The 144,179-nt window shown below is 34.8% G+C and overlaps 2 protein-coding genes across 15 annotated transcripts in view; both read right to left on the bottom strand.

The window, feature by feature from the left end:
* Positions 1 to 370: 370 nt before the first annotated feature.
* LOC138336217 (IQ motif and SEC7 domain-containing protein 1-like) lies at positions 371 to 75,712 on the bottom strand. Of its 11 annotated transcripts, XM_069285603.1 has the most exons (14): positions 48,244 to 49,402; positions 47,702 to 47,800; positions 14,448 to 16,007; positions 13,732 to 13,893; positions 11,778 to 11,859; positions 11,134 to 11,341; positions 10,233 to 10,372; positions 9,790 to 9,915; positions 9,400 to 9,499; positions 8,845 to 8,966; positions 8,278 to 8,494; positions 7,411 to 7,470; positions 4,931 to 4,980; positions 371 to 4,477 (listed from the first exon to the last, which is right to left on the bottom strand). In XM_069285603.1, the coding sequence occupies exons 1-14, from the start codon at positions 48,261 to 48,263 to the stop codon at positions 4,271 to 4,273; spliced, it is 3,153 nt and encodes a 1,050-aa protein (XP_069141704.1). In that variant the 5' UTR covers positions 48,264 to 49,402; the 3' UTR covers positions 371 to 4,270. The 11 variants fall into 11 exon arrangements, with proteins under 11 accessions (XP_069141704.1, XP_069141702.1, XP_069141709.1 ...); XM_069285601.1 differs by lacking the exons at positions 47,702 to 47,800; positions 48,244 to 49,402 and adding an exon at positions 75,180 to 75,712; XM_069285608.1 differs by lacking the exon at positions 47,702 to 47,800.
* Positions 75,713 to 84,890: 9,178 nt separating this feature from the next.
* The window catches only part of LOC138304619 (FYVE, RhoGEF and PH domain-containing protein 2-like), a 71,237-nt gene continuing 11,948 nt past the window's right edge, over positions 84,891 to 144,179 (bottom strand). The window contains exons 2-23 of one of the 4 annotated variants that reach the window (XM_069244786.1): positions 139,539 to 139,724; positions 126,587 to 126,751; positions 109,019 to 110,043; positions 108,409 to 108,513; positions 104,925 to 105,073; positions 104,195 to 104,351; positions 102,853 to 102,940; positions 101,701 to 101,751; positions 101,227 to 101,285; positions 100,676 to 100,822; positions 98,277 to 98,360; positions 97,412 to 97,444; positions 95,561 to 95,640; positions 95,190 to 95,223; positions 94,740 to 94,820; positions 93,996 to 94,214; positions 91,939 to 91,986; positions 90,773 to 90,901; positions 90,074 to 90,241; positions 89,647 to 89,775; positions 88,858 to 89,015; positions 84,891 to 88,184 (exon numbers count right to left, since the gene is read on the bottom strand). In XM_069244786.1, the coding sequence (XP_069100887.1) occupies positions 88,064 to 88,184; positions 88,858 to 89,015; positions 89,647 to 89,775; positions 90,074 to 90,241; positions 90,773 to 90,901; positions 91,939 to 91,986; positions 93,996 to 94,214; positions 94,740 to 94,820; positions 95,190 to 95,223; positions 95,561 to 95,640; positions 97,412 to 97,444; positions 98,277 to 98,360; positions 100,676 to 100,822; positions 101,227 to 101,285; positions 101,701 to 101,751; positions 102,853 to 102,940; positions 104,195 to 104,351; positions 104,925 to 105,073; positions 108,409 to 108,513; positions 109,019 to 110,043; positions 126,587 to 126,751; positions 139,539 to 139,724 (3,416 nt within the window). In that variant the 3' untranslated portion in view covers positions 84,891 to 88,063. The remainder of the gene's footprint in view (positions 88,185 to 88,857; positions 89,016 to 89,646; positions 89,776 to 90,073; positions 90,242 to 90,772; positions 90,902 to 91,938; positions 91,987 to 93,995; positions 94,215 to 94,739; positions 94,821 to 95,189; positions 95,224 to 95,560; positions 95,641 to 97,411; positions 97,445 to 98,276; positions 98,361 to 100,675; positions 100,823 to 101,226; positions 101,286 to 101,700; positions 101,752 to 102,852; positions 102,941 to 104,194; positions 104,352 to 104,924; positions 105,074 to 108,408; positions 108,514 to 109,018; positions 110,044 to 126,586; positions 126,752 to 139,538; positions 139,725 to 144,179) is intronic. The other 3 variants (XM_069244787.1, XM_069244788.1, XM_069244789.1) reach the window with 3 other exon arrangements.

Raw genomic sequence — 144,179 nt, forward strand, 5'->3', positions numbered from 1 at the left:
CCTTAAAGATACTCCACTGCTGACAAATGGTACTTTTTCACTATCAAAAACAGGATCAGACGATTTAGTTTTTTTTCTTCACTTACAAAAGTTACTTACTTTACACCATTACCACCATTGAAAAGTTTAAGCTTCTAATTTTACTTCAAGTTAAAAATATGAAAAATAATTAATTGCATCCCGAAAAAAATTCTTTGGCACTATATCCTGAATGATGAATGATGAATATCATTTATGCTCTGTCGGCGGTACTGCAGATAAGTCAAGATACATGTTATTTACAGTTTTCTTTGTTTCTCCTATACTTGGAAGCTGTTTCGGAAAGGAAGTGGACCTTGAACTTAAGTTCACAAAAACAACACAAACAGTGTTAAGGATTTGTTTCTTGTTTATTTTATAAGTTACCAAGTCTTCATTTCTTTTGTTGTATGAAGCTCACCTAACAATCAACATAATGTTATAGATGGTGAAGAAAAACAATACTATTGCTCAGAGTTTGGTTTCCACACAAACACAGTTCACAAACTTGTTGTATCAAGTTAAAATGAATCAAGAAAATGTACATTTTTATTTAATTTACAATTTTTCTATTTACTGGGTAATAACTACGGTTGCACAAGCCCAAAGATACATTAGGTTTTTTTTCTCTCTTGACTATCTCACTCTGACACACACATTACAGATTCATTTTACAGGAATTTATCCCCCCCTCCCTTGCACGCCTCTATTCTATGATCAGGACCTCTAATATGACAAGGACCAGAACCAGAACCCATAAAGCTGTACAGATACATATATCTACACAAACGTAATACTAGATATGGTTGTTCTGGGACTTTTCTTCCCCAGAACGTCTGCACATTAGTGTATCATGTTTGGATAATCTTAGTGTAATACATATCACAGCAAACATGTGACTGATATCACATACCTGTTAATCAGCATATAAAGAAGTCCTCTGTCTAAACCAGAAACTAGTTTTTCCATAATACAGAGTTATCTGCCCTTTTGGATAGGTATTTGATTGTTACATTATTACTCTTTAGATGACAAGTCATATTTTTTGTCGGAGACAACAAGGTAGTGTTCACTCTTGAAATTATGACGTCGCAATGAACACCAACCCACAAGAGAGTTAACTCTATTATATGTAAAGCTAGTCTCGCATTCCCCAGACTCTCGCCGCGCTTAACGTTCACAAAGCATACCTAACTTTACTGGTACCTGTAACCTGTTCGTAAGTTATTTTGACGGTTTCACCAAGCACACGTAAGTTACGGGTGCACGTAAATGACTTACTGTCTGCGGAATGCGAGACTAGTGTTAAGACACCAACCCGCAAGGGAGGTAACTCGGTTATGTATAAAGATGGAATCGTGGAGTCTAGTTACATTTACAGTAAATCTTTTTCCCCTCATCAATATTTATGAAATTCATTAAATGCAGTAATAAATTTTATCTAAAATTTCGAATCAACAGTCCAATTTCACAAATCTTCATTATTTCATTTGAGGTATATATATATTTAGAGTCTGGTTTAGATAGTATACTTCAACTTCTACAAAGCTTTAGGAACTTTCATAGCTCAGACTATGCTTGATATGAAATCCTTTTACATAATGATTTAAATACACTATAATAGTCTTCCCTAAGGTGAACTGTTTTCCTTGGTTACAATATTCTGAGTTCTCTCCCTTTGTGTTATACTTACAAAAGTTGTCTCCCTTTAGTGTCTGTACAAAACGTTTTATATAACAATATCTATGTACAGAATAATTTATTTCACGAATTAGATTACAGTATTAATTACACCGACTGTACAAATCGTCTCATTTCATGAGACCAGACATTCACTGGTAAAGGCCGTTACACAAAGATTGGTACAAATGTACTAAAACAGCGGACTCGCCACATCAAAGAGCTGGTTGCCTAGCAACCAAATACTTTTTAACAGAATTTCATTTCAGGAGGTTTCATTTGTGGATGAACACAGTTATATACATTGTATATCCCATAATGCAACAGCCACACGATAAAACAACAGATTGCATAAGTTAACATAATTTAACATTGTTTGTTTACAAACCAATATACATATACATTTTCGTATCACCACATTCGATATCCAATAACACCAAATGCTACAGAACTTCAGTACACCCAACAGTATACATGTATTTAACATCTTGTGGTATAATTTCCAAATTTCACTCAGGTATACCAGTCGTAAAAACCTTTATTCCCTAAACTACAGCGGAAAGAAATGTTCAAATACAACTTTAAAAACACTAAATTGTGGAGAACACCATTTTTCAGAAAGTGGATTTATATATATATATTATATATATGGGTGCCTGTAAACTCATTTTTAGAATTTGTGTGCATTTTAATTTCTGACAATAATACATAGCATAACCTAGTATTTGATTTACTCTGCCATGCAACTTTCATATTAGATGTACATGTGTACAATGTTATAATATAATAAGCACTAGTACTATCAGTCTTGCTCAAAGTTTCTAGTAATATATAGCACTACAAGAAGTCTTGCTCAAGGCCCTGGCAAAAATTTAGCACTACTATGTAAATCTAGTTGAAGTCTGCAGTCACAAATTTAGATAAGAATGATATATATCAAACCTGGGGCATTTGATGCAAATGCCTCACATGTGTTTGAACACTGAGTTGTTTTATTATTCCAACACACACAAACCTCGGGTATAAAAACAGATACGGTGAGACAAAAATGTCCCCCCCCTCCCCCGAGTACACACCCACAGCAAACAGGTGAAAACATTTTTACATGTAAATCAGCCAATCAGATACAAGACTGGACAGATCAGCCAATCAGATAAAAGATTAGACAGATCAGCCAATCAGATAAAAGATTAGATAGATCAGTCAATCCAATGACCCGACAGATCAGCCAATCGGATACAAGACTGGACAGATCAGCCAATCAAAAACAAGACTCAGCAGATCAGCCAATCAGATACAAACTGTAATTAAGGTAGGTGTCTATACAACTCTATTACATGTGTATGGAACACTGCAGACCAACAGTTCTGTGTAGAACAATTTAACAGGATCAGACATCGCAACATATTCCTACTTCATTTCAAACAAGAGGCACATAGGGCCTGAAATCATCTGGATTTTACACTATTCATCAAGTACAATTAGTTTAACAAGATAATTGAAAAAAAGTTTGGTAAGCTGAAAATGTACTGAATTCTAAAAAAAAGATTAAATTATACACATTTTTGATGTGTTGAATACAAATTTATCTTGTTAGCTTTGCCATCTTAACTCTGTTAATGATTTTAAGCATTTTATTTAGAACTGTAATGGAGAAATGTCCATATTAGAGACACATGTAATTGGATGTTTTCAAGTTAAGAAAGGTTTTCATTAGAATAAATAACAAAAGTTTTTTGAAAACCCTGTATACAACTGTTATATGTAAGTTTTCAAATTTGATTCATCTGCTCTGACTAATATATATATATATAGTTCTATGGATAATTTTCTAATTTCACCAACAATTTAAGGGTGAATTATGTTTTTGGCATGTTTTCTTTGCTGACAATTACTGAAATGTTACTAATACTAGTACCTATCCAAAGATGTACACACTTTCTATCCAGCAATAACGGTCATCATGCTACTTTAGTTTTATCTATTGTCGGCTATTATAAAATGTTGTTTTTGTTCCCACTAGCTACACGGATATGATGGAACATGTAGACATTGTTGAATTAAAAAGATGGTGTCAAAGTTTGTCTTGGATGATAATTGGTTGATCACATTTCATGGAATGAAGCAGCCAGTATTGTGTACCTAACTAATCAAGTTACATGAACAAGCTAGTTGGTGTCCTTGTTTCTATGGAGTAAAGGAGAGTAACCCCTTAAATCTCCGCGTCGTCTGGGACTGATATGAGAGTTGTCTCCCCTAACACCTCCATGCTGTCTGGGATTTATCTGAGAGTTGGCTCCCCTTACATATCGCCACTGTCTGGGACCAGTATGAGAGTTAACTCCCCTCACACAGCCATGCTGTCTTGGAAAAAAGTGATAGTTGTCTTCCCTCACACCTCTGCGCTGTCTATGACTGTTCTGAGAGTTGTCTCCCCTTACATAACCCAAATGTCTGGGACTGACATAAGAGTTAACTCCCCTCACACCTCCACGCTGCCTGGGAATAACATGAGAGTTGTCTCCCCTCACATATCCCCATTGTCTGGGACTAAGATTAGAGTTAACTCCCCTCACACCTCTGTGCCTTCTGGTACCGATCCGTGGCTGTGTAGGTATACGGCTGAGGTTTTGGGATGACGTGGTCGGACACCGCGGTGTTCCTGTGATGATGAATAAGGTGCCCTGGTGACAGGGGATCGTTGAGGGTGCTGGACTTGGACATGCTGGGCCCCTAAGGACTCTCCGCTGCTGTTCACTCCTCCAGAGCTCCCTGACGCCTGAAATTAGATTGACACAATAAAATATCTCTATGTTAAGTCCATTCCTACTCCAGATTTACTAGGCTAACACTTTTTACACTTTTTTGAAAATTGCATTGTTAAATTCTGTTCTTGGGCAAATTGAAATTGAATTTCTTGTGTTTTCTTTTGATATTTTGAAATTTGATTGAATAAATTACATTCTGATCGTGAATTATATGGAAAATATGAAATGATTCAGATATGAATATACCGTACATATCAACCCAAGAAATGAAGAAAGACAAGGAAATCAACAGTGCTTTGACTGCTGAGTACTCAAACTTACAAGTTCACTATTGACCTACTTTAGATTACTGTAAGCCTACATACTTCGGCAGCAATAGTACTTTTTCAGCTGAAATTTTACACTAAAATATGATGATAATTTCATTTTTTTTTAATGTTGCTGTAGGAATTATTTTTACATACCACTCCACTGTCCAGCGAACCCCCACTGCTACCTCTCCTCATCCCTGGAGCTACAACAGAAATAGGATCAGGTTAATTAACGTGGTTAACTAACGTGGTTAACTTACAAGGTTAACTTACATGGTTAACTTACATGGTTAACTTCCGTGGTTAAGAATATAACTAGACAGTTAAAATAATAACAGGGTTTCCAAACCTGGGTATAACATTAGCCACAAGAGTAATTGTTTCTTTTCATGCTTTCCCAATGACTAAAATGTGTATGTAAGGGGTCCGACTAAAAGGTTATTGTAATAGGAAGGAGATAAACAATACAGGTAATGTAATATGAAAGTGTTAGATTACAGAGGTTTATTTGAAGTGAAAACCACGTTTCTGAATTAAGACAGGGTAAAGTTTTCTGTAGTGAAAATGGTCACATTAGACTGGTTTATGTTAAGAAGGGCAATACTTCATAGAGGTTTAAAGAGTCTATATCTAAACTGTTTACTGCATTGGTAAAGGTAACACTTTCTGTATTAGAAGGGGTCATACTAGACAGGTGTCTGTAGTAAAAAGAGTTCATACTAGTCAGGTTTCTGTAGTAGAAAGGGTCATATTGGACAGTTTTCTGTAGGAAAAAGAGTTCCTACTAGACAGGTTTCTGTAGTAGAAATGTCATACTAGACAGATTTCTGCTGTAAAAAGGGGTCATACTGGACAGGTTTTTTTGTTGGATTAGATAAGCTTTGTTAATGATTACAACGCAGAACGCTGAATTATAAGCAATGCAAATGTGAATAAATCCTTTATAGAACATACAATATATTACCAGCTAATCATTCCACAGTCAGCATTACAAATTAATATTCTATTGATTTTTATACTGTATACAGGTATATCATAAATGATTAATGACCAAAATTACAGTCTCAATATCAGTATAAACCTTGGAGACAGATTATATTAGCATTATTGTTATATCTATATAAGACAATACAAAATTACTTAATGTTAATTATACTCCATAACATGGCATTATAATAGTTGAATACTAAATTTCATAATTAAAAAAAATACAGTTGTAAATACATGACAAGCCAACCATTATTTTCTGTAATGATTTGAACAGTAAAGACAACTTCTCAAGCGCTCAGCATAATTTAAAATATGTTGATCATTCTAATTGTAAATTGATGTAAAAATATGTTGAGCGCTCAAGAAGTTATATGCCTTGAGTAAATATGTTAAAAACATGAGTACCAGTAGCTTTATAAAGTATTTATACAGAAAACAATAGCTTGCATGTCCTGAATGTACAAATGTAGTGTATGGATACATTTATCAGGTATATATACATGTTTACATGGACATTCTCAAGTTTATGTAACATTACTCTAAATAACAGGGATTCATTCATAATACATTATGTCAAAATTTGACCTATCATACAAGAGGCCCTAGTGACCATCAAATATCAAAATAAATTCTGTGAAAATAAATTCTGTGAGAAATTATTCATACAAATTACTGATGCCGAAGAAAATAATGTGATATGTAATAGTTTTGAAGAGTTCTTACTTCTTCATAGAAATTTGTAAAAACTTAAAAAGGATTGATTTGAATCCCTGCTGGATGTTTTTACACAGTGACAAAGATTGGTGCACGATAAATTTACATTTGTATCACAAACAACATACAAGACTTCAGTGATTTACCAGTCACATTCAGGATAGAGAAAATGAAGAAACGTAAACAGAGAGAAATGGAGAGATATGTGTTCAAAGACAATATCAAAAGCTGATGGATTACATAAGTATGATATATAGTGTCAGCACGTTAGATGCAGATTCAGCCAAAATGATCGCCAAGAAATTAATTCATACAGATAAATATATTATTTAAACACGATGCATTTGTCATACCATTAAATGAAACTTAATAAAGTCCTATGGGCTTGTATTATAGATTTCAATGGTCAAATTTTGTAAAGAGTTATCTCCCCTGCTACATAATGTAATTGAAATACCGTAAATAATGATTAGAAAAGCAGGGGGGGGCATATCATGAAATTGATGTTTAAGTTGGAATTTTATATTCTATGGGTAATCATTAGATCAATTTTTGGATTTGAGATGTTTATTTTTTTAATTGATTAATGATTAGAAAATAACAATTTGTATTTTTTTTTTTCGTTTTTTTTTACCCAGAGATTCCTAATAATGATTGACAACTGAAACCAGACAATATACAAGCTTTCTGACTTGACCCTCGGCCTTGTGAGCTAATAGTGAAACAAAATTGAAAAAAAAAAATTATCAAATGTTTCTACTAAGTTAGGAATCGAGGCCACAACATAGGATAACAAATCAAAAGGGAAAATGAAATTGAAATGAAAAAAGCAAAATAATTTTTGCAAACTCCATGAACAATGAAATTATATGTATATATACACATATATATATTCGGCCCTGTGCTATGCTTGTAATATAAAAGGTTACATGTAATCTTTTGCACAGTTATATATCTTTTATCCCAAAGTCCCAGCGTCAACAAGACATCTAGGGAAAAAATAGCAAGTTAATAGGATTAATATATGGCCTCGTTTATATAGAATCATACACATATAAAAAATTTGATGAATGTCTAATTGTTGCAAAAAGGGACAGATTTCTAGATAAAATCTCTATCTTACTTTAATTTCAAATTTTTTAAGTAAGACATTATTTCCAGAAAAAAAGAACATTTAAAAAATTTTTCAAACAATTATAGATTCTGTGATTTTGTACTTCTTCTGTTTTTAATGAAAAATATTTACAAAATTTGTCTTGGCAGAGTTATGCATATTTTAAAAAGAGTTATCTGCCCTTGCATGTTGGTATTGATTATGATTTTGTGTTTGTGAGCATAATATCTTATATATCAGAGAAATAGTATCAATTTTGCTCACAAAATGATGACATCACAATTGATACCTTTCTACAAGGGAGATAATTCTTTACTACTATAAAAAGGCAGAACATTGTATGATGCCATGAAGTACATGGAATATGACAATCGATCCTTTCTGGATAATTGCCATTTCTATCATATTAAGATACAAACATTGGATTATTGACCCTATGTATTTAATAATACACTTTTATTCTAAATCAGAAATCGTATGAAATTAGGAATCATTAATCAAGCATGTAAATAAGGATTAGTTAAAACGAAGCAATTCATTAAGTAGCGTTCAGAAATTTGAAATTATGCTTTAACAAAAGCTTATTCGATCAATATATAACTAAACGAGTGTTATTGTTTTTAAAAATTAGTTGGGAGTTTGCAGTCAACATAACCAAAACCCAGTACATGCGCATGCGTACCTTCGCATAGATCAGTGAGAGAGTTGGACAGAGGAAGCTTCTTCAAGCCACCACATTCAGGGGCAGACAATCTATTTAAGGTGGGATCAGATGGCTTCGAGAGTTCGTACATTAGTACCCGGGAGTCGTCGTTGGCGTAGTGACGGTCGATCGTGTTGTTTTTGGCACTGTGTCGCTGTAGCTCTTCTTCTATCCTATACTGCTCCATCCCATTGGACTGTGGACAGGAAATCAATCAAGGTTTTATTCAGGAAGAAAATCTTCGTCCATAATTAATCTTCTTATTGTCATTCTGATTTTTGGACAGGAAATCAGCATAGGTTTCATTCAGGAAAACTTTCGACCATAATTTGTTGTTTTTTTTGTCAGTCTGTCAGATTTTTTCAAGAATTTTTTTTTCCATTTTGTGAGATACATAATCATATGCATAATCCTTCATTAGGTTTACAATATACTGGCCTAACTCATCTTCAATATATCTGAGAATGATTGTGAACTTGATTACAAAACGTCTTTATCTTAACAATTCTTAATTCACAAGTCATATTCATCGAATTAATATATTACCTCTAAAATGGCTTCCTTGAGGTCCTCCACAAACTTTTGCCGATCGTGGTCGTTCCTAGCGTTGAATGTCATTAGCACTTTTCCATCGAGGCTGTTATTAAGTCGTACACCAAACTGATAATCTATAAATAGAACAGCTGATGTTTACATCTGAATGAAACACAAAACACGTAAGGAAATACAATACATTTAATGGTGTAAACCAGGAAATGTGATATTTTATGTAAATTGCAGTTTTGCTATATTTTATGGAACAATTTATATATTTTACAGCGACATTTTATGCAATGCTCTTGCCAGGTGTTACAACATGGATGCAACATGATATTAATGATGCAACAGTATTAGATCATAACTCTGACATTAAAGGGCAGTAACTCTGACAGAAACAATTGACATAATGTTTACGGTCCTGTATAAATTATCGTATATAAAAGGTGACTAAAGATTTTTTTATTCCATAATGCTACAACAGCGGTTAAGACTACACACAGGGGCAGATAAATCTGTTTATAGCATATATACTTTTTATACTCAGCCTTTATATGTACTTACGTGCTGTTTCAAACAGGAACACTTGCATACCACAGAGAGGAAAGGATTGCTTAAAGGCATAGGTTATACCCGTTTTCTTTTTACTAAAGATTTTTGTTACCTGGAAAAATACAAGTAAAATGTTTTAAGAAACGTTAGCTATGGAAAAAAAGGGTCTGCCTCTAACACCTTTACTAAGCATTTTGTGGCTTGATTTCACCTAGAAAACAAGAAATATAAGGACATGTACAGGGTTCACCTGAGGCAGCAAAGTTAATTAAAGCATGTCTGGCACAAAGTGTTTGATTTTGAGAAATTCTTGCTTTAGGAATTATATCAAAACAATGTAAACTAAACTAAGTTACTATGTTATGTTGACAAAAAGAGAAGCAGTATAGATTGAATACTTACAAAGATGATATCGTTGAAGAGGAACACTTCTCTCTGGTGTAGACCGATCTTCTCTTTCTTCTGTGGGTCGTGAACCTCGTACAGTCGACAGTAACACACAAGTCGCCGATGGGACAGTGCCAGTTGCTGAAATTACAATCAGATTCAATTAAATTATCTTAAAAGATTCACAGGAATTTGTTTGAGGGTGTTTTTTTGACATTGTTTTTTGCTCTATTTTTTTTATTCCAAAACTAAAATATGGGTAAGTGAAAAATAAAAGCAAAATGAAACAAAATGAAATGGAAAGAAACAATACAGGTACTCCTAAAATATAACTTCACATTAATTTTGTACATGATTTTGTCATCAAGTCACACTTGTTTGAGTAGATAACATAGGTTTTCTAGACAAATGTTCAGACCTGACAAGGGAGAATGCTGAAGGTTACAGACACAACTCACCGGTCTCTTGCCGACAATGGTCTGTTCAACCTTCATAACTTGGGTGACGTGGTCAACACCGGGACGTAGCTCTGAGGTGCTTATCCTCTCATAAATACCAACCAGCATATCACGATCAACGTCATCGCCATCGTCAATACCTATAACAATCACAACAAAGTCTGTAAAATATCTCTCATCAACTTGAAGCTTCTGTACAGCAAGAACTACAACGGATCTAGGTATTATGGTGATAAAGAAGAAGTCTTTACATCAAAATTCAAACTTCTATTACCGTTGACATCATGGTTCCAAAGCCTTAATAATTAATGTTTAAATAATTAACAGTTAATGGATTAACACTTCACAAGTATATACTTCAACTTTTTTGGTTTGTTTATTATTACGTCCTATTAACAGCCAGGGTCATGTAAGGACGTGCCAGGTTTGTTGGTGGAGGAAAGCAGGAGTACCCGGAGAAAAACCACCGACCAGCGGTCAGTACCTGGCAACTGCCCCACATGGGATTGGAACCCGCATCCCAGAGGTGGAGGGCTTGTGGTAATATGTCGCGACATCTTAACCACTCGGCCACCGCGGCCCCTTATACTTCAACTACTATGGCTCTAACCATTATGGTTTCAAAGAATAAGTCATTACATCAAAATCTAATAATCGTGAATTGACCGCTACTCGTCCTAACAAGTTGTCATATAGCTGAAAGGATCAATTCTAAAATGTCTACCATTTATCATTAATAGTACACTGAGTGAGCCGGAATGCTCTTTTAGGATACATTCCTGGCCTAAAACCAACATCGACAACACTAGTTGAGATGGACTAGATGACAGCTGACCTGGTAAAACACTGGTAGCACATTTTCTCAAATGACCATCACTGCCAAGACAATTAGAACACATACCTCGTAAATTTTTTATGAAGTCTTCCAGCTTCATGCGTCTCTCAGGCTTGATATTGGAGTTGTGTAAGTCGGTGTTGAGCATGATAATGGCGAAGGCGAGAAGGAACACGACATCAAGGTTTTTGAAGTTCTTTACTTGGTCCGGGTTACAGAAACAGTATCTTGATGCAAACGCCTCCATAAGTCTTTCAATCTTCTGAGCCTCACCCTAAAAGTAGGAAAAATATCTTGTTAAAGATGGTGATTCTGTGACATTTTATGTCTAGTACATGCCTGCAAGAGATAATTTCAATCCCAACATGCATTATGAGAAGTTTTGTGGGTTTTCCGCTTCTAGTTTTGACTATAATTGTTCCTGGGAATCAAAGATATGAACTGTGAAAGTACATTTTAATGAAACATATTCTGCAGATTTTGTATGCTCACATACATTTCATACTGCAATGATTTCATTTCAATTTGAAATATTTGTTACAGAAAAATGATAATTGCTTGTTTTAGATAATCTAATTTCCATGAACTTTTCATTTAAGATAAATATCACATTGATTCTCTTGGATTCCCATTAATTCTTAAGACCCCATGTCAATTTGCATTTTAGATGCAGAAAACCTGCACCAGGGAAAATTCTGGTCAATACTTACTGGCATTCTGAAACAGGACTGGAACTTCCTCAGCGCCATGTCCACCTGGAGACCAGCCAAATCTATCTCTTGAGCAAAGTAACTGAAAGTAGAAAAATATCTCTGTTTATTGTTGCAGCCCCTAAATAGTTAAAGTTATGTATTGTGTCTCCTGCATGAGATCTCAACAGAGCCCAGCACATTATATAATGGTATTCTGCTCGGTATCAATCACCATAATTATAAAGCGTGTTTATTGATTTCAACGGTGTACTCGTTCAGTTTTCATAACTCAAGTTTCCACGTTTCTACTTAATTCTACAGACAGAATCAAACCTTCAGCTATATTAATTTTGATATTCCAATGAAAAATTTAACAACATAAAGAATTACATACAGGAATCATCAATTAATGGTATGTTTGTGACCTTGGATGACCTCCAAATATCAGGGATAGTAGAATTTCGGCATTAAAGACCTGCTTGCATTGTTTACCCAAATCCAAAACAAAATGATGACACTACAATTTTATTGACAATTATAAGCACGATTATAAAAGGAGTTTCAGACCATTGGTTGAAAACTTAATACTGTGGGGAGGGGGGGGTGTTAAAACTAAAACTGTTAATTTTCCGTTCTTAATTTTAAAATTCAGAAAAATTTTAATCAGCTATACGGTAATCATTACTGATCAGTGATATAACAGAATTTCTTTATCAAATCAATTTTGGTTAAAATCCATTAAGACCTTTCTGACTAGTAGTGATTTTAGGACATCATTGCATTTCCTCATTATTTTAGCATACTGCTTTCTATAATCTTTTATCAATCTAAGATTCTAGATGATCATATTTTTGTTTCTTTGAACATTCTGATTTCCCACATTGGTTAAGGTATACATACGCCCCCCCTCACAGACACAACATCAGCTGGTTGTATATTATAATCAATATTGTAGAAGAACGGCTCTAACAGTATATATCCTGAGAAACAAGAGGCTGCCATTACGGCACAGAATCTCGTAGGAAGCAGAATTGATCTGATGTAAAGGAGATTCCATATATACATCCAGACAAACTCCATCTTTGGTAATTGGTGGGCCCAAGTAGGTGTTGTGTTGAATAATTCACTGGCTGTGCATACAGTCTTTTGATGTACCATAAAACTCTGGTACTGCATTGATTAGCGGAGTACAGTTCTGAATATTTAAAGTCCAATAGCTGTTGAGTCTGTTTAATTATAGAGAACCTGGACCGTGATTTCCAATACTCCTTGATTTTCTTCCTTTCTGCCATCCCTCCATCCACCAAATATTTACTTACTAATTTTTAAATCTTTAATTTAAAAAAAAAAAATTTTTTGAATGTTCAAGTACCGGTAAAATAATTGAAAAGTTGAAATTTCTATTGATGCCCAAGCCTCCTATTAAAATCTGGATTGGATAGGACAGGACGGGAAAGGATAGGATAGGACTGAAAAGGATGCCCTAGCCGCCATATGAAATCTGGATGGAACAGGACAGGACTGGAAAGGATAGGACGAAATGGACATACTGGTAGTTAACACTATGTTTCTCCCATTTAATGGTAAAGACAAAAAAATTACATTAATTGGTGATGTCTTCAACTTTGTAAATATTCATAACCCTAAAAATGAACCTGTTCCGTTTTCATTCCCCTTTGGCAATAAATCAAACACTAAATCATTAACTAGGCCTACATATGTCCTGAAATACAGCAGGTCAGAATATTTTCATAAAATCTGAATAAACATGAGCAGATTTTGTCCTAAATTCACTCCACACAGAAAGTGACATTGATGCATTTGGAACATGACCTTTGTCACTGTATGAACTCATAACCTCACGGCTGAGTCACAGGCATCACAAATTGGTTGCACTAAAAGAGTTTATGTTAAATTCATTTTGCTGCATATATAAAACTTGTCTTCCTGTGCATATTGTATAATGACTTACTGAAGGACTTCCATGTTAAACTCGTTTTGAAGGTTGCCAAGATATTCCCCAATCATCTGTTTGCTTAGTCCTTTTCTTGTGATTAGAAACCGCGCTACCACATGTGGCGACTCATCGATGAAGCCGTACTCACACAGGAAACGAATACCTTTCTCTGGTTTTCTGAAAACGCAAAGGAAATAAATCATTACGAAGGTGCAATTTAAATAAAAGGCCAAGAGGACCTGTATCGAACATACGGTTATTTTAGTAACTATCTAGACATGGAAGTTACATCAACTCCCATATGTACAACATTGGTTTTCCCAATGATTCAAATCAATAATCTTTATTCGAAGAATATTTTAGACCAAATGTAAGCAAAAGACTTTCCTTATGACCAATTGACCTCCCAATCACATTATGATCATAAAATCTTCATCTAGACATGGTTTTTCAGTATGCATAAGTAATAAAGAGCAGAAATGAATTATTAAAGAAATCAAAATTTGTAACAGAAAACTTGAAATTTTGCAGTGCATCATTCTGTTCGGTCCACACAAATACAAAATCAACAAAGACAATACTAAAATTAGCATCAGCATTTGTTCTGTATTAACAATTGTGTATGTGAATTATTTCATAGTTCTCATTTTCAATAGTAATAATTCTAGAAAAAAATTGCCAACAATGAAGTCAAAAACACATTAACATATAAATATATATGTTATACTTACTTGTTGAATAAATTGAGCCCTATCCTGTAGGTTCGTTTTCTGTGTTTGTCGGCCATCTTTGGCATCACCTGTTGGTGATCTGGTGTCATACTTAGTCGAATACGTTTTTGATACCCTATACTACTATCTCCGCCAAGACTCACGTTTTCTGAGCTTGGAGAACTAGAACATCGTCCATCGAGCGAATCTGCTTCACTCATTTCTGATATGTTACTCATACGTTTTGGTTCTAAAGTTTTTTGTGTCGGCGTTGTAACGGAACCTGGTCCCCCGTTTGCAGTACTTTTCCGTTTCCATATCGGTGATGCCTCTGGCGCTCGTGCAGGTACAAGAGGCGGTTTTTTAGCACTTCCTTCGTTTTTACCACGCATTTTGACTTCTTGGTTCATGTAATACTTCAACGTCTGGTCCGCCATTTGTTTTTGTTCCTGGGTTCGAATTCCGTCAGGTGATAATTGTTCTACTTTAATCTGAATGTCCCCTTGACTACCAAGCGACCCTGAGTCGGAATAATTGGTTCGAAAATTTTCGTAGGAAGCACTACGACTTTTAGCACTATCGTACGTGTCCGTACTCGTGTTAGAGTACAAAGATGAGGTGGAAGGTTTTTGGGAAATTCCTAAATTGGATGATAAATCCGGATGTAACATTGGTTCACTATGGACACTGTGAATTGCACCATCACTTTGAAAACTATCCACTAGAATGTCCGTTTCTTTACTCTCCAGAAGAGTCTCAAAATGAAAACTATGTAGATCCACCGAGTTCTGTGGTGACTCGCTATTACTACTGTCGTTCATCTCTGGGTAAGAATTACGATTATTGTTCGTTTCATCGTTTAGATGCGATTTCTCCTCTACCGGTATATCAGGTTGATCCACAACTTCAGTACACCTTTCTAAACGTTTACGATCCTTTCTCGGTAGTTTCACCCGATTTTGATCAAGTTTTATATTTGGATCTAGAGACATTTGAGGTTTCATCCTCGGGTGTTCCCTATAATTTGTTCCATCGTAACCGGATATGTATTTTCCTCCCATTTCCTGGTTGGTTTCTGAATGTCTCTGAATATCACCGTTACTTTGGATTAATGTAGCACCCATACTCGTACTGTAGTGACTATCTGCACTTATTCTATCGGTCCATATTGTGTTACTACGACCTAGTTCTGAGAGACGTTTAGATAGCCTTCGTTCACCCACTGCTATCCTCAGTTTCTCGAAGTTTCTGTTCATACAATATTGCCTGAAAGCCCGTTGTATAGTTTTCGCAGCACGCCGAGATCTTATAGAACCTCCGTACTTCCTTTCTAACATTTCCACTTGTTTCTCTTGTAGGTCTTGTGACAGTTCATACGCTACTGACTGTGACCTTGACTTTTTCACCTCATCTTCTGTTCTCCGTAATGAGCGTTGCCGTTGACAACGGTTACCCTGTGTGATATTACCCCCTTGATTCACAAGCTTGCTGGTCCTTGGTGACTCCAGTGGTGATCCGCCGACCGACCTTGACCTAGATTTCTGCCTCAGGAGGTCATCGCCATTCCTTGATGTTGTGACACTGAAAAGATACAAAATAAAAGCCATGAAAATCAAAATAATCCAAAACATTTTTATTTGTTAACCCTGTAACCAAGCAGAATCACTAACATTACTATATTTACAAATGACCTTGACCCTGATTTTAATCATATTTTTTTTCATATGTGTGTCCCCACAGAAATCAATTGGTGCAAATATTACAAGATAATCAAACTATGAGAAATAAAAGGATTTATTCCAATTTCACATCAAAGACTGACAACTGGTTGTTTATTGAGTGCAATGTAAGAAAATTTTTAAGTTTTCCAAATGTAGAAAAAAGGTGAAAACCTGTTCATATTGCTGCAAGTGGTTCAAACATATCTCAGCATCCATAAAATCATTACATTTTTTCATAGCATGTTAAATTCAATAAATCAGTTTTTAACATGCACATTTGTATCATGCTTATACAAACATAATGATTTTTGTTCAAAGGTACAAAGAAAATCTCACGTTCTCAAATTTCATTTTTTTCATATCTAAAAATAGACATTTGTAGATAATTACATAGCTTCATTGATCTCAGCGTAGATCTATAACCAGTAACTAGACAGGGAATCCTGTTGTCCCTAATTTCAAACTTGGACCATCCCATTTCACTGACATGGCCTGACCTATTGTAGCTGTGAGGGATGTTTGTAAACATCTCAGGATTGATTTTTCCGTCGACTGTCCCAGCTATTCTAGTAGTCGGCTGTACATGTGGTATATATTGATCACCTCGTAGAGTCAGGCTTTACAACACATCTCCCCGTAGAATATTAATACCTTTCTCCTTACCCGCTCTTACTTATGTCATGAATGGGAAAAAATACAATTACAATCTTGGGGGCTAGTATAACTAGACATCACATTGGCTTAGGATCAGGTGCCTCTGAAATTTTACCGTAATTATCTAAATAATAAACCATGATTATCATATACAGTATAACCTTACATCTCATTAATAGTTAATAACAAAGTCTTTAATTTGCATGGTCATGTATGGATGTAGACTCATGACTATCAGATTTTCTTAGCAAAATCAAGATACTAGATTAACTCCCCTTAAAATCTGGCAACTGTCCCAATTAGGATTCGAACTCGTGACCCAGTGGTGGAGTTCTTGTGGTAATATGTCAAAGCATTGTAATCACTCGACCCCTGATGCCCCTTAGCTAGCGGTAGTCCAGGGCTAGTAGCTAAATGTCAGTAAACTTCATGAACTAACCATCCGCAGCCTCAATGATGAAATATCAGCTAATGTCTATCCATTTTAGGCTGTCACTATGGCAAACATTGCCAACGCTTTATGATGATTATAATATGTTATATATTGTAGAGTAAAAATAAGATCATGTTCATCATGTGTTCTTAAAATAGAATCGTAATTTATCTGTTGGCACTGCCATATAACTAATCAATGATATAAATCCAATTTCAATGGTACACGTCATGTGCAGATGATCGGTGAGTTTCAAGTTAATAGGGAATATTCATGCAGAAACAAGCACTTCCTGATTACATCAGCTAGGCTAAAATTTACAATTCATATGAATAATGTTAACAGATATTATTCGAGCCCCATTAAGCCCATGTTGCAACCAACAAGCAGATATCATAACAGGTCATATTTCAATATTTTCAATTCCATCTCGACATATTTTAGTCATAGCATGTTCTAATTAGTATTTCATATCCAAGACAGTTTTTGTGAATATCATAGATGCTGCCTACAAAGCTTATTGTCACAATAGTAAACTTCTATTCTTAAAATCAGTGACAATAAATTAGTAGTAGTATTAGTCAACTCTGCGAACATCTCTATATAGCGACACCTGTCTGTAACGGACACTGTGAGGAATCGCTATTGAAATTACTATATAAATGTACTCTATATAATGGACACCTCTCCAATTCCGACACGAATTTTTGTCTGTTAAATAAATAATTGTATAACCGACAAATTTCAATTTTTTCTGCAATGAAAATGCATAGAAACTTCACATTATTGATTAATAAATTAATTAACTGACTGCCGACCTGTTAATTGCAACACTGTTTCTTTTTCTTTAAAACTTTTTCCTACAAACCTACATATATATATAGACTACATAAGTACCTTGCTGGCCTATAGCCACCATCTTATGACAACTAAGTGCAATTATATCTGAAATATAAATTATCCACAAAAATATGCATGCACACATACACTTAGAAATATACCTTTAGTATCTCTGGTTAATTAATCCAACTGTCAGAAGTTCTAGCAAGATAAACTATAAATGTATGTCCAGGGGTCAGGGAAAAAAGTCACAAAATGAGTTGTGTGTCAGTTTCAGACGAAACAGACATCCATATGTTACTTCCTTGCAAGTAGAATTTTTCACAGTAAAAAGCACAGTGTCAGTTTCAGAGGAAATAGTAAGATATTTCACTGTTAACACAAATTAAGTCCTGACAGAATACTTAGCTGTCAGATTTAGCTAGAAAATCCTGATAGGTGAACTGACTGACCATGCATGCACTGACCACTAAGTACTGATAACACAGCTCACCAACATAATCTGAGAGTCCATGCACTATATACATAGCACCAACCCCATAATGAAAACCAGACCACAATCACCCTATCACTTAATTGGGGAAATTAAAATATTATCAATGTGGTTCTAATTGAGGGCTGGTCACCTCTTGGTCATCATCAAGGGTCAGGTCTTATCTTGCCCGTCATAAAGTAATTAATCCTAACAGTATAATTGGTAAGTTTGTGTAGAATGACCACACATTTATATTATTCAACACTTATATAATGACCAACCATATCCTGTGATTAAATTTACATAACTTGGTCAACGGGTCCATTTAATTAGCCTACTGGGACTTCGACTGTTGATATTGTAAAGGATCATTAGCCAGGAAATCAATAATTAATGAATCTTTAATTAATGCATCAGTCAAATTGTTTATTTATAGTATCACTTCATAATAAGGAATAAAAGTTACTGACTCTATCAGAAGAAATCCACTGGGATAGCATACACTATTAAGTTATTGATATGGTTGAAATTTTAAATTGCTCAACATTGCTCCACCACCAACAGAGCATGAATAATATTCATCATTTGAACAATAATATTCATCATTTGAACAATAATTGGTGTTTATTCGTGTACATATATGCCTAATTAACACAAAATTAATTATACAATTAATTATTTTTCATATTTCTAACTTGAAGTAAAATCAAAAGCTCAAACTTTTCAATGATGGTAATGGTGTTAAGAAAGTAACCATTCTAACTGAAGAAAAATACTAAATCGTCTGCTCCTGTTTTTGATGGTGAAAAAATACTATTTGTCAGTGGTGGAGCATCTTTAATTGAAACTGAAGTTTATGAACTGTAATTATCTTTAATGATAATCCCAAGAATTTTTTTTTCTGGAAAATATCATGAAAATATTATCAGGTACATATAAGTTTTCCAATTATAAATTCAGTACAAAATGAACACATGGCACTTATGAATATTCTTACTGAATTTCAGATTCATTAATACATACTAAACATAATAGTTTCAATGTTTTAATGCATATATCTACTGTAGTTCCTTTTATAAGTGCAAAAATAATCAAACTGCATGTATTTGAAGTGTTAAACAGTTTTAACTTCATGTCTTTGAAAAATTAGACTATCATAGAAAATTATAATATATTGGTTTTCCTCAATTCCTACCTAGAATTTTCCTAGAATTCCTGCCAATCTTCTGTCTGACATTTTATCTTTGGATTACAGTTTTCGACTGTTATATATGTAAGTTAGTATAGATTTCCTGCTAAGCCAGCTGACATCCTCTTAACATGTCGGATGTAGATAAGGAAATGATGTCACCAGTTCGTCTAAACACACTTTGTATTATATATCAAAGGTTGAAAAAACTACACTCGACAACCTAAAACCACAGATCTGTTCCATCTTTTATCTGTTTATAATCCGCCTTTGAACAATCCCTGCTTTATACACAATGTGGTATGGGGTATAGCCTCATGGGAGTTCAATAACCTGTTAAGATGTTTTGATCATCTTTCGAAGTTTGTAAGAATATCTTTTTGATATTTATAGCGCAAAACCAAAAGATAATTTGTCTAGGAAGTAAGCGTATATAATCAATTATGCTTAACTTTTTTTTGCTTATAGAATAAGAAAATTAGGTGTGGTTGTTGTCAGTTTCAGAGTACAAAACAGGATCTTGTCGATTATTTTGTTAAAGAATTATCTTGCAATAGACAGATCATATCTTTTAAAACCCAGGGTGACTTAATAAGATGATTGCCAAGGTAAAAATGTGGAGGAAATCCAGAGTACCTGGAGAAAAAAACACAGATCCAATACCTGGCTACTATCCTACATTGGTTTAATTTGCACTTGCTACCCAGGTGGAGGGCTAGTGGTAAGATATCGGGACATCTTATAGACATAACACATAGCTGTACCTTCTCCCAAAGCCGGTGAAACAGACACCAAAATTGATTGATGCTTGATTTTATTCTATTTTGAGCTGGTATTATTCTATTTTGTGCAGGTTTTTCTCTCAAATACTGACATCTTTAGATCACGTCCACATGGAAATATAGCTTTGACATCAAAATATCAAACTTTTAAGTACATTAGTTCTCCTCAAAATCAAAGAGGGAGAGACGGGAAATAAGCCACAATCTTTAGCAAAACTAGAGTGTCCACACAACCCCAGAAGGGACTTTATCTAACTGTAGACCCTCACATACTGGCTAGAGGAACTTTGGGTATATAAAGACAATGTCTGTTGCCTTGGTAACAACCAAGATTATGGCAGATTATCATAATCTCATGGAGTACTGTTAGAACATTTACAAGGTTTTATGATAAGTAGAGAATTAATACCCATCATTAGCAAAATTTTGTTTATATTCATTACCATGTGAGAAAACAATTACAAAGGTCTACATGTGATCTAAGTTAGCGATGCTTAGATTGTCCAAAGATAATCTTGTATCATTACACAAACAAAGTCTGATTCAAAGGCTTCTTATCTCAATCTCTAGCTAACGATCGCCATGACAACCTCACTCAACATTATACACTTTACCTGTCCGGTAGATTAACTGTATTTTAGCTAATATACAGCACATGTAAATTTGAAATCAGATAATGGTATAAAGCATATGTCATATCATTTTAAAATCAATAGATCACTTACATAATTCTAGTATTGTGTATATCAATACAGGTAAAACAATTATATCATACCAATATACTGCCAGATCATACCGTATTTGACCCAATAAGCGCCCACATTCCTATAAGCTCCCCTCCCCTTTTTCAGACTTCAATTTCACTTACTTTGACTTAGGGCAGTTTGACTTTTTTGGTTTTCTAACTGATTTCTTTTGAAAACTGACTTATTTTGTAGAATATTTTTATGAAAGGCAATATCCTTAAAACATACCTGTCACATATACATATATATATATACTGTCACATCATACCTGTATATATATACTGTCACATCATACCTGTATATATATACTGTCACATCATACCTGTATATATACTGTCACATCATACCTGTATATATATACTGTCACATCATACCTGTATATATATATACTGTCACATCATACCTGTATATACTGTCACATCATACCTGTATATATATATACTGTCACATCATACCTGTATATATATACTGTCACATCATACCTGTATATACATATACTGTCACATCATACCTGTATATATATACTGTCACATCATACCTATATATATACCGTCACATCATACCTGTATATATATATATACTGTCACATCATACCTGTATATATATATACTGTCACATCATACCTGTATATATATATATATATATACTGTCACATCATACCTGTATATATATACTGTCACATCATACCTGTATATATATACTGTCACATCATACCTGTATATATATATACTGTCACATCATACCTATATATATACTGTCACATCATACCTGTATATATACTGTCACATCATACCTGTATATATATACTGTCACATCATACCTGTATATATATATACTGTCACATCATACCTGTATATACTGTCACATCATACCTGTATATATATACTGTCACATCATACCTTTATATATATACTGTCACATCATACCTGTATATATATACTGTCACATCATACCTGTATATATATACTGTCATATCATACCTGTTTGTTTGTTTAGTTTTACGTCCTATTAACAGCCAGGGTCATGTAAGGACGTTCATACCTGTATATATATACTGTCACATCATACCTGTATATATACTGTCACATCATACCTGTATATATATATATATATACTGTCACATCATACCTGTATATATATATACTGTCACATCATACCTGTATATATATATACTGTCATATCATACCTGTATATATATACTGTCACATCATACCTGTATATATATACTGTCACATCATACCTGTATATATACTGTCACATCATACCTGTATATATATATACTGTCACATCATACCTGTATATATATACTGTCACATCATACCTGTATATATATACTGTCACATCATACCTGTATATATACTGTCACATCATACCTGTATATATATACTGTCACATCATACCTGTATATATATACTGTCACATCATACCTGTATATATATACTGTCACATCATACCTGTATATATATACTGTCACATCATACCTGTATATATATACTGTCACATCATACCTGTATATATATATACTGTCACATCATACCTGTATATATATACTGTCACATCATACCTGTATATATATACTGTCACATCATACCTGTATATATATATACTGTCACATCATACCTGTATATATACTGTCACATCATACCTGTATATATACTGTCACATCATACCTGTATATACTGTCACATCATACCTGTATATATATACTGTCACATCATACCTGTATATATATACTGTCACATCATACCTGTATATATACTGTCACATCATACTGTATATATACTGTCACATCATACCTGTATATATACTGTCACATCATACCTGTATATATACTGTCACATCATACCTGTATATATACTGTCACATCATACCTGTATATATACTGTCACATCATACCTGTATATATACTGTCACATCATACCTGTATATACTGTCACATCATACCTGTATATATATATACTGTCACATCATACCTGTATATATATACTGTCACATCATACCTGTATATATATACTGTCACATCATACCTGTATATATATACTGTCACATCATACCTGTATATATATACTGTCACATCATACCTGTATATTTACTGTCACATCATACCTGTATATATATACTGTCACATCATACCTGTATATATATACTGTCACATCATACCTGTATATTTACTGTCACATCATACCTATATATAACCGTCACATCATACCTGTATAAATCGTCAGAAGACACCTTGGTATCTAATACCTATATCTACAAATTGCCAAGTCATTTAACGCTGGTAACATGTGTTATAAGTAAAACCCATTAAGCATAAAATTGAATATGAACCATGACTGAATATTCTCTCAGCAACTGAACTGTCTACTCAAACTGCCTAAACGACTAGCGAGAGGTTTATTATGCAGGCAAACTCCCACACCGATTCTAAAACTCAATAAAATTAGAATCGGGTAGTAAACACTCAGAAAGGATTGTTTATTTTACACTAACAGACAGTTACATAATCAATATTGCCTCTCTCTCACTCACAATGCCAAAAGAGGCTCCCCCCAAATTCAAGGTTATTCAAGGTTCATCAAATATTATCATCCAACACCAAACCAGATAAAGCAATCGATACACACAATGTATACCATAGAATATCCATCAGCTAACACACTATAACCTTCAGGACATTTAGAGAGTCAACTGCTGAAATTTTTCTATTATTACAATCAGTCCATGTATGGGTCATAAATTAATTATGACAGGAATTTGACATTTACACATACAAACACAACTCAGAATGTAATTTGGACTAGGTAAACATTTCCATATTAAATGGTTCACAGAATACTTTCAGATTTTCTTTTAAACCCTGACATCCCATGTACCTGAGCTGTTTAATCAGCTAGAACACCCGAATCAGGTGGTCCAGTGATCGACAGACCATAACTCACAACACAATAGGGATGTTTACGTCCAATAGTGTACGAACTATACAGGAAACTCTCGTAACAGAATCGTTCTGACCTATATTGAATTATAAAGAAAACAAACAGGACATTGTTACCAGGCTCCCTAACATTGTGAACCCTGTACAATAGCTGAACTGGTGTTTACACTGACAAAATATTTTGACAATAGAGAGCGTGAATACCTTCAGATCACAATTCAATGTATATATATTTTCCCCGTACAGCGATGGAAATGATGTGCATTTCCCGAGCTTACCTTCCGTGCCTTTTCTGACGACTTCGACGCTTGAACTCCATTGTGAGATTCTTTAGAAATTGTGATTTCACCATGCACACTGTCTTTGTAAATCAACTATTCTTCAATCAATATCCATTTGTGTATAATTTCCTTTCTCAATCCCTGTTTTAATTTGCATGTTCCAATTTCCTACAGGACAAACGGGGAATATCCTTCAAGCATGACTCACACTGCTGATTGACCGAGTGTAAAACAAACTCTGTAAGCTATAGGATGCAAATGTTGACGGTTACCACGCAAAACAATCAATGGTAGCCGTCGACCGCGCTACAGCATGTCCAGTCTCCGTATATAACCCTGCTGCTTTTACCCAGCATCGCCTCTCCTTGTCCACATAGCGTCCATCTTTGATTGTCCAGTGTCTAACAAGTTAATTGTCTCGATTGTTAAACATCCTTAGTGTGTAGTATCATACGACAAATATTCAGTGTCGGGAAGGCTTCCTGTGTGTGTGTATGTGAGGGTGACATCCACGACAAGACCAGCCTCATTCTCAAGTACCACACACCGAACCAAGACACATCCAGTTACAATCTACATAGAAAATCTACACAGAACATCTACATAGAAAATCTACATAGAACATCTACACAGAAATACATTCCCTTCCTATATACATTATCATTAGATATCATTAAACAGGAGACTTTTAAATCTAATAATCTCGGATTTATTGGTAGCTTCAATGCTTTGTGTACGATGTTTGAAATGCCAAACACAGAATCAAATGCTTTAGCATTGCATGGCCACAAGCAAATTTTCTAAGAATAATCAATAGTTATATTGTACATGCATGACTACTGCACGACAGAGAAACGCGCTTAGCCAATGAAATTGTGTAGAGTTGGTCGGAGTTCTATATCGCCCCCTCCAGATTTCAGTGGAGAGGTTTTTTTTACAACAATTCTGGCACATTATACGGCAATGTATGTATGATGCTGCAGTAATATCGAAGGCATTCAAAGATGGAGGCTGACTTAAGAGTATTTCGCCTTTTGTGGGCAGCTCTCATATACATAAAGCTATTAAAATGCCTATGATCTAACAGTACAACATTCTCTCCATGCGAAAATATTCTTCCATTTCAACCAACTTCTATAATATTTCTGCATCAATCCAAAAGATACACATCGATCACATTTGAACTTTTGAAACATATTTCCTAATAAGTATGCTAATGATATCTTATTTCATATGGCTTTATTATTTAGAAGATATTGTCTAAGATTTAGCATATCTTACAACTGTAATCATTTGTTCTCCTTTTTTAACAAACTTAGTATCCATAAATTCCAGCAAACCTTAGGCCTTAGATATAGTCTCTGTGGGCTAGGCTAGAGTGATCTCCCTTTTCAGACCCAATTTCAGGCCACTGGAAAAAACCTGATACTGGTACTGGAAAAGTTAACTACAAGATGGCTGGACACAGAGACCACATACTCAGTAGATCATATAATAAAACATTATACAGAGTGAACATTATTACACCATAGAGATAGAGTCTAAAAATTCTGTGATGATCTTACATATATCCAATTCCCTTGACACCACTGTAGGCTAACATGTGTCATATATGGCTGAATGTGTAAAATTCAAATTCGGCATGACTGGATATATACTGTATACCATAGTAAGATCTCAACAGTACTGCCAAAACTTGGGTTTATCTAAAACCTTGAAGCACCATCATTATATAAGTAATCTAAATCCAGACCATCATTTGTTTTAGTTTTAGTAACACCTATTTATAATGAAAAACTAAAAGGATAGAGTAAAATGTCCAGTATAGGCAGGTGTTTTATATAAAGAGGTTTCTCATACAGTTTGATGAGCCTATCTTGTATAGAGAACTGTCCTTTAAAGACAGGTGTCTCTAACCACAGGGAAATTATAGAGTAAAATACACTGAATGAGTGTCAAATGTTCTTGATATAGAGGTTCCTTATAGATGATAGTCTTTAATATAGACAAGTGTCCTTTATATAGATGTATCCTTTATAAACAATAGTCTTCAATAGACAAATGTCCTTTATATAAAGTGTCCTTTATATTGAGGTATCCTTTATAGACAATAGACAGGTGTCCTTTATATAGAGGTATCATTTAAAGACAAGTCTGTAATATAGAGGTGTCCTTTATAGACAGGTGACCTTTATAGACAGGTGCCCTATATAGATATGTGTTCTTTATAGACAGGTGTCCTTCAACAGAGGTGTCCTTTATAGACAGGTGTCCTTTATACAAAGGTATCCTAAATAAACAAATGTCTATTTTATAGAGGTGCCCTTTATAGACAGGAATCCTTTATAGAAAAGTGTCCTTTATACAGAGGTATCCATTATAGCCGAGCATCCTTGATATAAACGTGTCATTTACAGACAAACGTTCTTGATAGACAGGTATCCTTTATACACAAGAGTTCTGTATGAACAAGTGTCCATTATTTTTACAAAAAGGTGTCCTATAAATACAGGTGAAACTTCCTGTTAAATAAATAATTAACACTCCATTTATCATTTTTACACTTGAAACTTGTGTCAACTAAACAATATAGGGAGTGTAATTTGATACCTGGTGTCAAAATCAGTAAGTTGCTGGATTATTCAGTCAGGTCGGTAAAACAAAATTCATCCAATATTGGCTCCCTTGACACTATTCAATTCATTCACCCCTATAGACACATTGGACTCTTCTGATTCAAACTCTGGAGCAGTTCATTTCAAGCTTTCGGGGGTGAAGGAATTAAACATACTGTAGTGCTACTAAACATACTTTTACACTCACTTTTTTTAAACAAAAGAAATTGTTATTGTTACAAATTGTTATGGTAAAAATTTCAGCCTGATGTACTTATAAATAGGTCACCCGATACAATGTTTTTCAAGTGTCCTAAGTATGGGAGTTTCAACTTTCAAAAAGGGACACTTCGGTTTAAGTACGTGTTTGTGTTAAAAGTACTCCACACATCCTGATAAAAATCAGGGGCCGTAACCCATGTTACCTAATAGGGATCTGTTTGAGCTGATTACACGTCTAATCAATCGGATGGAGGAAGATAGAGAGCCAAGAAACAAAAACATCTTGTGACCCAGAGGTAGAAGTGCTAAAATTTATATACCCTAATATTGAAATACTTTTAATTGGCTAGATTAGTGTAACATTCTTTAGACAACCAGACACATTTAAGGGTGTGCCAGGTTTGAAGGGCGGAGGCAAGCGTGAGTACATGGAGAAAAACCACCAACCAGCAAATAGTACTTTGCAGTTACTGCTGTACATAAGATTTAAACTTGCAACCTGAGGAGAAAGGCATGTGATAATATATCGAGACATCTTATAACCACTTGGCCATCGCGACCCCCTGGGACACCATGTCCCCTGAAAATACTGAGTCGGTTTTTGGCAGGGCATAAGAATGAGATTTCAGTACTAAATAATAGTTACAGAATTAGTATAAGTTATAACAGTAAGTACAATATAATAGCTTTGTCTATTGTTCTGAATCTTTCCTCTGCTTTATCCATCCATACTTACCGACATCGACATCTATATAGAGTGTTTTCCTGTCCGATGCAGAACAGCCAATGCCATCGTTTTCGCTTTCTGATAAACATCGTCAATAATTTTCACAAGTTTAAAGTTCTCATGAAAAACTCTATACCATATCCCTAGTTTCTCTTTTTTTTTAAATGAATACTTGGTGAAAAAAAATCCACTCTGTAAAATCCTCAGGAAGTCTTCGGAATTTGCTACCACACTGAAGGTTAATACCTTTAGACCGATTTATGTAGGCATTATCGCTGCGGACATGTCCATTCGACATCTGATAAACAAAACAGGTGCTCTAGCAACCATAATATTATCCAATTTCTTTCTCTTTTGAGAAAAAATACTTTTAATTGCAGAGATGTTAGAGTCTCTGTGATGGAACTGAAGGAGGGACTTGTATGAATCAGGTACGTATAAGTAGCTAGGTAGGGGGCCATTCCTCCCCCTTCAGCAGGTTGCTACGACTACAAGGTATGTATCACACTAAAGGCTTACCAAAGTCAAAATCAACTTCTAACCATTGCCAAAATCCTTCAAGCCATTCCACTTTTATCTTATCTTTTAATGTATCAGTTCTCCATGAAAACTTTCAAAATATGTTTATGAATTTTGTTAGTCATACGATAAGCAGGAAGAAGCTCTTCTTTAGACTTTTATCCTGTTTTTTATGCTCAGGTACTCCCCGCATCTTACCATTTTGGCAGAAGCTGAGAACAAAACTGTTTCATCGGAGAATGAAATATCCCAGACGATATTCTGAAATATTAATTGTGTTTTTCTAACAAGTCGAGGAAAGACATTTTAAATCTTGACAATAATCACATAAATGTTGTAATAGCTCATCACATGAGCTGTGGACTCCATAGCAACTGTTGAATTAGAAACATTCTACATCAATGTCTGACAGTTTGAGAGATTGTTCATGATATATAAGCAAAGATGTGTTTTCTTACTAACATTTCTTTCTTTATCGTACTAGATTTCTCTCCGTTATTGTTCTATATATATAAACCAGGCTTTCACAAGAGCCACATGGGGCTTATTGTATTTTGGGTTTATATTTACTCTGAAACAATTTGCCTCATAAGCTGTGTTAATTTGTATGCATAAAATTTCCCCAATAAAATGTTCAAATGTATAAATATTGTAAATAGGAAAACAAAACAATTAAGTAAAAGTCAGTATACTGCAGGTATTAAATAATACAATGTACAAAGAAACAGCTTAATCAACCAGACTGAATTGTTATCAAATTATTAATACCCTCCTCCCCCACTCCCAATTGCAATGTAACCACACACACAAATAGGTACACAACAAACTGGCTACAGCAACATTTAGATAAATTGAGAATCGTTTAATTTCCATTCCCCTATTAAACCTCACCATTCTGTAACATGATAAAATATTGAATTCCCGGATTAGGAAACGAAACCTTTTCCTCTGTAGCGGAAAAGATTTTTTTCAAGAAAATGGCTGATAATAGAATGAAGCCGAATGAAAGAGCTAGCTTGGAGTCAGACAGCAACACAACATCAGCTTCCTACATGCAGGTGACTTATTAGATACAAAAATTTCTGAGAACATTCCGACTCCATGCTTTTAAATGAAGTCTGAAATAACATTTCTCAAAGGGGTTCAATCAATGGTATAATCATTTCCAAATGAACCAAGTTTGGATTGCATTGGCTGTATCCAGGAACCCATTAACGATCCGGAGAAAAAGGGATCAAATTAAGGGTTCGGACACACATTTGTATCCCCAAGGTCACCTCCCCAAGGACAACGTGACTGACACATCAATATGTCGGCCATATGTCACCAAAGCACCACCAACACATCCAAGGACAGTCTAACTGCAAGTCCTGTGGCTCCTGTTGCTGAATTACACAAGAATCCGTCATTACTGTAGAATGACAGTCATCATAATAGCTACAGATACTATTTCATTCAAGTTTTTATACCAATCTATTCCTGGAATAAAGTAAAAAAAAAAACTTCCTGTCTTCTTCCAATGTCAACAATACCGATTGAAGGAATCTTGTTAAATTTATTTGATAGGCAATGTTGAAAATTACTTCTGTTATAATAAAACAAATGATACAAAGTACATCTTATATTTTATATATCTTTCTGCAAAAGTTGTCAATGTAAACAAATAGAAGCAGGCAATTCTTTCATTGCACTTAAGCAAATACTATAATAATTTGATATAACTTACGTACTTAAAGATAACTGTCTCAAAGTTTGCTAATTTTTACAAATAACAGCAGGTCAAGCTAAACTATTTTGAATTATACTGTAAAATCCTGACAGTACCCTATCTGATGTTTGTGTATATTTTGATTAATGTGTATTTCCTTATAATGTCAGAATATCACACAATATTCTTTTAATTGGTTTGATTTATTTGTAATTTGCACTCAATCAACAAGTACAGCTATATTGAAGTTAATTATGTGTAAGTATTTAATGATGGACCAGTCAAATTTTGACTAATTAATCACCATAAATGATCATCTCTTCATCCATTACGTTAACCCCTTCCCACCCCCAACACCTTTACCTCATGTATATGTGATATTCATCCTACAGACCTCCCCCTCACCTTCCAGCTATGAAAGTTAATAAAGTGTTATTATAATAATTATTTAATGATGGACCAGTCAAATTTGACTAATTAATTATCATTATTAATCACCTGTTTCATCCATTACATTAACCCCCTCCCATCCCCAACACCTTTACCTCATGTATGTGTGATATTTACCCTCCTCCCCTCCCCCTTCCAGCCCCTCTCCCCCTCCCTCCCCCCAAACACACCTGGTACTTCCACAGACCAGCCCCTATACCTGTGTTATGTTAAGAAACACCCAATCTGTTCTATAATATATTGGAATCAAGACGTTTATCAAAACACAAACTAATGCACCAGTGCAGAATCAGATAAGATGTTCCAGCCAACTTGGTTCAGTTTGGATACCATCTGTCAGACTTGTAGAGTTTTCTTCTCCTTATCAGATAAAATATAGACAAAATAAGACTGTTGAATAGGTACGGCATGCACATCTTCTTTCTTATATCATCATCTCCAGAGAACATCTCTAGACACCCCCTGTGGACAAAACTATCTGATGTATAGGGTAGTTACATTGGTAGTATAGTGTTTGGTTTTGTGATATAAGGGTGGGGGTAGTAGTGTTTGGTTTGGGAGTAGTCTGGGGGAGGGGAAGGGGGGAGGGGTAGTAGTGTTTGGTTTGGGAGTAGCCTGGGGGGGGAGGGGGAGAGGGAGGGGTAGTATGTGTTTGGTTTGGGAGTAGCCTGGGGGAGGGGAAGGGGGGAGGGATAGTAGTGTTTGGTTTGGGAGCGGCTGGGGGGGAAGGGGGGGGGTAGTGTGTTGGTTTGGGAGCACCTGGGGGAGGGGAAGGGGGGAGGGGTAGTAGTGTTTGGTTTGGGAGACCTGGGGAGGGAAGGGGGAGGGGGTAGTGTGTTTGGTTTGGGAGCGCCTGGGGGAGGGGGGGGAGGGGTAGTAGTGTTTGGTTTGGTGGGGTAGGGGGGGAGGGGAAGGGGGGGGGGTAGTAGTGTTTGGTTTGGGAGTAGCCTGGGGGAGGGGGAGGGAGGGTAATTATTTTGATTTTGGATAATTGGATAATGGGGGTTGAAAGTGGGGGTTGGGGTAGTGGTTTTGGTTTTAGAGAATGGGGGTAGAAAGGGGGGGGGTATTGTTTTATAATGAAAATACAATTTTCACCTCATTTTAGGTCAGTTTGACTTCCATGTCAATAACCTCACAATCTGTTTTCAAATTCCCAACATGGGGTACTCTAGCTGGTACATCCACATTTTTCATGCAGAGGATATAATTGCTTATACAAGATTCAACATTGATATAAATTTCACACTTTAGATAATTTGATGTTATCCTAAGATTGACCAATCAGAACTGCGATTTCTATTTGCTGCATTTTAAAACGTTATATTTTTCTGGTGTATTGACGTGGAAGGGGATATGACGTCCATTACCGGGTTGTTGGGTACATGTTAGGTGTAAATATTGTACGATATTTACATTAGAGATATCACTGATAAGCTTCCTGATCATCTTCCTGTAAAAAAAAACGGCAAATGCTGATACACTTGTTTTGAACAGCTTACAGAAAATGGCACAATGTTTGTCTGCTCGGTGTAAAATATTGTCAATAACATTTTTATACTTCAGAACAGTAGGTAGCAAAATAATGGTTTTATGATGAAATAAAGAGGTACTTCTGTAGATACTGCATGGTATTCTCAACACTTGAGATCCATCATACTGTTTGAAGTGGGGAAAATATATAATCTAAAATCATATAATCTGAACTTGTAAGCAAGATGTATTGGTGCTAATTACACAAGCATTGATCAGTAAAAACACTTTTAGCCAAGTCCACAGAATTAAGACCCCTACAACTCCCAAAATCTCCCAGCCTTTAATCCGTGTCAAGGCTCCCTGCAAAATACAATATAATGCTCCAAAATCTTTAGAACCCAGTCTAGCCTTCCCACTACAGAATGTCCAGCTATACCCAAGTTTTATAAGTCAAGTCCAACCAACCCCCCCCCCTTCCCCATCCCATCATCACATCATCAAATCCATTCAGATATATACAAGCCCTAATGCATTAATACAGCCTAGCCTATACCCCCCTCCCCTTCTTTCTGTAAATATGTCTTATCCACAAATCTGTTAATACTACTTACATTTGTTCCATGTAAATCCACCAGTCACTTCTACAATCACCTTTAAAGTTGACAGATGGAAGCAAAACAATCCCTGACACAATTTCACATCTTTTGTGAATTCAAAATTTTACGAAAAACATTTAAACTCCCATTAAGAAGACATCAGCTGCAGTACATCCTCATTCCAATACACCACAGTGACAGAATTGTGCAGGACACATATTATCACAGGTAAACGGCATGCATGCTGCCCTACTTTCCAAGGTAACATGATCTTGTAAGTCTAGACTTCTAACAACTTTATCAGTCATAAATCAAAATACCTGCTGCATTGACACTCGTTTTCAGTTAAGTTTTTGTCGTTGTTTTTTATGGTCTGTTGAACAATGCAGTCGCTGGTCCATTTAACAGGGTTACAGTCAATTATGTGGAGACTGAACGAGAAAATTACCTCACAGGTAAATATGATGAAAAGTACAGAAAGTCAAATGATAAAATATGTGCAATACATAATGCAAGGTTGATGAATTAAATACATATGTACCGTCATTAAAGCATCATTGGGTTTCAGATGCACCTAAGTAAAAGTCAAGTTTGCAATCAATTTTGAAAGCAAAATTGTTTTAATTTTCTGAAATCAAATGTAAACTGCCATGGACGTATATATTGCATAATCAAATATTAAATAATACAAAAGGTATTTTGACTATTTTTGTGTAATTATACATTTTGCTAGATCTATTTGAATAACAATAACGGCATGCATCAGGTATTGCATGAAAAGTAATTTTTACCTTGGTTTTGAACATGCCAAATCTTGGTTGCAAGAAGTTTGTTGTTGACCTCTTACACACATATGTCTTTCAAACGTATGAGCAACCATGCAGTGAGCTGGACCCAGTCGGGGGAACCAGGTACGAAACCTTAGGGATCTGCCGTAAAGGCTTTCCCTCAAAGAGGACACCTGACGAAGTATACTTCTGCTGCTGCCGAAGATGCGTGGTAAATGATTTGAGTTAGGGCCAAGAAGACAGGGCCGATACTGTGTACGCTATATACACAAGTTGATGTACATGTTCCTGCTGTTTTTGTCATTAGCGTCAGTGGAAGTCATGCTCTTCCGAATCAGATTTCATGCTCAGCCATCCTGAGATGTACATTTATCTAGCGAACTCCTTAATCATGGACCAATTACAAGTCTATGTGCCCATGAAAACACTTTTTTTCTAGCTTAACCCAAAACATGTGAACAAGAGCTAATTAAAAACTTCCATGTAAGACATCAAGTCTTAATTAAAATTCAGTTTGCGAGAAGAAATGGATCAAAACTGAGAATGACAGATGAATATAACACAAACACAAATTAATAAGATGGATTATAGTGTGTAATTAATCCCACATGGAAAATGTGATGATAGCTTACAGGAGTTACCTCCCTTACACTTGTCTCTGGGCTTTGTAGCAGTGTAGAATATAACAATAATAGGTTTACTTAGGTGGAAATGAGATCAAACAATTTTGTTCTCATCCAGTTATGCAATTAGTTGATCTCATTTATTTTTGTATTATTTAAACTATAATAGCAACAGAAATGAACAATTAAATCATGCATGAACTGTTTGATTAAAATTTTCATTTATAACTGCATGATTATATATAGCATTTATAGGTATGACTTTAATAAAATAATTATTCAAGCTTTCTACAAGTATTTACAGACATTTTCTGGTGTTTATTGAAATTCACACCTCTTTGCTAAATACCTAGCAAATAAAGAGTTATTTTTTGACACTAATCTCACATTTATCTTTTCTGACATAAGGTCCCTAACTCACTAGAGATGTCCGATTAAAATATGATAAATAAATTTCTCAAAAGAATTTCTCAGCAGTAGTTACGATTACAAGATACACAACAGATAGACACCATGTAATCTAGCTAACAGACTCCCCTCCACCTCCCCCAAACAAGTAATTGTGACCTACCTTTAGTGAAACCTAAGCATAAGTTGACCAAAGAAGATTGGGGGCTGCAGTGGCCGAGTGGTTAAAAGGCCTCCACCTCAAGGTTGTGAGTTTGATACCCATGTGGGCCAGTTGCCAGGAACTGCCTGCTGGTCAATGTTTTTTCTCGTGGTACTCCAAATTTCATAACACGTCCTTAAATGACCCTGGTTGTTGTAAGTACACGAAAACAAACAGACAAAAGCAAGGAATCAAGTTGTAGTGACTGTAATATAGGGGACAAAACCATGGGTGGATTATTGGGAAGGACAGAATGACAGATGGACGTACACAGAGAGCACATACCCCCAGCCTATCTAATCAATATCAGTAGGGACCGTATAGTGCACTGGTCAAAAGACAATGGCATGCTAGCCAGAATACCAATACAGCGGTATGCATGACTTTAGCATAGCAGCAAATTACACCCAATAATCAGGGGCCAAACAGGAGGACATTCTCCCAGGACCGTCGTACAAACTCCTGATTAAATTCCAACGAAAATGGCTTTGGACGAACAATAGAATTTTGACAAATTTCAATACCTAATTGTGCTGGAATTTCGTCCCAAGAGAGTGCTTCCTAATTGACTTAAACATCTGTGCAGAAATTAATATAACAATTATACATCTCAATAAAAACTATGATGGCATTTTGACCAGCCGTACAACGACGCTGTCAAACTATGCAGTTACCACTTCGATCCATACATAACGAAGTTATATTAGAACTTGTCTTCTTTGTTCTGTCAGACCAAATACCAAGTAAGATGCCAATAGAATCAGAGAAATGTAGGCTTATCCACAAATTATATATAATGCATCATACATTTCAAATTAAGCAGTGGTTCAACAAACAAAATTTCAAATAAGGTGGGTTCCTATGTGAATTATAAGTAAATTATAGCTAATTAACCAGTCTCAGTTCTAGATCTACCATAACTCTTTAGAATATGATTGAAACTTGGTATAAGTAGGTTACAATTATCGACAATATCCTTTCCCCAATCAGGACACTTGTACATGTTTTCAGTGTCACTTCGACACACAAAGTGAGACATCGCATAATAGAATATTATAATGTTGGAAAAACGCACATGAGAACCTGTACAATCCGACACTCAGTGGCCCACAATATATTTTTTGTCTTACCTGACAACCTGCATGATATGACATATATAAGTTACAGTATAAACCTGTCCAATATGACATCCTGTGATCTAAAACATTTTGGTCAGATTTACCTGCCTAATCTGACATCCTGAAAGATGCTGAATATTGGCAGGAATAACCTGGCTTATCCAACACGCTGCAAGGCAGAGAGCGATTTACAAAATAAAGATAATGAGGCATAAGTATTATAAGATGAGGCACACATATATAACTGGAAAAACGTCGTCCTAGCTCAACCGTCACAAATATGTTTTGTTTCTACAATAGCTTCAGTTACAAATACAGCTAGGATTTCATTTTCTCTCCGCCATCTGTTTTACAGCTAAAGCTATGTGTTTTCAGATAGAGATTGGTTATTTTTACAAGCTGGAAAAAAAGTTCCAGTCCATTTAAATATAAGATACTCGGTTAGTCTATCCTAATTTTACTATATTACTTGTACTTACGTGAACTTTGACCTGAAGGTAATGGTCATAATGACCTCATCCCAGTGTACTGGTACAGAAGATATAGGTATAATTCAATTATACCGATTCACCTACCACAATGTTGATAGGCGATGTACAAAGCACAATTTTATATTAATCATATTATCCGGTGGATCCAATATGACTGTTTATACATCCATGAACTTGATTTCAGTCATTTTTGATATTCAATTTTTTTTTTTTTGATGAAATACACTGCAACATTGACATAGCACATAAAACAATAGATGTATTGTCTACTTCATCTGATCATATCACATTTTTCACAAATTGTAACTCAGATATTATATATTGTCCACTTCATCTGATCATATCAGATACGTCCCATAAATTCTATCCCAGATACAATACAATGCATGGTGTTACACAATATGCATTGTCCAGTACATCTGATAAAGTTATAAACTGTACTAAAATAAAAAGTTCCACCTACCTCTAACTGCCTGTAGTTTTACTTTCCCAAAGTTATAACCACATTTTCACTCGGTACTGCAAGTTCCAGCTCTAACTACTCTGAACTATTTAACCAATTTCTTCCAAAACAAACTTTTATCAGTCCAGCTCACTCCAAAACACAGTTTATCTGCACCAAAACAACTCCGCCAATTAATAAGCGCCAGATCTACTTTTCCAAGTTCTCTGTGATTAACTGATTGAAAATAACAGACACATTGGGCGGTAGAGACGGAGTTACTCACCCCTCGCTAGCCCACGAACCATGACACGCCTCATTGAACAGCCACTTGTCCGGTCAACAGGGCCTGTGTTTAGGTTTAGTCCCATACAAATTACACCCCAGAGCTCTGATCTAATTCACTGGAAACCAGCTGTGCATTGTTATCACTTTAATGGTCTGCCCCTCTGGGTAAAACAATTGTATCAAATTGAACCGACAAGAAGACGATCTCCGACTGCATAAAATTGACAAGTAAACTTTTATAGCACACAAAGTTTGCTTTGAAGGAGAAATTTGCCCATTACAGTTCGGGAGTGGTTGTATTAAGATGATCGAGATATCAGCTGAGTAGTTTAGGGTAAATGCAGGTATTGTGTATTAAATATTCATTTATGACCTCGTTTTTGTTTTTGATAACTGTAGGAGGTGAGTTTTATATGTCATCTTTAAAGCGATGCCCCACAGTGAAATCAGCTCCCTAAGGGCCAAAAATTTACCTAATTCAGCTTACATACCAATATCAGCAGTAAATAACGGCCATTAGAAATAATCTGCAGCCTTTAAATATTTTAAACAGTTTGATAAAACCAATATAAAGGCTAGATACTATCTACATCTCAAACTGGTTTTTAAAGATTTAGCCATCGCTATTAAAGAAAAGTTCAAATGAAAGTGAAGTTGATAAAGGATATCTATAAAGTATAGCAATTTTTAAGGTGATGTCTTTACACATTTGTACTTGCTAGTGCATAATCAAATGGTTTGATATAAGAATTTTTTTTTAGGGCTTAGCATCCTTTAAAAGCTCACATTACCTTTAAAAACTCTACAAGGTCATCAATTTCAACAAATATCACATAAGCTTATTCACAAAAAGTAAAATTATAAAAATTATTTGACATCAAAGCTGATCATTAAACTCTAGAAATATGTCGTCATTCTTGTTATTATATGTTTGAGATTTTAATAAGATTCACTATCGGGGTTGAAAGTTCAAAATAAATAAAACTCAGAAATCAAATTATTCGGTATCAAACCTCTAACTTAATATTCATGACATTCCTCACCAAATGAAATTCAACAATATTTACAATATCCAGATAAAACTGTTCCTCAATGACATGCCATATCAAACATTATCAATATAAAATATTAAGGTCATTCAATATTAAAATAATTCAATAACCATAATATCGTATGATCGATACACAATTCTTCAATTTTCACAATAATCCCTATTAAACATTATGCACATTATAAATGATAAAGGTCACATATTAATGATATTCCATACAAATCACCCCTCTGTTACTCACATAGTGTTCCATTTGGCCAGTAAAGTCTGGAACTTCTCTCCCGATGATACACTGTGATACATCTGCACTCTTCTAGTCGCAATTAAATCCAAATATATCCACATGGAAATCACATCTAAATATATCCCACACAGACATTTAACACATGGTGGTCAGTATATATCTCCTAATCATACCATTACACTATGTATCTATATATAGTACAGGTAATAACCCTCACAGGTACGCCATCTCACGTCTCACCCCACCTGTAATATTGCCGTGACTCACACCCTATCAACTCCCACCTGGTTCTGTCTCCACGGGCAAGAAACGTTACCAATGACAACACGAATATTTCCAATAATCAGCCCTCCATATCACATGCGCGTTTTCATCGCTTTCACACACATGCTTTTCAACAGTCAGCTTCCACATCACAATGGATTGATCACAGTTCGCCTGACAAAGGCCGTGATTCAACGTTACATTGTGTGATAAACCGTTCAATTACTGCCGAGGAAACTGAAATCATTCTCATGTCAATCTGATATTTCATATAAAAGGTTCAAAGGGCCTGTATCACAAGAAGATTTATTTCTCTCTGATATTGAGCATGAAAATTGGTATAAAACATCTTCATTAGTCAATAACGATTATAACATATGGTCAAGTCAATTGGGCATATCTTACTTAAGATTTTCAACAACAGATGGTCTTGGCAATTTCTAATACCTTGGACATTTTAACAGCCAATCTTCCAACAATTTTATTGTGTGGTTTTCAAGTAAATATTGACCCATCCTTTGCCGTTTTTCGGAAGTTTTGATTTTTCATTAATTTTACCAATGGCCACTAGGTTCATTAAAGCTTCTTGCCCTGAGTAACCAAGCTTGAAAATGCCGGGTATTCATATACAGCTGAGTGGGTGTCGTGAGGAACACTAAACCCAACTATTAAACTTTAACCCCTCGTGTCAGAAAATCACGACCCAATCAACCGAATCCTCCTCCCCATGAATGTCATTTGTTTGTTTTGTGAGTTTGTGTTTATGTACTGTTAACAGCTTTGGTTCTTTAGAATGCGCTATTGGTTTATTTAGTGGAGGAAAACCCAAAGAAATATCAACCAAATAGTAGCGGCTACCCAATAAAGACCCCAAAGATGAAGGACTAGTAATGTCCGACATTAATCACCAACTTCAACCTTTTGTTTAACCTTTAATTTGAAATACAGTGTATATAAACAAAATTATTATTTTCACAATGCACCGCTGAAAATGTCAGAGATGGGGGCATATAGTGTTACCTATGTCTGTCCCACCCCGTCCCGTGCCGTGTCCGACTACGATAAGAAATCCTGCACAGTCCCGCCCCATCCCGTCCCGTGTCCGACCACCATAAGAAATCCTGCACAGGACAGCTAGAACAGGACGAGTATAAACCCACATCCTTTTACCCCTACTCTATTTCATGGTCGAGACAAACATTTGGAGTACTACAACATTGAGATGTATGTTTAACGTTATCATCAATTGAAATCTAATATCTGATGTAGACTTCAAGAAGAAAACCTATCAACTAAAAGTCTCTATCAGTTACAAGATGTTTTTACCTAAGTCTGCCGCAGACAAAGTGTCAACTGTTAGCGATTTACGATACCATCATCTCCGCAAAACTATTTCAGGTATATACTTGTGGACAATCACCGAAAATAAGTTTAGGAGAGCATGCATAATCGTTGAGATCAGTTGTGTCAAACCTGATAACAAGAATTCATAGTGCCTGGCTTGTTGAACGGGCAATTAATTCTAGTGACACACCTCTTTATTGGCCGGTTTGATAACATTCAATAAAACACTCCCCGCTAATTAGTTCGTAAAAACCATGTCAACCACAGTCGCCTCGGATACCCACACCGACATTTCCTCTTTATACTGAATTACTGATGAGTCCCCCGACCTTACAAAACTCTATTTCCTACACTATCCATTCAGGATAGGTCAATTTATTCTTTGTGGTTCGTGGGCCTAGAATGTCTCTGATCCTTTCATCAAACTATAGATACATTAGAATACGTTTGACATCTTATTTTGGTGTATATATTGAGATGACCCACGAACCATTTACCTTGTGTGGTCTCCTCGGTAGAATACCTTAAGTAAAACAGGTTATCTGTTTAAACAGTCTAAGTAATTATTAATTAATTAATTAGCTTATACGACCTGACCCAATTAAGGAATCCAATAAATGATAATAATGATGACAGCAATCTTTCTTTCTAATTGATCTTAATGAAGAAAACACAGAATTTTCTTTTTACATGATCTTGAAGAGGCTTACAGCAGATTCCTTCTATGATATTGATGAAGATGACAGCTTATTTTCCCTAATATGATCTTGATGAAGACCATGGTGTATGTATTTGTCTTATCATTTTAAGCTAAACTTGAGCAAGCATAATACCAAACAGAGATTCAATTTCATAGATATCAAATAACATCCCAAGTTCAGAAAAGGAATTGTGGGAAATAGGTTGAGTCATATAGATGTCAAACCAATAACTAATTATTGAATAAAATGGCACTGTGAAGTGTGTGGCCAGTGCTTGGTAGGTCTCCTTGGGTTGTCTCCCTTCCTTGATACAGAGACAGTCTGAGGTCGGCATCAGGAGTTAATTTTGAGGCAGACTGACCATCTACAACTAAGGTCCACATCAATATCAGTGACCGATCTTGGACCAAACTAAACCTGCAGCTTTATCAATTTCTAGAGATATTCTAAAATATAAATACCCTTACACACAGTAATTTAAACAATATGTTTCAAGGTAGGTATTAACTTGTATATTTCTGCAGTATCAAAACTTCATGTAAGCTCTAGAGCTTCGTATAGCCATCTTTTTTAACAATAATAACTTTTAATTTGATATATCGCACAGTCTAGTTCCTGATTCATAATGATGAAGTAGATCTCCCTTTTTGTTTAGAAGGGAGCAGCAATGGTTGTGCGGTTCAGATGTATGATAGGCTGTATGAGTTTGAATGAATCTCATGAGGGGTATTTGCCAGGTACTGACTGTTGGTCGGTGGTTTTTCTCTGGGTACTCTGGCTGTCCTTTATCTCTTAAATGGCTGGCACATCCTTGAATGACCCTGACTGTTAATAGGACATCAACCCAATCAAACAAAATTGTCCAGGAGACATATTTCTTTGCACTCTGTGCAGTTTTTTCTTTGAAGCTCAGATATAAAGTAAGTATTACATGTCAGTTCTAGCTTTGATAAATAACTCAGCTTCTTGTAAAATCGTTGTTGGTTCATTATTATATCAGTGACATCACCCAGTCCTCGAATGAGTAAGAAAGCAACTATAAGATATTACAGTATTGCTTCAGAAAGGTATAAAGAGTTTCTTAAAAATTGCTCCACCACTAACAGAGCATAAACGATACTCGTCATTTGAACAAAAATTGGTGTTTAACCATGTATATAAATGTCTTATTAAAACAAAAATCATATAAAATAATTGATTTTGCTTTTGGCGCATGTGCAATAAGTACTTCTTTCCATATAGGACATAGTGCCATGAAATTTTTTTGGGATACAATTAATTATTTCTAATCATTCTTCATTCTTGTCAATGATGGTAATGCTGTAAAATAAGTAACCTTTGTAACTGAAGAAAAATACTAATTCATCTGCTCCTGTTAACATTTTTGATAGTGAAAAATACCATTTGTGAGTGGTGGAGTATCGGAGTATCTTTAAGAATGCTTTATAAAAAGGACTAAACAAATTGAAAAGAGGAGAATGATGAGTATATTAAATGAGACCTGACCATGTATAAATACCTGATGTTGATACAGACCCTATGTCCTGTAATCTGTTCAGTGTGAACTAGTGTACACATAGGTTATTGTGTGTGTTATCTGATAAACAACCAATTATTTACACATCACATACCAACTGAATCACAGGTCATGGGTACCAACACACCCAGATAACATTAAATCATATCATTATCTGTCAAATATTACTAATCATGTTATAGTCAAGTATGAGTGAAATGATTGACAACATAATAAGAAAACACAATGGACAATTAACATAATAGGCATGAATGACAATGGACAACACTAGGGCAAAACAATGGACAACCTAGGCAAACAATGGACAACACAATGGACAACACATGGACAAACAATGGACAATGACACAATGGACAAACAATGGACAACACATGACACAAATGGACAACAGCAGACAAACAATGGACAACACAATGGGCAAACAATGGACAACACAATGGACAACAGCAGGGACAAACAATGGACAACACAATGGACAAACAATGTACAAACAATGGACAAACAATGGACAACACAATGGACAAAAAATGGACAACAGCAGGGACAAACAATGGATAACACAATGGACAAACAATGGACAACACAATGGACAAAAAATGGACAACAGCAGGGACAAACAATGGACAACACAATTGGACAAACAATGGACAACAGCAGGGGCAAACAATGAGCAACAGCAGGGACAAACAATGGACACCACAATGGACAAACCATGGACAACACAATGGACAAAAAATGGACAACAGCAGGGACAAACAATGGACAACACAATGGAAAACACAATGGACAAACAATGAACAACACAATGGACAATAGCAGGGACAAACAATGGACAACACAATGGACAATACAATGGACAAACAATGGACAAACAATGAACAACAGCAGGAACAAACAATGGACAACACAATGGACAACACAATGGACAAACAATGGATGCAACTTAATTGACAAAACAATGGACAAAATAGTGGACAACACAACATGGAAAACACAATTGACCATACCATGTACAATACCATTGACAAAATAATGGACAAAACAATAGACAACAAAATTGACAACATTATGGACAATGATAATGACAAAAATAATTGACAACATATAAGTGTAAGCAAATCTTACAGACAAATAAATTGTCCTCATTGAACATAAAGGACAACATTAAGTGTCAACAAGTTTGACAAATATGAATGGACAGGAATATAGCAAGATGGCTGACATCACTATAGACAATATACAAATAGATAAATTATGACAAATGAAACAATGAACAAAACATAAATTAAGAACATTAAATGGATAACGTGGATCTACAACATAGCTGGTATCCTTAATCTATATAATCTAAATCTGCAATCTAAATCTATAACATAAATCTACAATACAAATGACAATATTATCAACACATGTTTTAAGCCCTATTTAAATAAGATCAATGTTCTAGCTTAACCCCCCCTCCCCCCATATAAGGTTAACATATATCTACTTTCAATTCCAGTAAAAACTGCCTACAATAATATAAATTATAGAGTTGGTAAGTTTATAGCTATCTCCCATAAAATGATTTAGTAGGATTGAAGAAGACATTGTCTGAGCAGTCAGGACCAACAATGGATGCCAAACTGTGAAGATCTTGTACGACTTACAACTCTACAATATCAAGTTAAAGTAAATCCGAGACCAATCTCTGCATTCGGGTATCTTTTTTGTATTTTCGCCTGGAGACATACATAAAAGCAGATCATGTTATCCAGTAAATATAATCCAATACCTTCACAAACACCTCTTTTCTGGTGATCGCCTGAAAGTACACGTACCTGCTTCTTTCATCAGAAATGAACAATGTCGGAATTTACATTTATATTGTTGTCTGAGCTGGAGTAAATGCCACAGAAAATCTACGTCAAACCTTACGACAAAACCTTTCAAGTAAAATAAATTACGCTGAAAACATACGTAGGTTTTGGACAAAGAGGATTACGGCGAGTGCCAGATGGAGAATTGAGATTTTTACCTGTATAAAGTATATATATATTAAAGGTGTAGACTTCTGTATCCACATATTGCATCATACATGAATGATCCATCAGATTTCTTCAATAGAAACTTACTGTCAGAGAATGAACATTGGTCAATATTTTGATAAGTCACTCAGTATATATTTTATAACTTTATGCTTGGTAAGTCCCTATTAACAGTCAGGGTCGATTTGGAGGTGCTTGGTTTTAGGTGGAGAAAAACCACCAGTGGAAAAAAAGAAGAGTACCCCGCAACTGACCCATATGGGTGACCTCTGCAGAGGTGGAGGGTTTGTGGTAATTATGTATGACAACTTTAAACCATTGATCTATACCAACTAAGAATTTCCCACAAGGTCATTATAGACAGTGAAAGTTATTCTACTTAGACAAGTCTTGAGTTTTTGTAATAATTTCCTTTGCAAGAAATTCACTTTTTCTATTCCATATTTGCTTGAATAAAATTCAAAACTGCTACAAAAAAGTTTTGGGAGGGCTGGAAAATATGTTCAAATATAAAGGAGAATAAATCGGAGATTGCAATCTTTTCTTATCATAATTACGAATTTTAAAAGAATAGAAAAGATATAAAGGATATAAAGGGCTTTTATTAGGACATAATACCAGGGGACATATTGAGATGAATTCGGTATATGAATAATGAGGTTGTGTTATATCAAAATAACCTGTCCTATATCTGTAATAAGACCTCGCCTAGATCACACCGACAAGGACTATTTCGACCTTTACCTAAAGTCACCTTGATATCAACTCAAACATCGTCCCAATGTCATATAGATACTTTTACCTCATCTACAGATATGATAAAACTCCACGGATATATTGTCCAATACGGTATAATTAGCAGGCACTCATCACCGTAATGGATTCAAGCTATATAACATGGCGCGGTATATTTGGTCAATTTTTCCTGGTCCAAGTTTATTGAGAGTCGTAGAACAAGCTCATTAGCTGAAAACTAATTTCTCCAAGGCAGTCATACAATGTAATTTGTTAGGCTTTGTGCAACAGTTTTTAATATAATGGGTACACTTTTATTATACGCATTACTACAAAGTTCATGGTTGCTGTGGCTGATCGAATTTCTAAACATATCACCACAAGCCCTTTATGCACCTCTGGGTTGCAAATTTGAAACCCATGTGGGTAGTTGCCAGACATTGACCCCTTCCTGGTTGTTGGTTTTTCTTCGGGTACTCTGGCTTTCTTACACATCCTAAGCCTGGCAGGTCCTTTAAAGACCCTGGCTGTTAATGGGACATTAAAACATACAAACTAAAACCAAATGTTCATACAACATGTGTGTTGTTCAATGTTCATACAACATGTGTGTTGTTCAATGTTCATACAACATGTGTGTTGTTCAATGTTCATACAACATGTGTGTTGTTCAATGCTCATACAACATGTGTGTTGTTCAATGTTCATACAACATGTGTGTTGTTCAATATAGGTAAGGTTATAGTTCAAGTCAATTGGCGTATACGTATCATTTGTATGCCATAGAGTTCAATACATACCTTGCTTTTAGTTTTTTAGTTTAAACATATTTTATTGTCAATACAAAAGACAAAAGGATCAGGCAAAAGTTATTACGACTTATAAAGCCTTCTCCTAACATACAATATACCTTGTTCATAATGTCTAGTTGAACTGATGCCTACAGTTATAAATATGTTCAACATGTGCCCGATCCTCATATACAATATACATGTATATTTCTATGATCCCTGCTTCAGTGTCTCATGTTCTATATACCATGTTCTATACCATGCCATACTGATAAATGTACATTTCTTCACCAGCAATAGAAATTCAATTAAATATACACCTTTTATGAAGCTAACACTCACTTTGTTAACCAATACTAAATTGATATTATCATAAAAAGTAAAATTAATCATTAATAATCCACTTGCTATTGAACTTTTACTCTGCCAGGTTTTTCCTTTCCTGGGAAAAAGCATTTTTCAATAGCTTAAATCCTCTTTGTTGACAGCGGTGATAAATGAATACTGTATAATATGTATACACATAAGCAAATTATTAGGAATCGGGTATACAGATGTATATTTGAAATAGTTTTTTTTCTTGCAGGTTGAGATTCTTTAGCATATTAAAAGCAAGCTACACTGAATAGAAGAAGGTTATTATATATCTGAAATGTTTAATACAGGGATACAAAGGCTGGGAGTGGGTATAGAATACATGTATTCCACAGTTATGGTAATTAATACCGAAATAAAAATTAGAAATTATATATTCTGATATACTGAAGAGATACATAGCAACAGTTGAGTTAGAGCGACATGTGTTATATATACTATATCCAGGTAAAGCAGGAAGGCTATATAGATATTCTTGTTACCATATTTTCTCCAAATATTGCCCATTTTATTCAAAATGAAAATAATTGATAAACTTTAATTGGGATGAAATATTGATTAGACATCTGAGATAGAATACTGTGCATGGCCCCGAAGTCAATCCCCTCTCACTCCTCCCTTAAATATGAAATTTCTGTGAAATATTTAAATGTAGGTCAAAGGTCTAAATGTGGGTAAATCATTTGATACATGACACAATTTATTTATCTATATGAACCCATTTGACACAATTTTGAAATTCCTTTGATAACAGGTATGAGATAGCAAGATCCTGAATAAGCTACTTTGTGTGAAAGATTGATGGAATGTTTATAGATCACTGACACCATATGCATGGGGTGGGGGGAAGGGGTTGGCAAATGGAGGTGGTTGGCAAATATGCAAGTCAATGTATATGTATAATATATATATGCCCTTGTCCCCAAATCAAATGGTGGAGGTTAAATATCTAAATTTCTTGGCTACAATATCAAATGAATATTTATTTTTTTGACATTTGTATGGTTTAAAATGCAAAATCATGACTTCAGGTATTATCTTTTCACAGATGAACTTAGAGATCATATATTGACTTATAATATAACAACAGTAACATCACATAGATATATTGATTCAGGAAATGTCTGTATAACTATGTATAGACTGATCGTGATAGGAATTTCTAAAATGAATTCTAATTGTAAATTATCTCCCCCTAGTTTGGAAAGGGACAGTAGAAACAAATGTCATGACAACTCCATTCTAGTGATTGTAGAAACTGATGGCAATTAAGTCTACTGTAGATTCTTATCAAAATAATAGGACCAGGGGCTAAGCAAGGGGAAGCGGCTCCTGTTTTTTTTTATAAATCTATCATTATGATAGAGTATTTTCATATTTTAGACGATCAATATCAGAGAGAACTAATTGTCCCAATCATTAAGTGTTAATTGGAGAAAATATGGTACACACACATAGTAGACAATTAATTTACCATCTCAATTTAATCCTGCCATAGTCGCTTTTAGCTTCTTCATTGGCCTCAAACCTGGCTTGTATCGTCTTCTCTAGATGAGCTTTGAAGCCAAAGTTTCTGAGAATTCAGACAATATTCTTCATAAGACACGAAGTCAAATTTGAGTGACATATATATCACTCTGGGATGCCGTAGCAGGGAGCCCCATCAGGGCTGTTTTGTGTGGGCGTGCGTGCATGCATGCATGTTTATGTATGTAAAGAGTATTCACAGTCCATATATCATTCAAAGCCATTAAGAACTACTTGTTTTTCCCAATATGCAATAAGCAGACCAAAATTGTATATATTTTTTTACAAACACTTTCAAATGGCACATTAACACATACAATGATATGTATGATAATTAATCCAAATTCAAGACGCTATCAAAATATCTTATCCCTTCTTATGATTTTTAACATGCAATATCCCAATTGTGGAGGAATTGATCGACAAATAAAATCATGGCCCCGATACATCCCCACCCTGACCCCACCCCATCCCCACCCTGATACCTACCCGGTTACGCAGATGTACATTGGGGCTGTGTGGATGATGGGAGCAAACTTCTCTACTCCACTTGTATGGCGTCAAATTTCTGAATATATCTCCTCTTCTAGACCTTTCCAGCGCATACAAGAACCGTTTCAGTCAGCATTCTGTTTCAATATCCACAAAAGTGGCTTACACAATTTCTTGCAAAGTAATTAGGAAAATTAGGTAAAAATCCACCATCAATTTCCACTGGCTGTCTGCCAACAGGTAGAAGACAATTCCCTGTTGATACTGAATCCAATGCTTACGTTAACGACCTAGATATATTATAACTAGATCAAAAATAATGATACCATCTACCGAGTTTTCATGAGTATTTCAACTTTAGATAGCTCCTCAAATAAACATACTGTGATGTTGAATTTTTTTTCCGATCTGAATGTTAGCTGATAAAAGCAGACATTATCGAGCAAGATATACATAAAATTTTGACATATTCCTGTTGCAATCAACAGATACACACCGGTTTCCTCAGTAGAATTTCGAATGAATTCCGTTGGAGATGTTTACAACTACATATACATGTATGTATGTAAAATTGGGCAAATTTAAAATTTAACTCCACAGTAGTTTGGCAGCTGTATGGGTTCCCTTCTGTTTTAAATCAAACAAGACAGCTGTTTAGAAGTCATCCTCTTTGGACAGAATATCACAAATCTATTTCACAAATAGAACATCCAGTTGGTCTCCTGGTCAGTTGCTTTCTGTCCCTGGGTCAGTGTAGACAGAAGTGGAACAAAATGTGTAACTTTTATCAACTTGACTGCCCAGCATCTGTTGTGCTCATCAACAGAAACTCAGCTGGACATTCCAAATTACTGGTCACTTTCTACCCCTCCAGCCACAGAAGTCATACTGACCACCAGGACAGGCAGTATCTAGGATGACCAGTGTGGTCAGTACTTTATCTCTCACCCCTTCCCCCCACAGCGGGGAATCATTAGACACTTCTCTCTCCCCCAGCAGTGTATCAAATATACATTCTTTAGGCCTGTATCACTCAAGCTGGGGTCATCGCCATCAAAAATACCCTGCACATGGGCCAAAGTCACTGAATATATCAACACAGTTTAATAATAAATTATCTCCACCAAAAATACCCTGCACATGGGCTAAAGTCACTTAATATGGGCTAAAGTCACTGAATATAGCTACACAGTTTAACACCACAAATACCAAAGTCATTAGTATTAAAGTATTAAAAATATCCACAAAGTTTAAAAAGTTCCTCGGAAAATACCTTAAACCTGGAACAAAGTCACTTTAACATCTAAATATCTTAATCCATTCAGTATCTCAAACAAGAATACTCTTGTAGATGCTCCGAAGTCACTATATATATAATGTCAACACAGATAGTTAGGTAAGTTTTAAGTTTTCTCCACCAATAAAACCCTCACCATGGGGCAAAAGTCACTATTTATATAATCCACAGTTATAATATATCGCAATATCTCTAACTAAAATATCTTTAGGCTAAATCCAAGTCACGCTGGACCAAAGTTACTATCCAGGTCCAAAAGCCCCTAAAGCTGAAGCCTAGTCATAATCCACAATATAAGTCATGTATATATCAGTTAGGAATCTGAACCGATGATAAGTTTAATAAGTCCATATTACTGATAACCCTGTAATCTACTCCAGGTAGGGCCTTAAAAGTGATAGTATCTTCATGATCGTCTATAATAACTATCAATTTGTGTCACACCTGTATATAATACACAGAACAGTACCTTGCACAGATCCAAAGTCCTTTTTTACCCTGTGAAGTATAGGTATCAATTTGATGCACTTTTGAACTTCGATAAAAACATTCCAGGCTGTTTGTTATCCTATATATATTCCTTATTGATTTACATTACTTATGTCGTGTGGTTTCGTAGTCAATAATCGATCCCCTTATACATATAGATAGCTATTCCAGCAGTCTTGTGTATCAAAGCACAACCTGCTGTTGTGAAACCTTGGATGTATGTAATATTACCCATCGAACATTTCAATATTGAATAATCCCGCCAATACACAGAAACAATCTCAGCCAGCTGGGGCCTTCAGTAGTAAGCGTAGGATTATAAAACTGTCGTTATATATCACATAATGTTATAGATTTCCTCAGTTGATCTGGACAAATATCTGGACAAGTTGTTTACACACATTAAAGACTTAATCATATGTCTGGTTAGACTAGGACAAATATCCAGGTACAATTTCATATCCTGTTCCTAAACAGACATCACAGCTGGTCAAACAAATGGGTTCCAATAGAGTCCTCACATGGTCAAATCACCGGACAATAGTGACCAACATCTGAATACTAGAATCTAATGGAAAACTTAGTCAGATAAATATTGACATTAGCATCCGACATCCATAGTGTATAAGTATATGTCCTGAGTTACTGTTACTAATGTCCATTGTCACTAGGGTAGATGGTCAAATAAAGGTGGACAATTCATCCCACAGCTGTAGTCCGAATGTTATTTGTCCCTCGGACTGTCTGTCTGCATCTGAACCGAATCTTCAGCCGAACACCGAACGAGCTAGAACGGTGTACCGCTATACACCCCTATGTGATGATGACAGTAGCTATATATACGAGAGACACACTTATGTGACGATGACAGTGCTGTATTTCAAACCGTTGTGGTAAAAAGAGACTTGAATCCGTTGTATAACGTATATAGGTATGTCTGGGTAGCTTTCAATCCCACCGCGAGCTGGTACACATAATCCCAACAACAGATGTGAAACTGCCGCCACAAAAACACACCGAGATGGGGTGACAAAAATTTGTTATCGGAAAAATCCAAGAAAAATCTATAGGTGAAACTGTTATTGATTTTTGCAAATGAGCAGCTCTTTTATACTGCCTAGGGCAGACGTCACCAATGATAACATAAATATTATATGTATTGTCATTGTGAAATGAAGGATGGGTAACACCTGCCCTGCACTATCGAATATCTCAGGTATAACCAAATCTTAACACACCAAAACACACGGAGTCATGTGACCGGTGTAGGAAGTGACAGCTGGTCTGGTCCAGTCATGTGACCTGAGGCTGACCAGCACGGTCAGTGTGGGAGTATATTGCTGTAGTAATTTATCAGTGCTGTTCTGGGGTCTCTATCCTAGCCTCCCGTGCTGTATAAATCAAGCCCCAGCCAGCCCAGCAATCACAGCTTCCTTTGTAATTTGTACGTTCTATTTCGTTAATGACAATTTCACACTATCTGTCCATCCATTTCGTTCATGACATTTCTCAACTGTCTATACATTTTCGCTTCCAGTGCTTGATCCGATGTTCCTCCCAACTTTTATTTATCACGAATGTACTACATCACAACCATTTGACCATGTTTTCAAATGTATATAAATGTTCTGAACAACAAACACCCTAGTCACAGTCACAATGTTATAATTGTACGTTACCTTCTTCTAGCCCACAGGTAGAATTTCTCATAATGTCGGTAATTAACTGTGGACAATTCATAAATAGCCGTCTATTTCACACAAGATGCCTATCACACAACATTACCAACACAACCTGTGTAGGTAAAAGGTAGGTATATATGTAATTAAGTTTCACTCTGCTGTCCACACTATTATACACGAGTAAGAAAGTTTCTGCCCGCGGTTAGAGAAGTCTCTATTCCTCTGAATACAGTATCTAATGATAAATATACAGCTCACGTTTTCTTACAAACAGATTTCATCGTGTAAACCTCTATCCCCTAGGATATTCACAAACGACCTAGTATAATATTGCCTGTGAATCTCCCACTTTATTTGGCTTTAGTTTCTAAATATGCTCCGCGATACACAACTTATCTTGGTAAATATCTTTTGGCCGAATGCCTGAATACTATTCTTAAATCTTCTCAAAAGAAGGTCAAATTGAATGAAAATATTTCTTTTGAACTATCTGTTCATTATACAGCATTGCTTCGCATCCCTTGACAGTTTGTACAGTATTTCAAGTGCACAATTCATTGATGTGTATCATAAACAGCCGTTACCAAATGTGAATATTTCATATGCAGAAATTAAATGCAATTTCAATTTGCCTCGAGACTGGGACAACCCCGGCGAGACAAGCTCTCCAAAGTTTTCATATCATAACGTTATTGTACTACAAAATGAACAAACCTTTATTCTTATATCATATATATAGTACTTATAACAAAAGCTACCCTTCAGCTAACCTAAGTCGGCCTAGCGTATCTGTCAGATCTAAACGTCAAATTGTCAAAGACTGAAAAAGACACCCGATACATTTGTCACGCTCTGACATGATGGGTAGTAAAATACAGAACAATATGGGTGGACTTTGTGTCGTAACATCTGAAAGAAAACTTAAAGCAGACTTCATGATGTAATCAACATCTGTGACTATTTATAGTAGATATAGATCTGTTACCTTATATATATCGTTTTATCATAATATATAATTATAACTCCATTGTTAAGTAAACAATGCATGCTGATTTTATGCTGAAGTAAGGCATTTTTCCCCTTCAGTAGTATGATTAATCTCAATGTCTATTAGAACTGGAGAATACTCATCCCTTTCCAATTGCCAAGAAAGGAATTAAATATGGACATATTTCTGACTCCGTACTATGAGATATATAAGCTTTCATGCTCTGTCAACAGCTGAGTAACAGCTTGTTGTTTGGTCAAATCTTTTATCTTTATGATTTAAGTCATTTTTTATAACTAGATATCAGAATATATATTAGGCTTTACTTTTTTTACATTGATTTTAGCACCAGATAACATTTTTTTCTTTCTGTTTTGACTTCAGGTTTATGTATTACACAAAAACCTAATTTTTACATTCCATAATATGACAAAGATGATTCTGTTTCTGTTATATAGCACAGGTGTATGTTTCATGTATACATGACAGTAATTTGTCTAGTCTTTGTTTATATAACTTTCTGTAATCCAAGTAAACACTTAACTTACCTGCTATCTATGATATAAGGCTGTGTAACATCAGAAAAGAAAGATGACAATACATGTATAGTACAACTTTGTTAGCTTGAATTTGTAAATTTCAAAAGACTCATAATTTTCATTTCAGTAACATGTACACATTACCATTACTTTAGCATGCAAAGTACGCTACCAACACCATTCTCTAATTTTGTAATCACAACATAGGAAGGATTTACCAAACCTGTCTTACTACTGTCGATCATCTCATAATCGTTGAGAGTAACACAGAGTGATCTCCCTTCTTCAAAAACATTTACGTTTAATTTCAAGCATGGTAGCTTTACATAGATTGAAATTGATGTTCAAGGAAGCTTTTATACACATTAGCTAGAAGGCATAAATGGCTAACAAGATTGAAATTATAGATCAATTTATGGATAAAACTGAGCTGTTTAAATGTATATATCTCAGACCTACCCCCTTCCCCCACCCCCCAACCACAATTCCCCTCCCCTCGGAGCTGAGATCAGAAACCATGTCAATGAATATGATAACCGTATAATCCATAATAATTTAACTTTATCCTTTAAAGCATTTTTATATTCTTTACAAGTGTTATTATATAACACAGAAATAAAACACTTCAGTAATTTAATTTTATTGTCTATGTAGCATTTTATTGCTTAATCACACAGCTTAACCGTCAAGTGATACAGAAGTATAAAATAGTAAACTACAGGACCCAAAGGTTTCTCTGGAAATAAGATAAGTGAGATGTATGATGTAATTCAAATTTCATTTGATGTTGACTGATAGCTAGCTAGCTGCTGCAGCACTCTGATATAGAACAAGAAATATATTACATACAAGTTCAAAACCCTCCAGTTTTATTTTGTCAGTCTCGACATTAATTTTGGTTCGTCGTTCGTCGTTTTAACATCCTATCAACAGCCAGGGACGTTTAAGGACGTGCCATGTTCAGAAGGTGGATGAATATTAGAATACCTGGCACTGGATTTGAACTTGAAACCCAGAGGTGGAAGGCTTTTTATTTAATATGTACCAAGACATCTTACTAACTCGGTCGCTATGGCCCCTTCTTCATAATAATGTAATATGCCCTTATAGTTATGGTTTTAAAAATTCATTTTTAGCAAAAGTATATCAAATAATGTAACATTAAATACTGTTTGTATAATAAACATTTAACACATTTCTTACCATACTTAAACAGATACACAGATAAATATATATACCATGGTTATATTGCGGTCTATACATCACTTTGTGTGCCAAGCTTGTCATCACTTTGTCAGCGGTAAGAGACTTTTTGCCTAATTAACTGAAAGCTAGAAAGGAGACTACTGGTATGTCTAAAACTTGATAATTACATGTGAGAAAAAAATTACCATATCATAACTTGCCATCATCAGATAGAAGCTAACGGTCCCAAACAGGCATACATGGAATAGGCGTCTAGATAAACAATATTTATACACCATGATTTGTTCTGATGTATAGCTACCTGTCACCAAGCAACATATCAACAAATATCATTATTATTACCATAACTATTTTTTCATGAAACATGATCAGGCATTATATGGCCAATACTTGTTTTTAGATCAGCTCATTTATATCAATAACATGTACTTGGTTTTTGGGTTTTTTTTTTTGTTTGTTTTTGTTTTTTTATTAATGTAAACTCTATCCACATCTTGCAATAAACCCTCATCCTTAAGTATTGATTTAAGATAATGACCTTATGTCTTTAGTTAAGGGAATTGTCTCCCCTTACTTAGTCCAGCTGATTGGCTTCATTGGATGGCAATGTTACCCAAATTGTCATTACCATTGATATCACATCATTAACATGAAATTATCCTTCCTTATAATTTTCAAAATTCATCAAATTGAGAATAAAGGAATTTGTAAGTTAAACCACTTGTTGAACTGAATTAAATCAAAATACCAGTAGTACAATTACCTTTAATAATAAGAACAAATGTGTTACACACTAAAGATCGATAATGTCATCTTTTGAACAATGTCGACCCATTTCCATTATCAATGATAGGGTTATATGTACATGAAATAATCCTTCCTCAAAAATCTTCAAATCGAGAATAAAGAAATTCTAACAGTACCTGCAGGTAATGGATCTATTGTTAGGGGGACAAAATGATATACAACCAGTCATATGTCATAAACTGTGTGTCTCAATCTTCTCCGGGGAAGTGAAAGCCATGCATTTAAAGACCATGATCCCCAAACATACTTTTGTTGGACGCAATCAAACAGGACAAGCATATTTAGTTTTTAGAAAGGATGTGGTACTTACACACTGACGATTGTCATTTTAACTATAACTTCTGATGGAAAACTCACTTACCTGAAAATAAAGAAGAAAATTATCATTAACAAACCTGCATGATCAATGTTCGTCAATCTATTAATATTACATAATTAATACTAACTAATTAATTCACCGCTTATAATCCAAAATGAACTGATCAAGTCTTTGATCTTGAATGATCCAAAGGCATTTTCAGGGGTGAATAATTTAAATTAGAAAACTGAAAGCATTAAAACCTATCTCCTGATGGGTTAGGAAAAATAGTGCACAAGTACAAAGGGAAGCAACTCCTACATTCTTATTAATTAGGTTGATGTCAATGCCCTCCCTATGTATATACATATGTGTAATCTCTATGCTAAAATTTTTATTCTTCCTTGAGCAGTTTGGTTTAATTTGGTATCTTCTGTTAGCCCAATATCTATCACTATGGTTGTTAAATCAAGTGTCAGCTTTTATGTTTGGCTTAGGGCTGCAGTAGGCAAAATATTAAGTATAAATTAAAACATTAATATTCCGCCAAGCTTGCTCTCAACCTACAAGACACAAGATTGAGACCAATGTGGGGTAGAATGACTGGAACTAGTCGGCTAAAAGTTAATGGTTTTCCTCTAAGTACTTTGGTTTTCCTCTTCCACAGAACCTGGGGTATATAGCTATAAATGTCAACGGCTCTTAAAAGGATCTTAGACAAAATTAAACCACACAAAAATAGATTTAATTAGAGGAGAAAAAAACCTCAGTTCTTAAAGCAAAACAATTCACTAAATTAAGCCAGATTTAGACTGATTAGAGCAAATTAATATACTTACTACGGATATATTATTTTTGTCTTTAGATATAATTACACTTAAACCAAAAATATATTATCACATGACATGCATACGATTGAAATGAAAGAAAAATATAACCGTCATGAAATATTCACTGAACATGTTGTTGATTTTATCAGAGAATAAATTGTGGAGTACTCTCACAATAACTGACCCCCTAAGGTGAACATATTGAATCTCTGTAACAGAGAGTATTGACCATGTCTGTAGGCTTAGGACAATGGTGGTCAGTCGGTCAACAACAAGACAACAGCTGCCGGTCCAATCAGTGCCGTACTGATAGTTACATAGTAACATATAATGATATCTTTAGATGTCCTCTGCGGCTGTACCCCAGGGACATACAAATTGGCCGATCTGATCAATATAGGTTATCAATGCTGTAGTGTAGGAGTGTGTATTGCTGTAATTATACCATTTCCCAGGCTCTACTCATACATCATATACACACTGCCTTATATCAGGGTTTTTTTCTATAAAAAACCTACATCTGTTTATACAGTATAGGGCCATTATTGTTTCCATTACAGTATAACCTGTCTAAACAGGCCCTTGTCTTATCTGTACCAACATATTCTGACATTGTATGGCATTTTCCATCTTGATTTATAGTGATTATTATAAATCGTTATTTTTCATACTTCAGTATAACTTGTCTAAACCGGCCTTTGTCTTATCTGTACCCACATATTCTGACATTGTATGGCATTTTCCATCTTGATTTATAGTGATTATTATAAATCGTTATTTTTCATACTTCAGTATAACTTGTCTAAACCGCCCCTTGTCTTATCTGTACCCGCATATTCTGACATTGTATGGTATTTTCCATCTTGATTTATAGTGATTAAATAATAAATCGCTATTTTTCATACTTCAGTATAACTTGTCTAAACCGCCCCTTGTCTTATCTGTACCCGCATATTCTGACATTGTATGGTATTTTCCATCTTGATTTATAGTGATTAAATAATAAATCGCTATTTTTCATACTTCAGTATAACTTGTCTAAACCGGCCCTTGTGTAATCTGGATTAGTGTATTCTGACATTGTATGGCATTTTCCATCTTGATTTATAGTGATTATTATAAATCGTTATTTTTCATACTTCAGTATAACTTGTCTAAAACCGCCCCTTGTCTTATCTGTACCCGCATATTCTGACATTGTATGGTATTTTCCATCTTGATTTATAGTGATTAAATAATAAATCGCTATTTTTCATACTTCAGTATAACTTGTCTAAACCGGCCCTTGTGTAATCTGGATTCGTGTATTCTGACATTGTATGGCATTTTCCATCTTGATTTATAGTGATTAAATAATAAATCGCTATTTTTCATACTTCAGTATAACTTGTCTAAACCGCGGCCCTTGTGTAATCTGGATTCGTGTATTCTGACATTGTATGGCATTTTCCATCTTGATTTATAGTGATTAAATAATAAATCGCTATTTTTCATACTTCAGTATAACTTGTCTAAACCGGCCCTTGTGTAATCTGGATTCGTGCCCCTTGTCTTATCTGTACCCGCATATTCTGACATTGTATGGTATTTTCCATCTTGATTTATAGTGATTAAATAATAAATCGCTATTTTTCATACTTCAGTATAACTTGTCTAAACCGGCCCTTGTGTAATCTGGATTTGTGATCTGGATTTGTGTATTCTGACATTTTATGGCATTTTCCATCTTGATTTATAGTGATTAAATAATAAATCGCTATTTTTCATACTTCAGTATAACTTGTCTAAACCGCGGCCCTTGTGTAATCTGGATTCCTGTATTCTGACATTTTATGGCATTTTCCATCTTGATTTATAGTGATTATTATAAATCATTATTTTTCATACTATGTACAGCATAACTTGTCTAAACCGGCCCTTGTCTAATATGGATCTCTGTATTCTGACGTAATTATATAGCATTTTCCATCTTAACTTATTATGATTAAAACTTGTATAATCCAGAAACCTGGCTAAATCAACCAGATATGCTGGTCCCAGTGACATCCAGTTTAGAAAATTTACACACTATACTGTGAATCCTTATCTTTTCTATTCTATGTCTAATAATGATCATGATCTGTGTATAGTGGAACCTGTCTATAAAGCCCAATAACGGGTTGACAAATGATCTTCAAATCCAACTGGTCTTTATACACAGGTCCAGTTGTGTTTAAAGTGGTCATTTTGGACTCAAAGAAGGTAGACCTTGTATGCAAGTGGTCTTTATACAGAGGTGGTTGGTTAGACAGGTTTTAAAGTAGTTTCAACAGAAGTGAAGTTAAAGCCAGCTGGTCTTAATACACAGGTCCAGTTGTTTAAATTAGCCATTTTGTACCCCAAGAACATAGACCTTGTATGCAAGTGGTCTTTATACAGAGGTGGTCTCTAAATACAGGTTTTACTGTAGTTTCAAGAGAGGTAAAGTTATTAATTATGGATTTCTCATTAAGGCAACATAAAACAGCATTTAGATTTTATTTAAATATGAATGGTAAAACCTACCATATAGCAACCACGAGCTCTGTATTATATGGCCACCTTCAAAGACCACATTAGCTACAATGTTAACGAAGACAATTTTTTGTTCTTTTGATTTTTTTGGAGAGGTTTGAATGCTATTTGATATGATTAATAACCAATTTGTATTGTTATTTTATTGGGAGGAACAGAAGAGATTTGGGTCAGGAGAGATGAGGTAGGGAGTTTTGAGTTGGGGCGGGGTGGGATGAGGCGGGGACATTTATGTTATAGCTGCAATTGTTTATACATATTAATATATACAAAGTTACTAAAACTAGTTACACTTTCTGTTTTTAAATTTAGCTAACTTCTACAGTTTTTGTTTCATGTATAAAAAGTATCTGTCACTCAGGAAAGAGAATAAGTGTTGATAGTGAAGTAGCTAGCTTAGACAACTTCTACACCAACGCAAATTAACCCCAATATACAACGCTTTCAAACTTGGACTCAATTCAACATATCTACTTTGGAACTTTAACTGAGAATTAAGCCAGTGTTTATATCTTAATACAATCGTGCCATATGGTAACAACAATCCGGGGCCTGTTCTTCACTGATATCCTCTTCAAGTAGCTGATCATGAATATGTCCCAATTTGATGGAGAAAGTTTTTCAATTTAACAGCTGGCACAGATTTCATCAACAAAACAGCTAATGGAATACAGCATTTTTACAACATAGTGTTGGACTATAATTTCCTATCCTAGTTTCACTTGATCATCCAATCTCTCTTGATAACGAAGCTTGCATGGATTTGAATTCATTCAATGAACACCAATAAAATAGGTTCAAAATCACTGACGATACATTTAAATATCAGGAAATGCCACTGTTCTTTCTTTTGATCATAACCAATACAAATTTATACCCCGCTACATCACGTTGATTCCGTCTCTTTTTACAATAAATTTTAAGTCTGTACTCAAGCATTCAGTACTTTTATAATGTGAATCTGATGCCTTTACCACAGACCACAAAGATATATTGGCTAAGAACTTTTCTAATCTTTTCACTGATTTGAAATGTGTTGGGTCTGTGATAAATGCAATGTTGGTCGTGTCTTGAAATTTCTTTTTTTAGATTCATCAGGTTATAAAATGGACACCAGCCCAACTATGCCCAAAATTATGTAACTCTTTCCAATGATATTTCAGGAGTTTCTGCTATACATGTAAAGCCAATCCTGTCTATAAAGACCATCCAATGGACCAAGGAAAATGGTCTCTATAGTCAAGTGGTCTTTACATTTATACACAGTACAAAGTGTATTGTATATTTTTTTACAGTACAAAGTGTATTGTATATTTATACACAGTGCAAAGTGTATTGAAATTGACCATTTTGGACCTCGACAAAGTGGCCTTATGAAGCAGGTGGTCTTTCTACAGAGGTGGACATCAATAAGACAGGTTTGACTGTACTTGTAATATTCCTACACATCTTTTCTAAAATAAAAGTCATTCACTTCAAAGGTTTTCTTCGTATTCTTTTTTCAGTTTTCTTTTCTCAGGTTCATATAATTACATGTTAACCTCCATGCAAGTCAATAATTGTAATGACATGTGTACATAGCATAAATGTTTTTTATTCAAATTGACGTCACCAAACATGTAAAATAATGTGTTCTCTCAGACTAGTTATAGAAACAGCTGTAGAAATCAAACAGCACTTAAACCATCCTTATAGTATTTGTCAACTGGGTCCAATTTCCTACTCCCCAACACGAAGCCAAATTGGCATCATAATGAAAGTTTTTTCTGATGTAAACAATACTGTGTAGAGAAGCTGTACATTATGTGGCTGTCTAAGCCTGCTGTTGTTATTGATGTCAGACGAGCTCTCCCTGTACACCCCACCCCTCCCAGACCATTAAGTAGGGACTTCACTAATTGATGTTTGAGAATGTTATTGATGTAACGAGCTTCCTTCAGCCAGAATAGTCACATGACCCCGGTCACATGTGTACAATGTACACAGAGTCATCTCTATCATCAATACATCTTTGGAAAAACGACTATAAAGTGTATTCTACCATATTCATCATAATAAACACCCGGACCGACTAAATCATATAAATTTCTATTAAGAGTGTAGGAGAGTGTTTTCAGAGCAAAAATATCAATACTGGACCAAAAAATTGCTGCTTGAATAGAATGACATAAAGAAACACAGTTCACATTTATTTCTGTGATATACTGTCTAAATTCTCATCCAATTTTATCTATAAATAAATAAGCAGATTTTGAAATTGATAGCTTGATATAAGGAAACTTTGTTGGTTAGCTTTTTTCTTCTGTCCTTTCAGCCGAGTCATTTAAGGATGACTGCCCATGTATGTGATGTGTATGAGTGAATGTCTGTATATTTTGGGAGGCTGCGGTATGTTCATGTTGTGTCTCTATAAAATAATGGTATCTCTTGCCCATTATGTGTTAACAAGTTGGGACACAGAAATCATTTCAATATTTTAAAATAGGAGGGGCATATCACATAATATACCAGAAGGAACATCTAAAAGTAACCTCAAGAGTATAGCTATATGATATACCCAATACAAATTTTAACAGATCTGAAACTGCTTTACATTTATTGGGTTTTATTAGTTGAAACACAATATTATTAAAACCATGGTCATGTAATTATATAAGAACGTACCAGGTTTGTTGTTGGAGGAAAGCCGGAGTACCCGGAGAAAAACCTGCCTTCTTTAAAGTATCCAATAATACACCTACATTAATGCAAATAATTGGGATATATTTCTGTATTCGTTTTCAACTGTGGTTCCAGTAATTTGATTTCTCATGGTTCTAATGCTTTGGGTCACAGCCCACATCCATGCTATTTAAACCCAATTAAATCTCTCAAGTGCTTTCTCTCCTCCCCAGGTCATGTCAGGCCGAGAGATAAGCTGCACTAGGTAGCTTTATAATGTGTGCCAACACAACTTCTGAAGACACAAGTGTATGGCTGGGTTTTGTTTTAGAACATTCAGTAAGTGTATATAAATATATATGGTGTAGTCCTGGTAGGACCTTTATGGTAGCTAGAGTGTAGCAACATGAATGATCAGTGAAAGTCGGCCTACTATCACCAAATCGTGTCTAATGTAGCTTAGCAAGGCTATGTACTCTGCTACACAATGCAATATAAAATGCAGGTATGCATGTATGTATATAAAGTGCAGACAGTTAAATATTTCTTCTTAAAAATGCATACATCATTAGTTTCCTCTAAGAATTCATGAATACAAATACATACTTGACCCTCGATAACATTTATATTATGTAAGCTACAAGTGATGTATAAGGTCCACTGTTTGCCATTTCTAAAAATGACATGAATTAAAATACTGAAGTGATTAAAATCTGATTATATCCAATAATCTGTACGTTTTGTCCAATATTAAAAAAAGGCAAATAAAACATATCTAAGGGTTTAGGTTTTATTAGTTTAACGTCCTATTAATTGCCAGGGTCATGTAAGGGCATGCTAGGTTTGTAGGTGCAGGAAAGCCGGAGTATCCGGAGAAAAACCACTGGCCACCAGTCAGTACCAGGGAACTGCCCCACTTCGAACTCGGCCACTGCAGTCCCAAAACATGTTTAAACCAACTGTCAATGTGTTGAAATATATTTCATTTTGATGAAAAACTATTAAATGTTACTTAGTTTAATAAAAACTTTAATGGTGAATTTTGTGTATAAAAAAATACACACGTTAAGACAAATCCATCAGCATTACTCAAAACTAATTATAATAACATGTACAGTTGTATATGGTTTAAGTAGACCTGCATTTGTTATGAAAACAGAGGAACTTCAGAAATGATTATTTTGACTGGTGAGTGTCGATTCTGTTTATTGCAGATTTCAGTGAAATCTCGAGCTGCACAGCAGTGCCATGAAGTGTTGAGATCTTGTTTTCTGATTTATATATATAACTGGGAGTGAAGATTGGTCTGCCTTCAGTAGCCTTCACATCATATGTACATGTACACTTTGTTTGGGCTCTGAAGTTAAGTGGTTTGAAACGAAATATATCTAGGTCAGATTTTGCATAGTGTGTGCATGATTTAAAGCCTTGTTCAACTGAACAAACTTTATGGTCTAGGCAGAAAAATATGGAATCACAGAGAATGCATTTTCTTAATAGAATGTATCTGTCCCTGAGAGAAGCTTTTTATCTGAGCTAGCTACCTGACCTGTGAGAAGTAATCTGACCTTCAGAGAAGTAACCTGACCTTGAAGAAAGCTATATATATATACCTGACCTTGACAGAATCTACCTGACCTTGGGAGAAGCCATCACCTGACCTTGAGAGATGTTATCTGACCTTGAAAGAAGCCATCTGACCTTGAGAGAAGCTACTTAATCTTGAAAGAAGCCACGTGCACCTGATATAGGGAGAAGTCACCTGACCTTGAGAAAAGCTATCTGACCTTGAGAGAAGCTATATATCTGGACTCAGAAGAAACAATCTGGTCTCTGGTATTAAAAATAAATGACCTTGAGAAAAGCTTTATGACCTTGATTGAAGTTTTCTACTCTGGGCCTGAGAAAAGCTCTCAGTCCCTGAATGATTGAAGCCTTATAGCTGCATGTATATACCTTGTTCTAACAAATATCCTCAGACAAAAAAAGAAACAATCGGCCTTCAGCCAGAGAGAAGCTACGACTTGACCCTTGTGAGAAGTAACCGATCAGGTATATATCAACAAGAATTTGGCTCTGACAGATGCTATATTGAACCAGGTAAAAGTAACCGATCAGGTATATACCAACAAGAGTTTGGCTCTGACAGATGCTATATTGAACCAGGTATCTAAGAGAACCTCTGGTGTACACAGTGTACAAGCTGTCTGTGTATATTTCAGATCTGGTCATGCTTGATCAATATACATTTTGGCTCAAGATAGATGCGTAATTTAGAGATCTACACAGCCATGATGTGCAGCCCGTGGGTTAATTTGGTGTGAGTGAATCTGTTCTCCTGCAGGTGTTCTGCTTATTAGTGTACAGGTATCACAGGTGTCAGGTAAATCTAAACATATACTGACCCGACTCAATCAACCATGACATTCCAATACAATATCTAGGCCGATTAACAATATGACCTTGAGCACTTTAATGAAATTTGTCTCAGTGTAAATTTAAAGCTTAGGTGGATATTGTATTCACATGTGAATTAAAGAGCTTTTAACCGTTTCTTGATTATTTCTGTCTTTTGTGAAACGAAGTCTCTTCGACCATTATTGTTTATTTATGAGTAGTCTCCCCTTTGTGTCATTCCGTTATTCGTATACTATGAAAGTTGAATGGTTGACTATGCTTTAAAACCCTACACACCAGTAATCTGTAAATACTGTGAGAAGCTTAAAATATTTTATTACAACCCTTTGTTTATGTTTGTTATAAGACTTCATTCAGGGTGATCAAGTTTTCGGGAGACTTTAAATTCTGAACACGGCAAGTGTTGAATAGTCCATATAAATATTCTCCACCTATAAGGTGATATTAGAAAATGACAGATTGTCACAGTTTTTCTTACATTAAATAAATTTATTGTCGCCATCTTTGTTTTTATTTATTTATACAAATGTACATGTAAAATCAATTAACATGTAAAAATAATCTACAAATTTGATATGCATAATTCCATTATCGATTGTATCATAGATATACCAGATGCATGGCTTGACTTGTACATATATATTCATAAATACATGATACATCATAAAATTATACACTTTTTATTTATTATCAACAGATCTAGACCTTTGCTGAACTAAAAAGCCCACAAAAATTTATAACGATGATGAATGATCATTATGGAATACTTGTAAAATTATACACAGCTTGTAAACACCTGTAACTACTTAATATAGATGTCTAAATCATCTGGTTATGAGGGGAATCAAAATCCACTATACTGATATAACAACCAGGTTTATGAGTTCTCAGATCTCATGTAGTTATGTAATTTTAGGTCCATTTTTGACGTCAGTGAGTTTTTAGGGATTGGGGCCAGATCCCTTATTATCCTCACTTCCATAAACATTTGATTCTCATATATTTGATAAACTTTTTATGTAGCTATCAAAATCCCTTAGCTAGAGCTTACATATGCATGCTGATCATGGGTTTGGGTTTTTTCCGATAGTTTTTTTCGTTATTAGTTTAACATCCTATTAACAGCCAGGGTCATATAAGGACATGTCATCCAGGTTTGTTAGTGGATCAGCGATCAGTACCTGACAACAATTAACTGCCTCACATGAGATTCGAACTCACAACCCAGAGGTGGAGGGCGTGCAATTATGATAATATGTCGAGACATCTTAACCACTCGGCCACCGCAGCCCCTAGGCCTGCTGATCATGACCTCATGTGAAATCCTCTTTCACTAAACCTGCACATATATAGCAAATTCAGCCACATCTTACCCTACTTATATTTTCCTGTCCAGTCTGAGCTATACTGAATGAATCTCTATATTTTACTGTCCAGCCCGAGCTATACTGAATGAATCTCTATATTTCCCTGTCCCCGCCAAGCTATTCTGAATGAATCTCTATATTTCCCTGTCCCAGCCAAGCTATTCTGAATGAATCTCTATATTTTACTGTCCAGGCCAAACTATTCTGAATGAATCTCTATATTTTCCTGTCCAGGCCAAGCTATTCTGAATGAATCTCTATATTTTCCTGTCCAGGCCAGAGCTATTCTAAATGAATCTCTATATTTTCCTGTCCAGGCCAAGCTATACTGAATGAATCTCTATATTTTCCTGTCCAGCCAAGCTATTCTGAATGAATCTCTATATTTTACTGTCCAGGCCAGAACTATTCTGAATGAATCTCTATATTTTCCTGTCCAGGCCAAGCTATTCTGAATGAATCTCTATATTTTCCTGTCCAGGCCAGAGCTATTCTAAATGAATCTCTATATTTTCCTGTCCAGGCCAAGCTATACTGAATGAATCTCTATATTTTCCTGTCCAGGCCAAGCTATTCTGAATGAATCTCTATATTTTCCTGTCCAGCCAGAGCTATACTGAATGAATCTCTATATTTTCCTGTCCAGGCCAAGCTATTCTGAATGAATCTCTATATTTTCCTGTCCAGCCTGAGCTATGCTGAATGAATCTCTATATTTTCCTGTCCAGCCTGAGCTATATATGCTGAATGAATCTCTATATTTTCCTGTCCAGCCAGAGCTATGCTGAATGAATCTCTATATTTTCCTGTCCAGTCCTAAGCTATGCTGAATGAATCTCTATATTTTCCTGTCCAGCCCGAGCTATGCTGAATGAATCTCTATATTTTCGTGTCCAGCCTGAGCTATATATGCTGAATGAATCTCTATATTTTCCTGTCCAGCCTGAGCTATGCTGAATGAATCTCTATATTTTCCTGTCCAGCCTGAGCTATGCTGAATGAATCTCTATATTTTCCTGTCCAGCCAGAGCTATGCTGAATGAATCTCTATATTTTCCTGTCCAGCCAGAGCTATGCTGAATGAATCTCTATATTTTCCTGTCCAGCCAGAGCTATGCTGAATGAATCTCTATATTTTCCTGTCCAGCCTGAGCTATGCTGAATGAATCTCTATATTTTCCTGTCCAGCCAGAGCTATGCTGAATGAATCTCTATATTTTCCGTCCAGTCTAAGCTATGCTGAATGAATATCTCTATATTTTCCTGTCCAGCCTGAGCTATGCTGAATGAATCTCTATATTTTCGTGTCTAGCCTGAGCTATATATGCTGAATGAATCTCTATATTTTCGTGTCCAGCCTGAGCTATTCTATGCTGAATGAATCTCTATATTTTCCTGTCCAGCCTGAGCTATGCTGAATGAATCTCTATATATTCCTGTCCAGCCTGAGCTATATATGCTGAAAGAATCTCTATATTTTCCTGTCCAGCCAGAGCTATGCTGAATGATTCTCTATATTTTCCTGTCCTGTCTATCTAGCTATGCTGAATGAATATCTATATTTTCCTGTCCAGCCTGAGCTATGCTGAATGAATCTCTATATTTCCGTGTCCAGCCTGAGCTATATATGCTGAATGAATCTCTATATTTTCCTGTCCAGCCTGAGCTATATATGCTGAATGAATCTCTATATTTTCCTGTCCCGCCGTGAGCTGAGCTATGCTGAATGAATCTCTATATTTTCCTGTCTCAGCCAGAGCTTGAATGAATCTCTATATTTTCCTGTCCAGCCAGAGCTATGCTAAATGAATCTCTATATTTTCCTGTCCAGCCAGAGCTATGCTGAAAGAATCTCTATCTTTGCTATTTCTATGTGTAACAGATATCTACATAAAACCGCTATAAGCCAATTTTCATCATGTTTAAGGTCAAACGTACTCCCAAATAAAGTTGCTATCTGATTTTAAACGATTCCTTCCGTAACAGGATGTACAAAGCTCTATCAATGAAACCACTAAAAAGGCCACTTCCTGTATAACGTATTATACACCTTGTTTTATAAAACAGAAATCACCCACGACAAAAAATACTGTTAAAGTGTTTAGACAAGGAAAGAAAATAGAATTTATTTATCTATTGGAGCAATTACCATAACAAAATTACTGATTTCCTGTCGTTATCAATTTCACGGTGAATGCATACGTACTATTTGCAGTCTGAATAAACAGCAATACTTTTTGCTTAATGCGGGAAACGGACTATTTTGATTTCTATGATTTCAAACAATAGAAAAATCTTTTTACATAGAAACAAATTAAAATTGATTATCAAATTAAAAATAATTAATTACATAATTTTCTTTCATCGATCAATTCATTCATATTCGGTTTATGATTCAGGTTTTTTCTCATAGTTTTTGTAATCAACAGAAAGGATCCAGATTAAGATTAAAAACAAATCCATTATTTGTTTTTTAAACTTCGAATTCTATCAGAACAAAATTGAACCACACCCTTTAGTACAAAACATATATATTCAACCCCGAACAGCTCCCACAGTCTCAGTTTGACAGACTTGATATAACCGAGTCTCTCAATCAAAACTTGACCACTATGAAATGCACCAGTAGCTGATAAGATCGCTGCTATCTACTGAGCAAAGACAGGTCTTTCACTGCGCAATATATGAATGTCTTACCATAAAAAGGTCCTGAATGCACAACAGAGGAAAATAAAATAGCTAGCTAGGGCATATCGCATCAATAGGAGTCATAATATGGTCGCCGAAACACGTAATCTCACGGCTATATGTCTGTATACACTGCATGGAGTACTAAATGTTGTCGGAAAGATCAACGCATCTCACGATTTCTACAGTATCAACTCATCTCACTATTTCTAAAGTATCGACAAGACAGCAACATAAATAGCTTTCTGCAGCTCATATCCATAGATACATGCATATATAAGAACTGCATGAAAGACAGAAATCAATTATACATTTGCATTTATATCCAATGTGTCAGAGCTACATGGAAGGCCTGTTCATTGTAATTATTGATACCGATAATGGTAACTTGTTGGCAGAAAGAAGACTTTGTTTCAGTAATATTTTATCTTATTATCCCATCAACAACTAAACTCATTAAATGATAGCTTCCTTTGTATCTGGTGTGGCCCCTGTTTGTGTTGAATTTATTGTGTGTGTTTTGTAGATGGCCATGTTTTTGAGTTGAGTCTTCTTGTGATAGGGAACTCTCCCCTTTTTACTGTCTTCATTTGGTCACATGATATTAACACTCACATTGTCTCAATCGCTTATGCTGACCAGTATAAACAATAACATGTGCAGAAACTATCATATTCATGTAGATAAGCAATGGGGACAGAAACCTTCCCTTCCTCAGAGCAAAAATAGCCAACTCAAACTCTGCAAGGTCAGGTATCGATGGCTAGAACGAACATACGTACCTGGCCTACTATATATTCGGCCGGTTACGAATTGGTCCCTATGTGTCGTAGTGGAGCACTGCCTCTTTTCTGTAGGTTTCCAATTATTTTATGCGTATACATGCATTTACATAATATTTTTGTCCAAAACAATATAACTACCATTCTTAATATCTACCGTACCGCTCACAGACGTCAAATTCACAATTTCTGGACTTGCCGTATAAATTCACTTTAGAAACACCTTCATATGTATTATGTAAAAAAAAATGCGTCGATGAGTATTTGATAATTTATGTGGTTCAGTTTTATTGCCTTAGTAGGTAAGCGATATCGAACAAGTAAGATAAAATGCAAACAAACGTTTTATAATGGTTTGCATAATCATTACTTTGCTCCATTAGCAGTAATATGCACCAATTGTAGCTCTAAAGACGACACCATTTTCTGTCTTAAAGTCTTTTGAGCTACAATATTGCAGCTTATCAATGGCGTGTACCCCTTGGCCTGATTATATAAATAAGGCTGCAAACGCTCCCTGCCTTATACCCTTAATGGTTAGGATTTGTATCTAAAGATCTAAATGTATTGCATATATAAGACATATTCAAAAATAAAATGTATCAGACATAAGCTGTTCTATTGATCAATTAAATGATAGCAAGTCATATTTAATTAATAGAGAGAAACAAAAAGTTCTGAACCTGCAATCTATAAATCATGCAGGCACATGCATCTTTAAACGATCAACCCAGATTTAACGAAAGCTTAACCATAACTATTACCAAAGCTTTATTTTTTTCTTCATTTTTCAAGTTTATCAATAATTGTACCTTTTGTTTAAACTTTTGTATGATAATGTGATTGTTACACAAATAATTTTCATGCAGCATTATATTATATGAACCTCTTATATATGTCTTTAAGATAAATATTTATGCCCTTCCCTACCCCACTCCCATGTCTCCAAATTAATTAGTCTTGATTCATATGAATAAGATCCTCTAAGTTTCCATATATGAATTTGTCCCCAACTCACGATGGGTACAACGAAGAGGGAGGAACACATACATACGATGAACAGATCTAAATATGAGTAATACTGCATGTGCTCCCAATCCCCAATTTCATGGCTACGATATAAAAATATCCAGCATAAAAAGTATGAATGCACTGGTGCATTTAGCAATTTAAATGTGTTTCAAACTAACAAGAACTAGACTTTGGCCTTTAAGGTCGAATATTACTAATTCAAAGCCACAATAAAGAGATGTATAGACGTATACATTCACAGCTGTTAGTTTCAGATAGAGCAACAGTCGGGGACCAACTAACAACATGTAAAGAAAAATCGCCTCAATTTACATGTTAGGATGATAAAAAACAGCTTTAATGCAAGCAGAAATCTTGTCCTGATCAAGGCTTTTTGTTAAAAGTGTGAGTAATCCTATATAAACTCAAAGGTCAAGGTCACACGAGACCGTTTCATCCTGTGACATCATCATCATGACGACCAAGTTATGTATGATGTTTTTGATGAAACTAAATCCCTGGCTTAAAATTATCATGCACTCTTAGAAACTTCTGTTCTCCCAAACACCAACTTCCACTTTCTAGTATATTATAATTCTGCCCCCAGTTTTCTTCTTTCCTTTATCCCCAATGTTTTATGATTTTTTTTACAACTCATGCCGTTCATTTTGTCTTTAGGATCAAGTAACTGTTATTAACACACAAGCTATATTCACTTAAACATGTTATCTTTGAAATGTAACTGAATCTTAGACTAATTAATGCACTGTCAAATAACAACAGAACAAGACAACTTGCTAATTAAAAACTACTAAATAAGGATTCATATAATTTCATTATGGCTTCATTACATCAATTAAAGATTACAATTAAGGTGAAAGAGACCTAGTTTTGATAGAAAACAATGTCTCACAGTGTCAAACCCATGACCGAAGTGCCAAGTTCTATCGATATGTAGCGTAGAAAACTGAGCAATTGTTGGTCAATTAAGGCTTAACATCATTTTTACAGCTCAGATCATTAAGGACGGCCTCAAATGACATGTGTTGTGTGTGTGAAAATCTATGTTTTGGGTGGCTACGGTGTATATTAATGTATTTGTGTATGTCCCTGTAATAGCCAGGGTTTTTTCGGCCCCATTCCTCATGGCAAAACCTTTTAATTTTCCCCATTTCAAGCCTAAAATTTCCCAAAATCAAAGTTTCTTAATAACTGTCCAAAAATATTGCATAAACTTAGTTGGTAAAGGCTTTAAATATTTGTGAATTGGCTTCAGAAAAGTACATAAACTACACTGGCAATAAAAAATTTTTTATTTGTTATGCTTTATTTCATAGTTCATAATTTTCCCAAATCTTGCTTTTGGTGCACCATTTTCACCAATTCAAAGCCACAGGCCCCATTCCCAAAGCAGTGAGAAAAAGCCCTGATAGCGGAACTTTCGCCCTTTTGAAGTGCAATCTCACTGAAGCATATTGTGTGTTAAAGATATATACTGGAACAGCACCTTTTTTAAAAGATCACCTGTCATGCTTAATAAGACCACTTCCTCAGTGTCCCAGAAGCTCATTTATAACACATTTGACCTGTGTATAAAGGCCACTTGGCTATAATGACCATTTTTTCTTGAACCCTTGGATGGTCTTTATAGACAGGTTTGACTGTATACCAGCACATGTGATATAAACCTCGACAGACAACATTGTAAGGGGGTTTGAGGAAAGGATGGAAGAACATTTTGTATGGATAAAGAACAATTTCAAGTTTATCCATTTCAGGTATTTAGGCACTTAGTATAATATTGAATACACAGAGCAACAATTATAAAATCCATTTACAAACAATAAACACCAAATATGTCAACAATATCCTACAATAACAGTGCATCCAGTTGACCATTGACTTTTAGCAAATTCAGGAGTCAAATCACAAATCTGATGAGTCAAAACATATGACAAATAGACACAAACTCAAAAGAGTCAAATATGATTTTTGGGAGACCAAAAAGGATGCCCTGAATAAATTACAATGGTTCACATAAACATATATGACAGTCAGAAGCAAATAAAGTACAATATGTTTGTACATTGTACAACAATGTTCACAACAATATGTTTGTACATTGTACCAACAATGTTACACAACAATATGTTTGTACATTGTACAACAATATTCACAACAATATGTTGTACATTGTACAACAATGTTCACAACAATTATGTACATACATTGTACAACAATGTACACAACAATATGTTCATACATTGTACAACAATGTTCACAACAATATGTCTACATTGTACAACAATGTTCACAACATTTTACAACAATGTTCACAACAATATGTACATACATTGTACAACAATGTTCACAACAATATGTTTGTACATTGTACAACAATGTTCACAACAATATGTACATACATTGTACAACAATGTTCCACAACAATGTTTCACAACAATATGTACATACATTGTACAACAATGTCCACAACAATATATACATACATTGTACAACAATGTCCACAACAATATGTATAACACATTGTACAACAAAGGTACACAACAATATGTACGTACATTGGTACAACAATGTACAACAATATGTACATACATTGTACAAACAAAAGTACACAACAATATGTACATACATTGTTACAACAAAAGTACACAACAATATGTACATACATTGTACAACAAAAGTACACAACAATATGTACATACATTGTACAACAATGTTTATTCAACAATATGTACATTACATTGTACAACAAAAGTACACAACAATATGTACATACATTGTACAACAAAAGTACACAACAATATGTATATACATTGTACAACAAAGGTACACAAACAATATGTACATACATTGTACAACAATGTTCACAACAAAATGTACATACATTGTACAACAATGTCACAACAATATGTTACATATATATGTACAACAATGTTCACAACAATATGTACATACATTGTACAACAATGTTCACAACAATATGTACATACATTGTACAACAATGTCCACAACAATATATTCATACATTGTACAACAATGTCCACAACAATATGTATATCACATTGTACAACAAAAGTACACAACAATATGTACGTACATTGTACAACAATGTTCACAACAATATGTACATACATTGTACAACAAAAGTACACAACAATATGTACATACATTGTACAACAAAAGTACACAACAATATGTACATACATTGTACAACAAAAGTACACAACAATATGTACATACATTGTACAACAAATGTACACAACAATATGTACATACATTGTACAACAAAAGTATACAACAATATGTACATACATTGTACAACAATGTTTACAACAATATGTACATACATTGTACAACAAAAGTACACAACAATATGTACATACATTGTACAACAAAAGTACACAACAATATGTATATACATTGTACAACAAAGGTACACAACAATATGTACATACATTGTACAACAAAGTACACAACAATATGTACATACATTGTACAACAAAAGTACACAACAATATGTACATACATTGTACAACAAAAGTACACAAACAATATGTATATACATTGCACAACAAAAGTACACAACAATATGTACATACATTGTACAACAAAAGTACACAACAATATGTACATACATTGTACAACAAAAGTACACAACAAATATGTACATACATTGTACAACAATGTTTACAACAATATGTACATACATTGTACACAACATAAAAGTACACAACAATTATGTACATACATTTATACAACAAAAGTACACAACAATATGTACATACATTGTACAACAAAGGTACACAACAATATGTACATACATTGTACAACAAAGGTACACAACAATATGTACATACATTGTACAACAAAGTACACAACAATATGTACATACATTGTATACAAAACAAAATTTACATACATTGTACAACAAAAGTACACAACAATATGTACATACATTGTACAAAAATGTTTACAAACAATATGTACAAACATTGTACAACAAAGTACACAACAATATGTACATACATTGTACAACAAAAGTACACAACAATATGTATATACATTGTACAACAAAGGTACACAACAATATGTATATACATTGTACAACAAAGGTACACAACAATATGTACATACATTGTACAACAATATTTACATACATTGTACAACAAAAGTACACAACAAGAGTGAGGGATGCAAAACCACTGTTTCATATATATATAATGTCATTTAAGTTATTTAGTTGTTTGTATATTAGTTTGGACAATTTTACAAATGTGGATCAGTTGTATTAAACTTAAAATGACATATATATGTATAATATAAAACAGTGATATTGCACACACACTCCACAAACACCATGGGGGAGTAGCCCCCCACCCACCCTCTACACACACACACACACACACTCACTCCACAAACACCCTGGGGAGGAGCTAATAGCCCCCTCCCCCTACAAACACACATACACACACACTCCACAAACACCCTGGGGGAGTAGCCCCACCCATCCTCTACACACACACACACACACACACACTCCACAAACACCCTGGGGGAGGAGCTAATAGCCCCCTCCCCCTACACACATACACTACCCCAAATATCCATGAGGATTTAATTTTAAAGTCTCAAATTTTTTGGGTTTTTTTGGAGGGGCAAAAACAAAAAGAGCGGTTAGGGGCAATTATATGTTTGTCAGGAAAGGAATTTTTGAGGGGAGTGGAGGTTATTTTTTTTAGTTCGGGGGGGGGGGGGGGGGTGGTCATATTTTATGTGTAATATCCTTGGTAATACTTTTCCCCTACTGTACACCACATGGAAAGTTATATAATATTCAGATAACACCAATTTACTTAACGATGGCATTATCTGATTTAAATATTCATGAGACCTATCGTGGGATTATACCCCGAATTATTGAAAGGCATTCAAGCACGTACACACATATTCAGATATTTATAGGGCATGAATAATTTGACAGTGGTCATTCAACTAGTGAAAATAACAGTTGACCTATTTCGTCTTGTTTTTGAGATAATGTCTTGTGAATTACATCGTACTGGGTGGTTAATAGTTTAAACGACATATCCCTTTGACTTGTATATATCTTTGTATTTCACTGGCGCCCCTGCTGTGTGTACAAAAATAATACCTGTACCGCGTCGCTCGTTACATATCGTTGTTGATAGAACCACTCGGCCCATGTTTACACATGTGTAATGCCTAACTGTTGAAAACAAATGTCGCGCCATGACATTCGTTGAGAAAGAAAGATACTAGAGGTTAAGAAACAAACCTGATATCTGGTGTTTTTAGAGTGAATGTTGCCACCCTTTTCAGGAGATTATCCCTCTCCTCTCTTAGTCGAGAAAGCTCTTCTTGAAGACATTCTATTTTCTCTCCTTGTACTTGTATCGTTTTTTCTCTGTCTTGAAGTAACCTCCACAGCTCGTCCGCTGTCACCTTTTTATCAGAATCACTTTCGACGATAAAATCCCCCATTTTGTGCACCATTCCTACACGTACATCCGTTGTAAAATTCACAATATAAAAGCTACAACTAAATCGTAGCTACCAAAAATCGTCAGCCATGTTCCACTGAGCGAACTGCAACAATCAATGTGTGGGCATACGAGGCCGCTATATGCCGAAGTACGCACTGTACACACGGTCTAAGTGTATAAACACGACATAACCATGTTTTGTACACCTTCTCAGAAATATATCCAAATTCTTTGGAATCGTTTTCCTCTCTAATTCAGTTGTCAATCCGAACTAACGACAGTTTACATACTTGTGTGTCCTCAGTACGGAAGTATGGCCAGTGACGTCACACCAGGTACAGGGTCACCTCAGGTGTTGCTTGCCGAATTGTCATTACTCATCGCGCGGGGATATTTATAAACTCAGGTAAAAGCTCGTCCGATACGGGGAAATAAAAACTGAGGTAATGGAATGAAAATAGAACGCTAAAATGACCTTATGATCTTACACAACGTTTCTTAAATTCCTTTCCGCTAAAGATTATTTTGGCTAACCACATAATTCATAATCAAATCTATACGTAATGAGAACTAACGGTTTTAGTTTAAACGTTATAAAAATGATTGGCTAACATATATCATACACAACCAAGCAAAATATTGTTTTTAACATTTACGTATCTTTATACAATTCATATATTCCCCCTGCCTATCTCTGTTGCACCTTTATAATTATTCTTTTTTTTTCTTTTTTTTTTTCTTTTTTTTTTGGGGGGGGGGGGGGGGGTTAAATTCGATGTAAATGAAAAAATATACTTTTCGTTTTTTCGTTTTATTTTCATGGATATGGGTGAAAGGATAGCAATACCTGGATATGTTTTACTTGTGATTTTTTGGAAACTTTTTAAACAATTTGTGTAGATCGTTCTCATTCCTAAGTACATACACATGATGCATGTCATACATGTTCTAAACATTTGATTTACATTTGGTAATGTCCCTTTCGTCATCTCCCTGGAGTGAGTCACTTAACTGAGATTTACAGTATACAAACATATGACTCCATCCACTAATGCCGATCAATACAATTTAGGAGGTGACTTTAGTTATCGGGTGTTCCTGTCACCTGTCAATATGTATACTGTACACGTGCACGCGGTGTGGTCCAGAGATACGATTGATAAATAACGCTCTTTCATAGAGTCACGTAGTATTTCAGCAAACAATACTACAAATGTAGGAATAGTATACATTCCATACTATCAGATATTGAATATTCCGTCTACCTACTGTACCCAGTCAAAATTTTCCTGTCTATGGTTGTTTGCACAGGGACCCGGGAATCATTATGATTATTTGGGAATTCCTCAGTATCAGAAACACATTCTATGTATAAATGATTATATTTACACTTGCTAGGCTTGTTCACTATACGCAAATACTAGCCGATTTTGTTTACCATAACTGCATGGTAACATTGAACTTTGAACTTACGTATGAAAATGTTATATGCAACGTAAAGGGACTAACGCGCCACATAGAATATATTCTTAGAGGAATTGCTCCACACAAGCATGGTTAACATGAAAGCGAAATCCAATCCCTATATATGGATCTAAATTAAAAACTATTCCTTTATTTTTACAGAATATGAATCTAAGCCTTTCTTAAAAGTCTGAAAATAAGTTTTTTTTTTACATGTGTGTATGGACACGTGCATTGGAATAATAAACTGCTAGTAACCAATTCCCGGGTTACTGTGGATTTTACCGATAAAGAAAAGCTCTGACATTCATGTACCATATGCATAATACCATATATTTTTTCACGTGTTAAATAATTAAAGACGTCACTTTTAAAAAAGAAAATGGTTTGTTTCATTTTAAACGATTTCCCTGCTTCCTAATTGTCGAAATTCTGTCATTGAAAATGATTAACCTACCCAGTTCAGTAAAACCTTTCTACAACGACCACCTTTATTAACTAGATGGTCTTTATACAGAGATGAGACAGGTTTCACCGAGTCGACCTGAGGAAAACGGTCTTATTAACTAAATGGTCTTTATACAGAGGTGGAAAAAATTTCACTGAGTTGCCCTGAAGAAGGTGGTCTTATTAAGCAGATGGTCTTTATATAGAGGTGAGACAGGTTTCACTGAGTACACACTATATTAAGTCTAATTTAACACCCTTCTATACCGGATCCTGAGAAATGATCAGGATATTTACACTTGACCTATAGATATATCCTGCTGTACATAGGATGGTACAAAGTTTAAACGAACCATGACAAATATAGGTAGGTATAGAATGTCTACATCATTTAATAACCTTTTTAGTTTGAATTGAATATTTGGATAGCATCCACTTTAGTTTAATATGAGATTCTATCATTTGATTAGTTAGCAATTTCCCCATAGGGACCTGAGAGTAAGATGCAGTTTACAATATATCTTTAGCTATTCTAGGGGCTATAGATCATTTTATGTGCATTTGGCACATATAAAAGCATAAAAGGTACAAATTTATTGCAAAATTTAATCTACAGCCTTTAAAAGTTTAAAATGATTCACGGACATAGATAGACCAGGATTCTTTTGTAAATTGAAACTGATTCTAGTTTCACTATAACAAGGATACACGAATATACCGCAGCCTCCCAAAACATACAGACATTCACACGCCGCAACACGTGACACTGTCCTTAGATAACAAACAGACCACAGGTTTACGATGCGCAACCCCCCCCCCCCCCCCCCAAAAAAAAAAAAAAAACCCAAAAAATATTCAGTATTTTTAGTATTTTTAGTTTGCGCGTCGTAAACCTGTGAACAGACAAATACTATACGTCTCCAGATTCACCGACAGAGGAAAGTGTAGATGAACTCATAGCGTTTTTAAAAATTCTGCGGATCCCATAGAAATAAAAGTTGTATAATGAATTCATGCGCAGTTAAGCCACTTTCCTCTCTAAGGACAATTTCAATAAAAAAAAATCCCCGTAACAGCCATTTGAACAAGGAAGAAGATGTTTTAGGAAGTATGGGGAATGTGTTATCGCCAGATTGATTTGTGTTTATAGAGCAGTGCGAAACAATAAAGTCGATCAAAGAAACCCTCTCTGAATGCAACAATCAGTGAATAGAATTTCTGAAAACACGGAAGTATCTAAGGTTTTGTAATTACATTTTGTATATCTAGTGAGATTACGTGAATATCAGGAAACAAACCGGTATAAACATTTAGTTATCGGAAAACGGTAAAATGCATAAACGTGTAAAGTGAATGCAGATGGATAAAGTGTGTTTCGGGTGGATAAAGTGTTTGCCGGTGCGGTGTGTATATCCACCATTTTCTATCTATGTCAAAGTTATTTGAGAGGTTATATAATGTAGAATGATTACTAATACAATGGTGGGTCATCATAATGTGACCGGATGGGATGTGCTTCAACGAGATAGCATACTGCAGTCTCCCAAAATATTCCCACCTCCCACAGGGGAGGGTTTCCTTTAAATGACCCTAGGTGTTAAAGGCCCACTACCTTTCCGGAGCAAAATTTAAAGGTTTCTTAAAAAACATTAATAACATAAGAAAATACATATCGATGACTAAGATGAGGTAACAACACCAAACATATGCAAAATTTTCAACGTAATATATGATATATGTGGAGATTTATTTCGCTGTTTTTCCGTCTGGCGCAGTGATATTCAACTACCGCGCGGTATTTAGGACGACGGCGGGAAACATAAGACGACCCGCGTTATGAAAATTAACATTTTATCTCTTTTAATTAAATGTTTCAGAAGATGATGTTGAGTGTAGTATTAACGGTAAGTTAGTAACTTTTGCGACTCTACAAAATTATCGATCTCGTTTTACATTTACATTTAAAAAATAAAAGCCGTTTGGGAAAGGTAGTGGGCCTTTAATAGGACGTTTGTCCCAACAGAACAGTATGCATCTATAGTTTGTTTATTTGTTTGTTTGTTTTTAATTTTGTTGTTTTGTTTACTTTCAAATTAATCACTTAAAATATTCCAAATTACCAATTCTACCGCCTGTCCAGCAGAGGTTTCGAACTTAGGCCCATATATGGAGTAATATTCGTAATACAATGTCGGACATCATAAAACAATTGAAAAGTACATGTTTATGATTATTTTACATGTATATCTAGAAACCAGTTGTTCTTAAAACATTGTGAGAGGTGAGCGCAATTGATGATAGTTTCCATTTATCATTTCATATCACAGATATTCACACAATATTTTACACAGCAGTATTTTATATTCGTTCGGACATTGAGAACGAAAGATATTACTGTATGTAAATCAAGGACGTAGACTTAGAAATCATTGGTGTAAATAAAGAACGGAATAAAAGGAAGTCTACATGATCAGTTATAATGTTAATGAAACAATAATATTGGTACAAACACTCGAACCCTCTTGTTAAATGTGTGTCGACAGGATATGGGTGACGATTGTGTATTACATGTCAAAGGTACTGGGTCACAGGAAGATATTCAGCTAAAACCACAGGGACTTCACACATATATCAGGGCACCGCAATACATAACAATCATGTTTGAATATAGCTGCAATATTGTAGCTCAAAAGACTTTTAGACAGAAAATGATGTCGTCTTTAGAGCTACAATTGGTGCCTATTACTGCTAATGAAGCAAAGTAATGATTATGCAAACCATTATAAAACGTCTGTTTGCATTATATCGTACTTGTTTGATATCGCTTACCTACTCTGCAATAAAACTGAACCACATAAAATATCAAATTCTCATCGAGGCATTATTTTTTTTACATAATACATACGAAGATCTTTCTGAAGGGAATTTATGCGGCAAGTCCACAAATTGTGAATTTGACGTCTTGTGAGCGTTACGGTAGATATAAAGAATGGTAGTTATGTTTGTTTTGGACAAAAATAATATGTAAATGCATGTATACGCATAAAATAATCGGAAACCTACAAAAAAAGTATAGAAAACTGTGCTCGCGTGATTTCCGGAGGCAGGGCTCCACTACGACACACAGGGACCGGCCGAAAGGTATAGTAAGCCGATAATAGAATATCAGGATCGGTAAGATATCCTCAAGTAAGTGTGTCTTTGTTTAGCGAAACGTTGAAGTTCAATTCCCATCATTAAGGAATAAAGCTGAAATCACTGGGACTTGGAAATTTGAACAAGGACTTGGAAATTTGAACAAGGACTTGGAAATTTGAACAACCAGTGTAATTTTTTAAAATCTGTTTTTTTCCTTCTGTATACCTGTTTCTATCAATGTTTACTCTGCCAAAAAAAAAAGCAAAAAGTAATTGCCGAACTTCTATATAATGTTTCAGATTGAACTACACGTGTCAGCAACGTTTCATCCAAATTTACATTCTGATGTCCTGTGGAATATTATTTGCTTTACAATGATGTGATATAATATTACTTAAATTGTAATTTTTTGTCCTTGATATTTTATTGCCAATGTCTTATAACGAGTTATAACAAATAAAAAAACTGGTTCTGTGCGGAATATAATTTGCATTTCAAACCACACCCGAAATCGAAATTACATGTCAATCAAAATGGCGTGGTTTTTCGCCGTGACCAATCAAACTGTTTCATTCGTGGAGCATGCGTGAATATTTTAGAATTTCGTTTGGAAGTTGGTGTCGTCTGCACAAAAAGGTAGCCATATTTGAAAGTTTTACGTTAAACAAAGTTTGAAGACTGCAAGAAGACGGACGCAATTTGCTGTGCCGAACACAAAACCAGTTCTAATTATAAAAAAGGTGGTATATGATTTTTTTTTTTTATGACAACTTTTGAACAGTGATGATGAATAATAATGTGAATTTTGTATACTGTAACAAATAGCATTTGTCGAAACTGAAAACAGGTTGTTAACACCTAAGTTGAGTTAAGATGGAGTCTAAACTTTTTCCGAACGAGGTTGTTTTACAAGGCTTTATTCCGCCAAATCCAAACAATATCGCGATCGACATATTGGAGCTTACATCCAGTGATGATGTTGTTTCACAACAATGTTTTGTGACTCAAACTTCACTTCGACTTCTAGTAGAAAATATTTTGTTTGTGTATCTTTAGTTATTTCTTTTGTTGTTCGACCCATACATATATTGATATATTTTGAATGCAATAAAATGAATTGAAATATTATTTTGTGGAGTTTAATTTTGGTGAAGTATTTTTTGACGAAAATGAATGGGCGCCGATGAATTAGGTAAGACCGAGATTGTTTCACAAGACTGTTATCCCGCCAAAATCCAAACAATATCGACATATTGGAGTCCACATCCAATAATGATGTTGTTTCTCAATAGGGACAATGTCTTGTGACTCAAACTTCACTTTGGCTTTGTACTCGCACAAAATACATGTATATTATTTTTATGTTTAGTTATTTCCTTTGCAGTTCGACCCATACATTCATATGATTGCTATAGAATTGAAATGTTTTGAATGTAATAAAATGAATTGAAATGTTATATTGTGGAATTGTTTTTTGGTTAAGTATTTCGCTACGAAAACGAGGGAACGCGGATTGAAACAGATTTTCAAAATACTCCCGACCGAGGCTGTATGAAGGCTCACAAAGTGCTTTATCTTGTTATGTACATCTGAATATATATGCAATAAAACTAATTATTAACTTATTTGTGATTTTGTTTTGTGTGTGTAGTATTTTATATAAAACCAAGGATACTAGTAAATGGAACGGGGTCGGTTAAACTGTTTCCAATCGAGTTTGTTTCACAAGATTTTTATCCCGCCAAAATCCTAACCATATCAACATGTTGGAGTTCGTATCCAATGGAAATGTTTCTCAATACGGACAACATCTTGTGACTCAAACTTCACTTCGGTTATATAGTAACGCAACATATTTCAGAATCAATTTCATCAAATAAATGCGAAAGCTTGTTTTCTAAATGTACAATTTGTATATCTATATTATCCACGTTCTTTCATACATAATTCAATTATTCTTACGGAGGTTAAATGGCTATTTTATACATATAACGTTTCCGGACGAATTTGTTTCGCAAGACTTTTATCCCGCCAAAATCCTTACATAATCGACATATTGGAGCTCATATCCAGTGATGATAATGAATAGGGACATTGTCTTATGACTTAAACTTTGTATTAGCACAAATTATTTGATTTGGTTATGTTTAGTGATTTCTTTTGCAGTTCGACTCATACATATTGATATTGATATATTGTTAGTGCTATAAAGTGAATTAAAGTATATTGTGGAGTTGATTTTCGATGAGTATTTTGGGACGAAAACGAAGGGACGCGGATTGGACTATATTCAAACGCAAAATCCAAACAATATCGACATATTGGAGTCAACATCCAATAATAAATTAATGTCGTTTCACAAGAGGGACATTGTCATGTGACTCAAACTTCACGTCGCGTTCATTCTTGCGCAAACTATTTCTAGATCATTCCCCTCTTAGTTAAAAAGCTTTTGAGCTGAAGTCTTGTTCTGTACAAGTAAATAATGTAATAAAATGAATTGAAAACTTATATTGTAGAATTGTTTTTTGTGTAGTATTTGATATTAAAACGAAAAGCGAGAATATTAAATAGAACGGGTCGGTTAAACAGTTCCGGTCAAATTTATTTCAAACGACTTCCAGCCAAAATCCAAACAATATCGACATGTCGGAGTTCATACCTAATGCAGATGTCGTTTCTCAATAGGGATAATGTCTTGTGACTGAAACTTCACTTCGGCTTCGTGGGGGCGCAAAATAATTCCAGAATCATTTCACCAAAGCCCAATGCTACGAAGATCTATTCTTAAGCCTTATGATGTTCACAAAGTTTGTTCTGTACATGTGAATGATATAATAAAATGAATTGAAAACTTATATGTGGAATTCGTTATTTTTTGTTGTATGTTGTATTTGGCATAAAAGTGAAGGCCAAAATCCAAACAATATCGACATATTGATTTTGTAGGCCACATCCAATGGTGATGTCGTTTTTCAATAGGAACAGAGTCTCGTGCCTCAAACTTCACGTCGATTTTGTACTGGCGCATTCCATTAAGGTCAATTCATATCTTATACACAATGCGCTATGGGATTATAAAAATAAATTGAGTTTTGAATCAGCTTTGTTATAAAACGAAGGAAGGAATCTTCTTCAAAATTAGTTGAGACATCTCCAATTTAGATATCTTCAAAACCATAGGTGGATTCCAGTAGAGGCTCAAACGGAGTTGGGATCTCGGAATGTAATGTTGATAGATAATAACATTTTACAATTCACGATTAAGATTATCTTTTTTATTTCCACTGTGAATTTAATATGTAATTTTGGAGGAATCCCTTCTACAAAAATAGATTATTAACACACAATAGGGTGTGTTGAGTAGCGCAGCTTGAAGAAGTCATGAATCGTATTGCGGTGGCTGAGAGTTGGCTGCCACGGGCTTTCATCGGACTTTTTGGAAGAGATGGTGCATAAGCCATAAACTGCTGGATGTAGTTACATACAAACGAAATGTATATGTTCGTCCTGATTTCTGGTTTGAAAGTTTGAATGTTAAATAAAAATCACCAGATTTCCATCGAATGAAATAGGGATGGATGTCTTTTTTTAAATCATTGATTTGTATACATATTTCTTGGGAAATGTTTAAATGTAGAATATGTTTTTGTTTGAACATAAAATGATTGGAAAAGATGAAGAATAAAGTGCTATGTAACCTCATCATATATCCGAGTCACATCATAATGCAGGTCCCAAACAGCATGCACTTTACACACGTACGTATCATATTGTATATACGGGCGGCCATCATTAAATCACTCTGGTTGTTACTATAGGACGTTAATCTAAGCAATTAACCAACAAAAAATTGGCCAAAAAGTCGGAGTAAAACGATGTCTTTTTTAATGCTCAATATGTTGTGTTGTAAGGTGCTGTCATTGATCCCTTGCTGTTAACATGCTATAGCAGGCATATGCTTTCTGTTCACACAAACCCCCAGATTTGTTTTATGTCTTGTCAACACGTTTTTCAAATAACAGCAGATGCAGGAAGGGAGGCTGGTAGTTGTAAGGCTAAGATTTATCTTATGAAGAAACACATCTGATCTACTATTTGTCATTTTTCCACATACGGTCATTTTTCCACATACGGTTTATAGATAAATTGAGGACATTAAACCAATAATTATTCATTCATATATATCTGAAGCTTGTTTCCATAATTTTCAAGAATGAAACACATGATTCATGAAATGACAGAAGATACCAATAATGAAAGTGCTTCCTTTAATGTGTGAAGTATATACATTTTAGACTGTGGAGTCACCTCCCCCTGCAACCTCCCCCCCCCCCCCCCCCCCCCCAAATATTTATGTTGTTCCTTTATCCAAAAAATAAATATAAGACAGTGATATGTGATTGAAAACACAAATATTTCTTCTAAAGTAGAAAATAAAAAAGATCACAGACTTTTCATTTTTAACATTTTGAATTTTATTACGAAATGAAATGATAGCACAGACGATACCATCAATAGGAGTCATCTCGCTATACAAAAATCATAACACAGATACTGTTGTTCATATGCACCAATTAACGTAGTTAACAGGAAAATAAATCTCATTTAGAGTCGGTTATTGAATGATAAACAATACATTTAATAACATGCATACCATTACATTCTATGTTATTCTCATTCAAAACACTTCAACAGACAGCACACCCCACCCCTTGCCTAGAGTTACCATTGAAACATTTTGTTCAATAATGGAGTTTCCTCAAGTAGTTCTAAGGATTCTGAGACCTTAAATTATGTAACAAATTGTACACATCAGAGTTTAAAAATAACTCAAGGATCTCACTAAAAATGGTTTACTAATAAAGAATAACAAATAATACAAACAATTACTTTAAACTTAAACAAAATACAGTAAAGCAACTCTATGAAGATAAATTAATAAAATAATAATTTCAGAAAAGGATTGATTATTATCTCTGTATAAAAACATCATAAATAGCACCTTCTAGGTCACCTACTCTAAATCAATGATAGATGATAATTTAACAGTGGATAGCATATATTTGGCCTTGATTCTATGATGTAAGATGAAGATGTATGGGTCATCATGTGCCTGCATGATGTCAACGATATTCAATGAAGACCTGTAGCTGGCATACTAAGTACTATATGTGTTGACAAAAGTGATTATTATGATTTTTCTGTGATTTGCTTCAACTGTTACTGTTATCTGATAATAACAAACAATTCCTCTTTCCCTATGGGCCAATTTTAACTTTTGACCTAATTTGGTTGAATTCTCACTCATGGATTAAGGAGTAGTAGGGTATTTAAACACATTTTCAGTTGAATCGTATTGGGGCCAAATGCCAATATGTGTCTAAGGAATTATTGACTCTTTTTCATTTCATGTCATCAGTTATAGCAAAAGTAATCAAATGATAATAAAGAAAAAGCAATAAATATATGTATGATTAAAAAAAAACCACCTCATTTTCAGAGTTCTATGAACAGGTCTGTAATTTATGATGATCACAGAAAAAGGGTGACATGTTTCATATTGAAAAACTATAATCAAGTCACAAATTACTAACATGGCTTCATCATTTATAAAGTAAACAAACTTTCTGGTAAAAAAACCCATCTATAAATGTTATATAAAAAATTGACTGCATTTTCAGCCCTATTTTTAAGGATTTCAGCACCATCAACTGATGATTATGATAACGAACACAAATGTCCTGGAAGCAATGTCGTATAATATTTGAAATAGACTTAAAAAAAACTTGCCTTGTCTCTGCTTTAAAAAGGGATGAACAAAAAACAAATACTGTACTAACAAACAAGCAAAAACAAAACAAAGTGAATAATGAATAAGTCTAATAAAATTCAAACAAATATTTGTAATATAAAAGTTAATAAAAGTACGAAATTTCTACCAAAACTGACTAAGCCAAGAAGCTATTTTGATAATTTCTTGATTTTTTAACACAATCTAATGTACTCAAATCTTGTTACAGGTGTCAATATAACGTACGTATTCTAGTGAAATTGCTAAATTATGATGCAACAGTTTTCACTGTATATAGCTTAATCAAGCCATAAACAGCATTAATGGACAGCTGGGTTTTTTTCAAGATAGACATTTAATGTCATTATTTATTCATTTATAATTTCAGCATCTCATAATTGCAGTGGAATTAATAAATATAAGAGTAGACACATTGATTTACTGTACAGGCCTGGCTAACATAAATAACAATACATTGTACATACAAAACAGGTATTCACAGTTACAAAAAAAAATATTGCTGAAAAAATTAAGCTCCATATATTGAGAACTTACATGAAGATGAGGACTGTGAAATATTCAAGCAGAGTTGCATACATTCATGAAAATTCAGGGCACAAATTTATAGACCATCGAAGCTATTAAGTACATTGTTTAAGCAGCCACATTAAAAAATATCTCTGATTTAGACCCAAACATTCATACATATCGGCCATACTGCATGTAAAGGGAGGTAACTCATAAGCACACACATTGATACGATGTATTAATTAACCTACAATGTTTGTAAATTAATTGAATAATTTAACTTAAATTTAACTCAATGAATAATTTCTCTATAAACTTGATTGGTTTTGTTTAAGTTAGTTGTTTAACCTTTAGATAAACTCTTCAAAATAGATAAAATGGATAAGCCCTAAAAATTGGGAAAAGATGACCTAAAGTAATTCAATTAGTTTCATAAGAGTTTTTAAAAGATTGAAAATGGTACATTCACAAAATAATGTCAACAATTTCCAACAGAAACTTAAAGAGATGCAGTACACGCTTTCCATGTTCATTGTCATATAAAACCACATAGAACAGACATACTCCACAACACAACACTTGCATTTCATTGTTATACATTAGGTCCCATTCTACAGCTACAATGCACAGGTGTACACAGTACTGATGACGGTGAGTTATACAGGTAAGCAGTAGTTCCAAGACACTAGTTCCAATGCAGTTATATAAATAATGTATACATGATTCTAGCATACAAAATTGAGTGTTGGAAAAACACACAAAACGGAATGGTCAGCTATAAGGATCAACTCGAATGAGAAGGCCGTTAGGGGAAACACATACAATAATGTCACAAGAGCTTCTTTACCTTCATTTGAACTCAGAACATAAACCCAGCACACAACGATTCAAGGATTTCAATGAATATCTATCATTTGTTTGTTTCCGATTGAAAAAAAAAGTTATTCCATGAAATCCATACAGGAAAGCATGAATCAATTACTGATCAACTAGGTACAAGTTCTATGAAGCTCCCAATATTAGGGAAAGATACTAGCTGCAAAATTTCTTCAATGTCTGTTCATTTGCCTCTTTAAAGGAATATAATTTTCTATGAGTTGTGCCCTATCAAGGGGAGACAACTTGTTGCAATGTCTGAGTTTTTCCTGTAAAAGGTAGATATCTTGCTTTAGTGCATGTCTATGGGTTCGCCCCTTATAAGCATAATAAATTGTAAGTCTTTCCCTTGTCGGAAAAAACATTTTTCACAAGGTTTATGTGACTTCTCCATATATACATATATATGAAGAATATATATATTATGTACTATAATTGTTGGATTTCTGCGGTCCCACTGCTGCTACTAGACGACTGAGTTGAAGCCCTTTTATTTTCCTCAGACTCTGGCAGTTCAAGACGAGCAACTCGCTCTAACACATTTATCCATCTAAAATGATAAAAAAAGAAAATCAATGAAATGACAAATCAATTATAAATAACAGCTTTTAACACCACACTACTGTTCATTGTCTGATTTTTTTTTTTTTTTTTTTTGGTTATGGGTGGGATAACATTGTGTTATCCAACTGGAGAAATATAAAAAGCGACCTTATGACGCTCGAAAATTACGCAAAATTACAGTGGTGAAAATAATATTTATATCATCACATGAAGACATCAGCATACAAGTTCAGATAATTATCATACTATTACATACACTTTAATTTTGATTCTAAGAATATCCGAACATCACTATTTTATCAACTCATCTTTATGATTTAATAATATTGCACATTCTTAAATGTATTTAATTTAATTTATTAATTTTTAAAGACTTTTTTTTAAGATATATTTATTTTTTGTAATTAAAATGTCAATTTAGTAATCTAAGAGTTACTTCCCTTGTATCATACAACCATTTGAATATAAAATGATTATGTAGGTTCACATTGATTATCTCCCTTGCAACATTTTCATGCGCATTTGTGCATACCTCAAACACTTACTACTCTTTACTGTACATTGGAAGTAAAAAGTTTTGAAAATCTCTAACATACTATCAAGTGTATGATTAGTTGTTTTTGAATCTCAGATTTATGTTAAAACAAAGATTTAATTACTTGTCTCGGTGGTTCTGCTCTCCAGCCAGAAAGTGATGGGTTTGTCCCTGTTGGTTTTTATGGTAGAGTTTAAAGCCCTTTTCTTTGTCAACAGAGTCGGAGTCTGTGGCCTCCACAGTGTACCCAGGGAGGGGGATGGAAAATAGGGCACAAACATCCTACAAATGCAAAATTAAAATACATTCGTACATAATTCACATTATAATTTCTAAAGATTTTGTCTTCAATTATATATTTCAGTGTATTTGTAATCAAAGCAGAGATAATATGTACTCATTATTTAAAAAAAAAAAAAAAAAAAAAAAAAAAAAAAAAACCTGGGAAAATGATTTTGAGCTATACATCAAAGCAATGTATTTTATAATTATGCTTATGATATAAAAAGATTATATATATATATATATATATATATATATATGTATATATATAATTCAATATATATGCAGCAATTATAGATTGCACTGTTAAATAATGCTTATAAAGGTCAATTAAACACAAAATTAAAAACCCATATTAAGAAAAGTATTATCAAGGATTTATATTCATATATAAATAATTATATTGAAAGTTGTTGTAAGGAAGAAAGAGAGGGAAAATATCATATAGAAATATGGAAATCAGAATGAGAGGCCTTTTGTTGAAGGGAAAATGTATTACCGGTATATTCAACATGTAATATTGTATAAAGAATAATACTATTAAAAAGAAAAAAAATGGAAATCCTCATTGCAGGAAAGAATAAATGATTTGAATAATAAAAAAAGAAAAAGAAAAAAGAAGTTAGTGTACCTGGTGAGCCTTGAAGCAGTAGAGAACATAATCAGATTGGACTACCACCCATCGCCTCGTCCAACTTTTCCCGCGGTCCGTGCTGACTTGTAGGTAACTGGACAGTACCGACGGATCACTCGCCTTTTTCTAATTTAAGAAAAAATAAAAAAATAATAATAGAATAACAAAACTGGATAAAATATAGTTCATCATTAAAACATTGTCAAGACTTAACTACCAACCATCATTTTGTCCATCTGGACTGCTCGGATGGATTTACGAAATGATTTATTTGCCAAGAATTTAATAAGTACAGTTAATTTAAGCAGAAACTACATAATTATCTATATATATACATAGTTGATTAAACTTAATGTATCTAATAATTAGAATAACCTAGAAATCCAACAAGATCTACATTATTTTTCTAATATTACTCTGTTACCTGTAGCACCCGTCGGCGTGTAGAGTTGGTGGTTGACGTTTTTTCACTCACTTCTTCCTCCTCCACTCCATTCTTTAGGACCGTGTAACATTTGTCACACACACGATTGTCTCTGAAGTTATCATAAGCCAAGGGCACCTTCTTTCCAGAACATTTACTACAAACCACCTGTAAGGTCAAAGGTCAATATCAGTTACTACAAACCACCTGTAAGGCCAAAGGTCAATATCTGTTACCAAAAACATGTAAGGTCAAAGGTCAACATCGGTTACTACAAACCATCTTACAGGTCAAAAGTTTTTGCTTCTACAATCTGGTGATCGGTCAATTGTTCAATCTGGTGATCGGTCAATTGTAAGGTCATTGGTCAAATGACTATATTATTAACTTAGGTACAATCCATCTGAAATGTTGATCATTAGATCAAATATCTATTACAAATAGTCAATATGGTAAACTTTGTCCCACATGCAAATTATCAATAACAGAAGGCAAAATATAAATCAAATGCCAGCATTTACCATTATTACTAATGACCAAGAAGGTTAAAGGTCAATATAGGGTCAGCTGGGTCAACTAATAAAAGCAATAGAGGTAAAGCTATTGTCAGTTCTTAGTAAATTAGTTAATCAGTAAATTAGCCATTGCTTGGATTTATGTTGTGAATGAAACTATAGTTTAACAGTGGTAACAACTTACAATGCCACAGGCACGGCAGTGATGTCGCCGACGGAATGCTGTAAAGGAGTTTGTACAATGCATACACATCGTGACTTCATCATCTTTTATCCACTTTGGGGCTAACTTTCCAATCTCCATTTCTGGGAGCTGAAATAATTAAAAAATATTTTCATAATGGTAATCTTGTATGATTAGCAAGATGCACTTCTTCAGTTGTCTCCCTTGAAAAAAGATAAGCTTTAGCTGTTCAGGGAAAAGTTTAATTAAAAATATCATTCAACTATATTGTAGCAATTAAAATGACACAAATAAGGTTTTCCTTTTTTCCTGCAAACATCCTTTGAATGGGGTATTATAAAGCAATTATACAATTCAAGATCAATTATTTGATATTAAATCTTTCATCGTGGCCCTTAATCATCTATACCGTTCCAGAAGATTTTTGTTATTATATCTGACTTTAGACAACTGAAAAAATTATTAGTTAGAGAGCTCGAGGTTAGTGGTTTTTATGCAAGTTACGATAGATGTACATAGAACAAAGTTTAGATATACATTTTTATCAAATGTATCGTGATATATTAAAGAAAGGGCTTTGTTTACAGATGTACTATCTCCAAAAGTCACATTATACAACAAAGAAACAGCTACATTCCAATACATTTTGTTAAGGAAGTGCAATAAACAAGATCATTTCATTGTAATAATTTCAGAATTTAGGATAAAAGATCATGATGTTATGATATTATATTAGTGAAAATTGACACATCATACGCAAAATATCAAGTAAAATTTTGTGTTTAACATTAAACGATCAGTTTGAAAAAAGATAGATCCCAGAAAGACATCCATTAGATTCAGAAAAGTGTACATATATTGGTTCCTCTTTACATACAGAGTTATCTCTCTTGGAAGAATGATTCAGTACTAATTGTCAAGTCAAGCATGCCTTGTTTGAGAAAATTATTTCTTACACCGATTTTCAGAAAGATTACAATAACTCTTGCAAATTAATGTAATGCTACACTCTTGTAATTTTTAACTGTGCAACCACCAACATCAGCTCATAGGGGCAGATAACTCTTGCATACAATTAGACTGATTACACCTGTCACATGCCAGTTATGTGTATTATCAAGTAAGAATGATCGACTGATACAGGTAGATTAATGCATAGTTTTTACCTTTGGTACTTTCCTTAACTCAGTCTGAACCGACATTCTACAGTTCAGCTTGAAAAAAGATGAAATTATTTCAATCAATTAATTCTTTGGTCATCAAAGCCACTATCAATATACCAGATATGCTATACAAGCCCTTCAAACTTAACTTCAACATTTTTGATAATTTACTTGAAGCCAGACTGTTTAAATGTTTCTATACTGATTATGATAGTCAATGTGGTGCAATCTTGAATTTTTTTTTTTGATAGAATAGAACTGAAATATATGTCAATTATCAATCTATCTAGGATATAGCACCTGGTCAACTACTTTAAGTATATTTTACATCATAAAAGTCTTATTATGTAAGTCTTAATTGACAAAATATATGTTTCCATGCACAAGGCAATATTTACATCACATATCTCCTGAATATTTTGAGCACTATTTTTTTTACATAACAAAGACATTAAATAGTTCTATGAACATGAAAGGTATATGTGATCTGCCAAAGCAATTAAAAAGTCAAAGTTTTGTATAATAGAGTAATACTAGTACATAGATATCATTCTATACCATATTATGATACATCAGTATATGTTTTTTGTCTATTGATTTATGAGTTTTATGCATTACTTATGTGTACCATTACTATATACAGGTAAAATATGGGCCAGTATTACTGAAACATTCAGTAGCAAGTGGAGTTCTAAATTCACTGTCTTTGTATTTTCATCACTCTATAGGTATCAAAGTTACTGAGAAGTTCATTTTTGGGAGTTACTTCCCCTTTATTTAAGTCGATATTATTAGTGTAAATGTATTAAATAAGGAGAATGCAAAACATATAGAAGACTAAAAGACTAATTCAATTGAACAACGAAATGCTGCACAACTGAATGTCCTTAGTATTTTTATCTAAGGATTGCCTAGCTTGTATGAATGGATAGGCAATATATATCATTTATGTCTTGTTTTTATCACAGATTTACAGTTCAAGTTTCTTCATTCAAACATCTAGTTTAAGCCATCTAGCACTTCAGGACAGTATACAGTACATAAAAGGGGGTGAGAAACCAGTGGAGACATATTTTTGGCATGTGCCAGTCACATTGATATATATATATATAATGACATAAACTTCATAACATTTATCAATTATTGACCTTCCGTGAGGTGATTATGGCGGTATAACACTATACGTACTGAACCAAAGATCCTTAATATTTGTATTAAATATGCAGTTCCTTTGACAAATGTCAAAAGTAATTATTCGATGTATAGGTTAATTTCATGAAGGATTGACATAAGACGTCACCCTGAAGAACTCAACATTTGGGTAAAAGCGTCACAGAAGGAATATTAACTTAATGTTTCTAAAAAAAAGAAATCACCGAGTTGTTATGCTATCTGTGCATTCCATTTGCGGATTCGTACCAGTTATACTAACTTGATACGGCGCAGCCAAATGGAATGCGTTTGGATTTTTCCATGATGGCAGCACCTATATGAAAGATACGCTTCGAATATTAAAGCCAAGAATTTTCGTTGTTAACAATAAATTTGATATAAAAGTAATACCTAAATAGTTTCAGTATACATTGAAATAAATTATTCATGTAATTTTATTGCCATCGCTTCTCTTGTTTTCAACAAAGAAAACATTTCAATCACAAGTGTAAACACTTGAGTCCATCATTTTGGATCCAAGTGGTATGCTTCTGAAAAAGAACCAGTTGTACAGGTATAGATCTGCTGGTACGATGCGTTCCATTTGAGATATACAACAGATTCGTATTGATACAACTGGTACGAATCTGCAAATGGAATGCACTGTATATATTGAACGTCATGTGACCATGTAATAGCCAATGCATAGAAACATCAAAAAAATCTACACAGTGAAATATGAAATACCTTACGTAGAAGTTGTATTGCAATACACAATGCAAAGTATAATGAGTGTAATACCAAGAATAAATGACAATACAAAGTATTACATATTGCATATTATGTAGTACACTTTTATACATTGTTTACAAATGTATGTATAATATATCACATGGTACAGATTGTACCTTTACAATCTCGGACGGAGTTGACTTCCTATGAAGTTTACTCTTCCGTATTTCTGAGGAATGCTTTCCATCATTTCTCAGTAGTTCATGAGAAGTAGAGTTTCTGATATCCGTAGGAGATTTGATACTGGATTGTCGTGAGGTATCAGAACTTGTGGATCTAAGACTAGTTGTTCTAGACATGTCTGAGTAGAAAGAAGACGATTCTCTACTTCTCCACTAAAACAAGAAATGTTTGGATATCCATAGTATTTAGATACACAAATATCATAACATTTGGTTTGGAGTACTGTAATTGATAAAATCATTTATACCTGAAAGTTCATGATAAAATGATTTTAAAGAGTCTAAATGTGAGTGAATAAGTTACAAATGTACATGTTTATTATGGTCTGATTTTTGTGATGGGTGGAGGTTGTTGGTTTGCTGATGCTTTAATAAGTTTCAGCATTTTGTGTTATCAAAACGAAAAAACTTACAACATATCCCAATGACTTTGTGACTCTACAGCAAGTTGTTGATATTGAACCAGCCTTATGAATGCCAAGCGTGTCACAGCTTCCTAAGTAGACACCTACTCCGGCCACTTTAACTTACTTCCTGTGTCCTAATCCTAGCTACTACATCAACAGAGTTGAGTTACAAGTAGACATATACCTACGCTGCTGTTGTACCTATAACTTCCTATAATTTAATCCTAGCTGCTGTGTCACCATGAGTATCCATTGTAACAAGTATACCTACCCCACTGTCCCGCAGGTGGTCCTCATGTCCCCTCAGTGACTGTCGCCGATGTCGATAGTCCTTCAGTGTGTCCTTCATAGACTGTAAATATAACAATACTGCTATAAAGACAAAGTTATAATAAAACAGCTTTTCTAAAATTATAACAAAGATTGGTTTTCAAATCATATTTTGATTATAGAGATCTCAAACAGATGAAAATGTAACCATGGTGATTTATGTTTTTTTCTGGGAGCTAATTAAGAAACCAGATCATTCATTATTGTGATAACATGGGTCTGTCACTAAGAAAGATATTTTACCCTGATTACTCGTGATGTAACAGGCCTCAAATATATTGTTTAGTCAGATCTGCTCCATCAAATTTTCAAGTTGACATTTGATGTTCATTAAACAATATGCCTTATTTGCAATTTTGTTAATCTGTAATGAATATGTTTATATACCTACCTCACACCAGCCCATTAATTCCCCAGCAGTGTTCCTGAAAAATTAGAAAATGAGTAGGTCAGTTTCTTCTGTAGTAGGAAACGAACCAGACCAGATAGGATTCAAACCTGAACCCCTTCCCACCCTCCCCACAACCCCCATCCCCTCAACACTTATTAAACTGGCATGCATGATGCCCTTGCTCAACAAATTGAGCAACCTGGTTACTGGCATTTAATTTGATAAAGAACCGTTACATTTTAATTAACATGCCATTTGTTCTAAGTGTGTTGTAGACAGCATATTGACTGTTATTTTGTATATTAACAACAATAAATTTATCCCGGACAATCCTAACTTTTCAGTGTTATTTGAAGAAAACCTTTACTTACTCGTCCAAGAACTGGATAATCTTCTGTCGACTTTTTACATAAAATGTATTTGGAATGTCAATGTTTTCTCCCTCTAGGATCTGTTAAAAAATAAACAATAATTTTAGCATGTTTTGGTATTCTTTGAACAAATCGAGGGTTGTATGAAATTTAAACTGAGTGATGATCCGAGAAAATAGACTCTACTGAACTCTTGTTTGTATTTGTCTAAGTGATGATCTGAGCGGGTCCTATAGATCTCTTGTGTGTATTAGACAAGGTGATGACCTGAGAGGGCCCTATGGACCTCTTGTTTGCATAAGACTAAGTGATGACATGTAAGGGCCCTATGGACCTCTTGTGTGTATTAGACTAGGTGATGACTTTTTAGGGCCCTATGGACCTCTTGTTTGTATTAGACTAAGTGATGACTTTTGAGGGCCCTATGGACCTCTTGTTTGTATTAGACTAAGTGATGACCTGTGAGGGCCCTATGGACCTCTTGTTTGTATTAGACTAAGTGATGACCTGAGAGGGCCCTATGGACCTCTTGTTTGTATTAGACTAAGTGATGACCTGAGAGGGCCCTATGGACCTCTTGTTTGTATTAGACTAAGTGATGACCTGAGAGGGCCCTATGGACCTCTTGTTTGTATTAGACTAAGTGATGACCTGAGAGGGCCCTATGGACCTCTTGTTTGTATTAGACTAATGATACTGAGAGGGCCCTATGGACCTCTTGTTTGTATTAGACTAAGTGATGACCTGTGAGGGCCCTTTGGACCTTTTGTTTGTTTTAGACTAAGTGATGACCTGTGAAGGCCCTATGGACCTCTTGTTTGTATTAGACTAAGTGATGACTTTTGAGGGCCCTATGGACCTCTTGTTTGTTTTAGACTAAGTGATGACCTGTGAGGGCCCTATGGACCTCTTGTTTGTATTAGACTAAGTGATGACATGTAAGGGCCCTATGGACCTTTTGTTTGCATTAGACTAAGTGATGACCTGAGCGGGTCCTATGGACCTCTTGTTTGTATTAGACTAAATGATGAACTGAGAGGGCCCTATGGATTTCTTGTTTGTATTAGACTTAGTGATGACCTGAGAGGGCCCTATTGACCTCTTGTTTGTATTTGACTAAGTGATGACTTGTGAGGGCCCTATGGACCTCTTGTTTGTATTAGACTAAGTGATGACCTGAGAGGGCCCTATGGACCTCTTGTTTGTATTAGACTAAGTGATGACATGTAAGGGCCCTATGGACCTCTTGTTTGTATTAGACTAAGTGATGACATGTAAGGGCCCTATGGACCTCTTGTTTGTATTAGACTAAGTTATAACCTGAGAGGGTCCTGTGGACCTCTTGTTTGTATTAGACTAAGTGATAACCTGTGAGGGCCCTATGGACCTTTTGTTTGCATTAGACTAAGTGATGACCTGAGCGGGTCCTATGGACCTCTTGTTTGTATTAGACTAAATGATAATCTGTGAGGGCCCTATGGACCTCTTGTTTGTATTAGACTAAGTGATGACCTGTGAGGGCCCTATGGACCTCTTACTTGTAGTAAACCAAGTTTTAATGGAGGGAGTATTATAATATATTGTTGTTTACTAGTAAAGTGATAATACTTTAAAGCATTATTTAAAACTCCAAAATATTTAGAAATATTGTTTTTCTTATAATCTAACTTTTAATGACAGAAACAGCAGTCCATTAATCTGTTTCATATTTATGATGCATGCTATAAAACCACATGCATTGATATTTTTAGAGACTTATCATTTTTAGTATGCCTAAAGTAAAATATTTCTAAAAGCATTCCAATGTACAGATATAACAGAAATATGATGGCTGAGTTTTGTAACACCTACCCAGCGAACACACTTGTCACTGCGGTCCATTATCTACAACGCAAATAAACAAACTAAAACAAACGAAAAAGTGCATCATGCAAAACCAAATACACCAGAAAACAAACAACAATACAATAAATAAACAATATGATAAATAAACAACAATAATTACAACAAATATCGATCGGTTTTACTACACAAATATGACACATCTAATTCATTACTTACTACTGAAGTTATTAAAAGTGAATTTTACAGCATTATTGAAAATTCTGTTCTAAACAAGAATGTGTTCATTCTAAGTGTTAAAGGGCATTTCTAACAAAATGCTACTATCACAATTAATACACACCTAAGTATTGTTTCTACTCACTGACCAATAATATATAGCTAAACCTCATTAGATTGAACCGCTGGAATTTTTAGTTATATGCGATTGGTCAAGGCATAATAAACACTTTATACTGAATAACTGTTTCAACCCCATTTCATTTGCTTGATATTCAAAGCACCTGCTACTCCAATATTACAACTGATTTAAATACTTAATTCACTTAAACACTTAGATATCTTGATGTTTTACAAGAATTTACTGTGGTAGCTCATTTACCCCTGAAGACACATTTGGACTCTTCTAAATCAAAGACTAGACCAGTCCATTATGAAATTTCAGGGGTGAATGTGTTTAAAGACATAGAGATAATGAGGTTTGACTGTTTATTAATCAGTTACAAAAATGGAAGGATTACAAACAAAACATCTTCTAAAACAATTGAACTCAGAGAATGATAACAGATTTTTACATAAAAACTGTGGTTTCTAGTCGAGAAATAATAAAAGTGTACAACAACAGTCAGGAGATACTGTGATGTTATGTACTTACTTCTAGCCCCTCCATGTCCAGCTGGGCTTTGATACGAAAACTTCCTAGGATTTGTTCACAGCAAATCAACATTAGGTCATTGAACTGTGAAATCAAAAATTAATTCAGATAATTAGAACTTCATAACTTATGTTGTAGTATTAGGTCTTAGTAATGAAGCAAATTTATGTAAAGGTGTAGGTACATTTTGTAGATGATAATGGGAGGAAATCATAGGTGTCAGAAAAGTGATGTATCAGAAATGTACTGAAGTAAGTTTTGGGTTTCATTTTGAATTTTGTCCAATATCCTATTTTAACATTGAAGAGCTTGTCAGGTTTGGGTTGGTTTTGGTTTGGTTTGGTTGTCCCTATCGACAGCCAGACTCATTTAAGATCAAGGCAGATATAGAAGGTGGAGGTAAGCTGGAGTACCAGGAGAAAAACCTAAGGTCAGTACATGGCAACTGTCCCACATAGGATTTAAAATCAAATCCAAAGATTTGAGAGGTTGAGAAAACTCTGTTAAACAGGAGTGTACAAGAAAACAAACTAGACCTTTGGTCAGAGCATGGTTATTATTTTTGTACTGGGAAAAATGGTTAACCATCAGTCGACTGGGAGCATCTTTCAAATTCCATAGAGGCTATAATTAACTAAAGCCAAAATCAAACAAAGAGGAATAATCAATACGGCTACTAACTTTAGAGCTTTTGTGGCATTCCTTTAGTGGTATAAAATGGGTAAGGTTTCTGACCTTCTATTTCCAACCATGATGAGTCTGGGAAGCAGTTGTTAGAATATTATTGATGTACATGGTGTGTTCACAATTATGTTCATTTTAGAATTATAATTACCAGGTACAGTAAAACCTGCCTTAGTGACCACTTCTGTATAAAGACCACTTTTCTAGGGTCTCAAATGATCAATTTCAACACAATTCAACTTCCCTCTCAAGAAGGGGGCATGATAAGATATGGAATGAAATGAATTAGGTGTGATAACTGATATTCGTTCCTACAGGATAAAATGTAATAAATAATAAGAAACCGCTTCTTAGCAGCATATATACATTTGTAAATTTTGGAAAACTTGAAAACAGACACACAAAGTTTCTAAAAATGTAGATATGTTTTAATAGAATTTTCATGGTGGTGACATCACAGCTACATAGTATCAACTATTGATATTCTACACTGCATAGATCCCCTGCCCTTCACCTCGTGGTCACAAGTTAGAGATGTACATGGTACAGTTGTCATAACTGACCGTAGGTTGGTGCTTTTTCTCCAGGTACTCTACATTTCCTCCATCATAAAAATCTGTCATATCCCAAAATGACCAGAGCTGATCAATGGACATAAAACAGCTGATAGCAGTGAATCCTCCAGGATACAATTTGTCTTTGTTAACATTACAAAAACTACAAATCTTAAACAGACAAAAAACAATTGGCTAATAAAGCTAATTTTGGGTTTTTGCTGATAACAGTGTCAACCCTGTAGTGCTTAGGCAAAGCTTTACGACATTGGAGTTGGTTCTTTGGAACTACACGATCCTAGTAATGAGCAATAACTCTCTGCCTCGTACACATTCTAAAATCAATGATAGTGCAATATTGAGTGTATTCCCGGAGTCATCGAGGCCAAAGTAATAGGAGAAAAGACCCAACACAAAACAAAATAAAATCAAATAACTGTCACTCGGTCTAGAGAGAAACTCGGATCACTTCTCCACGCAACAAATTAAACAATCAAAAGTTACAACTATAATTGTCAATCCAAAATGTAGCTGATTTGTAATCAAAGTTTAATTGTCTTCAGAACACATTATAACAATGTTTTAATTGAAAATCTCTGTTTATTCTCTGGCCCTTGAGCAACATCATGTTAGAAGCCAATCCACTTCTCAATAATGTACAAGTCTGAATATCTCATCCCCAGGAGAGATGAGAGTAAATGAGTCATGACATCCAATTATTCGAAAGTTTTTATGCTAACAACCTTTTTATATGTAGGAAAAATCAATATATTTTGAGGTTTTTGATATATTTTCTAACAAACGGTGTGGTATAGAAATACTGTTTGATATTAACTAGTTTCTGATATGAAAATATTGTTGGTTCAATTGTAGGATGTGAGAATTATTTCAAATGTAACTTAGGTGTGGAAAAGCGTTTAAAGTCTAATAATGGTTCATTTCAATCTTCAGTATAACAAATATCATCTTTTAGACCTTGGATATGACAGATGTTTGGTTTTACCCTTGGGTGTGAAAATCTATTTCATTTTGATATTTTCATGAGTTTTACAGATTATGACATTGTGAACTTGGTGCTGTGTTAAACACATTAATATGATTATTTCACCATTTGATGATCTTTGATCATGCAAACATGTCAGTATGCTAACTGATACTGACCAGGAACACGTAACGATCCAGCCTTTCGCCTCCCCTCGCTGAGATCTTGGTGATACGCCCCTCCCTTACAAGCTCTCGGGTGGGACTGATTAAGTCGATAGCAGCACCAAACTTTTCGTTAATTTCCAGTAACTTGTGGAACTTCTCCTACAAAACAAATCGAGAATGTTTTTTTAACACCACAAACAAAACACAGGTAATATGTACAATTGTATTCCAAATATAATCAACATCAAACTTGGGTTCAATTTACCTTTTAACATGGTTGTCAACGTCTTTTGTAGATTTCTTTCTATCTAGTACTTTAGCTCTCATTTATATTAAAAAAAAAATGACTAATATTTAAGCTTATCCTTCAAATGAACAGCTTTGTATTTTTGAAATTCAATAACCCCTCCTGACAAAAATGAACTCTATTTATTCTAAGACTGGAAGAGTTCGTTATGAATTTTCAGGTAGAACTGAGTATACTGATCAGCCAATATACAAATGGGTTGCATGGATATTTTACAAAGTCAGTGAAAAAGTCAGTGATTAAAAGAGATACTTACAATTTTCTTCATAGCTTCATTGGAATGACTAGCTGCCTTAGTAACCAGTTCCAAGGCCACTATAAACACACATAGTAAAGTTACATAGGTTCTATAAGATTATCTCCCCATTGTCTTGAAATTGCATATTACAATGGGCAATATCATAGTAATTAAGTTCAACTTAATTATTATTTTTTAGTTTCAGAAACAGTGGGTCCATATAGAAAATGATATTAGCCCTTCTAATGAGGTAAAACTTATATATAATCATATGGGTGGGTTAATACAATTAACAAGACATAGTCTCTGATGATAACGCGCCATTGTCTTTATCACAAAGATCTTCAGATAATAGATAAGATCTACATTTGCCATTTCCTCTCCTCGAAAATCCTCATGTAATGCAGGATAACCCGTTACATTTTCTCGAACAGAATATCTTAGGAAATAATTGCCTTATAGTAATTACTTCAGTATAAATCTAGCACATACCTTCAGCATTTTCTCTGTCAGGAGAATCCTCAGGTAAATGTTTCAAGTAATCTGCAAATAATCACATAATATATTCTATTGTTTATGATAATCATATATACACGGTACACAAAATTTCATAACATGGAGTACATGTTCTGGTTTTAAAAAAATTAACATAGCTTCAAATCATTGTAAAAACCCTGTAATATTAACAATGATACTTAATTTACAAATCATAAAAAACATTTAAATCAAAAACTTTAAAAATAAATATAAAATTGTCTGTATATAGCAGCCTAGAAGAATACATTACCTATTCACTACAAAATAAGTCTGTAAATCATGATTTTGAATGAATACAGATATTAACATATTTTTCACATTTTACAAAACTGCATGGGATATATTTCATCCTATAACACATTGCCAATGAAAACTATTTCAAGGATGAAAGTGGCATTTAAATGTTTTGTGTTGCTGAGATGATAAATTCCACCACTATTTCCTTTTTGATTTAATGATCAATTAATGGAATAAAGAGTGGACGGCTGTGTGACTGCTATTGTTGGTGTGTCTGATCGGGATTCTGATCGAGAGTCGATCTACGGCTGACAGATGGTGGGCCAGCGAGGCCGATTATTGATGTAGCGCCATGCCAACCAATCTCAGAATGAGTCTCTAGATAGGAGTCCATCAAACAGAGAAATGGCGGCACCATGCTGGCTCATATTTCGTCTCCAATTACATGACATCTTTTGTGACACAGCACATATACCACAATATTCCCAAATTTAATAGAAGGGGAGATAACTCTGAGAATTGTGTCAGTTTCTAACCAGACTCATGAAATATATACATCATATGAATATTTCATTATGGTAATTGTTCTATAAAAATGTAATGATAAAATAATAAGAAAATAACCACTTACATGTTTGTGTTTTAGTAAACAATGAGAATATAATATGATTGTATGACATTGTTGTGAGAAGTGTGAAATGTGACCTTGACCTTTACCATGTTTGTATGACAATGTTAAGAGAAGTGTGAAATGTGACATTGACCTTTACCATGTTTGTATGACATTGTTGTGAGAAGTGTGAAATGTGACCTTGACCTTTACCATGTTTGTGTGACATTGTTGTGAGAAGCATGAAATGCGACCTTTACCTTGTAACAAGAGTTGATAACGAGGTACCCTCTGGACAGGGTCTAACATGTGATGCTGCAAGGTCAGACTTCCACACTCTGGAGTTTTCTGTAAAAGTTACAGAAAGTTGTAGATATAAATTACAGTCAAACTCGCTTAATACGAACTCGGATAATTTGACAACCCGGCTTAATACGAAGTACTTTGCTGGTCCCCGCTGGATTCCTTCTTTATCTTTGTTTAATAAACTCGGAAAATTCGAATTCGGAAAACATCGAAAAACTCGGATAATACGAAGTAAAATTTTGGTCCGAGTGACAAAAATCATACAAAAAATGTTCGCATAACTCGAATTGAGATTATTTGGACACCGAGATCGCCGAAAATGCCGATTTCTTTTTCATAAATGTGCCGTAAAACGGCATTTCAAAAGCCGCTTACAACTACAAAAACATGGAAAAACTGTTTAATGTTTAGCAATGAACCTAAGTTAATTTTGTATCAACAATCATCAGCGATATTCACGTGTAAAGCTGCAGTACGTGTTCATTACTTACATAAACATTACCCCGACTGAAATAGCGAACATGATAAAAACACAGGTGCTCTCGGCCGCCTGTGACATGTATGGTGTGATCATTCGAGCGGAACTAATCTCTAGCCACCTGGCACTGTGTTCCAAATGAAATCACAACTTGGAGCCGTATATGATCACTGTTTTTATAGAGCGATGCTACAATTATTTAGTGTGTGAATAATGTTAGTGTTAGAACTTTTTACTCGGCAAAATAGACTTTTACACTGTCCACTTGCCACTATCGTTTGATCATGAGTTGACATGCGCAGAATTACTTTCTACATAACTTCCTATGAACACATGTGTCTCAGTTACGTAAGTTATGTCTGTATTTCTATGTGCGTGAAACAATTGTTGTGACTGCAGTTGATGAATCGATATTTTGGATTGATTTCGGTTTTATTGTTATAATTTTGCAACCAACACCGACGATTTTGATATCTTTCTTGCACATCGTTTTACGACACGGAACAAGTTGATCTATTACCATGTAAAGAGATCGTCACTAGACTTAATTGAGAACTTGCTTAATTCGAACACTCGGATAACTCAAAGTTTTATCTCGTTCCCTTCGAGTTCGTATTAACCGAGTTCCACTGTACTATACATAATTTGTTTAATTTGCTATTACAGCAGATGGTCTTTATACAAAGGCAGGTTTTACTGTACATGTAATAATATTTACAAAAGAAATAATGTAGATTTTGTCTCACACGTGTATAAGAATACTCAGAACATTTTCTGAGTTAAAATTTTAGGATATACCTTTTCAAATAGCAGATTACCTGTATTTCCTGCATGATAGCTGCAAACCTGGAAGATTTCTCTGACCACACGTTGATCAGATTCATGGCATGGTCGAAATTTTTAACATACTCTGTATAAAGCTTCAGAAATGGAGCATTGCTTCGCATCAAATCTCCTATTTTTGGTAAAGATTCCCTGTAAAAATAATCAAAACAGAAATCTCATGATACAGAGTAATTGGCAAGATTACAGAAGTAACTTTAGATACCATAGATTGTCATGTTATGAAATTGTGAGTTGATCTAGGGAAAAGTTTTGAAAAAAGTATCAAAACAGAAATTTCATGAAATTTTTGGTAAAGATTCTCTGTAAAAATAATCAAAACAGAAATCTCATGATAAAGAGTGTTAGATGATCCAAGTGATTCAATTAGGGATAATATTACAAAGACGATATAGCAATAGATTGTTATAAAATTGTAAGTTGATCTAGAGAAAGGGTTTGAAATGGTAATAGGAATATATACATATCTATTTAAACCCCTTTTGCCCATCTACAGACTACAAGGTTTATGATTCCCATGTGCAATTCTACATCAATAAGCTTATTGGTATTTGTGAAAATCTGTTGGAACCAATTGTGGACGGACAGACAATCAGACATGGAGATATGGTCTTCTGCATCTCCGATACAGGACCCAAATAATGCTTTAACAGAGAGAAGAAAACTTTGGATACTACTACAATGAGTAGATAAATAAATGTTTACCACTCTTTCATCCTGTTTTCTAACTGTGGTAGCAGGAAGTTGTTGTGGAACTGGTATATACTGGTAATGTTAGAGAACATCTGGTTCATCACCTCTACCGACAGGAAGTTATGGGCCTTGTTCTCCTCACGAACACGAGCCTGGAATATCTGGAGAAAAAACAACAACAATTTTTTCTATAGCATAGGAAAGAAGGGGTCTTATACTCTTTGCAAACTTGTGCCTTGGATATATGCGGAAAAACAACAAAAATTTGTCGCTATAGCATAGAAAGCTGCATCTTGTTTCAGTATATATTTTTTATTTAATTTCTTTAAGAACCTAGAAAGAAAATCTACAATAAGTCATATTGTTTGACACTAACATAATGTATATTTTTATTCTGTAATAATTTATACCTGTATTTGGAAAATCTAATAGAGCTTTGCTGATAGTGTTTTTCTGGCTAGCAAATGTAATATGTATCAAATTGCTCATCTGAATGTAAATATGCTATTATATTGCATAGAAGCGTCATAGTTTGTGTGATTTTGTTAAATTACAATGTATCTGCTTGGAAAATATTTAATTTATATTTCTTCCCTTGGGAATCCAACAGAAGTTTCTGACTTTATTTGAAGTTAAAATTAAAACACTGACAGCAAACAAGACAATGTAAATGATAGTAAATTTCCTGAACAGATATGAATTGATATGCAAACAAATGAACTCTCATAAATAAACCAGGAAGCATGTACATCTCGATAATATGTCAATTAAGATGAACATTCAGAACAGATTGATCAGTAAATTTCAACACAATTGATTTTTCCTCCAAGTAAAATTTTGAAGTTATATTCCGCATGTATTATCCCACCACTGCCACCACTACAATACAATCACAGGAGGAAAGGATACATGGACAGCAGGGTACTAAATGTCAGACACATTTATCATAATTTTACTAGGGTATAATTAAACATCTGCAAAAACATTGATGACAAAATGGCATTGGTAAATAATGATTTTCGGGGTGGGGTTTGGGGGGGGTGGGGGGATTCAGTCAAGAGTTCCAGGAGTACAACCAGTCACTATAGTGTAACTTGCTTCATATCATATAGGTATCAAACTTGGTAGTTTAAATACTCTGATACTTATACAGGTAGTAAAAGAAGTACAAGGAATTCCGTTTATTTACAAAATATGCTTTTCCAGAAGAAAATATACAAATAATGTGAGTATTCAGATAACGGGAGTATTCAGATAGATGGAGTTTGAGTTTTACTCTTCCCTAAACATTGGAGAAATATGCTGATGTACTATGGATGACACTCATTAATGTTTCTACCTCTGCATGAATTAAAGGGGACAAACTGATATGAGCAATACTATATACTATATACTCTCTCTCATCAGCATGTTCTATTGTCTTGATTTTGGTTGAGTGTGGTGGTGGTATTCTACACAAAACCTACGACATCATGAATCCAATAGTGATTGATTTTTATATAAACAAACATCATCCTGTGGGTACAGAGTGTTGCCAGCCCAGACAGCCATTGTAGCTTGTTAAATATATTCTAATACAACACATTAGCCAGAAACATGAGTCAAGCTTTTAAAAGCAGCCATTTCATTTTGGTCCATAATTCACAAAAAAATCCTTTTATTCACATGTAATCATTCAGATAGTCTTCTGATGCCTGCTGAACTGGAATAGCTTGCACAAATTTAAACAGAAGTGTCAAACTCAGAAGATCCAGCACTGCACTAAAACCTTAATCAATTTTATTCTAGGAACTGCTAAATCCAGTCCACATTCGATATATTACCATATTTACTCTGGTAAAAACAATGGTCCTCTTAACGGATAACACTTGAGTGAACAGTTTGAATTGATCTGTTTGGTGATCTGGTGCTAGGTTTTGGTGGCGGCGGAAAGCAGCAGTACCCTAACCTATACCTCCCAACGCCACCTCCACCCCCCCCCCCCCCCCCCCCCAAAAAAAAAAAAAAAAAAACAAAAACCAAAAAAACCAATCACCAGTACCTGGCTTAAATAGAGGTGGTTTGGTTAAGACATTAGCTAAGTGAAGCATTTTTCAGTGCTTAAGCTGAACTTTAAAAAGAGTATAAAATTACAGTGATGATCTTATTTGCAGGCATGGGCTTATTAGCAGAAATGGCTTCATTGTCAGAGCATATTGTTAAACATTAGCCTTATTCTCAGACAGGAACTTATTGCTTGATAAACTCAGCACACCACTCATCCTAACAAGAATTTCTAGATGTCTCTGAATGTTTGATCTTACAGACCATGTGGCTGTACTGATGGCTGGGCTTTTTATGGACCTATGTCACACAATTTCTAATGTTCCACCATCACCACAAAGCAGGCTCCAGTCATTGTGTATTGACTGGTAGTTTATAAGCATAGCAATCGACAAGAGAGGCAATTCTATCTGACATATGATATGTGTATTTGTTGGGAGTTTTATAGGAAAAAAAGTCATTTGGTACATATCAAGTTGTAAAATGATGAATTTGCCAACATATTTTATATCTTGGGAGTCAAATCGTGTAAAAATACGAAGTAAACAGACGGACGACTGAACAGAACATTAGGGGGAACCGTCTCATCACCTATTAACAATTATTGATCCTCGCTCCGGCTAGATACAGTAACAGCCACAGATTTACAGTAAATCTTCTTGGTCCAATACCCAATTGGTCATAATTAGCTATCACCTCTTCAGGCAGGGCATCAGGAACTGAGTTACGACTGGCATCAGGACAGAGGGGTTAAGTACATACTATCTGTCTCTTATTGTCAGTCAAGCACAAGTGTGTGTACCTTTAATCTCTTAGCTAAGCTTGCCATCAGCAAGAGCTGTTTGAGAACAGCAAAGCTTACCTCTGGCAGCCATTAATAACAAGAGCTTAACTCTAAGTACATTTTACCCCATTGCACCTCAAGAATTTGATATATAAATTCTCGGTTGTCTCTATTAAAATATGATTTGCCAATATCCATAACAACACTTCTAATCCTGTTTCAAAGCAGATGCTATGCATAAAAGTGTTCCAACACTCAACCTTAAAACAAACTTAAACTTGGCCCATTTACTCTCTTAATATTTTCAAATTGCGCATAACCAAAACAGCAATTATACAATTCTGTATCAAAAGACCAAATGTCTGGATACCAGTATTTCAACACTCATATGAAAACCTTAATCATGAATAAAGACCTCATGGAATTTTCAAGATCCTGTGTTTTCTCCTTGTGCTTTCCTATAAAAAAATTTCAAGATAAGGAATTTCCTTATGTTAAGGAATATTAATGAATATGGGCACTCATGTACCACCCTTCAAATTGTGGATCATCCCTTAAGTGCATTGTTGCATAACACACAAAACATCATAAAACTGTTAAATTTTATCATTTAGATCTAACACAGAAATTATCACTCTAAAGATGCCACAGTGTTATAAGTTTCTTTACCTGATCCAGTAGATAGAGGCGGGACACGTAGGCCTTTTCTGTTTTGAAGAGTTCCTCTGCAATCCTATGTAGTTTACACTCAGGAGTGACGTTATTATCACATGCCTGAAACAAAATGGCTTGTCTATATCTTTCAATATTGGTATTATTAAAATGTATTTTTGGGCTATTTTTAATAATACAGTAACCATGGTAATGATTTTATAGTCTTAACTCAATACAGTAATGATGTCTTTAAGTCTCCTGACAATATTTAGTCACTTTGTCTATATAGTTCATGGTCATTCTTCTAACTAGCTTACATTGTCTATATCAAGGTCATCACTCACAACTGTGACCCCAGTTCTTACTTAAACTAGGTCAGGGTTAATACCTTGACCCAAGTTTATTCACCATGTATAGGTCAAGGTCATCTGGCTGACCCCTAGTTACTTACTTTGTCTAAGTCAAAATCTCCCTGACCCCTAGTTTATTTCATCTTGTATAGGTCAAGGTCATCCCCCTGACCCCTAGTTTATTCACATTGTGTAGGTCGAGGTCATCTACCTGACCCCTAGTTTATTTACCTTGTATAGGTCAAGGTCATCCACCTGACACCTAGTTTACTTACTTTGTCTAAGTCATGATCATCCTCCTGATTGTCCACATCACTATCCCAGTCACTGTACTCATCAAAACTCATATCGGAATCAGACCAGCTCGAGTCAAACAACTCGACCACATTTACCGTGGAGAACCCCACGGTGCTACAGTCTGATGCGATACCAGATTCGGCCTCCGTCCGATCGTGGCCATTCGAGATACTGTCTGACTGTGAAGTTCCTCCAAACTCGGAAGATCGTAAACTATTTCTGGCACTGTTATCGGAAGTATCCAAGGAAGTCGCATTCTTGTCACGACGGAGTCGTGGCGACCCCTGTGGTGTCCGAGGTCTATGTTTGTTTTTCAATAATTTAGATTCATCAACACTACTGGAACATTCAAATCTCTGTTTTAATTCACGCACACTTTTTGTACCTTCTTTGTCCAAATTGGAATTTTTCTCACCGCTAGGATCATTATGATTAATTTGTTCAACAACTGCTTTCACAAAACCTTTTTTCATAACTAGATTACTAAATTTTTCGTCGCGCGAAAATGCACAACAGTGTTTCCTAGCTTTATCCGAGTAGCTAGGAAACAGGAATATTTTCCCACCACTGCGGACCACAGTCCGACTCCTGTATATCCCAGGAGAAGAAGGAGCAGAATAAGTGTCCTTTACACTATTCAAATTTTGAAAATCACGTAATCGCTTTTGCACTATACCACTGATATTAGGTGAACCAGGTCTAGAACCGTTAGCACATCCAGTTGGAGAAAAATCAGAAGTAGATTCTAAAATGGATCCTTTCCCAGAATCACTTGAATTGCTAGTAGATGGAGCAACAGGTCTTTGGCCTCTGGAGTTGTCAGAGTTTTTGCCAAGTCTTCCTATGAGACAATCATCTTCGTTGTCATCTTCATCATCGTCGTCACCTTTGTCAAGCGTAGTTCTTGTGTGAATCACTAATCCATTCTTTGATTTCCGACCAGATTTCCGAGAAAAACTGACGTTACTGAACAGTCTGTCCAAGAACTTGGGTTTGCTTGGCGCTGTAATTAGAAACAAACAAATTATCAAAAAATGAAATAATTGATTCTTAAAAGATCCTCAGTCAATTCTCAGAAAACAGGTGTGACATTCTTACAAAATGTAAAAAAAGATTGACCCAAATTTCTTGGCATAGCTCATGCATTTTCAATTAAACCTTCATTATTTGATTAAAACTTACCCTGCAGAAAAAATTGTGCAACATAATATGAGTGAAGTCCTGCCTTGAGGTTCAGAAAAGATGTGTACATACATTTATTACAGTCAGTAAACATCGGTGATGTGTCAGTACATGATGTATATAATTTTATATATAATAAAAAAGAGAAAAGCATTCATGTACGTGGCGAAATAAATTGCCAGTTTTTTTTTGTTTATTCAAAGTGGACGTTGAGTTTGACCGCATTTACATAAAAATTGCATTGAATCTTTCTGTACAATGTGTGCATGGGTTACTTGACCAAATAGCAGGGTACATCATATGTATGCACCTGGCTAGATCAAACACATACTTCAGGGCATCACCTTGGGTATATTAGCATAAATATTTCTAAAATATGAAGATACACCTTGATATAGATGTAAATATATAGGTCCTGAGCTTTAGTACAGCAAGTTATAATGGCCTCCCTATTCCCAAACCCTCCATCACTTGCACACCGACAATCAGTAAGAAAAATAAATGAAAACTTTTGGTTCCTTGAAAGAAGGAATGAAGATTAAATATGATTGGATGTGAAATGTATTGGCTTTTGCTATTTCCATGCAAACCCTTCATCTACACTCTATTAGCAATAAGTAAGAAAAACAAATGAAAAATTTTGATGTTACATGATGTGATTAAAACTCATTGGTGTGGTTTGTTTTGTTAAGCATTGCATAAACAGCCAGGGTCCTTTAAGGATACACCAGGTTTAGGAGGTTGAAGAAAGTCAGAGTACCTGGAGAAAAACCACTGTCCTTGGGTTAGTACCTACCAACTGTCTCACATGGGATTCAATTTTGCGACCCAGAGGTTTTGTTTTATTAGTTTAACGTCTTATTAACAGCCAGGGTCATGTAAGGATGTGCCAGGTTTGTTGACTGAGGAAAGCCAGAGTACCCGGAGAAAAACCACCGACTAGCAGTCAGTACCTATCAACTGCCCCACATTGGATTCAACCTCGTGACCCAGAGGTGGAGGGCTTTTGGTTATATGTCAGGACAATTTTGCCCCTGCAGCCTTGCAACTCTTATAATTTCAATTGACAACATTCAACTTTATATTTCAATTAACTTGGTTGGTTGCATGTCTTACCATACATACAAACATTTGTACCGAGAGCCTCTGCAGACAAACCCACAATGTATTGTATGTACATAAAACATCATTATCTAATATCAGAGAATTGTATGGATTTTTCTTTTTGCTACTTTTACCTAGCATCTCCAGAGATCGCCTATACTGATGCAGACCGTGGGGACGGAGGCCAGGCTATAGCTCTCGTGGCATCTGTTTAAACATTCATCGTAGGCCGTCTATTGCAGGAAGCGACCACTTGATGTACTGAACATAACATCGGAACACTCCGACATCTATTAACGTAACTATAATATGTCTGAGCAAATGATTTGCTCTCTGAACTATGAATTTATGGTTATTGTCTATGTAAGTTATGTACAGGGAAGACCATTTAGTCAGGGTCTTTGCTGCTCTTCACACTCTCCTTACCGATGATGGCTTTCAGTTATTGCCCTTTGTTGCCATTATTGTGTGGGTCTTAGTTTACATATAAATGAATGATAGTGCAGTAGATTATTACAGTGACATGGATCTTTAGAGTAAGACTCTGATTACTTGGCCAATGGTTCTTTGTTGCTCCATCATCAGAACAACTCCTAATGCTTCTGATCAGCTGAACAATCGCAATGACCAAACAAAATTTCCTCTGACCTTTTATCAAAACAATGACCCAGTAACTTCCTATGACTTCTGCCTTGATTAATGTACATGAACATCTGACCTACACAATTGTCAGACAATATTGTAATATGACATCTTGACCATCAGGATTGTCCACTTAAACTTAATTGTCTCAATCGCTTTCATCACAATGGTCAGCATCATAAAACCCACAAATGTATTTGTTTTGATCTGGGCCTGGTTGTTCAAAAGCTGATAAGCTTAATCATTTGATTAGTTATATTTTCATCTTTCATTTGTTTCAAAACCTTTCATTCTATCTTCTCCGAAATTGGAACATAGGTAAAGAATGTATTACATGGCAAAACCTTTGGTGTTAGGCCAAAATGTTTCTCTGTTCAACTGTACTATTTAGGCAAATAATCCAAGAATATAATGACTCCTTACTAATAGATCTTACAAGATTCAATAATTTCACATATACAGTCAAACTTGTCTATAAAGACACCAAATTGATATCATACAAATTTCCTTTATTGACAGGTGTCCTTTATAGACAGGTGCTCTTTATTCGGACTACGGAAGCCAATTATGCAGTAATTTTTACAAAATTGTGTTGATAAGTCTGTCCTTTACAGAAAGGTATCCTTTATAAACTGGTGATATCTATATGGACTACGGAGCCCAGTTATACCACAGGGACCTGGCACGAAAATTTTTTAACCAATAGTATACATATATATATTATAGTATCAAGGGTATGAACTCGGCGGTCGAGAAAAACGGACCTATTTTTTTAAAACCATGATTATTTTAATAAATGGGTTATATACAACATTGACGGATATCTTACCTTAAAGAGAAATAATTTATCTTTCCATTGAGTGCTTGATGAACAAAATTGGCCAAGTATTGACGAAGTTATGGCTTGATGAATCGGGAAATTTACGAAAAATATGCTAGGTAGACATTTCCCTGTCCGGTCGAAATGTCGTCTCGGCTCTAATGGGTACCTCAAAAACCAAGCCAAAATCACAAAATCTACGCTTGTGGTGGTAAACAGTACCCATAACTATGTTCATCCACAATCTCCTTTGGAGGTGTCATGACCCGTACTTTGTAGAAACTCCATTTAAACATCGTGTAGCTCACTTACTTTAACCGTCACCGCCAATTGTTCGTTTGTTTTTCGGAACGCTTCTCGAGTTTATTTACAAGCACAACATTACATAATTTGCATAATGTAGTCACGATATGTAAAGTCAAGAAGCGTTCCGAAAAACAAATGACCATGGCGGTGACGGTTAAAGTAAGTGAGCTACACGATGTTTAAATGGAGTTTTCTACAAAGTACGGGTCATGACACCTCCAAAGGAGGTTGTGGATGAACACAGTTATGGGTACTGTTTACCACCACAAGCGTAGATTTTGTGGTTTTGGCTTGGTTTTTGAGGTGCCCATTAGAGCCGAGACGACATTTCGACCGGACAGGGAAATGTCTACCTAGCATATTTTTCGTAAATTTCTCGATTCATCAAGCCATAACTTCGTCAATACTTGGCCAATTTTGTTCATCAAGCACTCAATGGAAAGATAAATTATTTCTTTTTAAGGTAAGATATCCGTCAATACTGTATATAACCCATTTATTAAAATAATCATGGTTTTAAAAAAATAGGTCCGTTTTTCTCGACTGCCGAGTTCATACCCTTGATACTATAATATATATATGTATACTGTTAGTTTAAAAAATGGACTACGGAGCCCAGTTATACAGTAATTTTTAATAAATGGGGTTGATAAGTCTGTCCTTTATAAACAGGTGTCCTTAATATAGAAGTGTCCTTTATAGACAGGTGGCCTTTATATATATGTGTGCTTTATAGCAGTTTTTACCGTATTTGGAAAAGATTGATAAAATCCAATAATTTTCTTATGCATTAAAAAACCACAACATATAAAAAACAGAGGCAGATGTTGGCTGCATGCATGTTGTGGATGGCTGGCTTACTGAATCATTAATCAACTGCTCAAAATTGGTCGACTAATGGAACAGCCAAAAAGTAAATATATTCACCGTAAACGAAGCTTTTCCAAACCTACAATGGATCAGCTGCGGGAAGGAAATTAGAACTTGGATTTACTTGGTGCTCTAATCCCTAGGTGCTATTAAGTCATTTGCTGCACGGCTTATAACACAAACCTAACGGTAATTACCTTGGGGTGTTTAAAACTGAAGGTGTACTCAGCTTCACAGAGCATGGTGAGGGTGAAAACTTCGTCTCTAAAGGCAACACTGAATGGATACATTATTCTTAGTGATTAGGTTAGGTGCATCTGCTAGATACAGAGTACAGATCATTAGTGATTTCTATTGAAAATATCCGTGTAAACAAACTGGGGGATGATTGTATATGGCTAAAATAGGACCTAACCTTAAGGTTAAAATTCAAATTGTGTGGCTGGAATTGACTAATGTTTTTATCATCAAGAGAAAATACTCAGAAAATACTATATTTAAGTACACTAAACAAAAAAATACCATGTATAATACATATGGGCTATCTAATGTTAGAACGGTTTTTCTCATACATTTGTTTTCAATGCATTCCTATTTTATGCATTAATTAACAGCATGGAGGTTTCGTTTCTGCCCCAGCATCAATATCACATGTAACTGCATCTTTTCTATGAAGCATAAATATTAATTCAGAGATTAAAGATTTTCTTTCAATTTGCTTACCAATTGAAATTAAATCTGATTCTTTGGACAATAAAATCTGTTTATCATTAAAATGAGTTAGCAAACAATCATGTTTAATTTTTAATAGAAAATTTATATTTGCCATATTTTAAGCTCTGAGAGATATCAGACATATATCTATAACTAATATGCATATAGACACATTTTACTAATATTACACAAAAAATCCTGATGTAGTTTCATTTCAGCAAAGAATAAATTTCAATATTGATAAGCATTTTTGTGATATTGCCATGTGGTTTTTGCATGCAACAAAAATTGTAAGGTGGCCGATTCCCAGGAGAGCCTGACAGGATTCCTTGTAGTATTGGGGAGGGAGAGGTATTGATTTTCTGGATCTGTATGCAGGCTGTGTATTCTAGAATAACCCAGGACTTTTTATACAGAGCGTTTGCTGGCACTACAAGGACATCACTATGTGGTGAGACTACCAAGTATATTGTTGATAGGATACAGCCAAGGTCTGGGGGACACATTATAACACACGGACTCCGGACTCCGACAGAAACGATGTTCCAAGTGGTAGTCCCAAGTGGTAGTCGGGACAACCTCCTGATAAAAGAGTTCCAATATAGCACTAATTATTGTTGTTGTCATTTATTTCAATCATCATTATTTTCAGTTTGATGTTTCGCAGTTTCAAAAGATATTGCTATGTTGTGAAAATTAAATCTAGGAAAAAATGAGAAATAAATGAATTAGATATTGCACTTTTATAGCCAAATCATGAAATTTTAAACAGCTACAAGTTCATTTTCTAGTTTTTAATCTAGTTTGTGAAAATTTTGAACTGCGAAAATAAACAGCTATACAGTAGGCCTAAGTGGAGCATTTCACAATGTCAAATATGATATGGATACTTTGTCTTCAATAACAGGTTCTGCCATTTGACTTCTAGTGGACACAAACCTCACTAGTTTAGATGTTCAAGCAACCATTTAGCAATTGATTACTCCTCATATTTAAGCTTACAAATGTGGGAGGAGGGAGGGGAGAGGGTGTATATAGTGTTACTGTACCCATCATATGTTCCATGGTGTCAAATCCCATTCTTTGATTTCAAATCGAGGCGGGGGATTTTGACTTAGATATTTCTAGTTTTTTATCTGAATTATCCAGAGGGACTATCAATGGACCAAACTAGGGGACACAGCTCTATCCGAGCTCCTAATACCAATTAGACACCCGATGGCCCGGTTCCCTTATTGATTTTGGGGTCATGTTGTGGAGTGTCTGTACAAGTGATGCGGACAACTGTAAGAAGGCCGTCATTATCCCTGTTGAGGAGGCTGAACGTCAATATATCACCGATATCGATCTATAACTTCGACAATCTAATGTTTTCTCGTTAATTATTTAAAACATTTCTCGGATCTTATGCACAGAAGATTAAGCTTCATTCAAAAGAAGGAAATTTAACTACGGTAAAATTCGCACCAAAAATAGATTAGTTTTTTTTCAGGTTAACTGGTAGTTACCAATTTTGCTTCCATTATTTATGCTCCATTAGGGCATCCAAAGTGAAGTTTCTCGAAGCCGAAATTCAGATTATAATTCAATCATTATTACAACAAGTATGATTTGAAACATTTAAATTTGATATCTGTACCAGCTTAAAAGGAAATATTAAATAAATCCTAAACAAAAATGCATTTTATTAAATTGACCATCAATTTGTCTCAATGCCAGATTTCACTATAGCAGCAAAAACAGCAACCAATGTCTAATATACATAGCTGTTAACTGAGTCCAATGAAGGACTGAAACTCTGACCAAAAGTGGGTGGCTAATGAAAGAATGTCAAACACCTTAACCACTTGGCCACCACAATCCAGAGGGAGAAGGCTAGTGGTAGAATGTCAGGCACCTTAACCACCTGGCCCAAAGGTAAAGGGTTAATGGTAGAATGTTAGACATCTTAACCACTCGGCCACCACAATCCAGGGGGAGAAGGCTAATGAAAGAATGTCAGACACCTTAAGCACTCAGCCACAGTAGCCTAGAGGTATAGAGGGTTAGTGGTAAAATGTCAGACACCTTAACCATGCGGCCCAGGGATAGAGAGTTAATGGTAGAATATCAGACACCTTAACCACTCAGCCAGTAGGTTAGTGTAGTTCAACACCTACCCTCAGCCGATATAGGGTTAGTGTAAATGTTAGACACTTCACCTCTCAGCCAGAGGTAGAGGATATGGTAGAATGCAGACACCTTAACCACTCTGCCCAGATAGAGAGTTAGTGTAGAAGGGATAGTGGTAGAATATCAGACACCTTAACCACTTGGCCCAGATATAGAGGGTTAGTGATAGAATATCAGACACCTTAACCACTCTGCCCAGAGGTAGAGGGTTAGTGGTAGAATGTCAGACACCTTAACCACTCAGCCCAGATATAGAGGGTTAGTGGTAGAATGTTAGACATCTTCACCTCTCAGCCCAGAGGTAGAGGGATAGTGGTAGAATGCCAGACACCTTAACCACTCGGCCCAGATATAGAGGGTTAGTGATAGAATATCAGACACCTTAACCACTCGGCCCAGAGGTAGAGGGTTAGTGGTAGAATATTAGACATCTTCACCTCTCAGCCCAGATATAGAGGGTTAGTGGTAGAATATCAGACACCTTAACCACTCGGCCCAGAGGTAGAGGGTTAGTGGTAGAATGTCAGACACCTTAACCACTTGGCCCAGAGGTAGAGAGTTAGTGGTAGAATGTTAGACATCTTCACCTCTCAGCCCAGATATAGAGGGTTAGTGGTAGAATGTCAGACACCTTAACCACTTAGCCCAGATATAGAGGGTTAGTGGTAGAATGTCAGACACCTTAACCACTCGGCCCAGATATAGAGGGTTAGTGGTAGAATGTTAGACATCTTCACCTCTCAGCCCAGAGGTAGAGGGTTGGTGGTAGAATGTCAGACACCTTTATAATCACTTAACCATCAAAGTCTTACAGGTGTTTAGATGACAAAATAGAAACATTCCTTGTTTACATTAGTGTTTAGATTGTATACATAAATACAACTCTGATCCATGATGAGAATTAATTCATCTGATGACATCCTATGTGGTATAATTGTTTTGTTTCTATGTTGATGCAGCTGAGATACATGCAGGCCATGAGAGTCTATATATGGGGTACAAAAACCTACACACAAAGAGATCACAGCAGTGAGAATGGGTCATGTTTAATTCATACAAATGGTGTCTTGCCTGAGTCAGCCAGTATCTTTGTGTTGGGTAACACACAGTGACAAGTTCATTACCAATACCAGCACAATATAATCTGTTAGGCTCTAGCTCCTAATGAAGACATGAATCAACTTCATGGTGGTTTATTCTTTTATCTGAAGATTACTCCTCAAAATGTTGTGAACTATGGACAAGAGATATGATGCGTATTGCACGCCTCCCGTACCCAAAGTGTAGAGACTGTGAATGCTTGATGATACAACAGGAAAATGTATGCATTTTTAAAATCTAGATTCTAATCTACTCAATGAGCACTTAGTCTGAGCAAATTAGACTGAGCAAATTCACTGGGAACATGAAATAATGTTTTTATTTTGTTTATAACGGTCCTCATGCAATTCTCAAATTTTTCTTTTTTTTCAGTTTCTTAGTTGGGCATATTGTTGCAAAGTGGTTAAGATGTCTGACATTATAACATTTTCTTTCAATCAATCGACCCGTTGAAGACCTAGTTTCAAAGTGTCAGATATCAGCCTAACAATTCTTGATCATTACAACTTTTGGAGTGAAGACTTGATAGCAAAATGTCAAACACCTTAACCACTTAGCCTCTTCCGGTGAAGGTCAATTGGCTAGTAATAGAAGTCGAATACCCACAGCACAAAACTCTAAAAACTAAATGAAAAGTGTTCACTTTTAACAACCCCAGTGTTCCACTATAACTAGTAACATTCAAGTAACAACTTGATACTAAGGAGTAGTGGTTTGGTGAGCTTAGTGAGCTCTTAGACAGGTAAACTAGACTACAGGTGTAGTGACTTAGTGAACTCTCAGACTGGTAGTGAGCTGTCAGACAGGTAAACTAGACTACAGGTGTGATGACTTAGTGAGCTCTCAGACAGATAGTGAGTTTTCAGACAGGTAAACTAGATTACAGGTGTAGTGACTTAGTGAACTCTCAGACAGGTAGTGAGCTGTCAGACAGGTAAACTAGACTACAGGTGTAGTGACTTAGTGAGCTCTCAGACAGGTAAAATAGACTACAGGTGTAGTGACTTAATGAGCTCTTAGACAGGTAGTGAGCTGTCGTCAGACAGGTAAACTAGACTACAGGTGTAGTGACTAAGTGAGCTTTCAGACAGGTAAAATAGACTACAGGTGTAGTGACTTAATGAGCTTTCAGACAGGTAAACTAGACTACAGGTGTAGTGACTAGTGAGTTCGACAGGTTAAATAGCTACAGTGTAGTGACTTAATGGCTTCAGACAGGTAAACTTTAAGGTAGTGACTAGTGATTCAGACAGGTAGTGAGCTGTCAGACAGGTAAACTAGACTACAGGTGTAGTGACTAAGTGAGCTTTCAGAGAGGTAAAATTTATTTAAAAGTTTACTATTTACTGTTAATAGGGATTCAGCAGAGATTTCTCGATTGTAATGCTATAGGTATAAAAGGTAACAGATGGACTCCTGAAGGCTGCTTGTACCCTATACAGTCTACTATAACAAAGCCAAGCCAATTCCAATATACATATGATATAAAACCTATCCTATTGTAAGTAGCATTTTATAGTAAGCAAGCAGTAGTTTTAGGCTATTATAACCTGAGGAGGCAAACAGTACAACTTAAAACAGCTTCCTAAACACACACAGCCCCCACACATACACGTATGATTGTTACAGGAAAGACCTTCCTTAATGACCCTATAGAAAACTAATATGGCAGAAGACAAAATATAAACTAACCTATCCTTAACCATTTGTGTGTTCTTCCTGTAAGACCATCCTTACAAACATTAGAGTATGCACATTATGACTTTAATTAACACCATTAATTTCAACATAGGTACAGCTTGCTAATTATTTTTGCGGGGAAAGCATTTTCATGATTTTACAAGACATTGCTATAAGGTTTGAAAATTTGATTTGCAAAATATTGGGAATAAATATATTATATACATTCTGATGTATACCAGTGAAATTTTAAATTACTACTAAAATTCCCCCCCCCCCCCCCCCTAGTGTCGCATGATTGTCCGTCTACGCTACACTGACCAGTAACACATATGGCTGAAGAAGACTGTAGGATATAGTCAAAATATACCGTGAGTTATGTACGTTGTACTAATCTTTGAGGTTTTTTTTGGGGAAAAAATGAATTTTCTCATTTTTTTATCGAATGAAACAGAAAAATACCAGCTAAAGGGTTGATATATCTAAGAATGTTTTAGCTATGAAACAGGTTTTGTTATAGCAATGATATGACCTATTACAATACCATAAAATTCTGAAATGCGGAAAATAATTGTTATACAGTATATCCTATACATTGTGTGTATACCCAGGTAATAGCAATGACACACTGCACTAGCTCACAGGGAAATAATGGGTCTAAGTGAGATAGTTCTAATTGAAGAAAAATATTCCTGTGTCCAAATGAGTGTGGAATATAGAATTGAGACCGAAATAAATCAATAAATTTATTCTACAGCCATGTCTGCTAATGTCTAAGCTCCAATATCGGCCAAACACAAATGGCATTGCGATATATAAAAGGAACAGAAATCTATAAAATCACCAACCCAAATCAATACCAGTAGTAATGGTATTCATGAGTCAGCTCGGGTATAGTTTACATAGACAACATCGGGAAACGATACAGGAAAGAAATAAGATAGAAAATAAACATATTTATCAATCACTATACTGTCCCCCGTGTGATAGAGTAAAACGAGGTGGTGATCTAAAAGAATTCTAGTGAAAAATACAAAATATTAATAAAAGAAAGTAAAATTGAGATATTAAACAAAATTGCTTACCGCACATACACATGGTGATGGAGGGCTTGGCACACAATATATATATCCCAGATATAACAGGCTGTAATATAGGCACTATAATTTATAATGATATATATATATATCAGTGTCTTTTCTTACAACATATATCAACGAGATTCTTACCCCACATGCACATGGTGGCTGGCTATATCAAAGACACTTATAATTCCCTGTCACAATACACTACACATAGCGAACTGATGCTCAGTATTAACTCTGCTTATCCAGTGCTGGAGAAGCACAAAAATCCATGGATGTCTGTGAGAGCTGTGGCTCCATTGATGCTGGCTACCAATACTGTCACACTGTGGAACTGTCGTGGTGGAGGAGGGCAAGGTCATGTAGCCTGAGAGCTAGTACCGGTACACAATTCCTGTACTCCAGCCATACAATGATGAGTAAGGCCTCCTATACCGAGTCAATGATGATCATTGATGAATTATTGATTCCAAGTCTCTATACGATTACAGGTCACCATCAATAAACTCCACTGCCACATATTTACATGTACATATATGTGATCAGGACATCACTCATGATACCAAACCATCTATTACGGGATCTTGCCGTATCAATTAGGCATGCCAATCATGTATTGACAGTGGCGGGCATGTGCTTGCATGCATTTTTCTCAGCAAAATCAATTTCAACTACTTGTCTTTTAACAAAGCATATGGAGATGTTCAATGAAAGCAAACATCCTTCCGATGCTGATAATCCAGCACTGAGTCCGGGTCAATATCTGGTGCTGATACTGCACTATTAAGGATTACTGCAAAACCTAACGAGCCTTCGAAGCATTTAAACTTAATTAAAGATAATAATTCTGGAGTCTTACAATACATTTCTGCAAGGTAGCAGTCTTAATGAAAGCTGCTAAAATTAGCCATCCGTTATTATCTAAGGAAATATAACCGTAAATGTCTTTCTCAACTCAATCGCTACATGGCCAGAACTGGATCTTAATTAAATCCTAAAATATAGCTTAGGTATGAAGCGAATAAAAATAAGACATTCTAGCAAATTATAGTACGTCCTTTGAATCAGATTAGAAAATACAGAGTTTAACATTATCCATGATTTGTCTTTGAGGTAGGTAATTATCAAATGGGAGATCACAGTAAAAAATGATACATTACTTGACCCAGAACCTGTGACCTATTTATTAAAGAATGAAATTCCAGTGACAATGTGTTTGAGATAGAAAAGAAGGATTGATGGAGTGACAAAAGGATAAAGAACAAAGCTTTCTCTTCCTGGTTGTAGATCCCAATGGAAATACCAGACAAAATCAGTCTTTTATCATTATAACTCCTCAGTATTTTGATGGTATCATTATCAACATTGGGCAAATCTATGTCAGAAAATATGATGCACATGATATATGCAATCGAATATGGTAAAATTTTATGTTTTTCATTTTAACTGTTTTGTGAATTGCTTCAATGTAACATTTATATATTTTTTTTGATAGTAATCAGATTGCATATCGATAAAGCATGTCTGCCTTTCACCTGGATGGGAAATTTGAATCCCCGAATAAGCTGTGAAATGTGATTATATATATGGCGTCACTTGTGTGACCACATGGGTTTTAATTTTCTGAGCATAATATGGATTCCTCGCAATAATATAGGTAAATTTCTTAAGCTTCAGTTCCAGGCAAAAAGTGGAATTCTATCATAAATCTCGCATTGTGCGATAATGCTCCTAAGGAGCTTGGCACATTATTGAAAGAAAAAGAATAACCTGTTTCACAGGTATAATAATGTGATATGAAAAGAATTTAATTCTTCTATACTGTAAATTGATATATTGTTAGATGAAGATTTCAATGAAATTCACTTTATTCAGTATCTCTTATGATGAAGAGTGACTAAGACATGTATTGTATGTGTGAACTGATACACAGACACTTATCTCGTTATTCATACATCATGATTGTTATATAACATTTCTTATAATGACAGAGCAGGATCTTCCAGGAAATACAACATGCGAATTTTTATAAAAACTCTTGTAACTTTGTTCATATGAGGTTATTAAGGATTTGGATGTTTTCCCCGAGGTGTCACTTGATTAAGCCAAATCTGAGGCTCTGCACAGTGTTTTACTTAACTTAATGACTCAGAGGGTCAAATGTCCCTATCATCCTTCATATCCAAAATATAAAAGAGTATTTTGTTCTCATATCACATCATTTATAAGAACTTGTGCTCCCCGCTTTGGCCTTTGAGGATGCAATTTTTAAGGACATTATGATGCATGAAATATCATACCATTGCAACGTTAAATAACAATTATTATCACACTTTTGTCTTTGATAATGAACGTGTTGCCCATGTGATACTTGTGCCGTCTGCGCCGTCATATCAGCGCCTGGGCAGACATCACTTAATGACATCACAACGTGATATCAGCCCTGGCTGATATGAGTTATCAGCCCGGGTTGATATCACGCCATCCTCTTTTTTTTCCATCCGGATCTTAGCGTTGCCGCTTCGATTCAGTTTCCCGTGCGGAAGATAAGTTGGACGGCGGATGAAATTTTCAGTTTCAAAATAGCTCGGATAAACGTATTGAGAAAGATATCGGAAATAAAAAATAGTCTGCTCATGATGATTTGACTGGGAATTTTGTCTTAAGTAGGATCAGGTTGAAACGAGTTATGTCCTCATTGCCGAAAACGAACCATCGCCATTCATATTTTATTTGCTTAAAATTCATATTCAAATCACTCATTTAATCGGTGATTGTATATTTGTAAAGCATATATATGTAATAAAACGCTTCCCACTATTTCAACATTAAATTGGCCTAAAGTACATTATGATTTAAGTAAATACTGCTCAATACGTTATAATACACTTTTAAATTCTAAAAATTATTACTTCTTTTTTTCAAAATTTGTGATAAAAAGGTTATGATATGACAATTTTGATATCGCACCCTTTATCAGCCCTTGACCTGATATCAGCCCTCGGGCCTGCGGCCCTTGGACTGATATTGCCGTTTCGGGCTGATAAAGGTGCGATATCAAAACTGTCATATAATAACCTCTATTGACGTTGCAATAAGGGTTCTTACCTAGGCACTTGTGCAATAAATATATTACGCACAGATTTATTGCTCTAAATAGGTCTATCTGACATAGGAGGATTATAAAATAATACCATATACATTATGTACTATTGTGGACATTCAATCCAATCTAATGAAGTAATCATATTAATCGGAGAACGAGTTGTGTAAAGGGACATAACTCCAACAGCAAATGAAAAAACACCTAGAACATCTTAACTAAATAACAATACCATATTAGTTAACATTATATTGATTAAAGATGCTCCACTGCCGAAAGAGCATAAATGACATTCATCATTTGAACAATAATTGGTGATTAATCGTGTATATAGTCAATCATTATAGGATATAGTGCCATGGAATTTTTTTCGGGATGCAATTAATAATATTTCATATTTTTAACTTGAAGTAAAAGAAGAAGCTCAAACTTTTCAAAGGTGGTAATGGTATAAAGTAAGTAACTTTTGTAACAGAAGAAAAATACTAAGTCGTCTGCTCATGTTTTTGATAGTGAAAAAATACCATTTGTCAGCGGTGGAGCATCTTTAAAATTGTGAAATTAGTTGTAAGGTCAAGTTTTATCAGTATTTAAAAGTAAGAAAGTCAGTCATTCTAAAAAAGATTTCAATTTTAGTCTTCACTGTAATATTTTGATTTTTGAGTTTTTGACCTTCAGAGATTAAAAAAATAATTCTAAACTTGCATTTACCAAAATTCATGGTATAACATTTTTCAGCATCTTCCGCCTAACAGAGCACAAAATATTCCTTAATGCCTGTAACTTTGACCTAAAGGCATTTCATAGGCTTGATATTGATAGGTATAAGGAATCATGGTATTCATTTATCTTCAAAAAATGAAAGAGCATTTTTTTTTATTTGTGATCTGTTTTATTCATGATTATACAAATTTCCATCCGCTAGAAATATTATAAATGCCATTTTCCCTTGGATTCCCTGCCTAACCCCACACAAAAACATGAACGTCCTTAAAAAAACCAAAAATCTGCCGTTTGTCAGTTAAACACAAACAACTTATTATTGTACAAACTTCCTTGTTTATTCAATAAACAAAAATATAATTTTATAAATTATCTTTAACAGGAAGTTTACGTCTAGCTCAGCACTTGACTATGTCAATGATACTTCAGGTTTATCAGATCAATCTCGTAAAACTGCATAAGGTCTGTGCGGCAAAATGATTGGTTGATAAACATCATCATTATCATTATATCAACCATACACTTATAAAAACTTTGTTGCTAAATTTTGAAAATGATAAACTGCTAGCCCTGGTCTAAATGTTTTATCCCAAGTTCAAGAGTATCTCTATAAGGTAATTACCATACTCGACCCAATAAGCGCCCATGTCCCTATAAGCAACCCTCCCCCTTTTTGAGGCCTCAATTTAAATTGCCCAGGTATAAATAAGGACCGAAACTACATAAAACGGAATAAATTTGCAATAATATTGACTTATTAGCACCCTTTCATTTTTATCAATTTTTTAAGCGCCCTGGGCGCTTATTGGGTCGAATACAGTAGGTAGTTTTATATCCTACTAATTATGGTAAAATATGTTAATTTGTTGATTCTGAAGGTGATGTATGTAGCTCTTGATCTGAGTTCAAAATAAAATTGAATTTCAAAGCTAATATCATTGATTTGCTGCATTTACAAGGATAAATGGATTAACCTCAGACAGTATTCTCCTGTTCTTAAGAACAAAGATTTAATTAACCCTCGCCTCTCCATCCTTCATCATTTAACAAATAAGCTTTGGCAACACACTTAAATTTGTATCTAAATTAATTTAACATTCAACAAGAATATACATGTCTTTGTATTAATTTTCTTCCGAGATGACATCTAACAAGGAGAAATAGATATATTTAGTAGAGCATACAATCTTAGGGCTGTTTTGTTGAGTTGCTAGTCACTTATATAACCTTTAACCTTTGTTATTTCATCGAAATTCATTAAAAAAAACATCCATAGGAAAAACAAATATGGTTTTATAGCCAAGTGGTCTTTATATACAGGATAAATCATGTTAAAATTGGTTACTTTGGACCACAAGAAAGTGGTTTTATTAAACAGGTGTGTTGGGAATCGGTTGAAATTTTATGGTTGATCATCAGTTTTGTTTAACCAATCAATGATCAATTAAAATCAATTATTTTGTTCCTTAATGTATAAAAAAGTCTCGTATAAAATTCCCTTCAAAGGCTTACAATCACGAGGCTCTCTGTGCTGTCCTGTTTTCTTGTCGCGTATTTTCTTCACAAATCATGCTCGTCTGAACGTTTACATTACTACGTAGTGCTTATGCGCTCTTTAATTCCCTAGACGCTTGAACTTTGAAATGATATGAGTGACAACCACACACAAGGGAATGATTTTAACAAGTTGGCTATGATTTTTCTACATGTTTTACTGATCAGCTAACTTTATACTTTGGTTTATAGTGTCTGAAAAACTCTGATGAAACTCGATTACAGAATTCTTACTTGATAAATTGATCAAACACCTCAAACCAACGATACTCGACGAACCTGATTAATCGGAACACTACCATTAAACAGGTGGTCTTTATACAGAGGTGGTCGCTGAAACAGGCTTAACTGTACTTGGTAATCAAAATATTCTTTCTTCAAAGTACTTTGCTTGCTTGTAAAACATTTAAAAATTTTGAGTTTTTTTTCCTTTTACAGATGAGGAATATCAATGCAATTGTTGCATGAGTGAACAACTAAAAATACTTACATGAGAATCTGGGTAATTTGGATTTGAGACTGGAGAGATCTGGTATAGATCTGGATCGAGTTTTTCCTCGAAGTTCTACTTCAATGGTCCTAATGTGTTTCTCAAAGAATTCTTCGTCAAACGTCTGGATTTCTTCTTCCGTAGAAGGGAGAGGGAAGTCGTCTCCTGTGAAAGCACAAATTCTTACATATAGGGAAGTTGCTTAGCTGTTCTTTGTAAGTAAATAATACCTGCTATATTACCTTCTAGGTGTCAACTCGGTAACAAGATATATCTTAATTAATACAGACAACTATAACATTATATATTTACCGCAATTAATAAGGATATTTGTCAGGTTTCAAATCAATAATATAATTCTATATTCAAACAGCAACTAGACAAGGGTACAGTTGTTTGGGGCAAAAGCTTGTGTCATTTGGTACTTTGATAAAGTTTCTGGAATTAAGTTACATATTGTAAAGATTAAGTCAACAGAATTGATGTTAAATTTTCACATTTACAACTTTGGAGGCTGACATTGAATCAAATTAAATGTCATTTTTGAGTTATATTAGTTTTCTATTGCTTTGATTAAGGTAAAAGGCAATCAAATTATCAAACTTTATACCCCTCACCCCACCATACCTTAGACCCAATTCTGTATATGTGGATATTTTCGCGAGTGCTTAATTTCGCGATTTGCACACATAAGACTTTCACAGTGTTGATATTTTCGCGATAGATACACTTTCGTACTTTTACAACAAAGTTTATATGTACAAAATTATACATGCAGGGGAAATTTTTACGATCAAACCACCTTCGCGTAATTAGCAAAAATTTCCCCCTAACGTAAATTTCCACGTTTACCATATCAGGTCTAGTTTAGTAATTGAGAAGAAGTTGCAAAACTGCATTTTACTCTTGTGACCTTGAAGGATGGTAATGTTGTTGAAAATGCATGTCAATCCTTAATTCTCATACTGCAGGCTTATCATCAGGCCTATGATCCTCTGATTAATAGAGAATGAGTTTTGAAAGACCAATCATTCATCCAATGTGACTACTGTGACCTTGAATAAATGTCCAGATATTTAATTTGCACAAAGTCAGTGACTTTTACCAAGTCATGCCACACACAGGTCCAATATTAGGTTTCTGGGTCTCTATATTATCAATAAGTGGTTTAAAGATTTACCTATGATTAACCCTTATGATATTAAATGTCAAGGTCATTTACTTGATACATTGTTCAAATTGTTATTAAAGCACATTTACAGGGAAAAGTAATACCTGAAGCAGTCAGCTGGCCATCTAGATGGCCACAGATCTCTAGAATATTGAAAAAAATCACTTATATTTGGCTTGATTATTTTTGTCTTTACTTCATGTCTGATTCTAACTTGGGGGAGATAATCTAGTAAAGAACACTGCTGAGAAAATCTAATCAACGACTTAAGGTCTGGTGGCCAGTCTAGGGGGAGATAATCTAGTATAAGAACTCTGCTGAGAAAATCTTATCAACGACTTAGGGTCTGGTGGCCATTGTAGGGGGAGATAATCTAGTATTATAATTCTGCTGAGCAAATCTTATCAATATAGGATCTGGTGGCGAGTGTAGGGGGAGATAATCTAGTATTATAATTCTGCTGAGCAAATCTTATCAATATAGGGTCTGGTGGCCAGTGTAGGGGGAGATAATCTAGTATTATAATTCTGCTGAGAAAATCTTATCAATAATTTAAGTCAGGTGGCCAGTCTAGGGGGAGATAATCTAGTATAGAAAATCTTATCAATAACTTAGGGTCTGATAGCCAATCTTCTGGCCATCCACCACAACAGATAAACATGCCGCATCAGATGTACTATAAAGACTTGTCCTTTAAACAGATGAGTTAAAATGCATCATTCTAACCAGGACATGCATTCTATTCATTCTCTATCATTAAATAAAATCCCCAACCATATAAATACACATATGGAAGACTCCATCCTATCTTCTATTAGGTATTGAAGGAAGCCACAAGTAGACTGTGTTTCAACACCCCCCTGTTCATGACAGAAAGGATAACCCAGCATGACAAATAGACACGTTTATATAAGCATTACGATATGGCTACCTATAATCACAATTATTTCAATATTCAATTCAAGGTACCACAACCTAATTTTTTTCATATTTGGTGAAAACTACATTGTACTGGAGTTATACTAAACATCAAAATCTACTTCAGGTAGTAGAAAGCTCAACAAAAGAATAATGAGATTTAAAAAAAACAACAACAAAAACATGATAATGACCTTGACATTTGACCTAACAACACATGACCTTGAACTGAAAATAATACTTGATCCAAGAGTTGAGTGAGATAGGTTCCATGGTTGAAACACTGTAGGTAGGATTTAACACAGTGAGGGATGGAGGTGTGATTATGAATGGAATGACATATTCAAAATGTCAGTTTTAATACAAACATCAAGTCTGCCATTCATGCATGTCAATTTGATTATCAGAGAATGTGACATTACATGTTGGGTCTGTATAATATATCCTATAACACACTAGTTAAACATTTTACTGACGATGATACATGTACTTTATATTAATCTTATCTGCCATCCATTAAGCTATGAGCATATGATGAAGGAGTTTGACCACAGACAATCTAACCCACAAAACTAATAACACTGTTTGTAACCTACTTCATAAGTTTTAATATAAAACCTTATAGAATCTACAATGAAGATTTAAAACCAGAAATATGACAGAACGTATCAGAGTAAAATGTTTATGACATGAAATACTTACAGACTGGGTCTAAAGATGGACAGTTTCTTTATGGTCTTTACTATGGCCAGGAAAAGGAAGTAAAATTATTCACTCTTTCCGACACATATATACACCACAGATCTACATGTGACATCACAAATAGACTTTCTACAGCCCAATATGGAGTTAAAAATAGGAGTTTATATGTGATAACAAGTCAAATAAAATATTTATGAGTGATAATAAATTATCTGGAACATAAAAAAAGAGAATTAGCATGGGTTGTCAAAAGTAAGTCAAGAGATGTTGACGAGTTTATGTAAGTATACCATATAATGTACATTGGAAGTGATCGAATGCTACACGCATGTGTAGGAGTCAGTAAACAGATCATTGTTTACTTATAATTAAACTAATTAATTCTAATTGGTATCAGCCTAATTGTTACATCAATATTCCAGTGATATATTAAACAAAATTTCTGTAATAATATATAACTATCCAATTATTACTCACAGAACAGAAAAAGATGCAATATAGTTCAACAGCATATTCATTTGACATTTTGTAAAAAAATTGAATTAAAAAACTTGTTATTGAAAACTTTTAAGGAAGTTAAACAATGAGGCAATTATGTAAAATTTCTTTTGTGATAATTTTTTCAACCACAATTAGTTTTTCAAATGATTTATAAGAATATCCTTGCTGTTATTTAGCCTCTCACATAAAGTCTCTAAAAGAGTCTTGGAATTATATCAATAAAATGAAGCTTTAAAGTATAGTTCTTGATTCTTGATACCTTCCAATCTAAGGGGAGATAATCTTGCTAGACCATATTGTTATTGCCATCAGCTTGTGGTTATAATATTCTAATAATTATCATGAGAATAAAGCTTAAAGAAAGGGGATCAGAAATCTAAAGTTGCTACCATTAAGCTAACAAGGACCAGACCTGCTACCCTAGTAAATAACACTAGAATCAAGCTAACAAGACATGCTCACCAATTTAGCCTGATAAATGGTATGTGAGCTTATCAGGTCAACCATCCAGGAAGTACTCCAATCATCAAATGATTGATACCAGATCTATTTACATCAGATAATTATCACGTAGTCCACTGCCACCAATTAGTAACATCACATCGCTTAGATAAAAGTAGGTTTTTACCCAGATTTACATAAGGTGTATGATATTTTAACATTTAAAACTGTACTGACAACATTCATAGTACAGCTATTATAGCCTATAGCTAGTATGACCAAGGGCTCAATGTTCAGGAATAATGACATCATCTCTTTGTGACAGTTTGATGGTGAATTATAATGTGATAATCACAAAACAAATATTTACAATTCAGTTAAAATTAAGTGTATACATGGAAAATAATAGACCTTAAACATTTGGAGGATCGAATTTCAACTCATCCACTATCCGACCATCCCACAATCCATATTATACCCATGTTCCAAACTCTCTTAAACTCTAATTGCAAATTACCCTCCAAACTCCAATCCAACTTAATTGTCTCCTTGCTTTTCCCTAAATCTGTCCATTCCCAAACCTTGCCCTCCCATCTCGAATTTTATACCTATTTCCTCCAAGTCCCTATCCCCATGCAGTTCCCAAACTTTCCCTCCCAAATCCAATTCCCCCCAACCCCTTTTCCCTTACCTCTTTTGTTCCATTATTCCTTATTTTTCATCAACAACCAGCATTTTTTTCTGCCAAACTTTAATTCTTACCCCAACACCATCTGAACCCATCTCACTTAAACTCCCGTTATTTCCATAGCCTTTCGGTATAAAAGGTGAGTATATATATTTTCAAATATAATATGCAGGTTATAAGACAAATAAATCCTCTATCAACCACACAGACAATACAAATAGAAAATCAACTTGCCACATGGTCGCGTTTTGTTCCTCTTTAATTTAGCTAGCATGTTCAGAGATATTCTAATCCATAATCACAGATATCAAAATGTTTCATAGTAGGAATTTCTTTCTTTATATGAAAGCAGAGGTGTTATATCTCAAATAGTAACTACTTTTACATGAGAAATGTTTTGTAACAGTTACAGTTTCAAATCAACCACTGTATCTCTGCTGCAACAGGCACTTTTTGATTCTCTAATTTTCAACATAAGCCTCAGAATCTTTTATTATGTACATAAATCACTTAATCTCTGAAGTCATAGTAAATCACTGTTTTAAACTCTTGTTAGCATTAAATGCTGAATCTTATCTTGCCAATATCAATCACTGAATTTCTGATTTTCAATATATATCAACCACAAAATATCTTATTGTCAAGAAACCACTGCAGCTCTTGTTACCAATGACAACCACAAAATTTCATTGTCAAAGCAATCGCTGAACTTCTTGTTATTAATGGCAATCACAAATATCTTTTAGTCAAAATAACAACTGAATTTCTTGTTTTCACTGACATCCACTGAATTTCTTATTGTCAACGCAACCACTGAAACACTTGTTGTCAATGGTAACCACAGAATTTTTTATTGTCAACGCAACCACTGAAACTCTTGTTGTCAATGGCAACCACAGAATTTCTTACTGTCAATGCAATCACTGAAACTCTTGATCACAAAATCCTTTGCTCTCAAACAGTCAAACTTTAGAACTCATTTAGGTCAAAATCAATCATTGAACTGCTTTTTGTGAATGACAACCACTGAATTTCTGCCTAACAGTCACATCAACCACTTAAATCCACAAGGAATGTGCTATAGCAGCATTTTACATTAGGTCTGTGTTAAACATACATGCGATACTGTCAACATAGAATCTAATAGCCTGTAAGTCCCGACTGATATGTGAAGCTGCAGAACCAAATTAAGTGTTACATTAGATATTATCACACTGATAGAAATCACCAGCTTCCTTATAGACCAGATCTACTAGTGATTCTAAGAGGGTCGACACAGCGAGGTGAAAGGTCAGAGGTTATTGTGTGGAGGTGAGGCAATGTCCAGAATTCAGAGTTCCTGGACACTAAGATTGATGGGTATATGGTATAGATAAGACTAAGTGTTGTCATCATGGTCTGAGGCGGTTATGGTCACCAATAAAATATTATTGGGTGTCATCACCCTTTAGAAATGTTTACAGATTGTAAGAATGGACACCACACACTTAGGTTTTGATAAGAATTATCTAAGATGAATTCAGGTGCAATATTGCCTGCCCTTAGTTTAATGAGGCCTATAGAATGAGAAATATTTTAGGGATCAATATTATTGATAACTTTATTATTCAAATTGCAGACAGTCTAACAGTCATTCGTGCTTTTTCCTGCAGTTCTTACTTTAACCTTGGAAAATGAGTTTATATGGATCGATACTTATGTTGCATTGTTACATTCTTTCAGGTTTAGATGAGGTCACAGAGATGCCATAATGAGGTCAGAGAGATGTAATAATGAGGTCACAGGGATGTCATAATGAGGTCATAGAGTCATAATGAGGCAGAGAGATGCATAACGGGGTAACAGTTATGTCATAATGAGGTCACCGCAGTGTAATTTTGAGGTCACAGAAATGTCAAGATATCATTTGTTCAAAATAATTTCAAATGATATCATAAGTCATGAGATCATAGTGACAAGAAATGTCACTGTGATCTAAATCAAAATTGAGGTCATGGCAAGGTCAATTGAGGTCATATACAGAGACTTCATATTAAATGTGAAAAAGAACATTTGTGAATATTAACACCAGTTCCTCGTTACATATTTGAACCGCCAATGACAATGCTACTATATACACTGTAATCTATACTGTGGGAAAACAATAGCAGGAAACTACAATAGATGATGGTTTCTGTGTTGAGCTGACTGTTTTATGTATTGTAAAACATCTCAGGAGCTCAGTGATATTACAGGTGTAAAGATTAACACTTGTATATATCACCTTCTTATGTTGTGTTGCTGGCGCTAATCCAATATCTAATGAACTCTCGTTTACTGAGCCTGAAGGTATCCTGGTTATCGGCAAGAGGTTTGGTCTGTTTTACACCAAATTACACAGCCTTGGTCACTTCAAGGTGTGCAAGGATTTGGTGTAGGAAATCTGGAGTACCCCGGAAAAAAAAGGTTTCAAACTATTTGGCAACTGTCCCATGTAGGCATGAACATGTGACTTAAGTCACGATTGCATATGAGTGGTTAAGATGTCTGGACATATTACCACAAGCCTTCCCCCACCTCTAGGGCACGAGTTCGAATCCCAAGTGGGGCAGTTGCCAGATACTGATCTGGTCAGTGGTTTTTCTCTGGGTACTCCAGGTTTCCTCCACCAACAAACCTGACCCTGGCTGTTAATAGGACGTTAAGCTAATAAAACCCAAAACCGTAGGTGGAGTGCATAATGGTATCATTAAGGCACCTTGACCAGTTGCCAACATGACATGAAGAGTTAGTGGTAGATTGCCCATTCTATATGATTTGGTCACCCCAGCTAAGGGGTGGAGGACTTGTTTTAGAATAACAGCTACAGGAACCACTTGGCCAAAATGGTCACATGATCTATCAGAGTTACTTCCCTTTGTTTTACTCCATCAGTACTGATAACATGAAGCAAAGGGAAGTAACTTTGATAGATCAAAGTGAACAGTCACCAAATGCTACCATGGCCACTAAATGAAATTTGACCATCGATCATGACAATTAAAGAAATGGAAGGCCAGTTTAAGAATGTTGGACATTATAGCTCATACTACATAAATTTTGTGCTTGGGATCTGCAGTTCACAACTGAAGGGCTATTGTTAAATCAGACACTTTTAACTACATGCAAGCCTGCTACTGAAGCCCAGAGGTGGAAGGCCAGTGGTAGAATTTTGACACCTTTACCACTTGGCCATTAGAGCTAGAATGAGGCCTCCAGAGAAACACTGTCCATCATGTAGATTAACATTATCAGGTATATATATAAATACATTAATGGCTTCAATGGCTATCTATTTGACCATGGGCAATAATCCAAATCATCATGAGGCCAATGTAAACAAGCTTATCCATTTATGGGTCAATATTTCAATATAATACACACATTCCTGGGATTTTAATGTTCCTGACACAGTAAACTTGTTAAAAGTTTATGAATTTTAAGTGATAAGATATTTATGACAGTTAAGTTATAATTTTAAATCTACAAACAAGATATGAGTGAGAGGCATCCTGAAGCTACATATATACAGGTGAAGATTATCTTTAACTCAAGATAAAACCCTATCTTAGTAACAATTTTAATTATTCAAATTTCACACTAAATGTTTGTACACACTCAACTAAACACTCATTAAACTTTTAATTAAGACATGTCCATATATGGCATATAACTCTCAGTTTGAAGTACATGTATTATCATACTCCCTTTTTCATTTAAGTTGATATCCATATGTATGATGATACAATTATTAACATGTCATTACAATGATACAAGGAATTTTTTACCCAAGATATATATATTAACATATTTTCAAGTTTAGGGTGGAATTTGGACTATTATATTCATTTCCTTTGCATGAAATTCTGTGTGAAATTGAAATAAAATTTGACATTTCAGAGGTGAAAAAAATTTGGAGGAAAAAATGATATTCATAGTATATTTCTATTTTGTTTTCTATGCATTTCACTTTATATTAATTTTCTATAGTCTAATGATATAATGATTAGGCAACAATACAAATTCTTCCCATACATACAATTGAATTTCTGAATTTGAAGCCATGACTTTTAACTCAATCACTGTCAATTCAACATTAATATTTTGGCCCCACATGAACATTCAGATTCATCCGAGACACTTTAAGACTGATAATCAATGTTTTATCACTGTTTTGGTTATATACAATTATGAATTAATTTGCCTGAATATTATAGTTGAAATTTAGATGAATACTTTTCCTGCAGTAATATATATATGCCATCCTGTACAAGTGTTGGTTTCAGAACTAAGAAAGACATAATTTAACACATGTACATTTCATAGAGATAAAAAATTCAAACATTCTAGTGATTTTCAGACATAAAAATGAAACAGAAACGTAAAAGTTTACCGATGTATAACAAGCTTACCATGACGACTGTCAGACAAATGTCAGATTCACACTCCCATGTTTGATCCTACAGATTCTTTGTGTCGAGACGATGATGGCGGTTTTCATCAAGTGTAAAACTTTAACCACATATAAACACTGGTCCCAGAATTATATTTCTACTATAAACTCTGGCCTCCCTCTCATTGCTATCATATGCGGAAGAAGCCCGCTGGGCCGATCTCCAACTTCAGACATACCAAACTAATTCCGCAGTGAGTAACAGAACATATTGTTAGTAATAACATAGGTACACCTTACATAAGGGTAGGGCCATTCAACACCTATAACTTTAGTAATTATAACGCATCATGCTTTTAAATGCACATATGGTAATGAAATGAAGCAGGAAATCGTCCCTCACTAACAGTTATGTCTATTACAAAGAGGATTTTCTTTTCAAAGTAGAGATGTTTCCTGGTTATGCCACTTCTGGTAAGGACCGTAGGAAGTCTAAATAATAAATTCAAAACAGAACAATGAAGAAACAAGTTGAAAAACTAATCATTTTTCTATGTGGCATGTATTATGACTTGGCAGATACACACAATCATCTTATAATCATTATTTTCCCCATGTTTTTACTGGAGATGTACTGACCACAGGTCAGTGGTTTTTCTCCAGGTACTCTGGTATTCCCCTACCTCCTTAACCTGGTACATCCTTTAATGACCTTGACTGTTAATAGGACATACATTAACCCCCCTCCCCCCCAAAAAAAAAAAAATAAATAAATATATAAATAAATAAATAAAAAAAACCTATTGAAGGTTTACTGATGTTTGGAAAATTAAGGCTGCAAAAATCAAGAGACTTGGGTTTCAAATATTGTTTCATTTGATTAATAAATCTATCATTTTCTTTCTAACACAGACTGTCAGTCATATCCTATATTCTTAAAGATCGTTTTTCATCAGCAAAACAGTTGAGCACCTGAATAAACTCTATATCTCAGTTATAATGATAACATCATCATAATTCACTCACCACCATGCTAGCTTTAGAAAGTATTGTTAGCATACCATATCAAACTTCCATTTTATTTATCATAAGGAGCATGGATGTATTTTACTTTTAGTAATCTCGACAATCGATATATCATTTTACTCCTTGCAAATGTCTTATTCATTTTCAATACAAATAGTTAAACATTTATTCCTCATTTTAACATTTGTTTATTAGAATGTTGACTTCCCTATATAAATATATCCATAAAAAAAAAAAAAAAATACCCATCAAAATTTTAAACAAGTTGACCATGCTCTATAACACAACTGTCCAGAGCCACTTGTTGAAACACATGGCTTAAAATTAAAAACACCCGACTGTCCATTGACCTTTCATCTCTGACCTGTATGACCTAGAGATGGAGACCCTCATGTTAGAGTCTAGAGATTAAGCCAGCACCAACTGTCTGACACAACACCTTGAGAATTTAAAGCAATTTGCCAGAAGCAGGAAGTGTTTAAAAACAGCATCATCACCATGTAGGTTGGCAGGTTCTCCCCTGTTTCTCATCAGCATTTGTATATTGTATATATATAGCCAATATGAATCCTTTCATCTCACATTCTGCTCCCAAAGATTCACCAATATATCAAGGTACCTAAATATACACAGACGGAGCTGTCTAATTATATCTATGGTTATCTAGTAATCTTCAACATCCATTGTACTGCATCTCATAACTAACGACAACAAAGTAACTATAGAGGTTTATCATTATGATGTAACAATGTAACTGTGGGTTGTTACGAAAATCCCCTTCCATTCCTCCAACACTCGATTATATTTGTAATGCAAGTTAAAAAGAAATAGCGTAGTCAATACCATGTCTTAAATTTGTTTGTGTATCTCAATGCTTGCTTTATGATTCATTTTCTGTAAATTGCTTTACCAAAATGATGAAAATCTTTAACCTTTTCAGCATAATATATGTTTTATCTCATGACCATATTATTATTTTTATTATTGTTTTGGTGTTTATCAAATTAAATAAAACAAAATTGTTAAGATATTTTCTTCAATTTAGAAATCATATGATTTGACTTGAATTGATTTAATGAAAAAAATAATCTAAACAATATATAATGATTGCTTCATCTCAAATTATTTGCTCCAATTCGTAGATTTTGTTAGATAACTGTGTCAACTCAGAAACCATAATGTGGCACTTTCTTCTGTTCACTAATCATATTATCTTTTACATATTGTACATTAAATTGATTCAATTCCAAAATCCTGCGATTATGTATGCTTTAGTTTAGGTTTAGGTTTAACTAGGTAATAATTTATAACAATTTAACCACTTTGCTTGTTAGGCCTAAAAAAAAATATGTATGTTTCAGGTACCCCTACCTACCCTAGTTTTTAGTCCCGACCCTAGCTATTTTATCACACTTTTTCAAAACAAAAATGTTGGAATGACAAATTACATGTATTATTGAATTACTTTGTAATGTAGTAATAAAGCCACTCAACTTCTCCCCCACCCCTCCTAAAAAATAAAATAAAAAATTAAATAAAAAAAAAAATCCCGACCGACCTACCCTATAATTTTCAGTCATGTAACCTGAAACATGCATATAATTTTTTTGGGCCTTATAAATCTATCATGTACTGTACATTGTAAATTTATTCAACTCCAAAATCCAGCAATGATGCATGCTTTAGTTTAAACATGGGTGATATGTGTGCCTTCATCATAATGTGTTACAAGGTACATGTTGCTTCAAATATGCACTTTAGGTTTAACTAACAATTTATAACAATTTAACCACTATGCTTCCTCTATGTTAAAATCCCCATCTGTTAGGATGCTTCAACTCCCGAACCATTATCTATATATCTGCATCAACGAAAGCAACGCTGATAGGCGTACCTGCTCACTGCATCCTGACACAGAACACATAATGGTAGGTGTTCCAATGTAGTAACGCTTAATTTACTCTCGATCAGCTGTAATAGTTCACGATTTACCATCTGTTCTGCACAGTCCCAGCAATTCATCATCTTCAGACATACTGTACAATATTCTAGACTTTTCACAGCGTTTTTCGGGTCTATAATGTTGTTTTTTTTATGTTAGAATTTCTCCATTACTGTTGCTCAAGACTTGTTACTTCATGTCTGATTATGTTTGCGACATAGCTTTCCAGTTCATGATGAACACATTCACATACCTATACATAACTTTATACTTCCAGTAGATTGTTTATTCAGGGCTTTACAGCAATTCTTGCTCATTGATAAAATCAAAGATTGTTGCTCGTCAGCCATGTTGTTTTTGGATACCTGCTAGTCAGTATAGTTTTTCTCTGGGTACTCCAGCTTTCCTCCACTAACAAACCTGGCACGTCCTTACATGACCCTGGCTGTTAATAGCACGTTAAACTATGAAAAGCATAGGCATATAGTTAGGGACCAAGGGCAACAAAAATATACATGACATTTCCAAAATATCCTCTCTAGAACATTTTGAGAAATAGCGTTAAGAAATTTGTTTAAAAATTTAATTTTATAATTTGATTGAAAAACAAGTTATATAACTTATACAAATCACTTTTGTTTGTCTGGATGTGAGTGCATGTTAGAGTGGGAGGAAACTGGGACTTGCCGGCACCATAAAACTTTCTCAGACAAATCTTTTACTCAAGTCTATGGAGGATCCGAAACCCACTTAATAGTTCAGGTGACCCCTGACCTTTCCATGTCCATGCCGTGGATCGAACCCCAACTGGCTAGGTAAAAGGCAAGTGGCTTAACCACTACACCACTTGATCACCCTAAATTTGTTTATGGTTTATATGGATGAAAGGACAAAAAGCGATTGGACTAAAAATGAAAACCAGGTGAATGTACCACTGAATGGATAACTGAGAATAATAAGAGTCTCATTGAGATCTCATAATGAATAATCTTATTATTTCCTTAGAGTTTTGACCAACCACACCTAATATAATATCTTCTTCAAACAAAACTTTGAATTTTTTAAATCTGTGAACTTTGATCTTCATGAACTTGTTTTGGCATGAAAATCATGAAATTTAGTAGCCATTTTACAAATATTAGAGATGCTTACCATCTATGTTTGAACTGCCAGACTCTCCGTTGGAGAGCGGTGGATTGATTCTCCCCACCAGCGGAGCTCCGTTGTCTGACCTTTGACGACGGTATGTTGATGCCTTCCTCTCTACCACCTGAGCCTTTAGCTTCCATTTTGGTGACTTGTTGTCAATGTGGAAGTCTAAAATCTCACCATCTATATCTGAAAATCAAATGGAAAATTTGTTTTTCATCTAAATATGTTGTAAAGATCTATATCACATAACTGATCCGTTCAGCCATGTCATAAATATCGTAAGACACACATGTAATACACACTATGTTGTTACACCACAGGTAACAATGATGTCATAATCAAAATATGACATCTTAAAATTGTCTTGGTAGATAAAAACCACAAATCTGAGTCTGATTTCAACACTCTTATAAAAAATTTATTAATAAACTCATTTGGCAAAAATAATTTGATACGCCATTCGCCTAAAGGCTTGTGGCATATCAAATTATTTAATGAGTTTAATAAAATTTCATATTATCATAAATACTCCTTTGAGTCTGATTTCAACACTCTTATAAAATTTATTATTAAACTCATTAAATAATTTTATATGCCATTCGCATAAAGGCTTGTGGCATATCAAATTATTAAACTTGTTTAATAAATTTAATATTACATAGCCACTCATGTAAGATACTCTATATCAAAATCAAAGGATACCATGATATCTATATGTATACTTCAGAAATTCTATGGACATGTATATTCTTACAGCAACCAAACGAAAACTACTGTTATCAAATTTCAACGGTATAATCTGCATCTTTCAGATTCATATCGTTCAGGTTAACAAAAGATGAAGACACTTGTAACATTCCTCAGATTATCAAAATATTTAAACAGAGTTATCTGCTCTTGTGATGATGTGTTTTTGATTGCATGTAACGTCATACTCTTTAGAGATAATGACATCATTTTTTATCACAACCCAATGACTTAATGAACACAAGTTCCAATGCTCATGAGAAGATAACTCTGTCATATGCAAAGACAAGACTAGATCATTTCCATTCTTTAGGCTATCGAAATTGAAGGGTATTTACATTCTATACGCTGTGTGTTACTATAACAATGGAAGAACCTGACCCAATGAAATTCAATCTAGTGATTTGTACCAACTCAAACATAATGATTTTTCTTAAGGAAGAAGAGGTTCTAAGTATGCGAATGAAGTGTTCCCTTCCTGTACACACCACATACACCGCACATCCATGTTTTTACCGCTGTCTCGTTATATAATGGATCATCATGAGGCTAACAAAGATATTTCCGTGTCAAGCTAGTGTTTGTAAAATCTCCTCAAAACTGGAAGTAATTATATCATAACCTTGTTTTTTAAAAAAAATTCCTAAAGAACCTTTTTATATGCCATGGCAGAATGTTTGGGCAGCAGTTGCATAATCAAATTCCACATTGGGAACATTAGGTACAGTAGTTTTTCTCTGAGTACTCTGGCTTAATATCTTCCACCTCCTTAACCTAACTGGCACATCCTAAAATGTCACATTGACTGATAACAGGATGTCAAGTCAAATACATGTATTTTTTTACCCATGTTTAAACTGTTACTGTCAATGAAATAACCCACCATGACCCCTGTCTGTAGGATATCAAAAATCAGAAATTAAAATAAAGAATTTTTGAATTTTTTTTTATCTGTCTTGATTGTTGAATTCTGATTCAAGGTATCAAAATTGCATAAATCTTTTTCTGGGAAATTATGTTCACAAAAAGGTCCAAAAAGGCCTGTATCTGTCACCTACACATTTAAGATTGAAATCTGAAACAAGAGATCCCAGAGGGATCTTGGCGCCCACCAAAGAATGATCTATGTCTGACAATGGAAAGAGGGATCTTTTCTCTGCTTTTCAAACTTTTGCAAACATACTACATATAAAATTTGAGACAGATCGCTTCAGTACTTTTTGAGAAATAGCAGTAACAAACTTCAACTATCAAAATCCAAGATGGCTCCTTGGCGGCCATCTTGTTGATCGATCGGTCCAAAATCGAAATATGCACAACTAGGGCCCTAGGGGAACCTATATATGAAATTTGAGACAGATTCATTCAATACTTTCTGAGAAATAGCGATAACAAACGTTAACTATCAAAATCCAAGATGGCAGCCTGGCGGCCATTTTGTTGACCGATCGATCCAAAAACACATTATGCACAACTAGAGCCCTAGGGAAACCTACATATGAAATTTGAGAAAGATCCCTTCAGTACTTTGTGAGAAATAGCGATAACAATCTTTAACTATCAAAATCCAAGATGGCTGCCTGGCGGCCATTTTGTTGACCGATCGATCCAAAAACGCATTATGCACAACTAGAGCCCTAGGGGAACCTACATATGAAATTTGAGAAAGATCCCTTCAGTACTTTGTGAGAAATAGCGATAACAATCTTTAACTATCAAAATCCAAGATGGCTGCCTGGCGGCCATTTTGTTGACCGATCGATCCAAAAACGCATTATGCACAATTAGAGCCCTAGGGGAACCTACATATGAAATTTGAGAAAGATCCCTTCAGTACTTTGTGAGAAATAGAGATAACAATCTTTAACTATCAAAATCCAAGATGGCTGCCTGGCGGCAATTTTGTTGACCGATCGATCTAAAAACGCATTATGCACAACTAGAGCCCTATGGGAACCTACATATGAAATTGAGAAAGATCCCTTCAGTACTTTGTGAGAAATAGCGATAACAATCTTTAACTATCAAAATCCAAGATGGCTGCCTGGCGGCCATTTTGTTGACTGATTGATCCAAAAATGCATTATGCACAACTAGCTATAGAGCCCTAGGGAAACCTGCATATGAAATTTGAGAAAGATTCCATCAGTACCTTGTGAGAAATAGCGATAACAATCTTTAACTATCAAAATCCAAGATGGCTGCCTGGCGGCCATCTTGTTGACCGTTCAGTCCCAAAACGCATTATGCACAACTAGGGCCCTAGGGGAACCTACATATGAAATTTGAGAAAGATCTCTTCGGTACTTTCTGAGAAATAGCGATAACAAACTTTAAGTATCAAAATCCAAGATGGTTGCCTGGCGGCCATCTTGTTAACCGATTGGTCCCAAAATGCAATATGCACAACAAGACCCCTAGGGGAACCTACATATGAAATGTGAGACAGATCCCTTCAATACTTTATGAGAAATAGCGATAACAAGAATTGTTAACGGAGGGACGGAGGGACGGAGAGGGACGGACGGACGGACGACGGACCACTGACAAAAAGCGATTTGAATAGCCCACCATCTGATGATGGTGGGCTAAAAGTAAAAGCAAAGATGCACAATATCCACAATCTTAATGTTAGTTTCTCTGTTTCACAGGTACAGACCTGGTATTAAACCAGGTAGCTCTTAAATCTGGTAGCTAGTGCCCAATAAAAAGAAACAACAAATATATGAATAAAAAGTAACTGCATATATATATAGTTGACTTGTATATATCCACACACAACCTTAATGATACCTTTAAAGCAAAACCCCCAGCTCCCCTGCCGTCACTGAGTTCATTTGTACATCTGGGATGAGTTATACAAACTACATATACATATCCTTCCATCACTTTCTTTTTTATTTCAGATTCATTGTGTAACCGATCTAAGACGTCTGCACTATATGTATATTGAAACCTCATTGTCTTGTCGAAACATCTGCCATGGATCATGTTTATATTCCACCCCATCGGGGATCAACCTAATATATATATTGCTGGTTTAGATAGTTAGTTCCCTGCCAAACACCAAAAGCATGGCCTATAGCGATAGCACCTTGTAATGATTTTCATGAAATGTACAGATTGATTATCATATGATACACTGTCAAACAAGAATGAATAGTCAATGGAACAAAATATAAATGCAACATTTGAAGAATAGAGTTATTACATGATCTTTAGTATTGAATTTGAAAATCACTTTTTAAGGAATATTGAATCTATGAAGTGTCGCTGACAATTTCTGAAATGCTTTCTTCCCTTTAAAGTGCAAAACACAAAGAAAAAGTGCACTTAGTATGTTGGGGTTTGTGGTTTTTGTCAACAGTTGAAATCATGTGGTTTGTGGTCGACTGTTTTTACCAGAACAAAAAATCTATGACTCTAATAGGTTGTTGTTTTCTCAAACCTGTTCCAAACAGCTTTAAGTGACACTTCATTAAATTCAGGTTAGCCAATTCCATCACCTCTCAAGCATTGCAGCCTCAAGCATTGCAATCTTAAAGAGCCGTTATTTCTTGTTAAATTGTCGCAACTGGCCAGACTCAGCATATCAAACTTCAGTTAATTTACCTTAAAAAATTAACTAAAACAATTCTTTTCACATTACATAATTTCAAAAATGTCCTGACAATATGATTTTAAATTTTTTTATCCAATAAAGCACATTATTTTTCAACATTAAACCTTATTTTATAATGAACAGATGTGTATTTTTCTTCTCAGATTTTTTATATTTTTTTTTAGATTTTATTTTTCTACTGGCATGAAGTTGAATGAGATCCTGGTGCAGACATGGAGTCTGTTAGCAAATACTGTACAAACACCACCACACAAAAACAGTACAGCTGAGTA

This window comes from Argopecten irradians, chromosome 12 (assembly GCF_041381155.1).
Source record: "Argopecten irradians isolate NY chromosome 12, Ai_NY, whole genome shotgun sequence".
Classification (NCBI taxonomy): domain Eukaryota; kingdom Metazoa; phylum Mollusca; class Bivalvia; order Pectinida; family Pectinidae; genus Argopecten; species Argopecten irradians.

Bases quoted from the DNA above. Each gene is read 5' to 3' on its own strand.
- LOC138336217 (XM_069285601.1), bottom strand. From the start codon at position 75,397: ATGGTGCACAAAATGGGGGATTTTATCGTCGAAAGTGATTCTGATAAA. The intron at 9,500-9,789 runs GTAAGTATTCAA...GTATTTTTCCAG, and splicing joins TCTTCAACGATATCATCTTT to GTAACAAAAATCTTTAGTAA. The intron at 4,478-4,930 runs GTATGTAAAAAT...ATCTAATTTCAG, and splicing joins GTTCGCTGGACAGTGGAGTG to GCGTCAGGGAGCTCTGGAGG.